Below are 144,179 nucleotides of genomic sequence, written 5' to 3'. Positions count from 1 at the left end.
ACATAAGGCAGTAAAAGAAAGCTCACTTTCTGCAGGAGGTTGGGAATGGCCCGTTTGGGGCCATGTTGCTCTATCACAGAGTTCGTTGGTCGGCCAGAGTTAAGGCTGATATAAAGGTCTGGTCGGCTTTTTTGCTAAAATTCAATGACATGTCCTTAACAGGCCTGGGTGAAAGAGTAGGATGGCACATTACAAAAATGTTCTGAGGCCACAGGAGGGCCTGGATTTGGGATTTACTGGCAAAGGAGATGGTGCACAGAAACTTGGCCAGGAAAGTAGCAGGGTGGTGGCTGTTGTGTAGTTTTTTCCCCTGGTGGTGGCTGTTGTGGGGCAGGTTTTTTGCGAGCAAGAAGGTGCCGTTCATTGTTGACAATATGGCAGTGGTTAAAGTTGTTAACAAGCAGTCTGCACATGCTGAAAAAGCTTGCTACATTTGAGATTTTTTGTGCTGCATAACATTGTTTTCAAGGGAAAGCATATTCCTGGAGTTCAAAATGACACTTCAAACGTTTTTTCTCATTCACAGTGGAAGAGATTCAGAGGTAGACGAGGTGAAGATGGCACTTGTGGCTCATAGGGTGGTCCTTGTGAAAGATCTGATTTAAGGGTCTTTGGTGACCTCCACCAGGAAAGCAACCAATAAGGCATTGGTGGATTTTTTTATCATCTGGAGCTAGGTGGGGGAGTTTCGAGGATGATGTGAAACGAGGAAGGACAGATGGGTTGAATGTCATAATGTCCATGTTTGATAAAGGTTTTTCTTGGGTGACTATGGCGGGTAAGTTAGCAGGTCTGGCCTCTTTTGTCAGTCGGACTACGTTTTTCATGCTTTATTTGTTTATTGCTGTTTATATTACAGGTTGTGTGGTGAACCCTAGGAGAAAACATATTGAGATTTGGACTTTTGGCCATTCATTTATAAAGTGGGCAGCAAGCCCAGCACAGATAGTGAGATTTGAAAAACAACTGGGTCTCGACACCTTTAGCTATCAAGTTACATCGTTTGGGAAAGGGGATATGCATTTGCACAAGTTACTGCTAAAACTGGACTGCCTAGTAGAGAATAACCATGTCAAGCTGAAAGGTTTGGCTTTGTTGAAGTGTACCAAAGCAGACGTACTGGAGTTAAAATTGGCATAGTCAGGGACATCCATGTTGTGGGCTGAGTTGTTGCCCAGATGGGACTGGCAAGTTCCACAGTTTTTTTGGCGGATGTTGGGGCCATCTTCCTGTTATAGGCATGGAAGTGTATTTGCTGCCGTTAAGGGGTGCGTTGGCCATGTTGTTAGGAGTGAAGTTGTAGAAGGGGGTCTATGTTTGGGGACGGGGCAGAAAAACACAGTGGGAGGGTTTTTCTGGTGGTAGTTTCGGACGTGAATTTTTTGGACTCGGACATAGTTTTGGTTATGTTGCTCATCAGAATGAGTAGTGCTGGGGGAGAGGAAAGTCAAGAGTAAGATAGCAATGTTGGACTATACTTTGGAATGTTACTGATGGATGCAGATTTGAAGTGATGGGAGTGTGTAGTTGTATAGTAGAATGTTTAAGGGCTTGTTTAGGAGAGGGAGGTGGTTAGGTGAGGCCAGGGATTTTTCGGCTGTATGGCTGGAGCAAAGGGAATGTTTACTTGAATTTGCACCTGTCTCATTAAAGTGGCCTTTTTCACATAATTGTTACTCATTTGGTTTCTGGGCGTGTCGTCCTACCCGATTGCTGTTGGGGGTTATCATGGATATAGCCTGTGCTGAATGGGATGAGGGGAAACAGCTTGTTGACCCATTTAGTAAGCATGTGCCCCTGGTTATCTCCTAGCTGGGGAGGGTTGCTGAAGAGTGTAAAAGACATCTAGCAAACAACAGGGTTATACCCAATTGACCCTATATATACCTGGGTATGAAACAATTATATAAACAGAAAGTGGTATCAAGGAATAAATATGCAAATTACTTTTAGATAGAGCACACTTAGTTGCTCTGTCTCTAGTTTATTAATCTAGAAGGATTTTATCAAAACATTTTTACATTTCTACATGAAATAGGACATATAATCAGGAAGGAAAAACAATACACCAATACAAATATGCACATAAATTATACATACGCAAAATCCTAACATACAAAAGAAAGGACACCAACTTCTATATACAAACTAACACCTACATAATCACAAATCGTTTCTACTAGTGTCCTCCAAATAGTTCTGGAGGAACCACTGGGAGATAGTCCAAAAGGTACGCTGAAACTCTGTCAGTTAATGTCGGCCATTCTCAGCGTACTGACATGAAATATCCAAACATTGCTCAATTTCTGTGACTCCTCCTTCAGAAAAAAAGTCTACGCAATCGCGTTTCGGCCTTACTCTTTCCTTGGCCTCCTCAGGACTGGGTTAATACAATAACTGTACACACAGTCTAGGACGGTGGTCCTCCGGCCGCCTGTTTCATTAAATCGGCCGAGTCCACACAGACCCAACGAACGGGGAAAATGCCTTCCTCGCCTGAAAAATCCCTCCTTGTGTCGCACGTCGACTGGCGTTTCTGGGAGTATCGAGCATTGGTGCAGGACCCTGGCCATTATCTGGATTCCACCTAAAGTGGTGGAACAGATTAAGTGGGAAGAATAGAACAATTTTGCCCGTAGCGACACAAGGAGGGATTTTTCAGTCGAGGAAGGCATTTTCCCCATTCGTTGGGTTTGTGTGGACTCGGCCGATTTAATGAAACAGGCGGCCGGAGGACCACCATCCTAGACTGTGTGTACAGTTATTGTATTAACCCAGTCCTGAGGGGGCCAAGGAAAGAGTAAGGCCGAAACGCGATTGCGTAGACTTTTTTTCTGAAGGAGGAGTCACAGAAATTGAGCAATGTTTGGATATTTCATGTCAGTACGCTGAGAATGGCCGACATTAACTGACAGAGTTGCAGCGTACCTTTTGGACTATCTCCCAGTGGTTCCTCCAGAACTATTTGGAGGACACTAGTAGAAACGATTTGTGATTATTTAGGGGTTAGTTTGTATGTACAAGTTGGTGTCCTTTCTTTTGTATGTTAGGATTTTGCGTATGTATAATTAATGTGCATATTTGTATTGGTGTATTGTTTTTCCTTCCTGATTATATGTCCTATTTCATGTAGAAATGTAAAAATGTTTTGATAAAATCCTTCTATATTAATAAACTAGAGACAGAGCAACTAAGTGTGCTCTATCTAAAAGTAATTTGCATATTTATTCCTTGATACCACTTTCTGTTTATATAATAGAAGAGTGTAAAAGAAGCCACAGGTTGGAGAGTAGCAGAATGCTCAGAGGTGATACTCATAGTGAACCCATCCGAAATAGTATACGTCCTACTCCAAAAACGGGACAAGCACAGTGCTTATTATTAACCTGTGGTTTCCAATGCTTTTTTTATAAGCACAAGTTAAGCACACATTCATTTATGGCAGGCACAGGGAGATAAAGTTATTTTCCCAGAATCACCGAATGTGGAGCCGACGCAGAGACTCTAAACTGGTTCCCCAGCGCTGAAGTTAGCAGCTCTGGCCTTTACGCAACCAGAGCTTTCATGGTTAGTAGTTGGTTCAGTTTTAGGCGGTGCTACTAGGAGAAATGGGCTGGTGCCGGCTGCTGCCTGACAAGAGCCCAGGCACTGAATTGTTTAAAATTAACCACTGGACAAGCATCTCAGATATGCTTCTGGCAGCAAAGCAATCTATATTGGCTCGATGGGATATGATGTTGCCCACCCAAGAATGAAGCATTGCTCCAGAAACTATGGCCGGCTTCAGGTATGGAGAAAGTGTTTGAAGTAGCTCAGGGGAGAGAGAGAGATTTCAGGAAACAAGAATGCCCTATCTTGGATTACCTTTGCAAAAACGTCAAGGAACTACACTGCCCCAAGGTACTACAAGTCTTACACATCCTAGATGACTTGAAACTGGACTGTTACTAAGTAATAAAAGCGAACACTTCTCTCTTGTAAAGGTACTGGGGCAAAGGCTAGCTCAGTCACATCCCTGTGAATGTCAACTGGAAGAATTGCTGAACCACAAACTCAGTTAGGGCCAATGACAATATGGAAAGTGACTGTGGGGAGGGTTGGGTGGGAGTTGGTGGGGTACCACAACCTCTGGTTCTTCACGTGTGGTTATCCATCTTTTACTCTTGGCCTCATGGGATGCAATATCACAATTGGAGCCACAGGAGGAAAACAAACGAGCCAGGCCGCCCCCCACTCAATACATTATAACAACATGTGGCCTGCCCTGCGGTACACCTAGTCCTAGAATAGCGACACTAACAGGGTTTCCAATGCTTTCTGATTCCCTAGAGTGTGTTCCCTATCACTACTCAAAAGGTCATGGTGTATCAAATTAAAAGTGTCATAAGAACCATCATAGCACTACTTCTACCAAAAATTGGCTAGAAAAAATGTGAGGAAAGAGAAGAGCACCTCACGGCAGTAACACCAAGGGGTACTACCGGCATACCCACTTATCATCACAGGCTGCTCTTACTCAATGTGAAAAACAAAAGGTGTAATGTTTTAAAACGAATCTCAACCCCAGTGAGATATGGAAATCTAATTCTCACCATTAAAAACTAGTAACGCTCACTAGCTTGACATAACTTTATTGAATGCTGTAAACTCCCACAATTAAAAATGGTTTCAATCAAACCATAGTCAACTCTATAATGCCAATGGCATAAAGCTACGTCAAGCTAGTAAGCGTTACCAGTTTTTAATGGTGAGAATTAGATGTCCATATTCTCACTGGTGTCCAAAGGGCACGTATAAAAGCACCAGGCACTGGTAGTTTTTAATTTTTTCACTACCTCACTGCACTGGGTTTGAGATTCGTGTATTAAAACATTACACCTTTTGTTTTTAGGTCTTGCCTGACCCAGCGCATGCGCTGGTCTGGCGAGACTTATTGAGAGGGCTCCAAAAAGTGCTACCAGGCCAGCCTAGAGCTACAGTGCATGTGCGCGGGCGCGCGCGCCGCGCTTTACCGCGATTACTTTCGGTTTCGCGGCCGCTTTGCATAGCCAATAGGTCTCGCTTTTGGGACCTTATAAGTATTTAGTTATGCAACTGTTGCATGGCTAAACACTTATAAGGTCCCAAAGGCGAGACCTATTGGCTATGCCAATGCTTGTTCACATTGAGTAAGAGCAACCTATGATGATAAGTGGGTATGCTGGTGAGTACCAGCCAGCAACCCCCTTGGTGTTACTGCCGTGAGGTGCTCTTTCTCTTTCCTCACATTTTTTCTAGCCAATTTTTGGTAGAAGTAGTGCTGTGATGGTTCTTATGACACTTTTAATTTGATACACCACATCCTCATGGGATGCCACCAACAGGGCAAATGCCCCTGGGTACATGCCCAAGGTCATCATTGGCCTCTGCCCTCCCTCAAAACCTTTTGGCAGCACATTAGCCCACTAATGTCTATTCAATGCCAGCGGTTAAAATGCATGTTAAGTGCTTTCGTGTGAGGTGTACAATCTTGTGCTCTGAACAGCGCCTCACACTCGCTAGGTGGCACTTGTTGAAGGGCCTATAACGTGGATGATGAGAGGGGAGATGGTCCTGTGGTCCAGTTTGCTCTGATGCTTGGCTACTTGCATGAGGCTGTGAGTCTCTCCTGTGTAAGTGAACCAGCACAGAGACCTCAGTCCTTGGGGCACGTAAGGTTTAAAATGGGTGCGGTCTGGATACAAAGTGTAACAAGCCTGTAGGGTCACTTTTAGAGTATCGGGCGAAGGGTCACTATACAGCAGAGGTGGTGGACGTGGTGCCTATGCTGACCAAGCCGAAGTTGGCATACTGGATTTAGAGTTATGCACTGTGTTGGCTGTGTTTTTTCCCTGAAGCCGCTCCCACATCCATGGCAGGAGTCACTTAGTTGAAGAACAATAAACAGTGAGTGTAAAGTGACACGTCAACACTTTTTTTCTTAGACACTGTTCCCATTTTTGGGGGTCTGCCTTTGAAAAAGACAAAACTAATGTCACACACGTCCTAGAATTCTTCTGTCAATGCGTGTATTTGTCGGCAGACTTTTTGGTTTCAATACATAGCATACTTTGGGTCAGCTCCTGGCTGATGACTGGATGGCTGTGCTGTATTTTTTAATGGTCTGCGCTTGATTTGATGTATTTTCAATCTATTCTTGCATTCGTCCGACCCTCAGGCATTTCAGCCTCACTGTGTTATGATTAGATGACTATTATACTTTTATGTTTTACTTGGGCACTCCATGTGAGTGCGAGTATTTCCTTGCTCTGTCCCACTTGTCAAAGATTCCCAGCCATATGTGTTCATGCATCTTGACACATACTTCACATGCGCTTGCCACAAGCATTGGCAAAACCAATAGCTCGTCCTTCTTTAAGCCCAGACCTACTGGTTTTGTGGGGCCCATCTTGATGCACATGATAGACTCGGACAGGATAGAAGGTAGGGCAGTAAATCACGCAGCCTCTCAGATGGCATTTCCACTGTCCGAGCCTCCACCACCCTCTTACTGCGAGAGGTGGGCAGATTGCACATCCATCAATCTTTGTCCGGATATCCTGTTACTCCAGCCCACTAAATGATTCTTCTAGTCTATTCCGTGAATATTGTTTTGATGCGAAAATACTGCACTTGTTTCAACAATGGGAACTCCCTTTTGGATTCCGTAGTCTAACATTTGTATGAATCCATGGATGATGGGTGTGAATTGCAGTCTGTGCAGCTGCTCGCGTCGTGTCGAGCTGACGCTGGTGGAGCGCGCGGATGATCAGGTCCCACTGGTTCAATTAGAGCCGTCGACGGGACGCCGCGGTGATCTCACACCTCGTGCAGTCTTGGCTCGTAACACGCTCTAGCTCCGAGCGGTCTGCGGCTCTCTTCAGGTGCCGCTCGCAAAGCCCGATAACAACCTTGTTTTCTTCGCGGCCACCTTTACGGTTACACTAGTGCTGGAAGCGCGACTCGTCAAGAGGAAAACAGGCAAATTGAAGTCTGGGTTCCCGCTGCGAGTCATGCATATTCAAGCCGTAAACAGCTTTAAGTGTGCTTCCACCAAGCCGTAACTGAGCCCATTTTTATGATATTGCAACATTGCCTTGTATTGTAATAAATTGTTTTGCTCTGTGGCAGCGCGCGGGTAATTTATAGCAAAGCCTGCTCGCGCGCAATGCTAATTAGCACTGTAGCACCGTATCATTTGGAGGCTCCGTGACGAGAATTTTCTTGCTTTGCTAAATTTACAAATGTGCGGCCCACGCCCACTTACATGGTAAATATAAACACCAAAAGCTGAAATGAGAGGCCAGCACTAAGAGTTCATAAAGTGGTGGTGACTTTCAGAGTCCTTAAGGAAGAACACAGCTGCTTTTTTCTTGTGAAATAAGTTGCAATTTGCCACCAATATTGCTTTAGAATATTATATTCTGCCTGAAAACACTGTGAAAATGCCTCTATTGAGACTAGGTCGATACAAATCGTACTACGGCTGCCTGTAAAAAAACAAGCATTGGCAAAGCCAATAGGTCTCACCTGTGCAAGAGCTATTGGCTTTTCCAATGTGTTTTAACCATGTTGTACACCAGTGAGGCTGCTGTTCAGCATGGCTAAAAGTTAATGGCATAGATGAGATTGGCATAGAGGGTCGTAGAGTGGAATCGTGAAGAGCAGAGTACAGTGTTGTTGAGTGGAGTAGCAATGCGCCCCAGCGGCGTCACTAGGGTGGTGCGGGGGGTGTGTACCGCACCGGGTGACACCATCCCATGGGGGTGACACCAATCTGGTTACGCTGTTTACAACAAATACTGCAGAGAGTGGCACGCCACGCACTCACCACCTACTAGCATAGTGGTGATGGTGCGATGCGCGGCGTGCCCAGTTTGTGGGTCCCAGGGCCGTCAATCTTATAGCGCTACCAATGACAGCCCTGGGACCGCCCCCGCGCTGTGCTCCTCTGACGCGCGCCACCACCACGCGCTTAGACTGAGTGGAGACAGTCTGGGATTTGGAGAGCTGCTGTGGATTTGCAGAACCCCTATGGTAGGGGCCCAGCCCAGCCACCACCACAGTGGAGTCAGAGTCTAAATAAAAGGTAAGATGTCACTGTGACTGTGATAAATATACACGTCACGTGACGGGGCTGTGTGCTGATCTGAGTCAGGAGCTCGCCTCTCAGGCCAGGGGCCCCCAGGGCTCAACCCAGCATAGCGGGGGCTAGGACTGCCCGATTGCCACTTGTAGTTCCAGGTGGCAAAGATGTATTCCTCGTGAGAGGGGGGTAGTGTGAGGGTGTCACCCCCTGAGTTCCAGAATGTGTCCTTTAATCAGCGCTTATAAAAATATTTGAGGTACAGTCAGATTACTTATTACCCAAAGCAGCGCTGATGTGTGCGCTCCCGTGGGGCACGTGACCCCATGTACTCACATTGATTAGACAAGTATTTTCTTGTCTTTTTTCAAGGTGGAGCCAGTATCCTTGGACAAGATTTACACGGAGGTAAAGCTCCTCGCCCCTCTCTTCAGGGCCACTCAGCGCTATTTCTTTTGGAGAATCATTTTCTGCTGCCTCATCGGTTGATCTTGGGTCTTTTCCGGTGGCGATGAATCCCTTCCTGTCTGCTGTGATCTTTAAGGCTGAGTGCTGTGTGTGTGTGTGGGGGGGGCACAAGTGGACTTTGGTTTATTAAAGCCTGCTAGGTCTGAGTGCAGCCTCCTGCATGAGCGAGGAGGGCTGTAATCCCCGCCCCCTCCGCCGAGGGCACGTCTCTACAGGTGTGTTCAATGTTCACACCTGGGGGGGCAGCCAGGGGGCACTGTGATCACCTGGGCACCTGCTCTTCCGCCCCCTCGAACTCTGGGCGCCCACCCAGGGGTGTAGAAACAGAAGACGGACTAATGGCAGGATTTAATAAACCAAATATTGATTATCGAACACTTTCACTGCAACTCAGCACACACCAGAAACTTCCTTTGTGTGTCTTTCACATTGTGTTAAAAAGTCGCAGCTCAAGTGCTGACTGGGGGCAAAATCATGAAATGCTGTTAATAACATCTTCCCACCTACTGACGTGATGAAACTTTTATTTCAGAATGTTCATTCCAACAATCAATGTTGTATCCAATCTGAGTGATCTTTCTCCCGAGGCCCGTTGTGATTGGCTCTCCGCTTCATCGATTATCTCCCTTCTCCCTGTATTTATCCCTCTTCCCCCGGCATTCCTCCTCGCGCACCCCTCTTCAGTCCTTCTATACACTGCGTGGCCGTCTGTGACATGTCCATCTGTCGTTACTCATCTGTCCATACAATAACCTGTGCATCTTCCCTGTTTTCAGCCCCAGTCCCTGTCAGTTGTCGACAGTGTGCCTTCTATGTTGGTCTGTGGATGTCAAGAGGGAGAAATTCTATAAAGTTCTTAAATGTGTTTTATATATGTGTGTTATCTTCATGTTTGCAGCCCTGATAAAGCCTTCTTTATGGTGAAATGCGTTGGCTGCGCTATGTCTGTGAGAAAAAGATACAAGAAAAATTAATAAAGAAAAGAAACCAACATATCAACCAGGACCTGCAACTTTATATTCACTTTCTTCTTGAACTCACTATATTCATGAATTGGTTGTGTTTGCCTCTCTCTTTGTATATATTTAGAGTGAAGTGGAATGGTAAAGGGTATAGTACAGTGGCATAGAGTAGAGTGGTGTAGAGTAGAGTGGGGAAGAGTAGAGTAAAGTTGTGTAGAGTGCAGTTGCATAGAGTCCAGGGCTTTAAGTGGGCTGGGTCTTGTAGGTGCTCAGCACTGACAGTTCTAAAAAGCAGATGCTGAGAAGGGTCCCTATCTGGCTCTTCATTTTTGCCTTCACCCTTAGGGTTCTTAATATAAAAAGCTGACAGTACCCGTCTGAAGGTCTGCCCGCTGTCTCCCGGTATCAACATGAACATAGAGAACAGTCAGCACTTGAAAATACGTGTTGATATATAGACGAGAGGTTTATTTCAGTTGCAACAACCAAGAACTCATTTGTGTAAATAGTGAAATGACTGGGGAATAAATATAAATGTACAGCACGTTTGCATTACTATACAATGACATAAAAAATATGTTTTTACAAAGATCTAACATGGTTGCTTCAACTAAAAAGAAAATACCATACAAAATCGTTTTTGCTTGTGGAAATACGCAAATTCCAGTTTGTACATGGTTAGGGAAGGGAATGGAGCAAGGCTCTATGCACACGTGCATGGTGCAATTTAATAAAATAATGACTAATAACAGACTGAGAAATATATGTGAATATATGTGACCATCAATATGGAAGAAAAGAATTGATACAAGAAAATGCATGTACATGATAATGTCCATTTTACATCGTGTTCATGATGATTTAAAAAAAAAAAAAAGCATACAGGTAAATAATATTACATCCCAAGGCATCTTTTCATGACACATCTCCAAGCTGTATTTCGGGTTCAATCTCCTGATGCACTATGGCATGAAATTAATATTATATTGGACATTTAAAAGATGCAGAGCTTTTATTATGGGCATTTAACAGATGCAGAGCTTGCTGCCAGGTGGCCTCTAGAGAGTAAGCATTTCAATGTAACTTGTTGTGTTATATATCTGGATCTGAAGCCACAAAATACAAGTTGGACGGCAAACTGTGCTAAGCACAGATTTTTAGATTAAGTGTTTTTAAGCCATTCCCTTAATTACATCGGCCACGGTCCTATGAGAGCCCCCCCGCCCCAGTTTTTTCATCACAGTTAAAGCCCCGGTACAGTGTTGCAGAGTAGATTAGAGTGACATACAGTGTACTGGCATAGAGTGCAGTAGAGAGGCGTAGAGTGGAGTGGTACAGAGTGGGGCAGAGTGCAGTGGCGCGGTGTGGTGCAGAGTAGAGTGCAGTGGCATGGAGTGGTGAAGAGTAGAATGGAGTGACGTAGAGTGAAGTATGCATGGTTTGGTAGCACACTGCCATTACAGGCAACACATTTTCAATTGAAACTACTATTTTAATCGGCACAGATGTTCAGTTTACTAACACAACTATACATTACACAAACAATAGTATGTGGAAATGGTATGACCTGGTGTGTTGATTTGTTTTGATCATTTTAAAGTATTTGTCCCAGCATACTTCAGAATTCACAAAAATGTTCTTCATTTGTGCTTTCCTAATTCTGATATATTCTGAAATACATGCACAATTTAATTAAATGTTGTGTGCTAGAAAAAAAAACTTTCCTGACCCCAGTAGCCAGAAAGATTGTCACATAGAACCTCTCACTTTGTAAACCCCAAGCATCCTCAGAAGACAGAGCCTGACATTTGACTTCTGCCTTTGAATGCACAGCAAATGTGACACGATAAGTACTAGATTTACTGGCCAGCTTACAGAAAGGAGCATTTGTGGAAGAATAAAAGGAGAGAAAGTGTGAAAAGTCTTTGCTCCTTAGGAGGGGCAAAGTGAAGCCGGACAGCCTAAAACAAATAAAGCCAGCAAACAGAATCCCATAAAGTTTGGGTTACAAACCACAAAGCCAATGTTAAGCAACTGGCAGAATGCATTTTCAGGAAAGCTGTCTCAATGTCCCCAAGATATTTTTAGCAAACCAGACAGCTGCTCTGTCTGGCAGGCTTAGACCTCATGAGATCCCAGTACTCAGATGTGTCTTCAAACGGTTGATGTTATTTCCAGTTTGCTAAAGTAGCAGGATAGAGGCAGGTTTTTTGATTTATAGATTTTTTGGGACTTATAGATTTAGCCAAATAATTTTCTGCTTTCTTCATGTGTTAACTTCTGTTAATTGAGTGCCCCACAGTTATGGGCCTCAGATGAGGACATATAACCAGGGGAAGGGCAATTAACATCTGTTAACCCATGACAGCATGTGGGTGAAAATGGTTTTAGCACTCACATGCCTAATCCTACCAACCAGGGACAGACAAACATACACAATTAGTCCCTCTTTGCTCTTTGTACCTGCTTCACACTTGTCACCAAACTCAGAATTCAGGGATACAACTGTGGTTACTGCTAGTGTTCTAAGTATTCTGTTTGGGTGAGCCAAACTCCGCATTCTATGGAGGGTGCTAATGATTTTTAGCTTACATCATTTCAAGAAGTTCTTACCCTTTCCTGTGCAACCCCATTCACAAGGCAAAAGTTGTGGCTTTGTTTAGCTAAATGACTGACTGAACCAAGGACCTTCATTTACACCTTGCAGAGTATGAATTCAAGCACCTTCATGGAGTTAATTAACAAGGATTTAGGGCTTGAATATGAGTCTGGTGGTCCGAAGACTGCCAGACTCATGATGGTGTGGCGGTGGTGGTCCAGCCACCGATGCACATGCAGTCTGACTGCCCCATTACGAGATGGGTGGTCGAACAGTCCTGGGACCACCGCCGTCACTTCCAGGGAGCGGTGTGTCCCTGGAGGTGGCATGGCGGTCCGTGGCCGCAAAATTCTTGTTAATGTACTCCCTCCACGGTCCCGCCAGGCATATTCCTTGGTTGGTTCTTTTCTCACCTCTAGGCCTTATGCTCCTCAGGCAATCAGTGCTTAGCGCCAGGACTCCCTAGGGTAACCGTGCGCTCTATAAGCATAAATAACATAACATAACATATTAAAAGTTTCCTCTGTTCCAGGGTTTACATGAAGGTTCCTCTTCCATGTAAACCATGGAGGAGAGGAAACAAAGGGGGCCCTTGTGCCTACTCCGCTTGTTATGCACACAGTGGTGCATAACATCGGCCCCCCTGGGTGCATGCACAAAAGATCCTGCGCGGCATGGACTTTCGAGTCCATGGCATGCAAGAACCTTGTGAGGCGTTCCCATTGCGGTGCCTTTTTTAAAGGCACCGCAGCCTTAAAAAGAGGCACCGCCCAGGGAACACCACGCCGCCCACCCACCAGACTACAAATAACTTGTAATCTGGTGGGCGGGCGGCGCAAGCCTCGGTGATGCGGGTCGTGATGGTGGAGTACCGCCCGCACTGCCTAAACTCATAATCAGGCTTTTAGTGTTGTGAGTAGGGACTGAGTTTTGGGTACACTCCTCGGTTTCCCAACAATAAATTGATTTGAGGATTTGAGTTCTTGGTGACCTTGATTGCCACCTAATTTGCCCTAAAGGAACAAAGAACAGGAGTTCACCCGTTTTCCCAGCAGAGACCGGGCAATAGTTATAACAGAACAACAACGTCTCAGCTGGATATCATTTTTAGAAGGAACAAATATTTTAGTGATATAAATCACAGAGGGAAGGGCAAAAAGGAAAGGGAGACCAAAGGAAAATAGAAAAGAATTGTATATTGTAGGTAGTTTTTACAGCACTACAGTACAATAAAAGTACAAATGACCAAAAACACACATAGGTGAACACTGAGCGTGCTAGTGATAGTGAACGGCGCAGTGATACAATGAGTGAAAAAACAGCGTGAACGGCGCAAATTAAGATAATAACAATGTGGTCGAAGGAATAATAATATACAATCTGTTATGAACACATTTTTTCTCAATGACCACAAATAAACCAAAAAGTTCTTTGCTGGGTTTTGTCGACGGCGTTTCAGCCTGGTTGATTTCAGGCCATCATCAGGACTATGGTCATAGTTTTAAAGTATGCTGTAAGGGCAAAGAGGAAGTAGGGTTTAAATAATTCTTGAGAAGAGACCCAAATTGAAAAAGGAGAGAGGTGACCCCAAAAGTAAGAGAAATACCTGGGCGTAGTACAACTAAAGTACAGGGAATCCTTTGAATTGGTGAAAAAACGGACATAAATCAGCGTGTGATCTGAATAGAAAGTGAAAAAGAGAGGAGTGAAAAACACGGTTAGTGAGTGGCCATAAGACTGAAGAATGTGGCCAAAAGAGGAAAAGGATTCGTATTTACCAATCGTTTGGGCACTTAAAGGACAACATCCGAAGTTTGAAAATGGCCGGGAGCAGTAAAGATCCGGAATTCGAAGAAGGGGTATCAAATCTGTCCAAAGAAGAGGAGGGAGTTAGGGCAAAATGTGCAGAAAGGGGCAGAATAGACGAAAAATCCGTCCTACGTAGTGAAAGTCTTACCTAGTGAAATGTTCGAGGGAAAGGGATCCAAATTGGTAATCCAAAAGACGGGGAGTCAATCCACCAGTGAAGGGGCGAAGGGACGAGTAAAGCGTCTCTGCCGGTAGCGGCGTGTGAGTAGACGCGCCATTAATCAGGAGAGGGCTAGGTCACGTGAGCGGATCAGAGCAGGAAAACAACTAGAGTAGGAAAAGAGTGGTTGGACAGTGCCCCGGGGGAATGATAGAGATGAAAGGGAGGGAAGAAAACGGGAGGAAGAGCCCAAGCAATTTGTGAAGAAATGAGGTGTTCGAGACTGGTGTCAGTCGCCAGAATATACATATGTAGTATTGATAATATACACATGTGAGTTATATTAAAATAAATTAATATACAAAATTTACCATTTGTAATAAATACTGTGAACAAGTACAATACATTGAAAGCCACAAGAATGAAAAGACGCAAAAAACGATTTGAGGAAGGGAAGGACGGGAGGGTGGAGGGCACTACGGGGTAGGGAAAACCAAGGGGGGGGGGGGAAGGGAGAGAGGAAAGGAGGAGGGGAGGAAGGGAGTGGGTAGAAAAGGAAACAAGGAGATTACATTTGACAACACAAAACAATGAATGCAATCATTAAGAAAACGGAAAAAAGGGGATTAACAATAGCGTTTTCAGGGGTTGGTAATTAAATGCAACAACAGTTATTGTATATGTAAGACAATTGACGTATAGTGTAAAGCTTAATATATAAAGACGATAAAACATGCAATTGTGTAATTACTATATATACTTAAGAAAAAGAGAAAAGTAAATATAAATTACAATGGGCAGACTTTTACACAGGGAAAAAAAAGGGTTTTTACATCATTAGGTTGAGGTGTAAGGGCCATAGTGCGAGTATATCCATTAAGTACAGATATCTGAATTCAAAGGGAAGGAGGTGGGAGGGTGGGGGGGGGAGGGGGGGCGGGCTAGGGGGGGGGGTAAGTTGCGAGAGAAGGGTCAGGAAGCACAAGTAGAGCAAGCATTCATTATAAGACAGTCTATGAACCACTCAGAGGAGATGGTGGGAACAACGAAGATTACCCTGTGTTGGTAACCGTATTCCATTCATCCAGAGTGTTCAACCCATAATTGACTGAGTCGCAGCGTGCGATCCAACGGCATTCGCATTTGTTCAACAGAAGTTGAAGATTACCCCCTCGTGGTGGGAGTACTGGGCGATCAATTACTTGCCAAAACAAATCGGTTTCAGAATGATTTTTGTCCTTGTAATGCGAAACCAGGGGTGCAGTATCTACATTGCATCGTATGCGGCTTTGATGTTGAAAAATCCGTTGTTTCACCATCTGGGTTGTCTGTCCGATGTACAGAAGATTGCATGGACACTTGATGGCATAAATGACATTATTTGTACGGCAATTTGAAAAAGTTTTTAATGAGTATGTTTGATCTGGTGTAATAAACTCCTTGGTGTTGCAGGTGAAAGCACACGCCGCACAAGTTTGGCATTTATAGTGACCCACGACCGGGGGGAGGCCCCAGAGAGTGGTCAAAGATTGAGGCTTTTCTTTATTGGGCCATGTAATTGCGTGAACCAATTTGTCGGACAAGTTAGTGCCCCTTTTGTATGAAAAAAGTGGGGGCTCTTTGAATTGCGCATGAGTACGAAGAATTGCCCAATTTCTTTTGATCATTTTATTGACCAAATTACTAGAAGGGCTGTAGGTAGAGACAAAGGGAATGCGTAAATTCGTTTTTTTCACAGTGGGTGCAAGAAGAATCTCTCTATGGCAATACCAGGCTCGTTTTTGGGCACGGGAGACAATGCGCTTTGGATACCCTCTCAAGATCAGTTTGTCTGATAGAACAGCTGCCTCCCTGAAATAGTCTTTTCGCCATTTGCAGTTTCTTCGAATGCGAATGAACTGGCCGTAGGGGAGGCCATCTCTTAGGCCTCTGGGATGGTAGCTGGAATACATCAAGAGAGTATTACGTTCTGTAGGTTTTCGAAAGAGAGTAGTACCGATGGTACCATCTTCAGCATGTAGTGTGAGGTCAAGAAAGGGAAGGTCATTAGTTCTGACAACACTAGTGAATGTGAGATGGATCTGTGAGCTATTTAGCCAGGTCAAAAAGGACAAAAGATGTTCTTGTGTACCATGCCACAGTAAAAGGATGTCGTCTATGTACGAAACGGCTTCAGCCATCTAGCCACAACCTGCTCCAGACATTGGATGGTCCTAGGTATTGAGACAGCCATTGAACATAGCAAAAAAGAACTTGAGGAAATCGCAGAATTGGAAAAACTTATTCTATCAGATACATCTATCGCCGATGCAAAAGCATTACTGGACAGAGTAAATAACACCATTGCAACATTTCATACTTTTGAACAAAACAAGAAGGTAAATAAAATACAAAAAGATATTAAGAACTACAACAAGGATAACACCTATCCATACCTCTTGGACACATTTTTCAATACCCCTTACCAACCCCCTAGGAATCGTAACTGGGGTAGATACAGAAACAACCAGGCCATTACCTTCTCGGACTCATCTAACACCTCGATTGAAGACTCAGACCCCGGTGAAGGCACCAGTACCGAACGTCCTCAGAGTAGACCTCTACTCCACCCACCACCACCTTTACTACCCACCATTTTTTTAGGGACACGCCGCGGCCGTGTACAATCAAGAGCAAATTACCAATACCAGTACGCAGGCGAGAGACAAACACGTCGAAAATTCTACCAATGGGGCCCACAATGACGACACTCAGTGATCTCGAACATAATCTTGACACACAATCTCTAATCCAGTCCTTAGACCCTTTACTTACAGGAACTGCTGTATTACCCAATTCACCATCTACTCAATCAGACTCTACAGTAATTGAACTTATAATTACATCGGATCTCGTCATTGAAAATCAGACAGACGTATCTACCCTCCTCACCACTGTACCCTCACGGGAACATACTATGGTACCTGAGTGCCTCCTTCCTATTCCTTCCTCTATTCCTATCTTCAATTTATCCAAACATGCTTTGAGTACTGAAGAGATTTCCATCCTCAGCAAGGGCCTTTCCTTCGTTCCAACAAATCGCAGTAATTTCTTTAAATTACAGGAAGACCTTCTTATGTTTTTTAGACGTATTCGCCTAAAATATTTCTTCAGGGATGAAATTGACCATAATTATTCTCTTGAACAAAGATTTCACCCTCCTTCAACTTTCCTTCCTCCTGCTTCGTCCATGCCCCCTGAAATTTTGACTTTTGAGAAACTAGTCCTACACGAAGTGAAGGAATTACAGGCTAAATCCGAATTTGTTCCCTATAACATACCTATGAATGAGAAACACGCCCTAAAAAATCTTAGCGAAAACTCACAAATAGTTATAAAACCAGCAGATAAGGGTGGTGGAATAGTGATTATGGACTTAGAGAAGTATGACACCGAAATTCTACGACAGCTTAACAACTCTGCCCATTATCGTCCTTTACCAACAGATCCCCTTCCAGATATCCGCAAACAAATACAGACAGTGACCACCCAAGCTTTACACTTGGAGATCATTTCCAAAAAAGAATTTATTTTCCTAAATAACGCACATCCCCGTACACCAGTCATCTATGTACTACCCAAAGTCCACAAAGACTCTATCAATCCTCCCGGACGACCAATAGTATCTGGTTGTGGCTCCATACTGGAACCTTTAGGAAAATATATTGATTCTTTCCTGAAAACTTTTGTGCCCTTGACAGATACCTTTGTTAAAGACAGCACTCATTTAATTAACATCATTGAGAACACTGCCTTTGATATAGATCATGACCTGATGGTGGGCCTAGTCATTGAGTCTCTATATACCAACATACCCCATGCGGAAGGTCTCACTGTCATAAAATCACTTCTAGATACCCGCCCCAGACCCACCCGCATTCCTTCAGAATTCCTTATGGATTTACTACGTATTGCACTCACCAATAATTACTTTCTCTATAAAGAAACTTTCTTTCTACAAATCAAAGGTGTAGCTATGGGGGCTTGTTTTGCTCCAAATTTTGCTATATTGTATGTCCATCATTTGGAAACCACTATTTTTCTCACCCCCATGAATCCCTTCCTCAATAGGATTAACCTATGGCGTCGTTACATAGACGACATCCTTTTACTGTGGCATGGTACACAAGAACATCTTTTGTCCTTTTTGACCTGGCTAAATAGCTCACAGATCCATCTCACATTCACTAGTGTTGTCAGAACTAATGACCTTCCCTTTCTTGACCTCACACTACATGCTGAAGATGGTACCATCGGTACTACTCTCTTTCGAAAACCTACAGAACGTAATACTCTCTTGATGTATTCCAGCTACCATCCCAGAGGCCTAAGAGATGGCCTCCCCTACGGCCAGTTCATTCGCATTCGAAGAAACTGCAAATGGCAAAAAGACTATTTCAGGGAGGCAGCTGTTCTATCAGACAAACTGATCTTGAGAGGGTATCCAAAGCGCATTGTCTCCCGTGCCCAAAAACGAGCCTGGTATTGCCATAGAGAGATTCTTCTTGCACCCACTGTGAAAAAAACGAATTTACGCATTCCCTTTGTCTCTACCTACAGCCCTTCTAGTAATTTGGTCAATAAAATGATCAAAAGAAATTGGGCAATTCTTCGTACTCATGCGCAATTCAAAGAGCCCCCACTTTTTTCATACAAAAGGGGCACTAACTTGTCCGACAAATTGGTTCACGCAATTACATGGCCCAATAAAGAAAAGCCTCAATCTTTGACCACTCTCTGGGGCCTCCCCCTGTCGTGGGTCACTATAAATGCCAAACTTGTGCGGCGTGTGCTTTCACCTGCAACACCAAGGAGTTTATTACACCAGATCAAACATACTCATTAAAAACTTTTTCAAATTGCCGTACAAATAATGTCATTTATGCCATCAAGTGTCCATGCAATCTTCTGTACATCGGACAGACAACCCAGATGGTGAAACAACGGATTTTTCAACATCAAAGCCGCATACGATGCAATGTAGATACTGCACCCCTGGTTTCGCATTACAAGGACAAAAATCATTCTGAAACCGATTTGTTTTGGCAAGTAATTGATCGCCCAGTACTCCCACCACGAGGGGGTAATCTTCAACTTCTGTTGAACAAATGCGAATGCCGTTGGATCGCACGCTGCGACTCAGTCAATTATGGGTTGAACACTCTGGATGAATGGAATACGGTTACCAACACAGGGTAATCTTCGTTGTTCCCACCATCTCCTCTGAGTGGTTCATAGACTGTCTTATAATGAATGCTTGCTCTACTTGTGCTTCCTGACCCTTCTCTCGCAACTTACCCCCCCCCCCCTAGCCCGCCCCCCCTCACCCCCCCCCACCCTCCCGCCTCCTTCCCTTCGTCTTCCCTTTGAATTCAGATATCTGTACTTAATGGATATACTCGCTCTATGGCCCTTACACCTCAACCTAATGATGTAAAAACCCTTTTTTTTCCCTGTGTACAAGTCTGCCCATTGTAATTTATATTTACTTTTCTCTTTTTCTTAAGTATATATAGTAATTACACAATTGCATGTTTTATCGTCTTTATATATTAAGCTTTACACTATACGTCAATTGTCTTACATATACAATAACTGTTGTTGCATTTAATTACCAACCCCTGAAAACGCTTTTGTTAATCCCCTTTTTTCCGTTTTCTTAATGATTGCATTCATTGTTTTGTGTTGTCAAATGTAATCTCCTTGTTTCCTTTTCTACCCACTCCCTTCCTCCCCTCCTCCTTTCCTCTCTCCCTTCCCCCCCCCCCCTTGGTTTTCCCTACCCCGTAGTGCCCTCCACCCTCCCGTCCTTCCCTTCCTCAAATCGTTTTTTGCGTCTTTTCATTCTTGTGGCTTTCAATGTATTGTACTTGTTTACAGTATTTATTACAAATGGTAAATTTTGTATATTAATTTATTTTAATATAACTCACATGTGTATATTCAGTCAGTCAAAAAGCTTTTATTTCGGCATGATGCCATAAAAAGACATAAATAATTCTGTACAATAAAACTCAATTAAATCAGATATACATAGAGTGCGAGCCATAAAAACATTAAAACTTTATGCTAAAAAATTTGCACAGAGAACAAGATAGAGTATTCCCACAAGGAGCCAGTTATAGAAACTATGACCAAACCCCCAAGTAATCTCAGGACATCGGCAGATTCTAGAATAACCATAAAAACCATGCCGGAATCAAAAGGGTTGTGGGACAGTGATCATCTTTTTGGACCTGGTAAGCCACATGGAAAAAAGAAATTTAGCCATCGCAAAGACTATCAATGGAGTGGTGTCATATTTTAGAATCCTAAAGACTAACTGGAAGTCCCTAAGGCCCCTAGACTTACATAGCTGAATAATCCATTTCTTCCTAGCCTTGACATAAAGGGGACAAAAAAGAACAACATGCATCTCAGTTTCGCAGGTATCAGTACATGCGGGACACGTGCTTGAATGATCAGATGCGTTAGACCATCTATAGGTGAGGGCCCTCAAAGGTAATGAACTATGACGAAACTGGATGTAGAGTTTCTTTGCCAGGGGGGGTTGGATAACATCCAGGAAGATTTCATACTGGGGGCTGGACTTAATGTCCAAAAAGATGTCAGTGAGCCTACCCAGAGACGAGTGTAATAACAATTCCTTCCGATAGAGACACAAGGCCTCATTCAAGGATTTCTTGGATAATGTGCCGCTTGTCTCTTCCGGGGCAGTCCAAAGGTCCCCCTTCCCTATGGCATAACACAAGGTCTTAACGTGTGATAACCAGGGAATCTTATTCAGTTTCCCCCTTGTCAATATGTCGGCCAGGTCAAGCCTATAGCTCGCAAGCTCGGGTGTTGACCAAAGTCGTCTCCAAAACAGGAGAGGGCGATTCAGGGCAATTTCTTCTATAGGAACTAGGCCTAGATCCCATCTCAGGGGGATTAGGGGGGTACTTACAGGTAGTTTCAGAAGACGCCTGATAAAGGAGTTCTCAGTTACCGCTAAAGAAGCAGGAGTAGAATACCCCCAAAGCTCAGCGCCATATAGCGCGCCCCCTCTTGCTTGGGATTTATAGATTTCCATGGGGGGGCCCAGAGGTTTAGAAGAGGTGTTATTAAAAACCTTCAATAGACCCCCCACTGATTGAGCTAGCTTTAGGTTTGCCTTTGCCATGTGAGACCCCCATTTCATTTTATCATTGAGGGTCACTCCTAAATAGTCAAAGGTAGCAACCCTGTCTAGTTCTACATCTCCCATCTTAGGGTGGGGACAGTTGATTGATTTGGGGCTAAAAACCATAAATTTTGTTTTGGATAGGTTCAATTCCAAATCCCTTATTTCACAGAAAGAGCAAAAGGCCTCCAATGTGCGCTGAACGCCCATGAAAGATTTAGATAACAAGAGCGTGTCATCCGCGAACATAAGGACCGGTATCATACGCCCCGCGAGGATAGGAGAATCCAAATTAGCGGAGCGCAGGAGATGCTCGATCATCCCGTTGATAAAAAGGGAGAAAAGGGTGGGGGCCAGGACACAACCCTGCCGCACACCCTTTTCAACCGGAAAAGGCCCTGAAATTTCCCCACATCTCCCATATCTCACCCTTGCGTAAGTGCCTTGGTGTAGGCGTTTGAATAAATGACAAAGGTAGGGGGGGACACCCATCTCTAATAACAAAAGCCACAGTTTTTCCCTTTGGACCAAATCAAATGCGGAGCGAAGGTCCACAAAGATTAAATAAAGATTACCAGCTCCCATACTGACTGTCTTCCAGTAGATCAACTGCAGCCTAAACAGTTGGTCGATAGTGGAAACCTTTGCTCGGAACCCTGCCTGGAGCGAGGATAAAATTTGATGTTCCTCCATCCAGGACTGCAACCTTGTTAAGAGGACTCGGGCAAATAGCTTCTGCAGGACGTCAATCAAACTAATGGGGCGGTAGTTGACTGGGTCCAGGGGGGAGGATTTTTTATGAATGGGTATTATTTCCGCTCCCAACCAGGTATCCGGGATCTCAAGGCCCTGCAAAATGGCATTAAAATATACCAATATGTAAGGGGCCCAAATATTTGGTTCACTTCTAAACAGATCACCGGGGATCCTGTCAAGCCCCGGAGCCTTCCCTGCAGCTAGGGTGCTAAGAGCCAGCTCTATTTCTGAGAGGGAGAAAGAACGACTCACAGAGTCTTCTTGGTCCTTCTGGTACGATGGAGTAAAATTATGCGGGGTTACCAGGACAGCTCCTCCCATGAGGGCACTTAAAGAATATAGGGGTTTGAAATGGGCGAGCCACACCTCCTCACTAAGGTTAGGAATGATAGCGGGACTACAAGCTGCTGAACCAGTTCGAGCGATGTTCCAGAAGGCCTTCGAGTCATGAACTGCTAGTGCTTGTTTCATATTTTGCCACCTAAGGTCCTCCCATTCCGATTTAGCCTCCTTAATCAAATATTTATAAAAAGCCCTTGCAACCCGGATACTCGACGGTGTGCGGTTTTTTACCTCCTTGATCAGGGCAGTCTTGGCCAGCCTGCAGGAACTGTTGAACCAATGCTCAGGCCTAGGTGCTCGTGGCCTTGAAACAGAGGCACTATAGAAAAAACCGGCCAGGCCACCAAGAAGTTCATTATGGATGTTTTGGAGATCAGGGAGATGGTTCTGTTCAATACCCCCGTTAGGGCTCAATATGAGGGAAACCGCCTCCAAGGAACGAGTAACACTACTATATAAGGCAGCAAGCTTTGTTTCATCGGTCACAACCCTTACCCACCTAATCCGTCTACCACCTGCAGCTAGAACCAAGTTCTCGCTATTATGTGACGGCTGACCATGTAGGCTTGCACTGCCACCAATATTGCTTAACAACTCTAGTGACAGTAGATTATGATCACTATCGACCCGCGGAATAACAGAAAATGCTGCTAAGTAGCCCCAAAATTCCACGTTCACCAAGATATAGTCGATAGTTGAACAACTCCCGGGTCTATTGAAGGTGAAGGCTCCCGGTGTGTCAGGGCACAATCTACCATTACAAGCCCTCAAAGAATGTGCAATAGCTAACTTATTAATCTCGAGGGCTAGAGGGAGGAGACGTTTAGCCGAGTAGATGGTAGGGACAGGGATTTTATAGTGTTCGTCCTCATCGCAGGTAAGGGAAGGGATCCCGAGAAGAGGTTCGTAGTGGCAATTAAAATCCGCACCTAGTAGTTTGTGCGATTTAGGTGGCAGGGAGTGTAGTACCTCATCCAAGGCTCCCAAAATTGACCACCCCAGCTGAGCCGGATAGGGGCGTAGGTAAACATTTAGGACTACCAACGAATATCCGGCGGGGAAGGTAAGTAACAGGCACAGGATATCAGGGGATTTAGTATCAATTGATTTTACAGAGCAACCTAAATGGGTTGCAACCCAAATAACTAACCCCCCCGATGGTCTACCCCTTACACCTTGGACCGCGGGAATAGAATAAGTTGCGTAACCCACCCTCGCCGGGCTATATCGGAGCCAAGTTTCTTGAAATAAACAGATATCGAATTGGTCCATTAGCTCTCCCCACTCTGGGTCAGAGAGTTTAGTCTCTAGACCGGCCACATTCCAGGACCCTATTAGTGGTCTACGAGAGGGTGTGGAACAAGGACCGGCCACCAACTGAGGAGAAACAGAGGACCCATGCGAGGCAGTATGTTCAAGGAAACCCAGCTCAGGGTATCCTTCCATAAGGCTATTGTACAGTTGGGGAGGGGGGAGGGAAGTGGGTCGACTCCCGATACCTAGTGTGGTCAGGGAAGAATCCCTCACCACTCCATACACCTCTCTACCAAGATTCCCCTCTATACTCATGTGCCTACCCTTAGTATTCCTTCCGGATGATGGTCAATCCACGGAGCTAAGTGCATCAAAACGATTAGCAACCGGGATGTTGAATAAAAAATTTATGGGTAGGATGGTGGAAGTGTGAGAGTCCTACCGTGCTCCGGACGTTATGATGAGGATAAAAATACCCCAAATGGGAAGTATCAATAGAACCTAATTTAGGTTTCCCGCTCAAATCCAAAATATGTCCCACTACTCCAGGGTCCCTGAAGTTGATCAAAACGCAGTCCCCGCTAATGTCCTTTGGGCGGGTCCCCAGCCAACTAACCCTACGAACAAACAGGATCTCCCCATTACCAGCTCCATTCAGTGGTCTATTTTTGGACAGCCAATATGTGACTTTGTTTTTTAATTCGTAGTAGGTTTCCCCCTTAGAACTAGATAACGGAGGAACTCCTGTGAGCACAATCACATACGGGGCAGACTCGGGGGGGAGCTGTACAGATGGCAGAGGATTAACCAGATTCCAAGGGGCTAAATTCCCTACCGTACTAGGAAGGGACCTGCCCACCCCAGGGCCCCGTGGGCTATGTTCCTTATTGCTCAGAGGCTGGTCACATGCTGATGGAGCAATAGAGATTCGGGGAGCATTCCGGGGATTAGGAGAACCAACGGAAGGAGGAGGGGCAGTTGGTAGCGCCAGAGGGGGCTGGGATAAAATCGAAGAAGTGGGGGGCAAGCAGGCGCTAGGCTGATCCTGGGAGGCGGGATTTGTGGACTTAGCTTGGGTATTACTGCCTACCATGGAGCGAGAAGTGGGCAATGGATCAGGATGTGACTGTTGTGGCCCTATACCTTTGGTGTTAACAAGAGATACCAGCCTGTCTATTTTAGATGACAGGGTTTTTAGAAAAAGGTTTAGGGAGTGATCAATGTGCGATTGAAGATCTATTAATATATTAGAAGCCCAAACCGGTGGATTAATAGTAGCAGGTTGGTGAATCTGGTCTAAAGAGGCAAGGCCAGGATCAGGGGGGGCAGAGTTGACGGTCCTTTGTTTTGATTTCTGTTTTATTTTCTGTTTATTTTTCTTTGATTTTACCCGTTTCGTGGTGGCCACTATAGAAACAAAAGAAGAAGATAATGGACCAATTTCCGAGCGCTCAGGCTCAGCTGCAATCACCTGTGCACAGGGTAAGTGGGTAAAAGATGGCAGCATAGATGTCATAGCTTCCATATCTACCTGATATGTGGACGCATCAGCCGAGCCCTCATGTGGGGGTTCCAAGGTAAATGCAGGAGTAATGGACAGCCGTCTTTCCGTATTTTCAATGGCTGTAGCAACCACCCCAATTGTTTTCTGCAACATTTTATCTATCGCAGTCAAACTTGGCAGCGGAGGATTCAGATTAGCTAATTGTCTGGTCATGGGCCGACTCGAAGAGGGTTTAGTATGTTTCCCCATAACTCAGTTGGGGACTAGCAGACTAGTATAATACGGGTAAAAAACAAAAAAAATATAAAAACCCTCTAGGTATGGTAGCTTAATACTAAAAAATACAAGAATAAAATAACATACAACACGCTATGTAGCTTATGACTGAGTACTGTGTAACGATTAAAACACTACTCATTAATAGTGTGATTTACAGTCCAAACTAACCCGGAGTCCAGAGCCAAGAGGTGTTGCCCGGTCCGGCCTCTTCCGGCCCCGGACGGCCACAGACGGTCCCGCCCTTGTCCCGGGCTTCTCCCGGCGCTACCCGCGCGCGATCCCGCGTCGCGGGAGCGGCGGCGGTAATTTAAGCGCCTCCTGGCGCGCAGCTGTGCATCAGGTGATGTGTGCCCGCTAATCCTCCTGGGACAGGTAGTCCTGTCTCCCCACTGCGGCCGCGGACGTTGTGAATGCGGCGGCGGGAGACCAGGAGCACTTCAGGGCAAAGGGCAGCAGAAACAGGCAGCAGAGTTCAGGGACCACAGAACCTCAAGGTGTATATTATCAATACTACATATGTATATTCTGGCGACTGACACCAGTCTCGAACACCTCATTTCTTCACAAATTGCTTGGGCTCTTCCTCCCGTTTTCTTCCCTCCCTTTCATCTCTATCATTCCCCCGGGGCACTGTCCAACCACTCTTTTCCTACTCTAGTTGTTTTCCTGCTCTGATCCGCTCACGTGACCTAGCCCTCTCCTGATTAATGGCGCGTCTACTCACACGCCGCTACCGGCAGAGACGCTTTACTCGTCCCTTCGCCCCTTCACTGGTGGATTGACTCCCCGTCTTTTGGATTACCAATTTGGATCCCTTTCCCTCGAACATTTCACTAGGTAAGACTTTCACTACGTAGGACGGATTTTTCGTCTATTCTGCCCCTTTCTGCACATTTTGCCCTAACTCCCTCCTCTTCTTTGGACAGATTTGATACCCCTTCTTCGAATTCCGGATCTTTACTGCTCCCGGCCATTTTCAAACTTCGGATGTTGTCCTTTAAGTGCCCAAACGATTGGTAAATACGAATCCTTTTCCTCTTTTGGCCACATTCTTCAGTCTTATGGCCACTCACTAACCGTGTTTTTCACTCCTCTCTTTTTCACTTTCTATTCAGATCACACGCTGATTTATGTCCGTTTTTTCACCAATTCAAAGGATTCCCTGTACTTTAGTTGTACTACGCCCAGGTATTTCTCTTACTTTTGGGGTCACCTCTCTCCTTTTTCAATTTGGGTCTCTTCTCAAGAATTATTTAAACCCTACTTCCTCTTTGCCCTTACAGCACACTTTAAAACTATGACCATAGTCCTGATGATGGCCTGAAATCAACCAGGCTGAAACGCCGTCGACAAAACCCAGCAAAGAACTTTTTGGCTTATTTGTGGTCATTGAGAAAAAATGTGTTCATAACAGATTGTATATTATTATTCCTTCGACCACATTGTTATTATCTTAATTTGCGCCGTTCACGCTGTTTTTTCACTCATTGTATCACTGCGCCGTTCACTATCACTAGCACGCTCAGTGTTCACCTATGTGTGTTTTTGGTCATTTGTACTTTTATTGTACTGTAGTGCTGTAAAAACTACCTACAATATACAATTCTTTTCTATTTTCCTTTGGTCTCCCTTTCCTTTTTGCCCTTCCCTCTGTGATTTATATCACTAAAATATTTGTTCCTTCTAAAAATGATATCCAGCTGAGACGTTGTTGTTCTGTTATAACCTAATTTGCCCTATACGCTAAATGAGATGGGCAGACTCATTCCCACCCAGCTAACAAGTTAAAAAATATACTGGATAAATTAAGCTATGAATGAAATAAAAAAATGAATAAATAACGCGTGAAATGATAGGCATTTGTTTAAAACAGCATGTTTAGTGAAGAATTATGAAACCTATGTTGATTACTAAACACTCACGTAAAGTAGCATGAAACTTATTTCAACCTTCTTCCAACATTATGAATTGTACATGAAAGTAAATAATTCATTTCCTTCATTAAGAATTTGGTAAGTAAACCCTCTTTACAGTTCAATTTGAAAGGCATACTCGTTTATTTTCCGTCTCTATAGTTGCCAAAAACCACTGTGTCTCTCGGCTATGATTGAAATGGATAATGTCTCCCCATTGGAGATATGCAAGGCTATTTAATTCTAAGCCCATCTTACTAGGATGTGCGAATATAAGCAATATAACGTTCAGAGACAGGCTCTGGCGAAGGGCCCTAGCCTTACAGCGGGCCCGTGTTAAGAGCTAGCTCTCTTCTGCAGAGAGTCATTCCCCAATCATTTTGAATAATTCTTAAACAGTTTGTTTGGAATACCGTTTTCCTTTAATTTTTGTTTTAATGTGGGTGATGTATGAGTCTATTACAGGCCTTTTGCCAAGGAATGTTGTGTTTATGTTCCATACAATATCCATTCAAAAAAGTTTCTTTTAGATCAAAACAGGACCTCAAATATGAGAAATGGGCAGATGTCACTGAGTTTATTGGCAGTGATATTAGTGAGCTGCTGCAGTGTTACAGTATTGAAAACGCAGATCGCGACCCATGAATATTAGCTGTAAACTCATATCATTTAACCAAGTGCACCTGTGCACTGTCGGTGATCTGGCCAATGAGGGCATGAAAGAGCTGAAATTGGATCATAAATACAAAACTGTTCCAAACAGTGGCTCCCAGAGTACGTTTGACCCAGGGCCCCAAAAATCCTTAAAATGTCCCTGGTGACATTAACCAGTCTCTGTTTTTTGAGTGGCTTTCTTCTTTGTCATTTAAAAATTCGATAAGTGCATGTAAAAATAGGCACATTAAACAAAATGATAATCTCTTTGAGACAAAAATATAAAGTGTGCTCAGTCAACACATTGTGCCAGTATATGGGAATCAGCTTTGTAAGCATCCAATACACACTCTCTTTTTGCCAGGGGGTATAAGGGAGACCCCTGTACTGTTTCTGATGGGCTAGTTCTTCTTCCTCTTGTGAGCAGTAAATAATTTCTTTGAGGAATTCTCATGGCCCATGGTAGAATTGGAGCCCCACTGAATCCTAGGATTCTTGGCTTACATTTTCAATGCAAGCAATTGAAATCAGGCCCTAGGGAAACAAGAGAGGTAGGAACAGAAAGGGAGAAACACAGGAATATGTGATGTTCTGAGCATGGACCACCACCTGTAATTGAAAAGCAATACATATTACAATATGGCCAACATAAAATAAACTAATAAGCCTTTCATGTACACAACGTGAACATTTCATTTAGGCCTTTACACTTCAATATTGCACACATGTTAATAATGCTTGCTTTACAACCATCTAAATTATTACACATTTAATCACAACTTGTCATCTCCACGTGAAATCTTCATCATGTTGCACATTTGGATCAAAATGCATTACATTACACATAAGCTTTTCGTTAGGCAAATGCAATATACTAAATCTTACAGTTCTCAAATACAAATGCCATTTAATTTCTCTGGCATGGCACAAAATACTTTTCTATTCATTCACTAGCACAATTTTATTATTACAACAGAATTCTAATGATCAAAGTTAATACAACACAAGAATATCTGCAGGTGCGGACTATCCATGATTATGATGCACCCCTACAATTTTAGAGCACCATCGCGCTCTATCACCAGCAACCAAGTAGAGTCAGAGCACCATGTTTGAAGCTTGCTATCAAGTGAGTCCTGGCAGATATGGAGCACGATCATGCATGATTACCTCCATCTCTGGAAAATGACTTATCTCTCGTGTGTCTCTCCTCGGATTGTCCTGGATTCCTTAGCAATCTACTTTCAGCAGTCTCTCTTGGAATTTTCAAAATAAGCATCTGGACAGTTCTTTCTACTACTAATAATGTCATAGCAGCTCACTACAAATCCAGAGGCCTAGTGTATTCCTACGTAAAACACAGCATTAAAATACAAATATTGCATCATGGGGTGTAAGGCAGCACTTAATATAGAGCTCCCTTTGCTTAGCAAGGCAAGCTGAGTTCAGAAATATATTTTCAATCATTTCAAACTATAGTTTATGATATCTTCAAAATATTAACAAGTATAACAAGCCTAATATATATATATCTACATGTTAAACGGTCACAGATTAGTGGGTGATACTTTTGCTAATCTGATCCCAGTCTCCTTATTACCAAAACAGACTTCTCCCATCCAGTCAAGATCCCTTTAGTTAACAGCATTAGCCTACTGACCTCCCCCGAGGTCAGGTGTAGGAGTTTTAGGGAAAGGAGGTATGTCCGCAAGATTTCAGGTGGTGGATCAAACTCTAACTGGGAGTTTGATTTTCACCATCCTTAATTCAGTCATAAAGCTCCACTAAAGGGTGGTTGTGAATGGCGTGCAACAGTATCAATGTTACTGTTAGTAGTTTCAATGTGCTTAAAGGCGATCTGGTTTGCTAAATGTGAAATACATTGTATATAAAATGAAAAAAAGAGGGAAATGTCTTTGATCAGTATGAACGGTCACATTTTAGGTAGAGGTCACTCTACACCTGAGTCGGGAATGCCAAGGAAATGGTTGATTTAGCACCCTTGTTTGACCTTATCTAGCCAACATGTGGTCTTACCATTGGCAAGGTGGGATTTATCTCTTGAGCGTTTGAGGGCACCAATTTATTGTTGCCCTCTGGTCAATGCAAAAATCACCCCACAGTCTATCAAGAGGCCTCAGCCCCACGTCACTCCACCTCAGCCCATGAGATTTGTCCCAAATAATGTCACCATTTGCAAACTTCTACGTGCAACAGATTCTGTGAACGGCGTTTGTCTCCATACAGGGAGTTTCTGTACTCCACAAACTCCATGAAAGTCAGTGCTAAAGATACTAGAACTAGCCTTTTCCATGATTACTGGGTAGAAAATTCACTCTCCAGGTGGGGCGTCATCAGAAACTAACAAACTGAAACGTGTTCCTTTAGTACTGAGTAAGAAATCTAGGCTTTATACGTGCAAGTTGTTTCATTGCTCCCTCAAACAGCGCCCAGCGTTTCCAAGATTGTCTCTATTTTATAAATGGAGATATGGCTTTTGGTCCATCACAATGTCTAGAAAGTCTAATGGAAACACAATTTGCTCTACTTTGTCTCAATCTTACACAATACATGGGCTTTTCTCTATGTGTCCTTAACGTCCCATCTGGCGCTGAAAAAAGTGAAAAAAAGCAGACAAGCGAGCATCTATTGCCATCTCAAAATTGGGAACTGATTCCTTTCATTCACATAAAGTGAACATAAGTGCCCATTATTAATGGATGTATATTAATTTAGTACTGGATTTTAGACGGGTAACTGACAATAACTGGAATGTTTTCCTTTGCAGTGGCCAACTGACATCAAATAGACAAGAACCGCCCCTGCCCTGATATTTGCAACTGGTTCCAGCAGTCCCCACACTGCTCCCAGACTGGACCCCATGCACTAGCACTCTGTGTATTGCAAGTTCACTGCCTTGAAACTGTCACTAAACATATCTAGTTTTCCTCTGATCATCATTGCCAAAGGTCTTCCTCCAGCTCAATGCCAATACTTGAACACAAGGAAGCTGAATACCCAAAAGGGTACTTATTCTATGACTGATTTTACAGCCAGGTTGAGGCAAGGGTATTCACTGGAGTATTACATTACGAACTGTACCCTCACACTGACCCACTCACGAACCGACACATTTCAACAACTCTACTTCCCTCAGAGTTTTCAGGGTTTGCAATTAACTAAGATGAAGGGTCAGATGCAAATGACTGACAGTTTCTTATCCTCTATAGGCACTGTCCAGAGACTAATACTATATGATGGTACCAGAAAATCCTAGCTGATAAAGTCCCTTCTATGGTGAGTCTTCTAAGCAAAGTTCAGAAAAGCACAGTGGAAGCAAGAGGCATTCACGACCCACGATACAGCATGTCACCTTTAGCTTCAAAGGATATTTATTTATTTATAAAGTTTTATATAGCGCGAACATGACCCGTGAGGGAATCAGAGCGCTTTACTGATGATCAGAAGGAAGAACCAGAAAAGCAAACAACAACATAATCAAGAGAGGTACAGACTGTGCAAGCTCACAAATTGAGGAGAGTTACCTCCATAGGACCAAACCAACATGACAATAGACCTGATCCAACATTCGAATAATATTCATAGGTGTAGATACTGAGTCAAATTGTGAGACCAAGAGCAGAAATTTGTGCATAGGTAATATTTTAACCTCTTTTTTGATTGATGTATTTGATATCGGTGACAAAGCACATGATGCAGGAAAGGAAAAGAAGTTTGATTTTTCGACAAGCTAACTTTAGTAACTCTGAAAATTTCACCTCTGAACATGCCTCAATTCTGCTGGTCTCTGCTTCTCTTTACAGACTCGTGCAGTCCCCGTCTTAAATCTCCAATCTCCCTGATTCGTAAATTCAGTCAGGATGAACCCCGCCGTTCTACCAAAGTCAACATTCTAAATTCAAGTCCCTGAATATTGATGTTAACATTTATTGGATTACAATTTGATTAATTGAGAATCAACTATTGATATTGATCATGTTGTTAAATTAAACCTAGAAGGATTTTGATAACTTTTTGATTACTATATACCTTATCCTTCCTAGGTATATGGGTAGGCCATGCTAGCTAGAACCATCACGTAATTACTTTAAATACACCCTGATAAGTGTGGTATCTGCAAGTCTCAGAGTAAATATATCCATGCTGATGCAGATCCCTAGACTGGCAAGAAGAGATAAACCCAGCCTGCCATTTACCATGAAGCTTCCTAAACTAACAAAGAAAAACCAGCACCGACTCCAGTGTTAAGAGCTACATTATAAAATTACATAATTTATAGCAGCATTTGAGGGTGTGCTGAGCATCTATTTATTTATGATAACATTGGAAACGTGTCATTGGCTAGTATTTGTTGTGTCACAATATTACCCATTGAAGCGTATGATTTTAAAGTTCCTTGAATTTACCCTAACTATATTTTAGAATAATAAAGGAACTAACGTACTAAAGTGATTTATTTTACTTAACACCTAACAGTTTGCTAAGCACCTTGAGCCAGATGTACAAAAGCTTTTTGCAACCTCAAAGTCTGATTCACAAAATCTATGGCATTGGAACTGCACACAGCTGTGGTGCAATGTACAAACGTTACTTTGTGAGGCGGTAAAATATGAAAATAACTCTAGCAACTAATTCTGAATCGCAAATAGAATGCGTTGTAATAGTAACGCCCCCTTTTCTATTCTTGAGTCGCAATGGATTGTATGAATGGTTGGAGAGAGCAACTGCCGTCCCCAACCATTGGTCATGAACTCCTAACTTGGGATGAAGACGGATTCGCAAAGTGGGGGCTGTCTCTTTGGAACAGTTTCCCCATTGAGAATTGTGGGGAGCGGCCTCCGGGAAAGCAGACTGTAATCTAGGGGATCGCTGCTTGCTCCAACCGATGCCATTCCTTTGAAGTGGACATTGTTTTAAAAGCAGCCTGTGTCCCTTAAAGGAATGCTATTTAAACAAGCATTGGCAAAGCCAATAGGTCTCGCCCATGGCCAGCTTCTGGCTTTGGTATTCTGGTGGCAATAGCGAACGGGGGAGAGACGAGGGGTGAGAAGAAGCAAGGACTGGAGAGCGGGGGGGGGGGGGAGGGAGAAACAGGGATGAGAGGGCGGATGGAACGGAAGAAGAACAACCATTGCATTGAGCCTTTCAGCAAAAAGCGAAAATGCTATATTACTGCCCAGTAAAGGTTGGAAGGGCTGGGACAGTGTCAATAGAACAGCAAGTCCTGCTTTACGTGCAGGTAACTGCCACTGTCCTAGTTGACTTTTATAAAGAATGCAGAAAGCCCTTTACGAAAAGTAGAGGCTACCACGTGACTACACGCGCTTAGTGAAAGCGCAAGTGCCCCTCAGTAATAAGAGAAGATGCCACATTGTTACGCCACAAAGGATGGAAGGTGTTGGACAAAGTCAGTAGCATGGCAAGTCCTGCTTGATATGCTACCAACTGCCACGAAAAACAAAAAGACAACATTCAAAATAAACAAGAGGCTTGAGCATGGGGGTGGAGCAGCGATAATATGCAGTAGCAGCAGAGATTTACATTCATGAGAGGGACTGCACCAAAAAGGTTGACTGCACATACCTATGAACCTGCTATAATGATTGCAGCTGGTTTTGGACCTTGCAGAGCTACAGTTTTGTTAAAGAAGTCATAAGACATTTACATTAAAAAAGGATAATATATGAAATGTGCACATGACAGAATGATAAATGCCTTGTTTTTCATGAGAAAGCATCGTTCAAACTTTCACACAAAAAAAATTGAAGTTTCATGCATAATCAGAATAGAAATCTAGAAATGTCACACATTAGCAATCTCAAAACTTAGCAGCTTCCTTACATTATGTTTGTTGCATGATGTACTTGCTAAAGATTTTTCGGGACTCGGCTCGTTCACGGGCTCCGCTCCTTGCTGATTTGTTGGCGCACTAACCTCAAGGGGTGTGTGGTTATGGGGCAGCTTACAAAAACGTGCCACCCATTTTCAAACCCTGCAAAAAAAGTTAATATTTAAATGCTTATCGTAGTTCTAGTAATGCCACAGAACATAAAACAAATGAAACTCCGAAAAATTGTGAAAAAGGGATCACATTAAAATCGAAATCACCGAACGGACTTTATAAAGGAACGCAGGCTGGGGTAGTGGCCAATATTCAGAGGGCCACAGCTGAGGGCCGAAAAAAGCACAGTTCAAGACCGAAAAAAAGGCAATTTCTAGAATTATAATTCAGGAAGAGTTTCAACCAACCAACACAAAAAGTACATAATGCAAACGAAAACTGAGAACATTCCAACCAAGTCACCCTTCACACACATACAAAAGTCTAAAAAAACACACTAGTACAACGAACTCAACATCTAACCAGTGTTCAATTTGGCGAGACCCTTTTGAATACTGATGTTTCACAGTAGTGATGCGGAGATGACGCCATTCTCTAAGCGAGAGCAAACAAAAAGAAAACATGAATTGGCAGCGTCAACAGGTATGGCACTGTCTGGCAGTCTTTTTTGTTTGCTTTTGCCAGGGCTTTTGTAAAACGTAATTACTGGGAAAGTTGTTGGGTGTTCATAGTCCAAAAAGCAAAAGTATTGATGACTGCAAGCACATTTTTGGTCTCTAAAGACACACATTACCTACTTTCCAAACATAGCTTAAAATTCTGCCCTGTAAAAAACTGGTATATATATAAAAGTGATTCCCCATTTTAGGCAACCCTTCTGAGGCTGTGCACCATATAACTGACCTGGTCGAGGTTTGTCTCACTTGTCTGCTAAGCAAACCCCAAACATGCAGGCCGCTCTTACATGAATTGACAGGAACAGAAACGGCCAAAAAATGCACGCAATGAGGTTACTACATTTGTGTGTCTTCCTGACAAACATGGCTTTGTCAGGGTAAATGGGGGCGTGTAGTGGAATCAATGGCAGAGAAAATATAGAGCTGGGCTCTGCGGCATAAAATGCTGTCTAACAAGAAGAGCAAAGAGCACAGAAAGTAACAGAACTCTACCTTTCCCGCACACCTCCTTTAAGCAACGCTGTCTACAGAGGACATCTGTTGGCGGGAAGATAAACCCCAGGGCCCATTGAGCGTCTTTTGTAAAACAAACTGAATAAAAACATTGCAGTGAGTTTATCCGTAAAGCGCTTAAAGCCTCCAGGGTCATGCTTCGCTTACTGTCTTTGGCCACAAACAGCACTTGTCGCAGTAATGATTAAAATGCTAGCCCCTCTTCAGTCTACAGGCGGCTAGCCCTTTGCTTCCTGGTTCTCACACTGCTTTTCTATGGACGCCAGTGTCTAGGTGGATTTACTGACATTGCAGCACAAAGTTAGTGATGACACATTAAGATGACTGCTATATCAGTCCCATCAATGTACATGCGGCGTAATGGCTAGAGCGGCCATCTTTAAAACTGGAGAACCAGGTTTGAGTCTGAATGGGAGGCTCAATATCATGTGATTGTTAAAAAAATGCCACAAAGTGTTTTGATATGTCAGGCAGGGGAAGGCAGAGATGAGGGGCTTGGGGCACGAACAGGCGCCGTCTGGTATTTGATATCAGTCTTTAAATGAACAGCAAATGTGACTGAGATATCAGCATGATTTTTTAGCTCTGTTTACAGAAACAGCATTGGAGTGAAGCAAAGCTCAGAGCGAGAATGCTCTGCAAATGAAAAGGGAAGCTTCGCCAAATACGAGCTGGAAACTAAGAAAAAGTAGTCCCCCAAATGAACAGATCAACAAAAAGTGTAAAGATACAGTACTTGGTCTTTGCTCCATGGGAGGACAAAAGGACGGACAAAGAGGAAGTATTCACTGATAGCAAGCAAGCATTTTGTAAGGACAATCAAAGTGACAAATAAAAAGGCAATAGGCGGGCTGTAAGCTCACATAGTGTATATGGCATATTTCAAAGAGACAGCGCATGCGCTGCCAAGGCTCGACCTATAAAAAATATTCATATGGAAGCAATACAAACACAGGGATGGAGTTTGTTGTCTGTCGCAAGCATCCATGCCCGTGTGTGCCGGCATTTGCAGGGGGTCACAAAATACTTCCTGTCTCATTTTTGCAACCTCCTTTGAATGTACATTTTATGATGCAAATGATTAGTACATCAGTCACACTGCAAAATGAATCCAGGGTTGTAATCCAGTTGATGTGCAATAAGCATATACTAGTTTGCATAGAAGGCTAAGTACATCAGGTCCTATGCTTCACCACTGTGCAACTGGATCCCAACTGTTTTCAAATTTTAGCAGAAGTTGCAAACTATCAATATTTTTCCTTGCAAGTTGTCAGAAAAGACCTGCATGCAGGCATGCATGCAGGCAGCTTATCCTTAATATGTGCACATATGTAACTCGGATTTTTGCATTTGCAAGTCATGCTATTTTGGCCCTCAATCTACACTCGTTGTCAGAGTGGGAAAATACCTGCAAAAGGTTTGTGAAAAGTCACAAAGCTTCTGCGTTTATAGATAGTCATCACTTGTTACTGGTGAATAACCCCAGGAAAGAGCAAATAAGCTTCCTTGTGCAGAATTGCTTCCCTGGAACTTCCACTATACTGACAAAGTTACTGTCTGAGAAAATCCCATATTACAAAGAAAAATCCCATCACCTAATTCTGTGAATGAGGAATGGATTTTACGTGTGGTGATGAGGTTTCATCTTGTCACTGATGTAACACAATGCTCAGCCCGTGGCCGTTTTACTGTTGAGATCACAAGGAGCGCCAAAAGTGATAGAAGTGAAAATCATTTTTCAGCGCATATATGCTATTTGTCCATCACCATCACACATTTAGAGCCAATCATATTAAAATATTTGTTTACATCGCACTTCGGAATTAAAGAATTAACACTGAGCGTCATTTAAACTTTCCTTGCTGCTACTATATTTTCAAATACTTGTAAAGTGCATTTAAACGTATTCCAATGTACTTGTGTGTTGGACAACCTTTGAGGCGCTGCAGTCTGCTGGCTCACGCTCCCTGGGCCCATGCAAGATTGCAGGTAAGTTCTCAATACAAAATACCCCCACTCTGCAGTGAAAGAAATGATGGTTAAACATTATTTGCATGTTTGAATAATAAGCAGCAATTTGCCAAACAATGCCTGAAATTTGAACTCCATCTATGAACTCAAAGCAAATGCTAAAAGATAAAAACTAAATTGAAATGCTTATTTATTGTTCATTTTTCAAGGTTATTCTGGGGGTGCTGCTCTCACACCCCTTGTTCCAGCGCCCCTGACTCAGACCCACCTAACTTATTGGCTTCCAAGGTCTGGACACATATTTGGCTGACAACAATAAAGTTGAGGAAAGAGACTTTGGGGTTGGAGAGGTTTGGGACAATGTTGGAGGGGGTCATTGGCAGTGAAAAGGGACACCAGTTTGGACCTGTTTATTCCCCAGGGTTTATTCTACCTGACACTGAAATGTCCCAAAGGGGAGATGAGCTCATTAGGAAACTGGATTGGAGACATTTAAGGGGACTGAATCAGAGCCCGTGCCTTGAACTCATTTCCATACCAGACCACCATAATATAAATAAATCCTGTGTACTGATGTGGCATGGTCACCCTGGATACCAAGCGCGCGTGCACGGCTCTTGTAAACCGGTGCCCGGGACATATCCCAGCAGAGTGTCTTTCATAAAAGAATCTTCATCACATTTCCCAACGATCAATGTAAATGGAAACCGTTCTCGATTCCGGCAATCAATTTCAAAGGAGTGTTGTTGGTGCTAATCGTGCAGGCCCGACCTCCCTAATCTCATTCATTCCATTAGAATGCACCTTGCCTGAATGATCACGCCCACGCGCGATATTAAGAGAGCATTACCCTGACGCAGCAACGATCAGGCTAACTGCATCGCCCGCCCCGGACAGCGCTCCTGCCGGCGACAGTGTGCGGGATATTTCATTTTACATTATTTGCCCGTGCAGCCACCCTCATTTCGCTGTATAGACAGGAGCACAGACGATTTCGCCCATTCCAGTTTTCGGCAGAATATTTTGCCTACCCCTAAACATAACGTACCATGACAAACGAATATTGTAAACCCTTATTTGGCTGTGTATGTCATTTGGAGGTGTCCCAATATAAGAGGGCGGTTATGCGCCCCGGCTCCATATTTCATATATTGTGGTTCACCCACCCACCGCAGAAGTAAATTGTATTGCGTCGATTGAATGACGTAGCCACAGCTGTTGCAATTCTTTAATGACTCAGAGTAGGAAACATTCCTTGGAGAATGGGACATTGTTGCCGTCGGCGCATAAGTGCTCAACTACGACCCCAAACAAAGCAGACGCCGGCCGAGGGAAATAGGTTGCACTGAGCTGGGTACCTCGATCAGTGAGTTAAGTGGTCGGTGACGACTCCAGTCTCTCATTTGCAACTCATGCAATTGAATTCTCTCGGGGCCATCTCAGCTTTTCATCTTTCTTAGGTTGGTATGTAGAGGATCGTTACATTGATATTTGTAAAACGGGTATGTATAGTACTTTAGAATTGCAAAACTTAGGTATGCAGCTCTATGCAAAAAAATACATATATTATTAACTTGCTGAGGCTTTTGTACATTTGACTGATATATCTTTGACCCTGGTATAGTTTCAACTTTAGGGGTGCAAAGATTTCCCTATTTGAGTGTGTTAAGTCGCTTGCGTCGAGGCCTGTACTCTCTGCACCGGTACCTAACATCTTTATCATCCACTGATTATATACTGTATGTGAAGGTGCAGAAATGTATTTGAACTCTGAAGAGTAAGTCTGCCACTTGCAACATTTCACAAGTACGATTGAAATATGTGTCTGTACTTGAGGTAAAGGATATATATTTTTTAAACATGTCAGTCTAAAACGCATTCAGTCAGCGCCCATGAGAGAAAGTGCAAGGGAGAAACGATTACCGCTGTCATTAGGAAAAATAATTATTAAAATGTCCTTCAACTTAGTCTGAGAACAACACTGTGGCTATTTATACACTGAAGTGTGGTGTCACCCTTCTCGTCGTGACGCACGGGGTTGCGTACTTTCACCCATAGGCGGCACCCATCCATACAGGATATTACGACACTTCCGGGAGCTGATGAAACTACTTCAGGCAGCAGTCCAGCGTTTCATGACACTCTCTCTCCTGTAAATTGCCGCCTGAGCTTTGCACTGCATTCTTAATGAGTACACTCGAGGGTTTTTGGAGTTATTTAAATCCAGGTTAGTATGCTAAAGAAAACCCACTGCGATCATTACAGGGAAGTACATCCCCTTGAAGGGTACTGCAAAGAGTGTCCTGGAAAGTGATAGTTTCAGGAAGCCCAGACCCTTAATGCTGCATTGCTTTTTAACCCACTTACCCATTTCAGATATTTTGTAAATAAACATTTACGAACTCTGTGCTCGTAGTATGGGTGACATTGCTATCCTGTCGCACCTGTAGCAATATACGTATTTTTAATTAGTTTAAATTTTTTTAAGAACAAACTCCGGCTGCAGACTGCTGTACAACTGGTGAACGCACATACAGTAGTCAGTCATTTGCAAGCAGTGCATCGTGAGTGTGCTGCAGGGGGTGAACGTGCAGGAGTAGGAGAGAGAAGTAGGAGATCGAGTACTTCAAGAGGGAGGTAGTAGTGTTGGTAGACAGAATGTTGTAAATTGAGGTAGAGAAGGATAAGTCCCCAGGGCGTTAGGACAGTGGAGTCACATTAAATAAGATTTAAGGTAAGAGGACAGAGGCGCATGTCTTATATTAAATATATATTTGGGGGATTTAGGTGCTTTTCAATGAGTAATTTGCCAAAGATCATTTGAAAATGGAGAAAGAGGTGGCTATTAGAAGAGGGATTTATTAGAAGACTATTTCGCTTTTTTTCTTTCCTGCATCCCATTTCATTAACTGGGATGGAGCACGGATAGCTGTGTGTTTTCGCCACTGAAAATCTGTGCTTGCGGAAAATAAGTATGGTTCTGGCAAAAACAGGAGTTTAGGAGGCATCCGGAGTAGAACCATGGGGTCCAATACGAAGTGCTGAGGCAGAGCACCATTGCTGTCCTAAAGCGGGAATGGCAGTAAGGCTCTGTGTAGACATCTTGCTTCCTTGCTATTTCATATGCATTTTTATATTATTTTTTTATCATTACCAGTGTCCCAGAAAAACGAAACAAAAAAACGCATCTCTACAGTCAAGCTGACTACTCTATCGAAACCAACTTTTCCACCAGTATTGACTTGGGTATATAGTGATGTCAGCGTGCTTTGTAGCTGTACGCCTCATACAAATAATGCGAAATCAAAGCTATATTATTCATCAGCACTGGAACCATTAAATGTCATATACACTACATTCCTTTAGTATGCAAATCATTCCTGGACATACAAAGTCACCAGTCTTATTAGTGCTAGGCACCATCTGTGAGTCTCCCGATCTGAATAGTATATTCTCTGTGGTACAAGTCTAGTATGGCTCATCCAGGCAGTGAGATAGGATTGTAATTAACCCCAAATGGAGCGTCTGGGTGAACAAATTGGTTGTAGACTAGCATAAGTACCAGCATATTCACTGTAAAGTGCGATATCTCTTTACTGATCAGCCTTTTGGGTCAGGTCCTTTTATCCATGATAAGACTATCTGACTTTTGGTTATAAGGAGGATTAGCCTGGTAAACTTCCTGACTTCTATGTGGACATCATTGCTATACCCTAAGAGCACCACCATTGGTGAAAGGGAGACTTGATACTCAATCATGTCTAGCAGACAGGCCATTGTCTGCGTCCAGTACTGGAATAGACCCATGCAGACCCGGTCTAAGTCAATAAAGTCAGCATGTCGATCATGGCATGTGTGACAGCCAGAACGGGGCTTCAAATCTTACTTGTGTAGAGTAACCAGAGAATAGTAATTACTGTGAAGAAACCTATCTTGCAGTAGGTACTTACTTAATTATGCCAACCCTTCCTGGGACATAGGCCATCAACAGGACTTTCCAGCCATTTCTGTCCTGGACTTTTCTTTCAATCTGACTCCAGGTGTAGCCCATCTCCCTGAAGTCAGCCTCTAGGCCTTGTTGCCAGGTTTTTCTCGGCCTTTCCTTTTCCTTTGAAGGTTCCAGGTCAGGGCTTGTCTTGTGGTATTTGATGCTGGCTTGCAGAGGGTGTGACCTATCCAGCCCCAGCATCTTTTCATAATTTCGTCATAAGCCGGGAGTTGGAAAGTCTGCTGTTAAATGTCGTCATTGCTGATGGTGTTTGGGCAGTGGATTTTGAGGATTTTCCTCAGTGTTGATGAATGTCTGGACCTTGTTGGTGGTGGTCATTATTTTTCTCCAAGTTTCTTATCCAAACAGAAGGACCGATTTTATGTTGGTGTTAAAAAGCCTGACCTTGGTTTGCAGCATTAGGTCCTAAGAGCTCCAGATCTTGCTTAGCTAAATGAAGGCAGTCCTTGCTTTGCGGATTCTTGGCTTGAAGTTGGTGTCTGTGCCGCTCTGCTTGTCCATGACATTGCAAAAAGAACAGTTGATAGACAGAATGCAGTACAATGTCATACATTCACCCCAGTACAGAGATCTGGGCCTAAATCCATAGTTGTTTTGCTCCCCATGCCATTCCAGTTTGAACCCAGCCATATGACCCTGCTCCCTATGGGAACTGTCTAGCCCGAACTGCCAGGCCAGGTCCTCCCTGGACTGGAAACGAGCATCCTAGGACCAGTTTTGGGGTTTCACCCCTCATCAGCCAGGCTAGCTTGACTCCAGTGACATGGAGAGCACAGGACCCACGTCTGGGGATAACCGTCCCGCTCGGGGTGACAAATGCAAAAGGAACAATTGATGGACACAATGCAGAACAGTGTCTTACATTCCACCCAGTAAAGAGATCTGGGCCTAAATCCATAGTTTTTTTGCTCTTCATGTCATTCCAGTTTGAACCCTGCTCAGGGTCAAGACTGATTTGCATATAGCTGAGTCTAAATTGGAATGGCGTGGCGTGCTAAACAACAATGGATTTAATCCATATCTGTGACTGGGGGTGAATGATTAATTCAGCATTCCGTCCATCATCTGTGCTTTTTGCATTTGTCGCCCTAAGTGGGAAGGGTATACCCAGACGTGGGCCCCGTGCTCGCTATGCCATCAGATTCAAGCTAGCCTGGCTGATAAGGGGTTTCACCCCGAAACCGGTCCCAGGATGCTTGTTTCTGGTCCAGGGAGGACCTGGCCTGGCAGGTCGGGCTAGAGTGTTCCTACGGGGAACAGGGTCAAGACTGATTTGCATACGGCTGGGTCTAAACTGGAATGGCGTGGCATGAAACAAAATGATGGATTTAACCTAGATATGTGACTGTGGGTGAATGTTTGATTAATTCAGCATTCCTTCCATCATCTGTTCTTTTTGCATTTGTCCATGACACTGCCCAGATAGGTGAAGCCTCATCCTCTTCCAGTGCATCACCTGCAAGAGGGACTACAGTTGAGCTGGTCATGTTAGCCTTCAGGATCTTGGTTTTTCCTCTGTGGATGTTGAGACCAAGTTGTTCTGATGTGGCTGCCACATTGTCAGTTTTCACTTACATTTGCAGATCGTTATGGAAGAGTTGAGCCAGGTCATCTACAAAGTCCAGGTAGTCAAGCTGTATCCAACGTGTCAACTGGATCCCATTTCTTCTCCTTACTCTGGATGTCTTCACGATCCAGTATATGGCCAGCAAGAAGAGAAAAGCAGAGAGCAAACAACCCTTATGGACTCCAGTTCCTCACTTGGAATGCTTCCCTGAGTTGTCCTCCATGGAATTTCATGCAGGTCATTTCCTCGTAAGAGTTCCTTATGTTTCTTGCAAATGTTTATGGCACACCATAGTGATGGAGGAATTTCCAAAGGGTCTCTCTCCACACTGTTAAGTGCCTTCTCATAGTCGGTGAAGTTGACACAGGGAGGGAAGTCCATTCCATTGACTGCTCAATGATGATGCGCAGTTTTGCCATCTGGTCTGTGCAGGATATATCTTTGTGGAAGACAGCTTGCTGGTCTCACAACTGAGCGTCCACTTGTTCCTTCATTCTGCAGTCAAGATGACTCTGTTTAACTCTTTGTCTGGGGTTAAAAGAAGAGTTATCCCTCTGTAGTTTGCATAGTTACTCAAGTCACTTTTTTTGGGGATCTTGATGAGATATCCCTTCTTCCAGTTTGATGGCACCTTTTCCTCTTTCCAGATCCTTCCAGACATGGAGTAGAGCATGTCTACTGATGTTTCAATGTCTACCTTCAGTGGCTCTGCAGGAATGTTGTCAGGTCTTGCTGCCTTCCCATTTCTCAGACACTTGATGGCTTGCTGTATTTCTTTCTTGGTTGGTTTGCTGCACTCATTTGGCAAGTCCTTGTCATCTGGCCGTATGTCTGGTGAAGACTGCAGCATGGGCTGGTTCAACAGTTCTTCAAAGTGCTTCACCCATCCTCGTTTTTGGCCTTCGTTACCCATGATTGTCTTCCCAGCTTTGTCTTTTACAGGTCTTTCTGGCTTGCTTGTTCTGCCGGAGGGTTTCTTTGTTATGTGGTAGAGTTCTTTCAAGTTTCCATGGCTGGCTGCTTCCTAGGCTTCTGTGGCAAGACCATCAATGAATTTTTGCTTGTATGCTGTTTTGCTTCTCTTTGCTTCCTCGTTGGTTTTGGTGTATTCACCTTGAGCTGTATTCTGCTCTTGTTCGGCTGTTGTTGACTGCAGCTTTCTTTTCCTTTCTCTGTTGTATTTTGCTAAGAGCGTTGGTGGGGATCCATTCTTTATGTTGGTGTTTCTTGGGATCCAGTACCTCCTGGCAGGTGTATGTCACTGTTTCTTTGATCTTCTCCCACTGACGATCTACTCGTTCATCCTCTGGTTCTTGCAGGACTAGAAACTTGTTACTGAGGGTGACTGAATATTCACCCCATTTCTGTGCATCTTTGATGAAGGTGGTGTTATATCCTTGGCGCTGGTTTGTCGGTCAATCCATGCTCTCTCTATCTTCAGCTTTAGAGTGGCCACAAGATGATGGTCTGATACCACGTGCACTCCTCTCATCACTCTCACAGCCTGCAGGGACTCTGGTACTTGTCAGTCAGATTCCCTATTTAATACACTACCACCTATTACAAGACTGTTCAGGGCACAGAGATCTGCGAACTCTTCACCATTCTCTTTCATGTTAACAAGGCGATGGTTGCTCATGACTTCTTTGTACCCAGTGTTGTCACTTCCAATTTTGGAATTGTGATCCCCTATCAGTATAGTGATTTATCTCTCAAGGTATTTCACCAGGATGGACTGGAGTCTGTTGTAAAACTGTTCTGGTTCCTCTTCTTTTCTGTCATGTGTAGATGCATAGCACTGGATAACATTCATATTGATCCTCTTTTTCTTTGTGCGGAAGGTCCTTGTGATGATTCTGGGAATGTGGGCTTCCCAGCCAATCAGAGCTCTGCTGGCTGCTGGCGTTAGCATCAGTGCAACTTTCTGAGTATGTGGGGCTTTCTTCCTCATGTCCAGAATACACCAGCATTCCTTCAGGAGCCAGTATTTTCTCTCCGGACTGTGTCCACCTGGTCTCACTGATGCCAAGCAGAGCAAAGTTGTATATTATCATCTACGTTGCCACTTGGGCTGGTTTCGCTGTCCCATACATAGTTCTCACTTTCCATATCCTGGTGGTGATGGTCTTGGTTGAGAGAAGGTAGATCCGTTTTGTGGCTTCCAGTGATCTCTGACTTTCACCACATGGCGTCATAACTTTCCATGACGGAGATTCCTCTCTCCCCAAAGCTAGGATGTCTTTTGGTTGACGTATGTGCAGCTAGGATTCTTTTACTAGTCCCATGCATGACCCTCTTCCATTTGCAGCTGGGCTTGGAATCATCCATGGTGGAGTTCATGCAGTAGGTAGTGTCGGTAATGAATTGAATCATTCAGTGGGTGTGAGCAGCACTTCCTTGAGACTGTCTTCCCCCATGCCTGCCTCCTACTGCACCTTCACTCTTTCAGGCACAGCTGTTTGTGTCCTGGCCAACAATATAATATGGCCAGAGTGCCCATCATCTAGTCTTGTCAGTTTAATTGATATTTGTCAAGGAAGTGAGTTCTATGCGTTCTTTGGGAAACGCTCGGCAAGTGGGTCTGAGCATGTGTTTTATATGAAAGTATATGAAGATGTCTTGTGTGATGCATGCCCCTTGGTTTTTCTATTACTTAATTGTCAGGAACTCCCCTGTTCTACATAGTTGGCCTATTTGCTCTTGCTTAGTTTCTGCAGCAAGAAATGCAGAGATATTTTCTTAGTCAACATCAGTGCTGCATTGTGTCTTCCTGGCATTTTTGACGTGTAGATCCAAGGGGCTCTCACTCGTTTATCTAATGTGTATCATGCCCAAAAGTAGGAGCAACAGTTATTGACTCCGCCCCCACTCTCTTTGGTCAAATGGCCTGTAGTGATAAACAACAGAATGCCATCTGCGTACATAGATACAAATAATCTGCCCAACAGGAACTTTAATCCTCTATGTTCATGGTGTTCTCTAAGCACGCATGCCAGTGGTTTCTTGCTAATACAAATAATGCAATAGAGGGGCACCTCAGATGCATTCGTCGAGAAATCTTTAACGGATAGGAGATATAACCATTTACTCTAACATGAGGAAGGGCCACCCCAATGAGTCAAAGGCCTTCTCAGTATCCAAGAAGACAGAGTCCACAGTCAGTTCTGGATTGGGCTGCCGGATGACTGCAAATAACGTGAGGAGTTTGAAGGACGTTGCCCTTTCCAGAAAAATCCCAGACTGCTCCAGAAAGACCAGGCTCATCGTTGGCCTGAGGTGATTAGCAACAATTTTGGCATGGAATTTGTTATCTACATTAATCAATGACATTGACCTATAGAATGAACAAAGAAAACAGTTTTTGCTTGATTTCATAGATACTGTAATATTCACTACAGGATAGTGGATTGCAGCAATACCTCGCCAGCCAGCGTTTCCTCATAGCCACTCAGTAAATATGGAGCCAGGTCATGTGTTCACCAGCTTATTGCCTACCTATGATTCCTCTGTTTGTACCTCAGAGATACACAGTTGCCTTTGTTAACCTGAGAGCACCTTAAGGATATTAACTGAATCTGACACCACTTGCCTCAATGGATCTTTGATTCTCATCACTAGAGTTTTCGCCCTGTGGCCCACAAGTGTCCATGCCTGTGTTTTTCCAGGGCACTCACATTCACCGTATTAGCAATTAATGGCATGTTTTCCGAGGACAGCAGCATACTTGTCAGAGGATTCCATAAAATACTTGAGCTTGCCAGCAGAGGTTTGTCTTTATCAGGGGTCTCCAACCATTTCTGTAATAAGAGCAACTTCCGTAAAATGAAACTCATTCGGACCTACTTATATTTGCGTTGTAATAGTGAAAATATTAGACAAGATTAAATTAGTGGCCACCATCTCCAAGATTACTAGCTGTTATCCCTTCAGTGCATCCGGCAGGGTTGCCACCAGTAATGTATAAAAGGCTTTCTCCATTTGGAATGCCTCTACGTGGGTAATGCATAACCGCCATAGGGACAATGCTCCTGGCATCAAGGTTATAACATGAGTTATACATCTCCCCAATGCTAAACTATTTATCACTCAAATATCAAATATATTTTAGAAATGCAACTATTTTTCCAAAAACATCAAATGATGAGTTCTGAAGATGCACATTTGTTGGAGAAGCCTGCTCTAGACAGTAAGTCTTGTTCCTCAAGATCTACTTACTGGGCTTCTGACAAGTGTAGATGTGTACCAATCTCTTTAAAGAACCCACTCTACCTAGATATGCATACTTCACATAAAGGTGATCTATCATTTTGACGAATTCCTAAAATAGGGAAAGCCAGACTGAGAAAAACAGGCTGATGAAATTTCATTGTGCTGAAAACTTGAAATGACGAAATACCTTTTCCTAGAAAAATATGATGATTTTGTAGAAAAGGTAAATATAGAGATAGAAGACGACAGCGATAGAAGAGGACAACGATAGAAGAGGACAGCGAGAGAAGAGGACAGCGTACCAAAGAGGAAACAAGTGAACAGATGTTGGTAGACAGGACAGGGGCAGCGTGGATGGGCAAAGGGGTTAGAATTAACAGTGAATAATGCTAGAGTGAGAGTCAAGGGTTTGTAAAAATAAATGGCACTAAAGCAGGAGTAAGCTTTTTATTTTAAATATAGTACAGCTGGAGGACGTAAATCAAGAGAGGAAGTAAGGGGTATGTAAAAAATTGGAGCAAGGGGGGAGTTAGACAGACAGAGTAAACAATGTCAAAAATAGCTTCTAAAGTGTAACCAATAGTGGACAGTAACTCTAGTCTTTCCGTGGGCCTCCCAGTTTCAATCTATTATAATCTGTGCCACCATATGATATCAAATACCACTACATGATCCCTCATCATCAATTGAACAGGCATATGATGTAAACAAGGACCTGAGGAACTTTGTTGGAAATTGGTGGGGACAGTACAGCCCATACGAGCAAGCTAAACTAACCACCCAACACTAACCAGACAGGTCTGCAATTCCAGAAAGATCTGCCACACATTGCTGGTCACTAAATGACTGTACCATAGTCCGCCCTGAAGGTCCTGAATAGTCACATACACTGAGCATCTTTTAATGAAAATATTATGATTATAACGCAGTGCATCTTGGCAAATCTCCTCTTTGACATCTCATAATAGCAATCACATGAAGGAGGAATGTAACAGTCTATCCAGACAGATCTCTGATCTTTCGCCACACCTGTAACCTCCCCTAGATCCATAACATCTGGACAGCCTCCTGCCACATCCAACATAGGAAATTCAATTGAGAACATAAAAGAAAATTACCAAGGCAATAACGGGAGAGGATGTAGCCTTATGGCTAGAGCGGTCGACCTTGAAGCTAGAGAACCGGGTTCGAGTCTTGGCAGCGATGCTCAACATCCTATGATTCTGGGCAAATCACTTAATCTCCTTGTGCCTAACAAAAATGAATGTGTTGTTCTCTAACGAAACTGGTGCTCATTTAAAGCGCTCTGATACCCGATTTCTCAGGTCTAGTTCGCGCTATATAAAACTTAAAAAAAATAAAGAGAACTGCAGAGATGAACAGAGCTGCCAGCATTCGCAAACTATAAAAAATGTTTATCGTTCATGCTTCCTCATCCATCAAACCGCCAGACACTACATCCCATAACGATGAACAACATGGAAACACTTCCCATGTAGGTTCAAAGTAAAGACAATAGACTTTAGATCACCCACCCACACAGTACAGCATGCGACCTGTGTGGATGAGTGCTTATTTGCCCCTCACAGGGGTAGTGAAATCTGTACAAAGGCTCCAATACAGTACAATATAAGGAACACCTGGAGGCTGAAGTTTAGCATGTTAATGTTAGCACAAATTCTGGTAGCTTAACTTTGGCAACGGTTAAGGCATCAGTGACGTGTCAAGATGGATCGAAAAGGGAATGGCCATTGTCTAAAAATATGATTCAAGATCTTTCTCACGCTTTATTTGTATGTCTGTCACTAAACTTCCTGAGATGTAAATATGTCAAGCTAATGTTTTTAGAAGCGCGTGCCTTCCTATGTTCTCCATTAGTGTTTGCTATCAATGATTTAGATTAATTTTTTTTAACTGTTAAACACGCTGTCCATCTGGTCCTTCAAAACGTATGTTGACATTTCCCATTGAACTATTTTAGTTATCTACCATATTTGAGCCCATGTCACAAATTAATTGGATTATAAACTGGTGTAGAGACAGGGTTGACATTTGTGAGTTTCAAACTTTATATAGAAGAACAATGATAGACCTTGCAAACGTAGGGCTTTACTCAGAGTTTGGCAGAGCAGGAGCTCAGTTTTAATTTGGAGATGATCCTGCTCTGCTAAACCTACGGGTCCTCCATTTTATTTAGAGCGCGGAGAAGCACTAAGCTTACACCAACAAAGCTTTAGCCGGCTCTTCTGATGTAAATCTTTGACTTATGTGACTTCTAACTGGTCAAAGTAAAAGTTACCCCGACTTATTTAGGGTGGGGCAACTGCCACCAGTTTCTCCTACCCAGGGCCGTGCATCTGAGACAATGGCAAGTACCTAAAAAGGAGGCTCATTTTGCATCGAGCTTCGACAATACTCCGCTGTGGGTTCTTCTACCCTCTCATGGTGCATTAAGGAACATGTTACACTTGAGAGTCCATCGAACACACCGCTCCAGGTCTTTGTGACATTTGCGAGCCCGCACAAATCTAGGAAGTGGATGCCTCCTCGTTGCAGCACCCGCCCCATAGGCCATGATTTGCACGCTTTATCCGGGCACCCGGTGTTATAATAAGATATACACATCCTTTCTTTTGACACTCCTGCCCACAGCAGGGAAGGAGCTTTTGCTTATCACACTGACTGCCGGCTCTATTCTTTACCATTGGGTTGGTGATTGATACCCAGTGAGTAACCCTTTTGAAAGTCTAATACTAGCCTTCCGGATATAATCTCTACTTGGATTTATTCTACCTTATCTGACTTGTTCCGGGTGTCTCTGAAATTATTGCAGTCCTGATGATGACCTTATAACTGAGATAAAAGGCAGAAATGTCAACAGCATTGCTGCACACAGGCTCTTTTATCAAAATTAGACATGTTGCTGTGAAAACAGATTGAATATGATACACAGTGCATATATTTGATGTGTTTTCGGTTCTTTATTTTTAAGTTTAAACACTTTTCTGAGTCACTGTAATTGTTATCTGTGATATATAAACATGGGGGCCACTATGCACTTCACTATTTGCAATATGTGTGTAAGTAAGAGTTTTCTTAACTTTTATGAGCATTTGAAATATAATATATTGAAACTACTGAATGAGAGCCTAGTATGCAATTTTGTGACCAGATATTGCCAATATTTGATGCAATTATACATGCACAATTAAAAATAAATGTTATCTAAAAGAGTCCCTAATAAATCATTGTTGTCTCTAATAAGACTGTAGAGGCAGGAGCATGGCCCAGGACCCAGACGTTTGTTTACTTCAACATGCACCGCCCACCAGCTGACTCCATGCACAGCTTTGTCATTGCGTTTGCATGGAACAGCCATTTTAGGAGTAGGGAATCTGGGCTCAAATGATAATAATTGGAATCTTATACCTTTGGGGGTCTGGGGTCACCTTGCTATTGTACCAATGTGACCACCTGCAACACCTTTAGCGCATGACCCACAGGGCACTAAAGCAGAGAAGCTCCAGGCTTCCGAAGGGAGCTTTTATGGGACTTCGCAATGTAAAACCTCTTCTAGTTGTATATGTCAGAGAGTTCACTATATACAACCCTTTCCTCCTGTGTTTATCATGTTACCCGTGCAAATTCAGAAACTATGTGAGGAAAGGCATTGGATTAACCTTGCCTTTATAAGTAATAAGCATTCAAACTACTTCATAGGCAGGCCAACATAACAAAGGTGCAGAGCTGAAGTTCTGGAGCCACCTTACTATTTCAACCAAGTTGAGCACAAGACATAACCCTTTGGCACTCGACCCTCAGGGTATAGCAACAGAGCAATCCAATGCCTTCTCAGGTAAGTAGTGTGAGTTGGAAACTTAGAAAACTGTAAAGCATGCAATGACCTTTGACCCTGTCACCAGGCAGGTCGCTCCCCCCATCCACCACGCAGCTCCCTGTGGGTTGAACCTCCGTTGCCGCTTTTGCCGCCTGACTGCTCGCTCCCTTTTTTATTCTGTACCCCTGCGCTTGGCTTTCTGTGCCACTTTGTTTTTTCATTCTGTGCCCCTGTGTTTTGCTTTCTGTACCCCTGTGCTCCGTTGTCCCTCTCCCGCCGTCTTTTCCCGCCGGTTTTTCCCCGGGTTTTTCCCTGGGTTTTTCCCCCGCCGCTGAGCCCCTGCGGCCCCGCCCCCTTCACTCCCATTGGCCGCCCCGCTCCCACCTCCCAGCTGCTCCTCCCTCCCTCTGCCCTCATATGGAGGCCGCGAAGCGGTGGTAGAGAGCGACCTTTGACCCTGTCACCAGGCAGGTCGCTCCCCCCATCCGCCACGCAGCCCCCTGTGGGTTGAACCTCCATTGCCGCTTTTGCCGCCTGACTGCTCGCTCCCTTTTTTATTCTGTACCCCTGCGCTTGGCTTTCTGTGCCACTTTGTTTTTTCATTCTGTGTCCCTGTGTTTTGCTTCTGTACCCCTGTGCTCTGTTGTCCCTCTCCCGCCGTCTTTTCCCGCCGGTTTTTCCCCGGGTTTTTCCCTGGGTTTTTCCCCCGCCGCTGAGCCCCTGCGGCCCCGCCCACTTCACTCCCATTGGCCGCCCCGCTCCCACCTCCCAGCTGCTCCTCCCTCCCTCTGCCCTCATATGGAGGCCGCGAAGCGGTGGTAGAGAGCGACCTTTGACCCTGTCACCAGGCAGGTCGCTCCCCCCATCCGCCACGCAGCCCCCTGTGGGTTGAACCTCCATTGCCGCTTTTGCCGCCTGACTGCTCGCTCCCTTTTTTATTCTGTACCCCTGTGCTTGGCTTTCTGTGCCACTTTGTTTTTTCATTCTGTGTCCCTGTGTTTTGCTTCTGTACCCCTGTGCTCTCTTGTCCCTCTCCCGCCGTCTTTTCCCGCCGGTTTTTCCCCGGGTTTTTCCCTGGGTTTTTCCCCCGCCGCTGAGCCCCTGCGGCCCCGCCCCCTTCACTCCCATTGGCCGCCCCGCTCCCACCTCCCAGCTGCTCCTCCCTCCCTCTGCCCTCATATGGAGGCCGCGAAGCGGTGGTAGAGAGCGACCTTTGACCCTGTCACCAGGCAGATCGCTCCCCCCATCCGCCACGCAGCCCCCTGTGGGTTGAACCTCCATTGCCGCTTTTGCCGCCTGACTGCTCGCTCCCTTTTTTATTCTGTACCCCTGCGCTTGGCTTTCTGTGCCACTTTGTTTTTTCATTCTGTGTCCCTGTGTTTTGCTTCTGTACCCCTGTGCTCTGTTGTCCCTCTCCCGCCGTCTTTTCCCGCCGGTTTTTCCCCGGGTTTTTCCCCCGCCGCTGAGCCCCTGCGGCCCCGCCCCCTTCACTCCCATTGGCCGCCCCGCTCCCACCTCCCAGCAGCTCCTCCCTCCCTCTGCCCTCATATGGAGGCCGCGAGGCGGCCGCGCGTAGCCCGTCTGCGCCTGTCCGCACCTGGACCGCACCCAGCGCCAGCACCCCGGGACCCCGCACCCCCCGCAATGCCAGACTGCACTACGATGCAAGCACCCTCCACGCACTCAACACCAGACGAGACCACCCCTGCTACCGGGCCACCCCGAAACACACCCAGGGGCCTTTCACTTGCTGGAACTGCAGATTCACCAGCATCCAACCCTCCACACCACCAGCCAGAGAACCCAACCACCTCCACTGTATCCTCCTCAACACCCGATCCGCTCGCAAGTACGCCATCGAACTCTGGGACACCTAGACTCCACCGCCCCCGACGTCGCCTTCCTGACGGAGACCTGGCTGAACGCCACCCCAGCACCAGACATCGCCATAGCCATCCCACAGGGCTACAAGATCTCCCGCAGAGACCGCACAAACGGAGTGGGAGGAGGAATCGCCATCATCCACAAAGACTCCATCAAAATCTCAACGAACACCAATGACACCCTCACCACCGCCGAGCACATGCACTTCCAGATCCACACCGACCCCAACACCACCCTCAGAGGAACTCTCATCTACAGACCTCCCGGACCCCGTCCACAGTTCAGTGACACCATTGCCGACCTCATCAGCACCCACGCCCTCGCTTCCACGGACTACATCCTCCTCGGGGACCTGAACTTCCACCTCGAGAACAACAACGACGCCAACTCCACCGCCCTCATTGACAACCTCGCCAACCTCGAACTCAAACAGCTCGTAACGAAACCTACTCACGCCGCTGGACACACGCTCGACCCCATCTTCTCCGCAAGCCCCCACGTCTTCTTCAACCACACCACCGAACCACACTGGACCGACTACAGATGCGTCCACTTCACCTTCAGAAAACCCACCACACACCACCGCACCCAACAGCTACCATGCCGCTGCTGGGGCAAGGTCACCGAGGACCAACTGACTACCGCCCTCGCCCTGAGACCACCCACCGACCCCACTGACCCAGACACCGCCGCGACCAACCTCACACAGTGGATCAACAACTGCGCCAACACCCTCGCCCCTCTCAAGACCTCTACAACCAACCACACCAACAAGAAAGCCGCCTGGTTCACCGAGGACCTCCGGATCTCCAAGCACACCTGTCGGAAGCTGGAGAAGAAATGGCTCCACGACCGAACACCAGACAACCACACAGCCCTCAAGAGCGCCACCCGCAGACACCACCAACTCATCAGGACCGCCAAGAAAACTGCCTTCAAGGACCGCCTAGACAACAACGCACACAACACCAAAGAGCTCTTCAGCATCGTGAAAGAACTCTCCAACCACCAACTCCAACACCAATGACATCCCGCCATCTCAAGACCTGTGCGACTCCCTGGCCACCTTCTTCCACCGCAAGATCACCGACATCCACGACAGCTTCAACTCCAACCCCCCCCGCACCCACCACCGAGTCCACCACCCCTGCGACTACCACTCGCACCAGTCGCCTGACCGTCTGGTCCAGCGTCAGCGACGAAGACACCATCAAAACCATGAACTCCATCCACTCCGGATCCCCATCGGACCCCTGCCCTCACCACGTCTTCAACAAAGCCAGCGCAACCATCGCGCCCCACCTCCGGAAAACAATCAACTGTTCCTTCGAGACAGCAACCTTCCCAGAAAGCTGGAAGCATGCCGAGATCAACACCCTTCTGAAGAAGCCCAAGGCGGACCCCAAGGACCTCAAGAACTTCCGGCCCATCTCCCTGCTCCCTTTCCCGGCAAAAGTGACCGAGAAGATTGTCAACAAACAGCTGACCCGCTACCTTGAAGTTAACAACATCCTGGACCCTTCCCAATCCGATTTTCGCAGCAACCACAGCACCGAGACCGCCCTCATCGCCGCCACTGACGACATCCGGACCCTGATGGACAAAGGAGAAACAGCCGCCCTCATCCTCCTGGACCTATCAGCAGCCTTTGACACGGTCTGCCACCGCACCCTATCAGCACGCCTCCATGACGCCGGTATCCAAGAGAAGGCCCTGGCCTGGACCACATCCTTCCTCTCCGGCAGAACCCAGAGCGTCCGCCTCCCACCCTTCCGCTTCAAAACCACCGAGATCATCTGCGGCGTCCCACAGGGATCCTCCCTCAGCCCGACGCTGTTCAATATCTACATGGCCCCCCTCGCCCACGTCGCACGACAACACAACCTCAACATCATCTCCTACGCCGACGACACCCAGCTGATCATATCCCTCACCGAAGATCCCCACACCGCCAAAGCTAACCTCCACAGAGGAATGAAGGCCGTATCCGACTGGATGAAGGACAGCAGACTGAAGCTGAACTCAGACAAGACAGAGGTCCTCATTCTCGGACCCATCCCATCAGCCTGGGATGACTCTTGGTGGCCCAGGTCACTAGGCACTGCCCCGGAACCCACGGACCACACACGCAACCTGGGGGTCATCCTCGACTCCACTCTCTCCATGACCAGGCAAGTCAACGCCGTCTCCGCATCCTGCTTCAACACCCTCCGTATGCTCCGCAGGATCTTCAAATGGATCCCCCTCGACACGAGAAAAACCGTTACCCAGGCCCTCATCACCAACAGACTCGACTACGGGAACGCCCTCTACTCAGGAACTACAAACAAGCTCCTGAGACGACTCCAACGCATCCAGAATGCCTCGGCCCGACTCATCCTCGACGTCCCCCGCCGCAGCCGCATCACACTCCACCTGAGAGGCCTGCACTGGCTCCCCGTCAACAAAAGGATCACCTTCAAGCTCCTGATCCACGCACACAAAGCATTGCACAACACCGGACCCACCTACCTCAACAACCGACTCAGCTTCCACACCCCTACCCGAAGCCTCCGCTCAGCCAACCTCGCCCTCGCCACAGTCCCTCGCATCCGAAAAACCACCGCCGGCGGCAGATCCTTCTCCTACCTCGCCGCCAAGACCTGGAACACCCTCCCCACCTCAAAAAAGAGAGTTTCCCAGGGACCAGAAAGGACTGGGTGTCAGATATTTATCAAAAAAGATTCCTTTCTGTGTATTACTCTTTTAGTTGGTGACCATGAGGCCTACACATTTAGATCAATAACCTTTGATTTTTGACTGTGACACTGGACAAATATTATTACTCCAGACTAGAATATACTTTTTGTTACTCTCAAAATTTATTTTTCATAGGAAAACACTTATATTCAATAAAATCATATTTTAAAATTGCATTCAATATATACTCTGATTGGGTGCTCTGGTACAATCTTATATATGCTATCTAACAATTCCGTATTACGGTATCTATCTCAGAGTCACACACAGTTCAAATCATGTACTTTCAAAATTGCAAATTAAATACTACACAAATACATTTCATATACTTTAAAAAGTCCCACTGTCGACGCGTTTCGGTGCATAGGTTACAATAGTAGCACCTTCCTCAGGACGGACGAAAATTTAAAACCAAAGTTTTGTTCTTCTTTTTTAAGTGTAGGGGTTGAAGTCCTTCTGTGGGTGTTCAGGACGACTTTATCACCTCTCAACTTTTGTGATTTTAGACCACTTGCATCATAGTCAGTGGAGTCATAGAATTTTTTTAAAAGTCATGTTGACACATGTTCAATGGTGTCTTAAAGCAGGTACGTCTTTCGATATGCACCGCCTGTATTCAGTTGTTTAGCTGTGCCAATAGGTTTTTCGCCTAATGTTTAAGTTCAGGCTGTCCTTCCCTGCACCTTTTCAAGTGGTGTCCTGATACCAGTTAGAGCCTGCAATATCTTGTGGCAGCCTGAATCTTGACAACGCTGTCTTCTTTTCTTTAAGCGCTGTCAGCCACACTGTAGGTTTTCTTGGGGGTGTTTTTACTTTTACTCCGAACCTTTAAAAATCGGCGAGCCTGCTTGTCACAACGTCCTGCTTCCACCGCAACTGTTGACTCCACTGACTATGATGCAAGTGGTCTAAAATCACAAAAGTTGAGAGGTGATAAAGTCGTCCTGAACACCCACAGAAGGACTTCAACCCCTACACTTAAAAAAGAAGAACAAAACTTTGGTTTTAAATTTTCGTCCGTCCTGAGGAAGGTGCTACTATTGTAACCTATGCACCGAAACGCGTCGACAGTGGGACTTTTTAAAGTATATGAAATGTATTTGTGTAGTATTTAATTTGCAATTTTGAAAGTACATGATTTGAACTGTGTGTGACTCTGAGATAGATACCGTAATACGGAATTGTTCGATAGCATATATAAGATTGTACCAGAGCACCCAATCAGAGTATATATTGAATGCAATTTTAAAATATGATTTTATTGGATATAAGTGTTTTCCTATGAAAAATAAATTTGGAGAGTAACAAAAAGTATATTCTAGTCTGGAGTAATAATATTTGTCCAGTGTCACAGTCAAAAATCAAAGGTTATTGATCTAAATGTGTAGGCCTCATGGTCACCAACTAAAAGAGTAATACACAGAAAGGAATCTTTTTTGATAAACACCCTCCCCACCATCCTATGACAGACCCAGGACCTGCTGGCCTTCAGAAGACTCCTGAAGACCTGGCTCTTCGACCAGTAGCACCCTCCCTCCCCAGCGCCTTGAGACCCTCTCGGGTATGTAGCGCGCTTTACAAATGCAGTGATTGATTGATTGATTGATTGATGACACTTAATAAATCAGTATCCGTCAGCGGTTTTACAATGAATCTAAAATTATAAATGTACACAATGAAAACTAAACTTATCTAGCCTGCCCTTTACTAGAGGTATCTGTAAGAAGGTCTCTCAGTGTTAAGCAAGGCAAAGCCCTTTCTTATGAAGTTTGCTGTGGAGCTAAATCCATTTTCAGTTTAGTTTGCCACAAAATTCACAATTTAAAATCTCTTGGTTCTGTATTTGTCACAGGGTTTACGATGTAAAATCCATTACTAATACATTTATTACAGATTAACATCATAAAACGTCCCTCCTACTGTATTTGATGCATAATCTTCGTTAACAATGTTTCTGTGAGTTATGTGCATTGGAATTACTTCATGCGTGGGCTAAAATAAATGCTATTTATAAACAATGTGATTCTACCCTGTAACAGTGAAACTTATTTATTAATTTGTAGTTTTTTAGTGAAAAAAGTGCTCCATGAGATGTCATTTTGCTTATTTTTGAAGTTTGGTTTTTGGAGAAATAGGCATACAATTGATATAAACCAAGAATTTTTCTGAGTGTAGTAGGGACCATAATAGGTCCTGATGAGTAAAGCAGTGGGGACAGCTTACGAAACATGTTGACCCAGTAGGGAGTATCAAATTAAGGTACACCCCCTACATATCCCCTTTTTTAATGTTCTCAGCCAGGGAAATGAATAAATTAGTTTTTTCCACTAGCCAGAGAATTTTTAATTTTTTGTAACCATTCACTAACCCTACCACTCTCACTCCCACATTACACATAGCCTATTCCTTCACAAACAACAGTGCTCCCGCGTATTCGCTGGTCGCAGCACGCCCCGCCCCGTAGAGGCACGGGAAGACCCCTATGATGAAGCATGACACCATGGGATTCATAGTGTGTGAGGGGTATTTTAAAAACACTTAGTGCCTTCCCATGACATCTCATGGAGCACTTTTTTCACTAAAACACTACAAATTAATAAATAAGTTTCACTGTTACAGGGTAGAATCACATTGTTTATAAAAAGCTTGACAGGAGGAAGATTCTACCTATATTCCTCTTAACTCCCTCCCTTTGTTATTGTTTCCTAACATAAATCATACCCAAAACATTTTCTGCGTATCCTAAGGCCCTCTCTCTATGCTGCTTTTTGCAACTCTTTTTTATAATTCTGTGAGATCTGATACTGTTAAAACTGTCTTTTGACAGACCCAAGGAGTGAAGGGGAGAGGATGTGGTCTCACGGCTAAACTGCTGACTTTGGAGCTGGGAAACCAAGGTATGAGCCTCGGGTCGATGCCACATCCTGTGATTCTGGGCAAATCACTCAATCTCCCCGTGCCTACCAAAAAAATTAATGTGTCCTTGTGTAATGTAACTGATGCTCATGTAAAGTGCTCCAATACTTTTGGGTCGAGTTCGCACTATATAAATCTACCCCCAAAAAAAAAGGGCTACTTGTGGAGAGCACAATGAGCCCGATTACGATGCCGGTCGAACGAGCGTCTGATCACCATCGTTGTGGTAAAGGAACCGGCTGACAGGTAGTCGGCGGTGACGACTGCCAAATTAGGATTTGACTGCAGTTGAGGTGGTTCAGAAACATGCCTCTTTGTGTTGAGGCTTGTGCAGCGACCCGGAAAAGGGCCACAGCACAAGCCCCAATGCTAAAAGGCATGTTTTTAAACATCCCTGCACTGTGTGCCAGACACCTCATGTGGCTGCCACACAGGACATGGATGTTTGTGGGGGCACCACTAGTGCTCAAAGGCCTCATAGTGGAGGGATAGGGGCCCTGCTTTGGGGCCCCCAAAATTAGTTTCCGACAGCCTTTTCATGGTGGTCGTGGTGCAGTTCAGAACACAAAATCTTCCCCTGCTTCCACGGACAGAATGATTCCACAGTCACACGCACATACTCACATCACACGCTGGTGGGGCCCATAACACCAACATTCATTCTCATCAATCTATCCGTGCCTACAGAGAAGAGATCTTCAAGTTATTCCGAACTACAGTTCTATTCCTTGGATGGAGTAAACCATATCTATTAATTTTTACCCTAACAATTCCTCCATCCGGAGGTCAATCGGATCATTTAGTTGGTTTAGTAATTTGATGACAAACACTTAAATTCTTACATTATAAGAAAATATTTTAAGAAATAACCATCCAAAACAGTTCTTTAAACAATAAATTTTCTTTATCTAATTAAATTGCAGGTTAAAATACTAACAAATGCAATAGTATCTTGTGTCATAATTACCTATTCTGGCTAATTGTCGTTCTCTAAGTCAGAGTCTGGTCCTCAGAAATTCATCAAAGATTCTACCGTCCCGTCCTCTGCTGTCAGCGTGGTGAATCGCATAGAGTAGCATCGATCAGGGTGCGTCTCGAGCTCATTGGGTGGTAACCTAATTTTCCTCTCTGGACTACTAATATTTATACTGAAATTTACATATAACAGATACATTTAATAATTTCTAGGCTTTTCATTGGCTGAATTCAGCCCCGTCCCAAGATTTTAAGAAACAATTTAAAAGTTCTCATACGGATGATGTATTAAACTAGGCGTATGGGAAAATCGTTCCCAGGTCAGGAAAGTATCAGTCTATTGTGAATAGGTGGCTTTTGGTTCCTAGTTTGCAAAATTTCTTCTGTGTTCAGGAACATTGGCATCTCGCCCAGAGTAGTCTTCATGGACCTGGTTCAGGGGTTCAAGGAGAGGTTGCTACGTAGTCAGTGCAGACGCTTTCCTCCTTTGTCAATTGCATGAAGTCATGTACTTTAGCGTGGATTCAGTTGGCGGCCATCTTTTTAGCAGGCCAAAATAGTCAACTTAAGGTAAAGGAAACACAAAACGTAATTAATACATAAAAATGACTAAAACAATGTTATTCCCTCAATAATACCCTTATGTGTATGCATTTATCTAGCCATATGCGACATTTAAAGCCGTTAATGCTGGTTTATTTAAGCGCAAAACACATTAATATTGCTTAAACTAAACATATAAAATTTAATATGCGTACAAACTTAGTTCACTTATTATTTTAGCCATGCAAATGCATTCCCACGTGTATTCTCTTGGTTAATAAGGTTGATTAATTCAATTACCACACATTATTATTCATTAGAATTAGTTCTTTAGTTGTTTTAATGAAACTTATATAAATGGATTGGGTATATCAAAATATTTTTATTTTACCCGCTCCATCAATTCCCCCTTTGGTGATTTTATCACCACCAAAACAACCCACAAATTTCAAATTTATCTCCCCTTTTGCAGAAATTTGAAATGTCTTTTTGCTTAATTAAAATTCTGTTTCCCTTTCATCTTCTCTCTGGGTTCTATCATACATACTCTCCTTCCACTCTTCCATTTCTATTTCATTGAGATCTTTTTCTGGTTTCTTTTCTCTCTTTTTGTAAATTTCTCTTTTAACTTTCTTTTTATTTCTTCTATATCTACAACACATACATCCTAATCTAAGTAGTAATAATACGAAAATCACACAGGTTAATGGAAATAATATTTTCCCTATTATAGTACTACCTAATTTACCTAAGAAAGCTTTATAGTAGCCATCTTATTACTAATTCTAGTCCAGATACTTTCAACCTCCAGTGGTTTTATTTCATCATGCAATTCTGTAATATTTATGATATAGACTTTTAGATCTCTGCTTTCGTCAGGAATGTAAGTGCAACAATGTTGAACTTTCAGCATTCCACAGACTCCACCCTCTTTTGCCAATAAAATATCAAGGGCAAGTCGATTTTGCATAATCATAGCACGCATGGCAACTAATTCAGTGTTTACCAATAAAAATCCTCCAGCTGTGCTTGTTGACAAACGATCCACTATGGTGGACAGCTTTCGAATATTATTTGCATTCAAAGATATTCCCACTGCTGGTATCAAGGCTCCAAAAATATCACCTACAATTCCTAACCAAGTTTCTCTTCTGCTACGCATTAGTATGTTATTTGGTCCACTATTTTCTACTCTATCCATGTGAAAGATCTTTGGAAAGACCAGGCCTACATAACATGTGCCATACCAATGGTCAGGCAGCCTGTAATAAGCCTTGTTCCCACAAATATAATACAATCCAGGAAAAACTGGGTCTTCTCCACCTCTAAATCCCCATCCGGATGCAATGAAGTATGTATCATGACACTCACTTGTCCCTATGTATATGTAATCATACTGGGATCTTTCTCTCATGATGCATAATTTGCCTTTCCGTGGTGAATCTATAGCTATTGTTGGCCTAACATCACCTTGCATTCCCTTATTCTCATCTATTGCCCAAATCTTTTCCCCTTCTTTATGTCCTTCTGCATTCTTGTGTATTTTCAATTTTCTCTCCTCAACCATATCCAAGAATGTTTTCTCTTCTGGTTTCAAACTACAAGTTAAATTGTTCTTAAAAATATACTCTAAGGTTAGTCCCTTAGTCTCTATAAAAAATTCTCCTAATGTATTAGCTTCCTTAGCTGGATTTAATTCTTTATTCATGGGCAATCGTCCAAGAATATTATCTATGTTAGACAAATTGTACTCTAATTTTCCTACTTGATAAAATATACTATTTAAGACGCTACATGTTATTCCATAAGTTGCTGGGAGGTGATGATAGGTCACCCCTTCTGAAACAGATGCAGGTAATTGCATGCAGACGTAGCAATCCCTTACTTCCATTGTTTTAACATATTCATACAACAATTTTGAAAACACATTACTAGAAAAATCATTTATTGACCTATCTTGATGCACATGCTCTGTGCTTGTTCTAACCGGTATTACTTTTTGTGAGTTCTTCACTATATTAGTCATATTCTCAGTATGTCCTGCTAATGTATCTACAGTTACTTTGAAAGAGATCAAAAGAGCGAGTACGCTCCAAAGAAGCATTAATAGTCCGGTACAACAGCAACATGTCTTGCACCATCTTCTCATGAAGGTACATCTACTCTTATTATCATCTATGTTAGCCATCTTGTTAGATCTAACCGTGTCTTTTGACTTAGCCTCTTCTACTCCGCCTCTTATAGCTTTTAAAGCTAAAACTTATCAGGTTGTCCAAATATTGCAATTTTCTTATTCAATCCTGTGTATTCCTACAAGGATCGCCCAAATTACTCAGCTTGGCCTTTCGTCGTTTTTCACTTCTTTCTCGTCATCCACATGCAGGATTTCCTGATCTTCCGCTTCTTCTCCAATGTCGGATAAGATAACTCTCAGGATTTCCCCAGTTTCTTCTTCTTTTATCTGTTTCAGCCAAGTCTCCTCTGGATTTCCTTAACTATCTGCCTCTTCTCCTTGTTCAGGCAGTGCCACGTACGTCCATTCAGGTGACTTATATTTCTGATTTGGCTTTCTTGCTCGTTTGTTTGCTTCTGACACTTCTGTTTCTGCCTCTTTCTCTGGACGCTGACTAGTTACTTCATTCACCTGTTCAGCCTCTGAGGGTTTAGCTCGTATCAATCTGTATCTCAGTTTCTTAATTTTATTTGGCCAAATGTCTCCTTTGGCATTCCTTCTTGGTTTGCCGTCTTTGCCGTTTCTTTCCTCGATCCAAGTTCTCTTTCTCAGAACTCGACCTTCTGGTATCTCTGTTTCACTGTCTTCAGATTCTATTTCATTTGATTTTTGTTTTTCAGAACACTCCTTTTCCACCTCTTGGGTTGGCCCTACTTCTGTCCCTCCTCGGGTCTCCGGCACGCAATCTTCTTGCTGACTAATTGTCCCTTCGCCTATCTGGGTGTTGCAGTTCCCTACACCTCCTCGGGGGTTTTCCGCAATCTGTCCCTCTCTTTCTGCAACTGTCCCTTCTTCTTCTTCTTCCAGTATTTTCTCAGGTGGAATTTCTTCTACTCTTTCATCTGGTGCAAAGGGTACTTCTGACTGGATGTTCTTTTCTTTCCTTTTCTTTTTTCTGTGTTCACCACTGGCGTTTTGCTCATCTCCAGAATCTGAAGTATCTGAAATCTGCAATCTTTTTCTCAAAATTTCTTCTCTGGGGGTCTGAACTATTCTTGCCTCATTCTCCCCCCTTTCAGGATTTTCTTTTGTTTTTAGGCTTTCACTGCTTGACTCATCACTTGATTCTGATTCGTCAAAGTATTCTTTCCCAATGCCGTCTGCTGGATTTGGAACTCTCAGAGTGTGACTAGCATGTATCCAGTTTTTCAGTCCTGCACACTTCACAGCAGTTGTTGTGGTCAAGATGACCTGTCTTGGCCTTCCCCACCTTGGAACCAGGCAATTTCTTCTTCTGTGTACTTTTATCCTTACCCAGTCCCCTGGGCTCAAATCATGGGCTGGTTTCTTTTCCAGTGTGGTGGCATCCGCTCCAACCTGGTGAAACACAGAATGAACTGCGTCAGCCAGGCCTTTACAGTAATCCAAAATCATGTCATCAGTTATAGTCATCAGTTTGTTGACTGGCACAAACACGTGTCTCATGGCACGTCCCATGATGATTTCATGTGGACTCAAACCTGTGCTTCTATCTGGAGTAGACCTAATGGTCATCAAAACCAGAGGCAAGACATCAGGCCATTTCAAACCTGTGGCCAAACACATTTTCCAATTCTATTTTTGATGGTACCATTCATTTGCTCGACCACACCAGAAGGCTCTGGTCGGTAGGCACAATGCAGTTTTTGTTGTACACCCAATGCTTCACAAATTAGTTTCATGATCTCATTGTAGAAATGTCCTCCTCTGTCTGATTCATTGGTTATTGGGAACCCGTACCTTGGGATGAATTCCCCCAACAATAGCTTGGCCACTGTGATTCCATCATTTCTTCTGTTCGGGTATGCCTCCACCCACCTAGAGAACAGACAAACTACCACCAAAACATACCTCAGTTTGTTGTAAGGGGGCATTTCAATGAAATCTACTTGCATTCTGGTGAAAGGTCCTCCCTCTCGACCTATGGTGCCCAGACTCACCACTGTTTTTCTTCCAGGATTGTACTGCTGACAGAGACTCTCTGCAATCAGCCTGAATTTTGGATTATACCAGGTCTGTTTAAAGGCCCTTATCATGGCATCCCTTCCCAGATGTCCTTGGCCATGATACATCCGTGCCATGGTTGACATCATACTATCAGGCATCACTGGCCTTCCATCCCGATAGACCCACACATGATCCTTTTCTCTGGGTGCACATCCTGCTTTTACCCACTGTCTCATTTCCTCATCTACTGCTTCATCCTGCAATTGCCTCACTTCGTCCCATGTTCCCACAACGTTAGTAAACATTATGGAGCAAAAAGACATTTCCTTTTCCTTAGACCGATTAATCGAATATTTGTTTCGGGCACAATACTGAGCCATGTCATTTGCAAACCGGTTTCCGGTAGTGATGTAATCACTACCTTGTCCATGAGCAGCACATTTTACCACAGCCAACTCTTTGGGCATTTGTATTGCCTCAAGCAATTTTCCAACCACTTCTGCATTCCTTATGGGAGTTCCACTTGAGGTCAGGAAACCTCTTTGCAGCCATAATTGGCTGAAATCGTGGACAACTCCAAAGCCATACTGGCTATCAGTCATCACAGTCACTCTTGCATTTCTCCCAATCTTTAATGCCTTGGTTAATGCCACTATTTCTGCTACTTGAGCGGATCTAACTCCTTTCAAGGGTGATGCCTCTATAACAGCTGAAACTGTACATACTGCATAGGCTGCACTCAACACTCCTTCTTCTGTTCTCAAACAGGATCCATCCACAAAAAACACATGATCACTCTCTGGCAGTGGTAGATCTCTTATATCAGGACGAGGTTTCGTGCAGTAATCAAGTACATCCAGACAATCATGATCGGCCTCTTCTCTTATCTCCACTCTCTCTGCATCTGGCAAAAGTGTAGCTGGATTCACATTCACACATCTTTCCAGACTCACATTGTTTGCACCTAGAAAGACTTTTTCATACTTAGTCAGCCGACTATGTGACATGAACTGTGTTCGACTCCTTGTTAAAAGGATCGCCACACTATGGGGTACAAACACTCTTACTGGATACCCCATCATAATTCCCTCACTCTGCTCTAGACTTCGGCATGTAGCCGCTACAGCTTTCAGACATCCTGGCAGACCTATTGCCACTGGATCTAGCATTGACGAGAAATAGGCTATTAGCCTCCTTTGTCTTCCATGTTTCTGTATCAACACTGAAAGTGCACACCCATTTCGCTCACTACAGTATAGCTCAAACTCCTTTTCATAGTCTGGCATACCCAGTGCAGGGGCTTCACAAAGACTGTTCTTCAGCTGTTTGAATGCTGCCAATTCTTCTTTGTTCAGTTCAAGGGGGTCTTTTACTTCACTTTTTGTCAATTTCACCAATGGTTTGGCAATCAGGGAGAAATTACTTATCCACTGACGACAATAGCCAACCATTCCTAGGAATATTCTCACTTCTCTTTGAGTCATTGGTGCTCTCATTCCTCTAATGATTCGAATTCTGTCTATGGTTACTTTTCTCAGGCCTTTCTCAATATTATGACCCAAGTATGTCACTTGCTTCTTACAGTATTGCAATTTTGTTGGAGATACCTTAAGTCCTCCATCTGCCAAATGATTTAGCAAAACTATGGTGTCTGTTTCACAAGCCTCACGTGTCTTTGACGCCACTAGTAGGTCGTCAATATACTGGACTAAAACTGAATTCTCAGGCATGGTAAGACTTTCCAGAGATTTCTTTAACAGCTGATTGAAAATGGAAGGGCTCTCTGTGTACCCCTGTGGGATTCGGCACCATGCCAAAATACGGTTTCCAAACCGAAATGCAAAAAGTGGCTGGCTGTCATGATGCAACGGAATGGAAAAGAAAGCATGACACAAATCAATTACTGTGTACCATTCTGCATCATGTGGGATCTGATATAAAATCACTGAGGGATTTGGAACAATTGGACAACATGAGACGACAATCTTGTTAATCTTTCTCAAATCATGCACAATCCTGAATTTCCCACTTGGCTTTTTCAGTCCCATGATAGGCGAATTACATGGACTGCTCATTATTTCCCTCAGCACTCCATGCTGGATCATCTTCTCAATTAAAGGGGTTACCCCTTCTATTATTTCTGGGGTCAGTCTGTACTGTGGAATGTTGGGGTAAACAGCTCCCTCTTTTACAGCGATTCTCACTGGGTCTACATTTCTCATTAGGCCTACATCTTCCCCAGTGAAGTCCCAGACCGCTGCTTTCACTGTCTGTTTCAATTCCGGGGGCAATTCATCTGGATTGAATACTGCATAAGTTCCAGCAACCTCACACTCTCGGTTAGCTATGGTCATTTTATACAGGACATCCTCGTCTGGTGTTTCAAAAGCTATTCCGTCTGGTGTACAGAATATGGTGCAATTCATTTTGCACAACAAATCCCTCCCTAATAGATTCACAGGACTGGTGTCACACACCACGAATCTATGCATGTCTGAAAATTTCCCAATTCTGACCTTTACAAAATCAGTAAGGTACGTTTTAATCTGGGTGTTTGACACACCAACTACTTGGATTGTTTCATCCGAAAGAGGAAGATTTTTCACATCTGCTGATCTGACAGTGGATCGTGTAGCTCCAGTGTCTACTAAGAAAGTAATGTTTTCATCGTTAACTTTCCCATCTACAAATGGTCCTGTCTGATCTATTTCTAGAGATGCGCCAAGTACGCACTCTGCTTCCTCTTTTCGGCACCGTCAATAGATTTCTTCTGGCTCACTTTCGTCATTGTGCATCCAATATTGTGACACAGCGCTCGCGCGTTGCGGTTTGTTTACCTGTTCTTCATTGTAGAATCCCGTTTCCTTGCTATATCTTTGTGTACTTCGGCTCTGTGGTAAGGGCGGTTTTGGCACCTGATTCTGCAGACCAACAGCCTTCTGCTGTTGCGGCGATGGGCCACTCCCCTCACACTGCACCTGTGGATTTAATGACAGATTTTCATCATTAGCAAGAGGTGGATTTTTACACTCGGATTTCCAATTCCCTAACCCACCACAGTTGTGACAGGGAAACTTCTTCTTGGCTTCCTCAATGTTACCCTTTCCCTTTCCTGGACCAAACTTTGATTTTATGCCTGGATTATTTGCCTGTTCTATTAGCTGAGCTTCCTGTCTCTCTGCAACTTTTACTTGAGCCCACATTGCCTTCTCTTTTAGTTTCCGCTGTTTTGCCTCAATTTCATCACTAAAGTATTTAGCATGTCTCAGGATCTCATCTATTTTCTTGCTCTGCCAGTCCACGGTGTGCTACTTGATCATGTCCCCAATCTCAGGACGCAGACCATACACAAATCTGTACACAAAATGGCTCAGGTCTTTTTCTCCCAGACTGTCATCCCCACTAAACTGTTTGAAAGCCAGAATTAGCCTCTCATAGTATGCGTGGACTGACTCTTTCGCTTCCTGATGTGTTCGATCTATTTTAACCCAATCAGTTTCTTTTGGAGGCACTTTGTTCTTTAGGAAGGCCATGACCTGTTCATATTTCTTCATGACCTCCGGGTCTGGAGCTCCTGTTTTGGGATCTCTCGGGTATTCTTTAGTGGGCCAGTCTATGACTATCTTACATTCCGCCCACAAGTCTGCTGGCACTATTATATCAAACAGACTATTCAAATCAATCCACAGCACTTTGGATAATTTCACAAATCTGTCTACCTGTCTGTACCACTCGACTGGCTTTTCCCTTAATCTAGGGAAATCATTTGTAAATGACAAAATGTCCTGTCTGGTCCATGGGACATGCACATATCCTCCTCCTGGAATCTCTCTCGTAGGGAACTCCATTACCACCTTTTCCTTTTCTCTCACAGGAAACGCTGGAAATGTTCTGTCTGAGATGTTATCTAGCTACCTATACCACCTGCTCTTCCATTTGTCCACATCTCCCCATTTCCTTAATACTGTGATTATGTCCCTAATCTGCCCTATTCTTCCTGCAGCATTCAGATTTTCAATGTCTTTTTCTGTGAAATCCACTCTGTATGGTTTCTGTAAAGCTTTTACCTTGTCCATGTCAACTCCCATTTCACTGGCTATCTCTGCTAGTCTGTCATGTAAATTTTTTGCTCTCCAAGTGAGGCTTTTACAGAGGAACAGTAGTTCCTCATCTTGGTAGTTTTTCAGCTTTTCTGTGGGAATTGTCCCTACTATCAATTCTTCTAACACCATACTCAATTTTGCAACATCAATGGTATGCGATTCTTTTTCTTTATCCTGCAAACCTTTTAGCCAGTCATTCAAATCTTCAGTAGTTATGCTCACTGACTTCTCCGCATTCCCTGGTTCTGTCAGTCTCTGTGGTTCTAACATTGATCCCTCTACCCTTCGGCTTCTCTCAGCAGTATCGGAACAATACAATGGATTCTTTGACACAGGCAGTTCACTTTTACCCATAGCATGTCCCCGGGAACTTTCTTTCGTTTTCATCAGGGGCTGTTCTGCCTGTCTTTGGTTCACATATGGAACTGTTAACCCATGCTCACTGTTTTTCCGCTTCTCAAAAATAGGCATAACAGGACCTATGGTCACAGGGACTGTAACTGCTTCTAGATTTTTCGTTAGTTCCCTTATTTTCTCGGTCAATTCTAAGGTGGTTTCCGCTAGTTCTCTAGAATTTTTGTTCTCGACCCTATTTCCCTTCTCTTTAAGTGAATTTCTTCTTTTTACTTCTGGGGTCATAACTTCTGTTTTAATGATTCTCAGAGTCTCCCTTACTGGGGTTCCTGTGGTTGGCGTTTTTGGTTCCTGTCTGTACGGAGGCGGGCTTTTGTAAAACATATCATCTAGAACATCATCATCAGTGTCACTAGCCCCATACCTCCGGGTTTCTACATGATTTCTCTTTTCTAGGCATTTTCTTCCTCCACTTTCTCCTTCCGTTCTAAGAGGAAATAATCCTTCTGTCATACTGGCATCTCGCCACCTTCTCATTCTGTCACTATGAGTTTCTCGATCATTTGGCCGTCCGAACATGTACCTATACCGATTGCCATTTCTCTGTTTTTCTCGCTCATGCATCTCATCTTCCCATTCCGTTAATGCCTCAAACTGGGTAGGCCTAGGTCGCGGATCTAAGCTCATCATCCTCTCCCGTAAGTTCCTCAATATTGCCAAATTAAAGGACCCATCCTCTGGAAATGCTAGAACTCTGTCTTCCTTTGTATACTTTGCCCAATTGTCTAACCAGATACAAGTATGGTACCCATATTTCACAACCATGAAGGATGCGGGGGTCTTTGCCGGAGGGAGTAACTGTCCTTCCCTAGTCACAATCTTCTTGTCTTTCACAAATAAATTCCTCAATTTACTGAACACAGACTTTTTCTTTTTCTCGGGTGAATGATAATACATCTTCCTGTCTTTTGTGAACTCTTTAGTTTTTTCTACCACTGTACGATCTCTAATCCAATAGTAGCGCGACTCTTACTCACGCGCTAATCCTGGCGTGTCTACGTCACTGTCACAACCTCCAATCCTTGCGCGACTCACACTAACGCACCAATCCTGGAGCGTCTACGTCGTTGTCGCAACTTCCAATCCCTGCGCGACTCACACTAATGCACCAATCCTGGAGCGTCTACGTCACTGACTAGCTGTCCAATCCCAGCGCGGTCCTTCTGACGTCTACAGTCGCTGCAGCAGCTTCTGCTCCTGACTCATGTCCTCAGTCTACCCCTCCTTTACAAAACTACCCGGTAGACTTTGTTTCAAATTTACAATACTTGTTAGTTACAACGTACAAACATCTCCATTGTCTGCTCCGCTAACCACAGAATAGCAAAAGACCTTTCCCACGAGAATCCTGTTTTCCCAAGAGCAGCGCTTACCTCTGCCCTACTACAGAATTATTACGTCCGTTGGCAAAGTAGCGCATCCCTCTACTTCACCCTGCTATCAAGCATCAATTAATGGTTTTCTCCAGAATTAAAACACATAGTTGGAAACGCAATGCTCCTGAGAAATAAAACCAGAGTTCCGCAATTAACCCGAATGCTATCTCATTCACGCACTTTCACACAAAGAAGTACCGTTCATTCACACAGAATCCTGCTTTCCCGAGAACAGCGAACAGTCTGTCCTACTACAGAATTATAACATACGTTAACAAAGCAGCGCTTACCTCTACTTTGTCCTTCTAACAAGCTCAGAGTACACCTGCTACCTTTCCAGTAAAAAGCGTTATCGGCATACCAATTGGTTTCCTGGTACTTTAGACCAAAATTTCACAGATAACTCTTTGCTATTATATACACTTCTCTCAGAGATGGGCGTTCCCCCGGACATCCTATTGATCTTACAGAGGCTGCACCACAATAATTACGCCCGAGTGAGGTGCGGGAGGTCGGGGGAACTGACCGATAGATTCCCCGTTGGCCGGGGGGTAAGACAGGGTTGTGTGTTGGCACCAACCCTGTTTTGCCTCTTCGTCAACGGGGTAATCGCCCATCTGAATGCCACTGACTATACTGACGCCCCCAAATTAAATGGCAGCAGGGTGCCCGCAATTATGTTTGCGGACGACACCCTGCTGCTATCCAAAACCCCTATGGGTATACAGAGGATTCTTGATTCCTTCGTGGCCTTCTGTACTGATAGGGGGCTGGAAATTAATGCGGCAAAAACCAAATTCATGGTTTTGAATCCGAGCCAAAAATTGCGGCCAAATCCGCAATTGGGAGCTGTACGGCTCGAGAGAGTAGCCCCCTTTGAATACCTTGGTGTGACTCTCAACGAAACCATGACTTGGGGATCTCATCAGAGTAGGGCTAACCTCAAACTCATACAAACCACTGGGGGCATCGCCCGGATGATGACTGGTTCATCATACCGTCCATTGGGGGCACTAATCCAGATATATAAGGCCCAGGCTAGGGGAGCGATAATGTATGGGGCGGAACTATGGGGTCACACATCTTGCCGGAGTCTGTCACTAACGGAAAACAAGTTTATAAGACAGATAGCCGCACTCCCGCCCAGCACCCCGCTCCTCCCTCTGAGGCTTGATTTGGGTTTACGACCGTTAGCTGATGAAATAAGCCTGAGACCCATAGCCTTCTGGCGTAGGCTGTGGAGTAGCAATGATCTTGCAGAATATCGGGCGGAACTGGTCGAACTTCTGAATCACCCAAAAGTGCTCAATATCCCTTGGGTCAAAAACATCCTAGCCACTTGCATGGAAATAGGGCTCCCTGATTTATGGACTGAGCCGGCGAATGCCGCACTAAACATCTCCAAAAAGTCCCTGGCTAATGTATACCACGAACACAAATTAGCCAGGGCCCAAGCTACCCAGGCAGAAGGGTCCTTATCCTCCGTGTTTCTGCAAAGCAAGGATCTCTATAGGTTTGAGAAGGTACTGGATCCTATTTCCCCTGTACTGGCCCGAAAGCTGTTTCTCCAATGGAGATACGGCACACTGCCCTTCCGGTCTTTTACAAGCACCTGGTCATCGGCTCCCACCACAAAGCAGTGTCCGGTTTGTGATGCTACGGAGGAAACTGACTTGCATGTGGCTTTCTTCTGCCCAGCCTACAAGGTAGCACGAAAATACTGGCTCCTCCCGCTGATAAGGAATATGGGCTGCAGGGAATATGCACCAATGTACAGGATTTTAAAATCTGATGTCTCTGGCCCAACTGTCTTCGCATTAACAAACTTTCTTACCAATGTTTGGCATACGCGTAACCGTATTTTAAAGGCGTTGGGTCCCTCTTAAAAAAAATTTTTTTTTTTCTTTTTATATAGTTTGTATAGCATTTCTAGCACATGCATTCCAATGGTTTTATCTTTTTATGAAATGACTTATCTGTGATTGTATATGTGTATTGTGTATTTTTTATGGCCAAATGGCCGAAATAAAGATTGGATTGGACACTTCTCTCACACAGAAATTGTCCCTAATGGCAACACACAGCGATGTCACCGAAAGAACCCAGACAATGCGACGCGCAACTTCAATTTTACGCGTTTTCCCCGTGTACCTACGGGCAACCACAATCCCGTCTTTCCCGAGAACAGCGCTTACCTCTGTCCTACTACGGAACTGACACCAATTTCCGACTTCCTACCTCCCGGAAGCCGTACAGACAACATAAAACTCAATACAACTTCAACATATAGTGTTAATAGATACATCAATACCAATCAATAATCAATAAGCTATATATACATGCCAAATCATCAAACTAAAACAATAAAAACCATCATCCTGCTACTAAGAATACTGGTGCAGTTCAGAACACAAAGTCTTCCCCTGCTTCCACGGACGTAATGATTCCACAGTCACACGCACATACTCACATCACACGCTGGTGGAGCCCACAACACCAACATTCATTCTCATCAATCTATCCGTGCCTACAGAGAAGAGATCTTCAAATTATTCCAAACTACAGTTCTATTCCTTGGATGGAGGAAACCATATCTATTCATTTTTACCCTAACAATCCCTCCATCCGGAGGTCAATCGGATCATTTAGTTGGTTTAGTAATTTGATGACAAACACTTAAATTCTTACATTATAAGAAAACATTTCAAGAAATAACCACCCGACACAGTTCTTTAAACAATACATTTTCTTTATCTAATTAAATTGCAGGTTAAAATCCTAACAAATGCAATAGTATCTTGTGTCATAATTACCTATTCTGGCTAATTGTCGTTCTCTAAGTCAGAATCTGGTCCTCAGAAATTCATCAAAGATTCTACCGTCCCGTCCTCTGCTGTCAGCGTGGTGAATCGCATAGAGTAGCATCGATCAGGGTGCGTCTCGAGCTTATTGGGTGGTAACCTAATTTTCCTCTCTGGACTACTAATATTTATTCTGAAATTTACATATAACAGATACATTTAATAATTTCTAGGCTTTTCATTGGCTGAATTCAGCCCCGTCCCAAGATTTTAAGAAACAATTTAAAAGTTCTCATACGGATGATGTATTAAACTAGGCGTATCGGAAAATCGTTCCCAGGTCAGGAAAGTATTAGTCTATTGTGAATAGGTGGCTTTTGGTTCTTAGTTTGCAACATTTCTTCCGTGTTCAGGAACATTGGCATCTCGCCCAGAGTAGTCTTCATGGACCTGGTTCAGGGGTTCAAGGAGAGGTTGCTATGTAGTCAGTGCAGACGCCTTCCTCCTTTGTCAATTGCATGAAGTCATGTACTTTAGCATGGATTCAGTTGGCGGCCATCTTTTTAGCAGGCCAAAATAGTCAACTTAAGGTAAAGGAAACACAAAACGTAATTAATACATAAAAATGACTAAAACAATGTTATTCCCTCATTAATACCCTTATGTGTATGCATTTATCTAGCCATATGCGACATTTAAAGCCGTTAATGCTGGTTTATTTAAGCGCAAAACACATTTAGCCTTGCTTAAACTAAACATATAAAATTTAATATGCGTACAAACTTAGTTCACTTATTATTTTAGCCATGCAAATGCATTCCCACGTGTATTCTCTTGGTTAATAAGGTTGATTAATTCAATTACCACACATTATTATTCATTAGAATTAGTTCTTTAGTTGTTTTAATGAAACTTATATAAATGGATTGGGTATATCAAAATATTTTTATTTTACCCGCTCCATCAGTCGGACCGACATGGAATGGCTGTCGGAAAGGGACATTATAATCCCCACAGCGGTGCCTGAGAAGGCAAAGCCTCCATTGTGGGGAATGTGATCCGCCTGACGGGCTGACCGGGCCCCAGATGTCAGTAGGACCTCCACCTACGGTACGTTGGTGTCGGTCCCACCAACATCAGAATGCGGCCCTGTGTCTTTATGGCAGGCTAAGACATCCTAACAGCACATACTTAAACAAAAAAGCCATGAACCATCTATTAAAATATGTTAATGTCACCAAAGTATATCATCAAAGAACATGCACTGGCTATAAATTACAAGCAGCTTTTAAGTTGAGTAAGTCTGCCATGACAATCTTACCCTTTAGACTGCTATGTAACTTTTCCTTATTGTATTATTTTATGTATTACTTGTTTCTTGAAAATTTCAATAATAAGTTTGAAATATAAATATTTCTTTAAATATGGGTTTAATCTAATTACATGTCTTTGTTTCAGGTTCTGATTATGCACTTGAATATATCCTGGGTTTTTCGACTCACAACGCCTACCTTGAAAGATTCCCCAAAAACTAAGCTTAAGACGCCAGGTGTTAAGTGCAGAGAGAGTTAAGAACGTCCTAAGTAACCTGACAAACAACATCACTGTATCTGGTAACATGCACACCTCTGCATCAGGAGACTCAGAAATCCAAAAGGAAAAAACACTTCAGCAATCCTTCTCTGTATACCTGCCGGAAACCAGGCCCTGCTTCCTGACAGAGCTGTGCCTAACCTTTGACTGGGCACATTTCAAGCAAAAAAGCAACATATTTTAGGGGGTTTCACCAATGAAGACTGACATTTACATATCACCGTATTGACACTGCATCCTAAGTCTCATTTATCTTTCTGTAACTGCAGGACGGACTGGGCAGTGCCTGCTGGTTGCACAGCCGGCCCTCTGTTGCCATAAAGCCTTGTGCAAGGTGAATGCGCCTGGCCGACTATACACGTGAACCGCCACAAGCAAACACCTCATGTTCGATCCCTATTGCACACTAACAGCTCTGTATACAAAATGTGCAAAGCCTTTTTCACAGTACCACTCAAGAAATCTGAATGCATTAATTAATGCAGTGGTTCTTAACTTGTGGTCTGGGGGTACGTGAAGACCCTTGAGGGGGTCTGCCATTGTTTTACAAAATTAAATAATATTACCATTAATTAAAAAGGGGTAATATATACCTACCAAGACGTAAAATTGAAAATGTGAAAACGTTTCCAAATGTGATTTTGACTTAAACCGAATATCGCAATATTTCGGCATTTGTTTGGTGTACAAGTTTCTGTATTTTTGTGTTGTTGAAATCCTAGACATTGCTTAGGCAGGGTGTCCCTGGCCTCTAATAATGACTCAGTGGGGGTCCCTGGTGTCCAGTAATCATTCAGTGGTGTTCCACAACAGTCATAAGGTTAAGAACAACTGCTTTAATACATCCGTTGCTGCAGAAATAAGGGGCATATTTATTAAAAAATGACACAGCGCAGCAAGTCACCTTGCTGCGCTGCATGATAGGGAAAGGACAGGAATGCACCGTATTTAACCCTATAGGCACATTCCTGACTTTTACCTGCCTGCTGCACAATATGCTGCCTAGCACCAATGCAGGCACCCTTGCACCGTGATGTGGGGGTGCCTACGTTGTTGGTAGGATTGTTTTTGTGCAGGACAGAACACCGTCCTGCACAAAAACAATCCCCTGAAGCATTTTTCTCTTTCTATGTGTGCTGCAGATATTTCTACTTCTTACACCTACCCTGGGGACGCGTATCATTTTGACACATTCCCCTGTCTACAAGTTATGGTAAATCCGGGGTCTACAAGTTATGGTAAATCTGGGAATGCACCAAAATCTATGGGTGGATGCATGGAAATACCCATGGAATGATTCCCTGGTAAAGAGAAACGCAACACATCGATTTGCACTACGTTGCTTTACTCTACATTTATCAAGCCACTCAGGGTCACGCAAGGTGGCCTTGCATGACTTGATAAGTCTAACTTAAGAGTTGCGTCACACTCGTACCCCAGGGCGACACAACTCGTCAATAACTATGCCCGTAACTGTGTTGGTACAAATGCAACACAGTTTCCATTTGAACTTGTTTCACTGTACTTGTGTATGTAGCTGTAATTGAACCATAAAATGCTTGCGCGTGTATTTTGAAAGTGACAGTGTTAACTGCACTTCATTCGCTACACAGCCCTTTCTCTGAAATACAGTGTTGTAGGTGTTGGCCCATTACATATATTTACACACAAAACGTGAATACTGTGTCATGCCCAGCCTCCTGCACACCCACACCTCTATAATGGTATGTTCCAACCTATAGACTAAAATCGCAGATCCACCCATTTTAATTACACACTTAATTGTGATTTCCATTCAGGACCATTAATTACACTTTCTAATGTGAAAGGTCTATCGCCTGGTAATCGTTTAGTTAGAAAAGGCGTAACTTAAAAACCTCCACACTTTGTACCTGGCCATATCGTTGACGTGACTAAATTTAAATACAACACCATTTCAAAATATTTAAACATTCTTCTGTGTGTGGATGTCACCTAGACTTGGTACTTTGGAGTATACTTCTCAAAATAATGTCATTTCTTTTTTCACTAAGGTGTCGTTTACGTGTACTTTCTTAAAAGAGTGTATTGCAAATAATCTATTTTTGTTAATGGTTTTTCATCCATAAATACTATGAAATTCTAAACGTCTGCTGTTTCTATCTTACCATTAATTTATTTATGTATGTAACCCAAATAAAAATCCAAATTTTTTTAATCAACCATAGCTAACAGTTTATATGTAAAATAAACTGCGTGTATTACAATCACAATATTTTGGATTTTTTTAAAACTTCTGTTATTTTCAGACATTTATTAACATACTTTAGCCTGCCAAGTATACCTCTCTACTCAGCTCACCCATGAAATACATAAATCTTAAATCACTACAGAACGTGATTACTTCTGCTGAATACGTTCAGCCATCCCATAATCAAAGACATACCTGGTCAGTATGGTACATTAATTAATTCATAAAAGCTTGGCTAATGAGTGTCGTTGTCTGGGTTTAGTAAAAGAACTTGGAAAACAAGGTGTTTGAAAATTGTTAAGAAATTTACTTTTTGTGATGTAAAGTAGACCCAAAGAAGCTTTATTTACTCTCACTAATGTTGCTAGTTTCGATGTTAGAGAATAACCAATAATTTCTGAAGATTAATTTGCCAACTATGTGTAAATAAGACAATATATGACAAGTTGTATGATGTACATAACTCTCTCCAGAGAGCGTCTGTCTTCCTTGAGTCTGAACCGTACATACGTCTCCTGGGCGCCAGTGTGTGAGAGCCACTTCCAGCAGTATTTTGTTCATCTCTACACTTTATAATATATTTGTAAATTATATTTACAAATGTTATTTTTAAAAAGGTTGCCCAATGTGGGGTTTATTATGTTGGCCTTCTTCAGGAGTTATATGATGTGCAAACAGATGCAGTTTTTGTGGCAGCAGGGTAAATCTTCAGATTATATGTATGAGGTATGTATGTGTTATATGGAGGCCACAAACCTAGCCAAAAAGCAGCATAGTTCAGGAAATGAGACAGATTAGGGTAACACAATAGAGTATACAATATCAAACACATTCAGTGGTTTTCACACGGCCATGTTTCAGTGCTCGGTGTAAAGTAGGTCGTGGATGTTCCCGCCCTATGAGTGAGGGTACTGGGGTGCCAATCTGATTTTCCATTGTGAGTGGCAAGTCTAGGATGTCACTTTTGAGGTACGTGAGTCAAATAACCTATTGTGTACAGTGGAATAAGTCTAGACACGAGAGAAATTCAATGACCTGAATGTAGGTTAGTGCAGTCCACTCAGATATCAAGGTCACTTAAACAATTAGGTCATTCACGTATATCGTTCATAATAAATACAGCTTGGAAAGAAAGCTTCCTTGAAGAGTCCTCAAGCATTACACTATTAAGAATTCTAATTAATTTGTACAGTAATTATATTCAGTATGTCATAGTTGCAAAGGTGCCAGGTAACATTGTGCAACGCCTAAAAATGCCTGTAGCCAAAAAAAGCTGCAGTTGCAGAGTAAGCTCAGCTCTGGGATGAACGAAATGTCAGGCCAGGACACACATATATCCATAGTGGTGTAAAGCAGAATTGAGTTTCTGTTGTGATTCAATCCTCCACCTCGCTGCTGATGATGCCAACCAAGGGGTATATTTATGGGGTATTGGGCACAGGGCAGCGCAGCAAGACTCCTTACTGCGCTCTGCGGTCTCAAAGTGAAAGGGCAGGAATGCGCTGTATCTATGGCATACGCAGTTTCAGACTACAGGAGGTAGCCCGTAAACCCTATAGAGACCAGGGCAGACATGTGTAAAATAGAACAGTGTCTATAAGGGTGTAAATTAAAAGTCAATTTTGTCAGGAGCACAACTAATTGCTAGGAGCACTGGGGGTGAATCAGGGAGACAAATGATTCAGAATGACAACTTAAATTAGTTCTATATATTTGTCCATATATTTAAGAAACATGAAAAGCACTGTGTTACATTCAATGGCAAGTAACCTGTATAATACTGTGTACAAGTAATTGTGAAATAGTGAACGACACAAGTAACACGTGAGGAAGTATGTACACCAACAAGGGGGTGCCAAAAACAAAACAAATAATATACACGATTTTAGCGTAGAGATGCCCATGCAATAAATGCAAGTAAATACAGAGAGATTCAGATGGGTATTCTCGAAAGATGGGAGCATATATTTCGCCGTAAAAGGTGACAGCATTTCGGCCTGTAGGAATGTTAGACCATCATCAGGACCAGGTTACAATTAATTACACGACAGTGATGGATTGCGATGAAATGCAATCAGCTCGGGGTGTCAGGGACTAGCCACATGGAGCAAATCCGATGGGGGTGACCAGAGCGAATCTGGTAAAGCTACTGCAGTGCACGACAGCTCTGTTGTCAGGCTTCATCAGGGCGCATCCATATTTCAGGGTGGCAGGGATGTAGGTACTGGGGAAATTGCTGGCAAAATAGGTCCAGGGGAGGGGGTAACCAGCGAAGGTCTGGTGATACTGATTCAATGAGCAGCAAAGTAGAATTCAGGAACGTCGTGGAGCAGTCATTGGCTGGGGATGCGGCAGTCTCAAGCCGACCTATGCATTACTTCGACTGGATACATTTAGAATGTCCACTCCTGCTCCATTAGTCTGTGTGATGCTTGCATGTTATACCTGTTCATTTTGGTCAGGTAAATGTTGCAAATCAGATGCGCCTATTCTGTGTGTATTAGACATGCTACTGATAATGTGCCAGTTCTTTATGAGAGGGGAACTAGCACCACTGTTGTTGTTTAAGCAGTGCTTAATTTGAGCCAGTGGTTTATAGTACTCTGCATCAGCACCTGTCAACATTGCACTTATGACAGTATGTCACATGGTGGAGCTGATTGTCAAATTTAGAGATGAGCACAACAACACTTGCTTAATAATGGAATATATATAAAAATTATAAAAATCTGCCACCCAAGCTATTGCTATAACGTTAGGTGGCCAGGAATAATCTGAATTGTCACACTGGTAGGAGTGTAATGGTTAGTAGTTTTGTTGGTTCTGTCATTGGCAGTGCTGACAGGGGCAATGAGTAGTTCAAGTTGCAGTGGACTCCTGATGAGGGCCCTCGCACGTAATTTCTTTTTACAAATTAACCACTGGTTGTAATTGAAGTATAGAGCAGTGGCGGCTGACACCCCTCCCCTCCCAAGTCCTAGGAGGCAGCCTCAAATTTTGAGGAAGTTGAGCGCAATATATCACCATTATCATTTCCAATGGAGACACTTAGGGGCATATTTACAAACCCCTTTCACCACAGGAACGTCACTTCTAGTGACGTTCCTGTGGCAATATGTGCTTCGCCTTATTTGCAAGGCACTGTTAAGCCACGTTAAGTCGCTTAACGCTGCCTTGTAAATAAGGCCCCCTTTCACGCTATACTTAGCGTGAAAGGGGTGGGCAATGGGTGTTACGGTGGGTGTTCCACTGTAACACCCATTGAGTTTGATGCTGCCCCATATTTTCAAGGGCGGTGTTAATATGGGGGCAGCGCCTAAATTAAGACCAAGGAAAACCCGGGGGCTTATTTACAAGACCCTTGCACCACTTTTGCGTCATTTTTAACATGGGAAAAGTGAAACAAAAGTGGCGCAAGGGGCTTGTAAATCTGCTCCCTGGTCTTAAACAGGCGCAGTGATGAGAATTCTTTTATTTCTCATCGTTTTTGCTGTTTCCGTATGTGCTGCATTGTGCAGCACACATGGAAACAGCAAAATTCCACTGATTGTTTATGTGCAGGAAGATGACCCTCTTAAGTGTAAAAATGGCAAAATAATGCAGCAATGCCATCACAAAATATGCATCATTATGCAGCATAATTCACTTTTACTTGCTGCATAATTTAGTCAACCCTGCTGTATAATGATGCAGTAATTGGGATAAAACAAGTTCTTACAAAATATACTTTTTATGTTATGTTATGTTTTGTTATAATTTGGTAAAGTGCAAACAGCTGCCCCAGCAAAGAGGCGTCCCGGCGCTAAAGAACCACGCAAACTCAGCGGAGGACAAAAGGGAAAGCAACTAGGAGACCTAATAGGAGGGGAATAGGTGAGTTTTGACGGCTTTCCGGAAGGCAGACACATTTTCCAATGAGCGGATGTGAACTGGCAGGGAGTTCCAAAGTTTGGCTCCCAGCACTCTGAAAGAACGTCCACCCGTGCGGGCGAGCTTAGTGCGGGGGACCATCAACAGATGTTGGCCTAGGGAGCGTAGGTTACGCTGAGGCACATAAGGTGAGAGGAGTGATCGGAGAAGATCAGGGCGTCCAGTTTTAAAGATTTTAAAAATCATGATAAGGGTTTTAAACTGGATACGAAATTCAATGGGAAGCCAGTGCAGCTTACGGATTGTGGCTTTGGCTGAACATCTGCGTGGAAGACCGACCAAGGTTCTGGCCGCAGTGTTCTGTACACGTTGCAATCGTGCTATCTCTGCTTTGTTGGCGCCCAGAAGTAAGACATTGGCATAGTCCAAGCGGGAGAGAATAGTGGCTTGGACAATCACTTGGCGAACCTTGGGGTCGAAGAAACCGAGTATAGGTTTGAGGCTCCTCAACAGTCCCACACAGGTGGCCGCTACTTTTGTGGTGTGGGTCTAAAAATTGAGTGAGGAGTCCATCCATACGCCAAGGTTTTTGACCAAGGATTTAGGGGGTGGAACGGCGCCCAACGACGAAGGCCACCAGTGTTGATTTCAGTGGCTGGGGTTCTTTCCAAGGAGCAACACCTCCGTTTTGCCTGCATTAAGCTGCAGGCAGTTGTCTGTCATCCACTGGGCCACCGCAGCCAGACCATCTCTGAACCTAGCGGCTGAGGTGGATGGGCCTTCGCTGAGAGTGATGGCTAGCTGTGTGTCATCAGCGTATGACACCAGCGTAAGGTCCCATTCTCTAGCCACTGCCGCAAGTGGTTGCACATATATGTTAAAAAGGGATGGGCTGAGTGCAGAGCCCTGAGGGACTCCCTGTCCGATGGGGTGGGGCTGGGAGAGGAATGGAGGAGCTGATACCCGGAAAGTTCTGTCTGTCAAGAAGGAGCGGAACCATTCCAGTGCAAGACCTCAGATTCCCGCCATAGCCAGACGATGTAAGAGAATGTTATGAGATACCGTGTCAAAGGCGGCGCTGAGGTCCAGAAGGATCAGCGCAGCACTTTGACCGGCATCAAGTATCGTCCGGAGATGTTCCGAAGTGGCTAGGAGGGCAGATTCCGTGCTGTGGCCCGGTCTAAACCCGTTTTGAGAGGGATCTAAGATGTTATTTTGATCCATGTGTTTAGACAGGATGATGTTTACGTGGGCCTCTGCAAGTTTGGACAGCCATGGGAGCAGTGAGATGGGTCTAAAATTCTCCAGTTTGGAGGGGTCAAGGGTCGGTTTTTTAATTATAGGAGAGACCCATGCTTGTTTCCAGGCAGTCGGGACACTGGCGGAGGAGAAAGAAAGGTTCAGTATGAACGCCAGGGTAGGCAGGAAAAAGTCTAGAGATTCGACATAGTGAGTCGGTCTCATAGGGTCTGCCGGGGAACCTGTTTTGACCTTTCTACATAATTTAGTAAGGTCCTCATGAGAGACTTCATGTATGTGCCTCAACATGGTGCCGTTGCTGATGGATGTAGAGAAGCTGGACGAAATAGCGGAGTGCAGTGGGAAGGATCTATAGATTTTTTGCACTTTTTCAATAAAGAATGTGGCAAGGTCCTCACATTGCTGCACAGAAGTAATGCTGGAGGGAGGAGATCTGTTACTCTGTAGCTCTTCTACTAGTTTGAAAACAACCTTGGCGGGGTTAGGGCTGGTGTTAATTTCTTCAGCATAGAAGGCAGCGCGTGCAGAGCAGATAGCTTTATGGTATCGTTTTTGTTTGGCTAGATAGAGCGCTTTGTCACTGTCATTGTATTCTCGCCTCCAGACTCTCTCAGCTTTCTTACATTCCTTCCACATGGATTTCAAGGTGTTGTTATACCATGGGTTGGAAGGGGAGCTGCGTCCCTTAGTCCATTTGAGAGGGATGAGGGCATCTAGTCCCTTAGTGATCCAGTCATGGAAGGCAACATATGTTGTATTAGTGTTTATATGTGCCCTTTGATGGAATTCTCCTAGGGTGGACTGCAGGTCTTTGGGAGCAAGTTTGTGCCAAGGTCTTTTTAGGCGGCGAGTAGGCTCAGCTTTATAGAGCATTTCCTTAATCGAGATGGTAAATTTAATGAAGTAATGGTCTGTCCATCCCATGGGTTTGGGCGTTTCGGTTATAGTCTCTGGGATGTTAGTGAAAACAGGGTCTAATATATGTCCAGCAGAGTGGGTAGCGTCCAGGATCAGAGGGTAGAGTTGTAGGGCTGACAGGTCAGCCAGAAGGTTTTTAATGCTGGAATCTTGGTTCCGGTCGAAATGGAGATTGAGGTCTCCTAATATAGTGAAGTTTGCTGAGCCCACCACAAGGGTGTTCGCCACTTCAAGGAGAGCATCAATGAATGTGGACGTAGGTCCGGGGGATCGATAAATGTACAAGCCAGAAAGGGAGAAGTGAGGGCCCGTTGTAATCTTAAAACCAGCACTTTCGCAGCTCGAAATGTTTTCTTTAGTAAAAGAGCAGAGAAATTGCTTTTTATAGATGACAGCAATGCCGCCGCCTCTGGTGTCTCTGTTTATCGATTTCATATGGTAGTTATCTGGGAGCGTGAGGTTAGAGACACTGGTTATATCGTCATGGAGCCAGGTTTCACAGATGAAAAGAATGTCGGGCTTCTCTTCGAGTAGGAGACTATTAACCTCAGGGTGGTGTTTATAGAGAGACCTAACATTTAGATGTAAGATGGTAAGAGGGGTTTGTTTATGCACAGCTTGGAGATGCCTAAGTAGGCAAGGGCTAGGAGTGGAAAAATGACAGGACTTACATTGAAGGCATGTCTGTCCAAGATGTCCGGATATCGTCTCGCAGCTCTTTCCAGGGTTCAGGGCAACAAGGCGTTCTCTATCATAGTGGTAGGCTTCCCGTGTAGTTTGGCCAGGGGGACAGGCGAGAGGCGATGTCTTGGCGATGACGGGCGCGGACGGGCTTGCCTTAGGCGCGCCTTCGGCGCGCAAACGGCGCGCCCGCTGCGCCCGTCCGCTGCGCGTACGGTAATGGCACATGTTTATCGAGGAGGTGAAAAAGGGCAGGGGTCGTGGCCTAAAGTGGGCGTGGCCTCGCCGTCAATGGCTGCAGGGAATGTTTTGTCCTCGAGTCTGCACCAGCACTGAATCCGCTAAGAGGTAGCTTCAGTGACAGGCGGCAGAGTCCTGAAGAGCCAGGAAGTGCAGTGAGTGAGTTTAAAATACAACAAAAAGCACACAGGTAATTTTTAAAATAAGCACCGTAGCGCTCCCGGCTTCCGCCTCAGGAGGGTACGTGGGTCTGAAGACGGCGCTCGTATTCAGCTCTTTTATTCAGATTAGGGCGGGGGGCGTGGCCTAAAGTGGGCGTGGCCTCGCCGTCAATGGCGGCAGGGAATGTTTTGTCCTCGAGTCTGCACCAGCACTGAATCCGCTAAGAGGTAGCTTCAGTGACAGGCGGCAGAGTCCTGAAGAGCCAGGAAGTGCAGTGAGTGAGTTTAAAATACAACAAAAAGCACACAGGTAATTTTTAAAATAAGCACCGTAGCGCTCCCGGCTTCCGCCTCAGGAGGGTACGTGGGTCTAAGGTGGGTTTTAGTAACAAGTAATCAAACTGTGTCTAATGTAGACATTTTTTAAGTGTCTCAACTATTCCAGAGCTCAGCTGATAACAACCCTACATTACATCTCAAAAAGAATAAATCTTTGCCACCATGAAGCTTTAAGCAGAGCCGCTGGAATAATTCAGTAGGAGATCACCACATTATGTCACAGGGTTGACTAAATTATGCAGCAAAAAAAGTCAAATTATGTGGCACAATGCAGCACATTTTGTGATTAGCATTACTTCATTATTTTGTCATTTTAACTCATGGTAACGCTGTCAGGGGAAATAGTTCACCTCATTAGTACCAGTGTAACACCCAAATACAGCAATAAGCAACTACAATATTACCAGTCAATCTTTGCAAAGGGCCTTCCACTGCTCTGGAACAGTTTGCCACGTTTTGAGTAACTTTTGTTCCGTTTGAGCTAGAATCAAGTTCTTTTTGTTGGAATCTGTAGATTATAGATAATGTCGCAAATGCAGTAAACTCATAATTATGTGGAAAACGCTGCTGCTGCAGAAACTCATAATTCCAATGGAACTGGCTTTAAGTGACTCATTCAATTAACAGCTGGTAAGAAGACTGCTTTCTTCTTTAACTTTCTGCACTACCACCACATTCAGTGGCAGTTTTTTGTGTGAAAGCTTAGTCCATGGGGTGGCAGGTAGAAGGCCAGCAGGGTTACATTCAGATGCAGAGCCCTAATCCTCTCGACCCCTGGGGCCTCATAGTAATGTTCTAGGAGACAGAGGAAAGAATTGAGATTCATAGATATTGTCAAAGAAGGTCCAGAATAAGGAGCACTTTATGGGGACTCATTTTTGTTTACAAATGGCCAGAGACAGCTTATTTAGAGAGATACCCCAAAGAAGGGGACAATATAAGTGGTCTCTTTTTTTTTTTAAAGGGCCATTTATTAGTGAAGCTGGTACTGCTGCCAGGTGTGTAAGTGGCCAGAGTTGGTTATCATTAAGGAAGCAGATGAAGCAGGACTGGGGCTCAGGGAATTGAGGGGCCCACTGCATCACAATTATGACTGTCTACCTTAAAAAAGGGAATAAGGCAACTTATTTTCCTTTCTAGCATTTTGACCAAGGTGATGGTCCGCCATGGTAGGAAAGAGGTAAAAGATGCAGAGGACAGAGCCTGCTATTCAGGACTGCAGTAATGATTAGTGTAGCAGGTGTAATTGCATTAGGGTCCAACAGTGTGAGGGGCGCACAACATCCCAATTATGGGAATAAGTATGTTTGGGATACTACATGTTTTTGTTGGGTGCATTTGCTTGTTTATAAGTCTCTTATTTAGTTCAGTTTATAAGCTATAGAAAAAGTACCCCTGAAATCATCTCACACAGCCCTGTCCCTCCTGTTCCCCCAATCCTTGTCATAAAGTTTTGGCAGTGGGCCCGTCCTCAAAACATTTTGCTTAGGGGGCGCTCTGAGCAAAAATGTTTGAAGACCTCTGGTCTAGAGGAAGATTCACCCAATGATTGATGATGGAAACTGTGTCGCCCAGTAGTATTTTTGAACATCGGGCATGGTGATCCCCCATCATACTAGCCTCTCATGAGCTTTTTAACGGCAATATGTGCAGGACCACCATCTCAGAGTAGAATATGGGCTTCCCTCTCTATTTCCCTAAAGAGGGATGAAGGTACTGGGTAGGGCGTGTTGTGTAGTACGTAAAGAAAGCGGGGCAATGTCATAATTTTAAATAAATTGGCTTTGCCGAGTAGTTACAGGGGCAGATTAATTAAATGTTGGACATCACGCTGAAGGCATAGCAGTAGGGGTTCTAGGTTAGTGGTGTAAAACTGGCAGGGTCTGTAGTGACATAAATCCCTAGGTACCGGAATCCAACAGTGGCGTTGCGGGCCGCACAATCATGGTGTAGTCGCAGCATAGCTCCATGAAGAAGGTAGATCAGAGACTTATTCCAATTGATGGTGTAGCTCAAGTATCGACTGAACAGTGTGAGTATGTGCATGATTCTATCGAGAGTGAAGTTTGGGTCTGAAATGTAAAATAAAATGTCGTCAGCATAAAGGGAAATTTTGTCTTTCCTCTCGTCCTTCCATTGTAGGCCTCGAACTAGGGTGTCCTGCCTGATGCAGGACACTAGCGGCTCCAAGATCAGGGCAAAGATCAGGGGGGATCCTTACCTCGTGCAACCGAAAGATGACAGATGTCGCTTGGGCCAGGGTGTCAGTGTAGAGGATCCATATCTAAATCACAAAAAATGGGCCCAAGCCCATTCTGGCCCGCACCTCTAACATGAACAGCCATTCAATCGCATCAAATGTCATACATGCGTCGAGTGACAGCACAAGGGCATCTTCACGAAGCCCAGTGGCATGACCTAAACGCCATGCAAACACCGAGAGCGGTACTTCAACCCGGCATAAGCCTGACTGATCTGGGTGTACAAGCATCTTGATCACTTCTATCAGCCGGTAGGCGAGCAATTTCGCCAAGATTTTTACTTCTGTGTTTTAATGGCGAAATGGGCTTGTACAAGGCACAATCGTCCGCTGGTTTGCCATCTTTGTGAATGAATACTATACTGGCCAGTCTCTGATGCTTGGGCAGCGAGCCCAAGTCACGGCTTTCCTTAAATATTCGAAGCAGATAGGGGTCAAGAGTAGGGGCCGTAAGATTGTAGAGTTCAATAGGCAGGCCATTTGGGCCCATCGCTTTACCGGCATTTAAGTCACGGATCACCTGCAATATCTCTTCTTGGTTAGCTCTTGTTTTAGGATCCCCTTACCTGTGAGAAGCTTGGGAGGTGAATGTCTGGCAGCAACTCACATGACCCTTCTGCTGAAGTTATAAGCGCTGGAAAATAGAGGAGTTTGTAGGAGGTCGCGAAGGTGTCTGCCACTGACTGTCAATCAATCAATCAATCAGATCACACAACTCACCCTTGAGGGTCTCAAGGCGCTGAGGGGGGCAGGGGGAGCGGCTCAAGGTCAGTCGAAGAGCAAGGTCTTGAGGTCCTTCCTGAACGTGTGCAGGGTCGAGGAGCGTATGATGTACACAGGGAGCTCATTCCAGGTCTTGGCTGCGATATCTATCATTTACCTGCTCTCCATAATTGGTCAATATTTCCAGGACCCAGCGTTGACACTTCCTTTCTTGTGTAGCCAACCTAGGAGCTTTCCAGCCTAATCACCCACTTCATATAGACGATGCTGGTTTGCGCGATGGTGAGCCCTAGTCTGTGATCAATGAAAGGACTTGGTCCTTGATGATACCTCTCCGAGAATTTGTGGGTAGTCCACTGAGCCCTTGTTATCTGTGAAATAGTTTTCCATGTTTTGACGGACATTAAGGACTCATTAACACATTTTGGTAGCATTATTACCAATCCAATGAATACAAGAGAAACACTATCCAGAAAACCGCAACATTTTATTTTGTCAATGGAGGGTGAATACAGATCTCAGTGCCAACAGTGATCACACAGTGCTAAAACAATGACAGTGACTGGTGGTGTGTATATGTACAAAGCAAATGACTGGCTTGCACTCAGAGGTGGAGATTATCTATACTTGCCGACGGTTCTTGGGCATCTAGGTGATTGATTTTGTTTAGCCCTTCTACAATGAATTGGTACTGCTTTAAGGTCATTTGTTTTATTGACTTGATTCATACCTGGGTTCATTCAGTAGTACTCAGCTGGTCTCCCACTAAGTTTCTGTCCTGAGGATAACCTTGTTATGGATGGGACTGAAACATTGTCAACACTTCAGCAGAGAGAGAAGATTCTCTCTCATTAATCAAGAGACTGTGCTTTGGCCTCTGTCAGAAAGGGTATGATCAAGAAGTAGTCGGAATTTAATATTTAGCTAATATTCCATTTATGGGCTCCACAGGGTCCGACATCACTAGCACTAAAGAGAAAGGAAAACAAGAAACAACATTAATATTGGGAAAGGACACACAAATAGGCAGGAAAACAGCAGAGAAGCAGAGAACAAACATGTTTTCTTCACAGGGGGAGAGAGAGGGAGGACAAAGAGAGTAAATATGACTGGATATTGAGAAGGAGGGGGTGAAGGTACGAGGAGGCAAGACGGAAGACACCAAGATTCAGAACCTGGAGAGGGGGCGAGGTGAACATCGGAGAACCCAACCAGGAGGACTTGGAGTCTTCGTAGCGGTGAGATCTGCTGGGATGTGCATTGTTCCTATCATCCCATAGCTGAGTGTTATTGTGAGATGCAAAGAAGCAGCCATAGTGTAAAGATATTTGGAACCTGCAGTTGTGGACTAGACTAAAGTCCTCCGATTGACCCAAAGTGTGACCTATCGTTTCAGTTACTCCATGGTGTTTAGTATAGTGATGGCCGGTTTATTGGTTGCACAGTAATGGTGATGGACAACACTTGTAGCACATATGTCCTAAGTGGAATTCAGAGGTGTAAGTTAAAGTTGGCTGCCGACCGCTGAGTATTATGGTATTAGTGTTAGTATGAGCCAGAAATGTTATATATGAAATTACATAATTATATAATACCTTGGTGAACCATAGGTCAGCCCATCTTAACTTACCTGCCTATCGAAAGTAGTTTGCTGGTTGGGTTGTTTCCAATCTGTGCATTGTAAGTTGAGGACTGAGTTTAAGAATGGGACTGTCTTTCTGGGTTATGTTGCGCAATGTGTGGTGGTGTAGTTATCTTAGAAATCGACATGTTTTTAACTGTCTTTGATTGAGTAAATACTCTTGGATGCTTTGCATTGTGGCTGGTAGTAAGTCCCAGAGCTTGGTGGATAGTACTGAGAAGGCAGTGCCTCCTATGGATTTCTTATAATAAGGTGGAATAATGATAGGTGGTGCAATCCTATCTTGTTTTGTTTGTATTGTTTGAATTTAGCCCATAGGTATGGCGGTCTTTCTCCTTGGAGGCTCTGTGGAGTATGCAAAGTGCACTGAACATTGCCCTACTTGCTATAGGTAGCCAGTGGAGTGGTTGGAAGACTGGAACTGGAGTCATGTGTTCTCTTGGGTGAAGGTGGAGAAAAAGTCTTGCAGTTGCATTTTGGATGTACTGTATTTTGTGTATGATGACTAGGGGTGCACCAAGGTATAGGCTGTTGGCATAGTCAAGGCAGGAGATTTCCAGTGTGAGGATGGTTTGTTGTTTCTGTTCATATCCAAGGCATGGGAAGATATAACATGGTGTTTTCATCATGTAGAAAGCACTCTGTGTGACGTTATAAACATGTGGTATTAAATATAGGTCGATTCAATGGTTACCGCTAGGTTTCTGACTCTTTTTGACCTTGCTGGAGGGACCTCATGTTTGTTAGACCATATGACCAGCGGTTCCAAAACTGTGCACCGTGGCACCCCAGTGTGCCAACAAAACAAGCCAGGGGCGCCGCGAACAGATGCATATGTAGTGGCAAAAATGAGGCGATTTTCAAATTAGGAAGTAGCAGGTGTTTCATTCAGCTTCAATCTTTTGAAAACATGCACGATTATTAGGAGCACAGAATGGAGTTCAGAACTAAGCGAAGCAGATTCTAAAAAGCAGAGAAGATTAACAGAAGAAACATCTACCATCTGCAGGAAAGGAGCAGTTAAAAATACAATAACACGTAATTGAATAAAAAATCATCTCTTGCCACAAAACAGCTACAACTTACTACCCGGAGAAAAGGACAAGGTAAAGAGAGGTGCCAGCAGCAGAGCCTATCCCAAATTATGAGATTTAAGGGTAGTCAATGCCGCTCGATAAACTAAAATGTTCTGCTAAAATACTACACTTCTTTTAATTTAGAAGGGTCACCCTTTACTGGTGATCATAAACACTTCCTGCAATCCGAGAATATTAAAACCATTATAGCCAGTCAGAAAAAGTTCATTAAAAAAATAATTGATTGGTGTGTGGCAGGTTTAAATAACTCAGTCAGCCACGCACCTGACCAGGTGCAGATCTCCCCACAGGGCCTACGCTGAGCTTCACCTTTCAAGCGCTGATAAACGTGTGCTTTGCTGCACAACTGGACAGAGGCTTTGGATTGCATGAGAGTACTTCGAAGAGCTGGGGTGCATGCTTGCAAGACTCGCGCACCTGGGACTGCAGTATACACAGTGCCTGGAAGCTGTCAGGCTGGTGTAGCTTGGCAGTGGGTTCAGGGTGCGGACTGCTGATGGGTCCCTACTGGGGGGTGCATGACTGGCATTTGAAGATTGGCTGGGGATACATGTGCTGACCACCAAGCTGGCCTCGCAGTACCACTCACCCTGCTGCCAGTGCTTGCACATGGATACAGGCGACAGTGTACATGGCAAGGGTATGCTGTTAGCTGCCCCATATGAAACTGAGCTTCCAGTTTCAAGAAGTTGTGGTAAAAGGTAGTGAAATCCGGCTTTGGTGTAGTAATAATGTAGACATAGACAGTGACGGCTGGTGACATTTGAAAGTGGTGGGCGTAAAAGAATTGTTGTACTTTATTGTGGCGAGCGAGAGTAACGAGCGAGCCTGAACCACCTACGGAGGGCTCGGGGTAGGGGGTTTCCCCCATGAAAACTTTGAAAAAATAGTGGGCAAATGGTGCATTTTCAAGCAAATATGAGAAAGCAGGAAGGTGTCAACCACTTTGAGGTCTGATGACATGGCACCATAGCCAGACAGCAGGCAAAGCACTGCAAGCTCAACAAACAGTACATGTCCTTGACCAAACCAACTTAAACAGGCAGCTCGAACATGATGTCACCCACTTTGTGGCACAATACTGCATCACTGCTATTGAGACTCGGCAAGAGATGCCGTGGGGAAAGTACCTGCAAAGGCCGGAAATGGACAACTGACCACCCAGCTCAGCAACAACACAGTCCTGTGGAGCGGTCATCCTTACACACAGCAAAAAACAAAGATGTTTATCTGGGACAACCTTCTCTTAATTTGACATTAACAATAATGATCCATTAGCACTGTTGACAAATTGCCCAGTTCCGAGTGAAAATGTGTTCACTCCTTGTTACAATGCATTCAATCCGGCACCAAAAGTTATATGACTTTTCTGTCACTTTGGAAGCAGCAATCCATTATATCCAATCAGCAATGCACAAACAACCTTTCAATAAACAAATGCCTTATTTCATTTAACTGCAAGTAAATCGCTTGGATTTCATGGGGCAGTGAGAAGACATCATTTGACTTTCTGTTGGTAGTTTATAGCAGATTGTAGACCTATATGGGGGGGTTAGATTGTAGGTTATGCGTGTAGAATTGTGTCTGGTGGTATGCAGAGAGCGTGAGGTGTTTGTGTGCTGGGGTGTAGTGGTAATGTATATAGTCTTAGCTCTATGCGTCCTGTGTGCATTGGATTTGGCTTGTGTATTTGTTTGCAGGTCTGTGCACGGTGCGTTTATCGTGTGTTTGCTGTTGGTAGGCACAGGTTGGGTGAAGCTGACATGGGCATAACTAGCATCTCATTGCATTGCAAATGCTCGTTTCAGTTGTTATCAACTAAAACAATGCACATCTTAGGCATTGAGCAGGGGGCATAAAGGAATTAAAAGAAAACATATAACACAGTACTAAACTCTGTTCACGGCCTGTCAACAAGGAAGCCATCTTAAAATAAAAGTGTGACATTTCTTTTGCAAGGACTCGGGATAGTCAGAAGAAACGCACCTCTCTGATGTTAATCCAATAGTTTTTAGGTCTCGGGACCATCCGGTCTGCCGAAGGCAGAACCGGAAGTCGAGAGATTTAATGACTTGGAGAAGAGGGGCTTGAACCCGCCCCTCTTCTCCCCTGTTCTCCATTGGCTGGCCTCTTGAATGCTGGCCAGCCATTGGAGAAGAGGTCAGTCATTCCGATTAGGCCCCGTCCTTTTCGGATCGGGGGGCGTGTTTTTTGCAAGAAGTCTCATTCTCTCCTCCAGCCAATGGCTGGAGGAGAGAAAAGACAAACACGCCCCCGAATCCGAAAATGCCGCAGTGTTTCTCCGAGGCATTTCTGCTCTGCCTCGGAGAAAGGCGGTGGTGTCTTCCGGTGCCTTCGGCTAACCTTACTTTCAAATTTGATCACACTGTGGGTGGCAGACAATTTCTTTCAAATCTGTGTTCTGTCTTGTTTAAGAAAAATGTGTGTTGGCGACTAATTAGCTCACCTACGGGAGTGACGCCACGGCCTGATTTACAGTCAAAGCTGAACTCCATGCCTTTTCTACATAGGCTAGCTCTGAGAGTCTGTATATCCGAACAAAGCACGTATTAGTTTCTTAAGCAAACATTTCATGTCTGATTCAAAGGTGAGAACGTTTTAGGGAATACGTGAGTTGACACAAGGAATAATGTATGCATTTATAAACATTTAAGCATTAGTCCATTATGAAATAACGAGCGTCTCCACGTTTGCCTGACAGTTAACGATATACCAGGGAAGCCACAGATTGTCATTGTAGCCGGTAGCGTTTGTCTTTCAAATATAACACTGGGCTCCGGGATGTCCTGTAAAATCAAAGGCAATTAAATGTGCTAGATTAGAAAATTCAGATGCGGTGCACTTCAGGGAGCCCTTTTCTGGCGTGCTGGATGGAAAATATACTTCTGTATTAGAGCTATGAAGTGTCTGCCTGGCTTAGCGCGCGAGCCCGACTTAAAAATAAATAAATAATGGGAACAGTTGAGATTTCATTGGTTTTAGTTTTCTGAAAATAGCTTCTAAGTTTTCTGCGTGTTATGGGAGAATCAAGATTAACATGGCACACGAGGGCCTCCGATAGCTTTGTTTAGAAGCGGCAGTGTTTATTTCACCGAGGAAATAAAATGTGCTGGGCGCATTTTTAAAAGGATAAACGTGTTTGCGTTAATGTTTTAAGTGCTGCGTGTGTTTTGGTTAGAGTCGTGGCGTGGCACACAAATGCTTCCACCGTCCCTCTGGAAACGCGTACACCTCGTTAAGCAATGAAAGTGTAAAATGGGGGCAGTTGCCCCTACGCTTGGGTTCTAAAGACAAAGAGGACCCCTCCTGGGCCCTTTCAGAGACAAAGAGACCGCTGCCGTGGGCGGGGGGCGGAGTTAAAATTCAACCTGAGACGGCACTGCAAGTGTATGCCCCAGCGGGTAGTCATTGCCCATGTGAATGGGCTTGGTGTGGGGGTCACAAGGTGAAGGGACGGCCCGGCCCCTCCTCCCTCTGCCACAGGCTGGGGGCGGGGGGCACACTGGTCTCCTCCCCTCCCGACTTGAGCTCTCCTCTTGACCGTGTTAAACCGTGCAGTGCCAACAGTTTCGTCAGGTGTGCCCCCAGAGACTGCACCCCAAAGGTGGCTGCACACAGGGGCTTGAGGGGGCTTGGCAGTGACTTCACGCACAGAGCTGGAGGCAGGGGGCACGCTGCCGTGGAGGAGTGAAAACCAGCCTGCCAACTTTCTTAAGGCTTGGTTGGCAGGCGGCACCTTGACAGTTAACAGTTATTGGCCTGGCAAACGAACAGCGATTAACCGGCCTCATCAGAGGCAATGGGGGTGACGCCTATTTATAGCTCATCCTGCCTGTCGTGTTTATTTATCCGCATGCTGGTGCTCAAAGTCCCGGATTAATCATGGGAAAGGCAAACTGCAAGTGACAGACAGACTGCAGTGCCAAGACAAAAACACCATCAGGTGCGCAGCTCACGCCTGACGCGAGACGACGTGTGATCTGCTGGCCGCATCTCTCTGCATTCCTTCCGTGCATGCCCTCCCCTGCAGAGCCTGGCTGTCGGAGCACCGAGCCTCCCTCCCAGCCGGACCAGCTCAGCTGTCCCTGGTACACGTTCCCACAGCAAACACCCGGGCCTGCAGGGGGCGCTGGCCCCCTCTCGCCTGCAGAGCACTGCTTTCCAGAGCAGGCCCTCATATTCCCTTCAAGCCTGTGCAGTCCCACCTCTCCACAGCAAGCACCCTGGACCTGACCTGTAGTGTATGCCCGTCCATTCTCACCTGCAGGACACTGGCTTTCCTGAGCAAACCGCCCCCCCCTCTTTTTCCTCCAGGTCCATCAACTGTTGTTTTTGCCCTCACACTTCAAACCTGTGCTCTCCCACCTCCCCACAGTAAACACCCCGGCCTGCAGTGTATGTCAGCCCCTTCTCACCTGCAGGGCACAGGCTTTCCAGAGCAGGCTTTCACCTGCCCCCCAAGCCTGTGCAATCCCACCTCTCCACATCCCCACAGCAAACACCCGGGCCTGCAGGGTGTGCCAGCCCGTTCTCACCTGCAGGACACACGCTTTTCTGAGCAGGTCCACCCCTTTCCTCCAGGCCCCTCAAACTTCAAACCTGTTCTCTCTCACCCCTCCATATCCCCACAGCAAACACCCGGGCCTGTAGTGTATGCCAGCCCGTTCTCGGCTGCAGGGCACAGACTTTGCAGCGAGGACATCGCATCCACTCCCCCCACCCACTTCCCCCTGCTCTTTCCAAGTGTTGTTTGGCAAGGGGGTTCCTTTCTGCTGCCTGATAGCATAGATTTCACAACCATCTGAAAGGGGAAAACTGTACACACTCAAGAACACTGCCTGAACACAAAATGAAGGCTGCTTGTATTTTCCTCTGCGGAACATGTTTGATTTAGTTTTTAGGTCTCGGCTAGCGAACAAGCATTTACAATGCAACGGTCTCGGCATTGTTAAAGTTAGAGCTATTGGCATTGCTCATGACATTTTTTTTGTTTATGTTTTTGTTTTTAAATCATGTAAAGAAACGGCATTGTTATTTACAATGTCAATAGCTTAATCAGTGTGTGTGTAGGTGGCTCTGTGTGTGGGTGCAAATGCAATAGGTCTCGCATTTGAGAGTGATTAAGCTATTGACATTGTAAATAACAATGCCGTTTCTTTAAATGTTTTAAAAACAAAAACATAAACAAAAATAATGTCATGAGCAATGCCAATAGCTCTAACTTTACCAATGCCGAAACCATTGCATTGTTAATGCTTGTTATTTACATTATTTGAAGTGTTGCTCTGCGACAGGACATTACACAAATTACTTTGGAATGATACATTTGTTATTACAAATGTATGCTTAGCGCGCTCTACTGTAGTGTGTACATCTTATTTTACAGCGTGAACTCACTGCCCAAGGGAATCTTAATGGCCTGGAGCAGAAGCAGAGAGCGAATAATGCCGCGCAAACAATCCACTCGTCCAGCTGAAACGAAAGTCCGCCGAATGCATCCATGCAGGAATGACCGCGCACGCACACTTTATACCGCCGGGTCTTGTGCAGCAAAAGAGAGCCTCGCGTCACTCTCTCAAGAGACGCAACAAATGTGTTTAGAAGCAATAAAAATCATTGAAGTCACCAGCAGCACATTTTTGGTAAAATGAGGAGCGGAGACTTGATAACAAAGCAACGGTCTCTGTTTATTGGCCCTGCTGCAAGCTAATCCGACATTGAACCCAACGATAAAATAATAGCAGCACCATACATGTCAAATAAATATGTAACTACTAGTTAAATTAACAACAGTAAACTTCCTCCAGCCACAACTTGCCTTGTCAAGCGCTCCCTCGTCTAAAGTGAGTGACTCCCGTCGTTAAGCGTCCTGCTGTGCTCTCAGGTCTCACATTTAGTGAAATCAAGTGAGCCCTCCTGTGTGTGCCTACCAGGACGCTGAGCGGTGTTAGTGTGTTACGTGGTATCCGCACCTATGATTAGCGAGGCGTTTCAAGGCTGATGGAGGTGAAGAGAGCGCTAGGAAACAAGACAGCTTCCCGGAGGGCTGTGTTCTTTTCTTTGATTTCTATCCATTACCAAGGCACGAAGTAAACATAAGGGCAATTTAGCTACGAGCACACTGAATCACTTATCAAGAGGCACTTCAGTGTGTACCTGCACCGTAGCGCTTTGTGATGTCAGAAAGGACACAAACCAGCACTCTATAAAACTTAATAAACGCAAACTGAATACAAAATAAGTCATCTTCTTATAAGCGTCTGCACCCACAGTAAGGCCAGATAGTTTCGATCTGCCGCTTCCATTGCATAAGGCCTCTGCATGGCTAGTGCACTCCGTTTTCAATACATCAACTCTGATAATTTTTTTGACCGTTTTAAATGAATAAAAACATGGTGATGCCTTCTAAATTCAGGTTTTGTTTTATTGATCACCTAATACAGCCAAAGATATACTTCAGTCACACTTTTCGAAGATACATATGTCTTCTGGTCATTTGTAGAAACATCTCGGTTTTCGAAGTTTTACACATTCCTCCATATTGTCACTAATCATTCCAATCCTGACCAGTCGCGGCTCGTGTCGTGTGGGGGGGGGGCAGTGGGTTGCCCGGGGGTGGGGTTTTTAAAATAAAATCCTACCTGGGCAGGTCCGGGTCCGCGCCGCCTTGGGTCCGTTCTGGTGCCTACACTGGAACAGCCCATCACTGCTGGCAAGACCCCTCTCAGCCAATCCTGGAGCTGGAGCAGCGCCAGGATTGGCTTAGAGCAGGCTTACGCTCCGCCCGCCTGCCCATTAGGAGACCGAGGTTTGAGCCTTGGCTCAACCCTCGCTCTCCTAATGGGCATGCGCCAGCCTTTGGAAACACTAGTGCGCATGACTGGGCACGGTGCAAGAATTCGCCCTCCGTCCCCACTCATTCGCACTTGTGTGCTGCTGCCTGTTGCCCCAGACAATGCCTGTCAGCCAACATGACGCCAGACCGCCCACCCCCTTCAGACTCTGAAGGGGGTGGGCGGTCCAACGTCATGCTGACTGACATGACTGACAGTTCTCCCTCAGCATCTCTGAACTTAAGTAAACTGAGAGTTTACTTAAGATCAGAGACGCCGAGGAAGCCGCCGGCGCGGGCTGGGGGGCAACGCCCCAACGCCCCCAATGGACGCACCGCCACTGGACATAGATGTGTTTTGCCTGTCACAGTTTTGGCTCCTCTTAAAGCAGCACAGAGGGTTAATGTGCCTGCGGCATAGCACAAGATGTAATTTGCAGAACACAAATTTGTATTTTGTTTTGCAAGATCAGTGCCTTTGTCAAAGAAATCCTCCTGTTACTTCAAGTTCATAAGCAGTAGTCTTCTTATTGTAGCACAATGAGTTGTAAACTTGCAAAAGTGAGCTGCTTTCACACTTTAAGGTGCATTTATAATGTTATTGCTTTTTCACCTCTTTGTTTTGTTATTCGGTGATTGCTAAAAAGTATTGGCGTCAATTAGGTATCGCTATTGGGACCCCTGGCTTGCCCATTGCTACCCCTGGCATTGCTCTTGCGGCTCCTGGTCATAAATGCTTTGAAACTGTGGAAAATTATTGTTATTTTAACATTTTCCCCACAGTTAGTTTAAAAAACATCAGCACCCTATATTTCTACCAACAATGCCCCATGCTTTGTGAAAATAAATGAAATATGTTTATTTGTTCAGCTCTTTGCGGAGTTTTAATTGTTATGCCCTTGTGTTCAAGGCTCGAAGGTAGTCATCTAGTTTTACATTGTGGGTGTCTTCCAGACCATCCATTTAAAACATGATTTGGGTATTACATGCATAGTTGTAACACATGAGGTTGAATGATTAAATCAGGTTTGTTAAGGGGGTTAGGTAGATGCTGAATAATAGTGGAGATATAATGGACCCCTGAGGAACGCCACAGCTTTGTGTGTGAAGAGCTGATGTGAAAGCTGGTACCACCACTAGTTCACAGTATAAACTTAGAGGCTAACAATTCAATGGGCATTGGCTGAACTATCATCCCACCTTTCACAAATAACGTGTCAAACAAGAATTTGCTAGATGAAAGATTGCAGAACAGTAGAGGACATTGAGGCATGTTGTTGTTAAGACAGCAACATCATGACCTTTCCAATTCCTGATACATAAGTAGTTGTCACTACCTAAAAGTCATTCAGAAGCAATGATGAATCAGGAGGAAACTACAGATTCCAAAATGGCATAGCGCTTTGATTAGTGTATTGTGCTTGGGCAGGGTCTTCACAAGTCAGGTATGACTTCCATCTGACTGACATTGTTCCAGCCTACAATTCCTTGAATTTAAATACAGTCTTATGAGATTATGTATCTGCTCTAGAGATATTTAATTGTTTGCAGGACCCAGACAGTTTGTCAGGGTAATGTGCCTGCTGCTGAGGATTTCTAATACCTTAACTAACAGCATTGTGAATCTGAAATGATCCAACAGAGCTTGCCAAGTCACAAAGGGCTGATATAACAGACTATTTATCTTTTAGAAATAGTGTCATATCTAAATAATCCTGCCAGGATCAACATTCTGCGTATTCATCTCTTTGAACCTAAAATTGTAGAAACCATAATCAGGGCATGTGAGGCCGAAAGCATTTGTATTACAATTCACAAGAGAGCTGAATAATGTAAAGGTGGGGAAGATGAGCGAAGCATTTTTTGAGCATAAGCCCTTTTGTAAATTGGAACCCTATCTTGACTTTATTCAGACCCCACTTGACAGATCACTATATGTGCGCTTTAGGTTAGGGTCCCTTCCTCTCAATTTTGTTATTGCTAGTTGGAAGGGTCTTTCCCCTATGTCTGTCGGCTGCCCGAGTTGCGCAGCACCCAAAGAGACTATTCCCCATTTCTTATTTGCCTGTTTTTATTACAGAAGTGCGAGAGCCAAGTGGTTGAGACCGATTTGCAGAATGCTGGGTAGTCGTGATTACCGCATTGTGTTACGCATTCTACAAACAGATACCTCATCCCTCACTATTGTTTGTGGAATTGCTAAGTATCTGGGTTGCGCTTGGCTACTGCGGAAAAAAAATCTCGCTCTTCATATGCACTAAATTATCCAAGTGGCCTGTTTTTTACTACCTGATTTTTATCCAATTATAATGAAATTGGGTCTCTAAGCTTCCTGTACTTTGCACATATTGTTTGTATCTTGTCACATAGTCTTTTTAGATATATTTATGATCGATCAATTCTTTTTATTGTTAATGTCTACTTGATCCTTTTTGCATTATTCCATGTTGTGCTTTTATGATAAATTTTATCGAATAAAGCTTTACCTACTTACCTACCAATTGACATCTCACCCCCTTGTCATTTGTTACTACATGCTCTTTATGAGAGTGATGTACGGACACCTTCTCTTTTATTTCATATCAGCCATGTCTACATCTGCTTGCATAGTTGCTGGAAAGTACAACCTACTTGCTGAGAAGTCTAAGTTCTATTAAGCAGGGGATTTGGCTTTCTAGTGTAGATTGAAATGTAAGGCAGCCTCTTAACAGTTTCATAACATGAAACAAAAGTTTTATCTGCACTTGTAGCAATGCCAAATAATCCCTCTGGAAGTAAATATATTCAATTTCTAGAACACACTGCAGGCTTTCATGCTTTGTACATTCACCACTCAGAAATGTGTATGCTTTTACAAGCAATGTTAGCCACATAGAGTATACCACCTTGAGGATTCTATGCAAGGAGTCTGTTGCATGTCAAAGAGTGGAGAGTGCCCATAAGTCTGGATGTGGAGGACTCTGTGGCATCCATGTGGGAGGTACCATGTCGGCAGCATCAAAGAGAGATGTTATCACAGAGCAGGAGTTTGGATGCAAAGCATGAAACCACCACTCAGCACCCTGGAGGCAGTGCTGCCGCCTGTCTGTCTACTGTTCCTCTAACTGGAGATGTAACTAGTGTCCTCAGCTAGGCCACAGGCCTCAAGTGGACTCATCCCGGGCTCACACAGTCATCTATGCTTTGCCATGCCTTCCGGTCTTGCTGTTCAATGTCTAACAAAGGTCTCCTTTTGTACCACACCTTTTGAACAATCTGCCTGTAACTATGAGGGGTGTGTTCCAATGTCGGAGACTGCTTCAAGTCCATGCAGTTCAGAACTGCATGGACTTGAAGCAGTCTCCTATTTTGATTAAAATGTAACTGAATGATCATACTCTGACCCAACCTTATAACTAAATTTATTGTGAGGCCTTCCCAACTTCCCCTGTAAACTGACATCTAAATTCTTTTCACCATTGTTGCAGCCCTAACATTTTAAAACACACAAATAATTCCCCAAAATGTTCTTAATGGATATGTTCCAAGCTCTCTGTAAAGGTATTTCAAATTAGTGCCGAGTTAAATCAAAAACTCACATACGAATGTGGGTAGAATTAGGAAACTCCACACTTTATGAAGCAGATAAAGTTTCCTACTTTTACATGAGGCAAGGTTCATCCTTTCGGGCCTTCCAGGTGTCATAATTTCCTGATGCAGAATAGGTAGGACATCCTCCAGCAAAAAAATATTGGGAGTGCAGGCTGGACATCCACTACCTGAGGTAAGAGGTGTGGGAGGGAGGGCTCTGAGATGAGGCCAGCCTATTATTTTTCAAAGAAAAGAACCCTATAAGCTTTTCACAAAGCTTGCAAAGTTTAGAAAATACACAAAGCTGCGAGCCAGCCTCCCTTACAAATTTACTCCCCTCTACATTAAATCCCATCTAGTTGACAGGATTTAAAATTGGATTGCAGAAAGTTAATTGTGTGTGCTTTAATATGTAAAAAACCCACATATTCCTACACATAGATTTATACGTGCACAAAACCTGAATATTAATGGTACAGAATATCGAATCCAAAATATCAACAGGTACGTAAGTATAGATTTTCTATACCTTACTCCAGATATATGTACCTATGCAATATATATATATGTATAAGTACCTTCAATGTATGCAGTAGATCAGTGGTTCCCAAACTTTTTCGACCCGTGGCTCCCTTTATCTATTGGCCGCTGTCCGCGGCTCCCCATTATGTCATTTTATTTTACGGGTGGCGGGGATGTAAGCTCGGCCTCTGGAGTACTTCCATTTTTCTCCTCTTTTGTCTGGTGGTTGTTCGCTTGCTTACCAAGACATCCAATGGTTGTTAAAAAAAACAAATGGTTGTTCTGCATCACAGACTGTGCTAAAGTGGCATGTACACAAAAACCCCAACAGTAAATAAATAATCCGTTAGGGTTGCCACCTGACCAGTTTTCTACCAGCACCACCCTCAATTTCAATTCCCAGCTGGTCCAAAAATAAATAACTCCACCCAAAGCTGGTATTTTATAGCCCTTATGATCTGTACATGCTTCAAACAGAAAATATAATTTAAGATCTCTTTTAAATATATTCTAGAGCTGTGTTGATGATAAGTGACTAATAATTGAAGTAAGCACCTTCATGAAATGTGCTGCTGTCTGTTGAGTCCTGTAGCTGATCCTGGAGCAGGCCTTGGTCATGAACATTCCCAGTGTGAAAACAGTGGAACCATCAGTGCTGTAAACTCCCCTCCAAACGGACTTGTGCCAATTTGGGAGTCGCACATGTAACCATATTTTAGTATAGATGAGTAGGTGTTTATGAGCACATGTGTTCCACCACGTTCCAAAAGTTTTACAGAGTGGTGAGTGTTTGAAAGAGTGGGGAGGGAGCATAAGAAGGTTGTTGTCTTAATTTTTAAAGATAAGCCAACTGATGACGCAGTATTTTGTTTGTATTGCCAGGCAAATGAGTACTGAGACAATCTGCTGCTATGGCGTCAGAACAAATTGATTTACTATATTTAAAGAAGAAATCATCTATTAGCTTCGCGTTCGCTTCTTTTGGCCAGGATTGTGTTTTCCCTTATTTATTACAGTTACCAGATCCAGGTTTGAGAAAAGAAATGTTAAGGGTTCGGGTGGGATGTAATCCAATCTATTCATCCCACCAATATAGGACTGGGGTGCAGAACAATAGTGGTCTTTGTCCCTGCCCTTTGAAAGCTAAATGTACTATCACGCATATTCTTATGGACTGCGTTTTCTATCTTGAAAATCGGATCAGGCTTTTAAGACCTTTGTTTTTTAAATATCATGTTCTTCATATGAACAAAGCGGTGGAGTTATTGTCTGAGATGGGATATTTAGATGTGGCAGTTGGGATTGCTCGGTTTTTACGATCTGTTAAACAGAATTTTAAAAATGAAATGTAATGGGGTGGGGTGGGGCGGAGGGGGGTTAATTTAAAGGTTTTAACTGTTAAGTGAGCTTTCTTTAGAATGTTTTATGGACAATTGTCTAAATAAACTTGTTTTTGAACCTGAACCTTAACCCTTTGTATTGGCAGGAAAAGTTACAACGCACACAACATAGTTCTCCAGTCATCTCAAACACCCCCATACCTTCACAAACACTCACAGCTGAGCATTATAAAACCCCAATGGTTTTGGTTAGGAAAATATCTCTAATTTCTCAGCCATGCCAGCTCAAGGCTTCTCGAAGCGCTCTTAGCTTCCAAGTGCAACAGAGAAGCAGCTGCAAGGGCTTGGAAATGTTACCCAGATATCTCGAATTATAATGGTTTTCGCACGCAAATAAAAGATAATATACAGTGCACATGGGATGTACTTCCCTATCTGCTACGCACCACCATAATTTTAGTTTATTTTATTGTTGAGCTGATTACTGGATCCAGACGATAGAAAATGGGTGCTATTCTCAGGGAGCAGGGGGTTAATTAATATTTAATTGTGTGTTGTTTCTTTCTTGGCAGAAACTGGCAGGTCCAGTGCTTGGTTTCAAGGGGGGGCTGCATGCCATGAACCTGAATGAACCCCACTGCCCTCAGTGATCTGCAAATCTGCAGCACACATGAATAGGATATTATTATCATGTGTATTCAGTGGAAGGTTTCATTAGAATTTGCAACTGCGCCCCTCTTCCAAGGCCTCTCTTTCCTTGCACTCAGCATTCTTTGTACACGAGTCACCTTCGCTAACCGGATGTCTTCTGATACACACGAAGTTTTAATCAAAGAATCTCACTTTTATAATCGATTACCCGATTTTCCTGGTAGACTCCATTACTAGAGTCACTGCAGAGCACGAGCAGCGATAACGCTCAGCATCATGTCATGATTGTTTGCGCCTGCTCTGCAACACATCATACGCTGGTCCAAAACATTCCAGAGGCTGACAGGTGCGGCTTCCGAAACTCCCCCGCAAGACATGTTTACTCGGGCCGCAAGTGCACATTTCAAATATGCAACTAACCTGTTTTAGAACTGAGTCGTACTTCCAGAATGCTTGCTACCTTTCACACGTCCCCCAGAAGTGCGCGGCGCCCCAGGCAAGTTCTTGTGGCGCACCGGGGAGCCACCGCGCACAGTTTGGGAACCGCTGGAGTAGATGTTGAGTTAGAATTAGTAAATCTATACTTCCCTTTATGCACTTACCTTTCGATACTCAGTCCTTAATATTCTTGTAATACAATCTTCTGGGTGTTGATATCTAGTAGCACAACCAGTATTTGGAAAATAATGCTCTTATAGAGCACAGTTTTAATGTTTGGTCATAGCTGAGGGCCATGCCCCCCTAAAAATATACATCTGGCTACGGACCTGCCAAGTACTGGCTCGTGAGAGTCAGAACTATGCAGGTGGGTAATTTCAGAACCATGTGAGGAGAAAAGGGGCCTAAGTGTCTAAAAACTCGTGAGGGACTGCCGAAGAAAGAGGTATGATGTCTGAGACAGTAAGAAGGTAACTGACCTTTCCACAAACCTTAGTTATATTGAACTCACAGTCTCATATTTTCAGAAGTGAAACATTTCCATTTAAAATTATTCTCAATAAACGCATTATTATGTCTTTACCAGAGCCTTGGCAAGGCAAATAGGGCTGGCTTGTTTTAGCTACAGGAGTCTGCGTGTCTGGGTACAATAACAGGAATGTCACAGACAGGCTTCGGACCCCTTGTCAGGCGGTACACCGTGTGAGGCTCAGGAGTTTGGTGTACATGCTTTAAGCCACGCCCTTAATGACATAGATCACAAATCATGGAAAGGATCCCTAGTTCTGCTTCTTTGGCCACACCCCTTATAGAGGACTACACCTTTCTCATCTCAGTTAATAATCTTATTTTAGTAAATATTCCGGGGTGTAGGCACCCGTTTCAGCCTGATATTGGCACTGGCAGTGCAGCTCAGCAAACCTCTTACCTTCTCAGGGTACTTTCAAGGTGGTGGTGTAAGTGCTTGAGTAACCAGAATGATTGTGATCCCACATCCTACTGACGTCTGCCAGTTTGGGGTGCGGCGGCCTTTTAGCTTATCATTCTGCGACCAGTCGATGGGCTGCCTGTGTGAAGTTATGTCTGGGTGCATTCCGGAAACTGATGGCCACTTAGTCGTAGAGTGAGGTGATGCACTCTGGCATCCTGGATACGCTTTCATATGAATATGCATACTTCAGCCAGCGGCTAAGGGGTGTATCTGAAAGAAAAATGCTACATGGATTGCATTGAATTGATTAGGCAAACCTGCATTTTCGTTCCCGTTACCAGCACTAGCATCAAGCTTCTAATGATAATGAAAAATAAATGACACAGAGGTAATTCATTCCTATTCCCTCTGCATCCACTGGGAGCCATTGATGAATGATTAATGCCCATTAGGGCGCACTTTTGGCCTGTCGTCGGTGACATTCTTATAGGCTTTTTGTTCACTGAACACCACAGCTTCGAAGCTTAAACGCCATCCAATGGAAGAATCATACAAACAAGTTCTGATCTAGAAACTATTGATGACCCGGAAGGGGGTGCTGGTTTCAGTTTCCTGTTCATATCTATGTGATCCCCCACCGTCGAGTCTCAGAAGTGCTGCTTTTTTTTCTTAATATGAGCTGTTTTGATCGATCCCTTCTCATATTGAGGAAGATGTGGTTTCCATTCGTTCTGTTCACGCGCAGGCAGAGCCAGGTTTGCGGTGTGAAACTGAGCCCAGCAGCAGAATTCGAAGCCACAGCCACCCTGGCGGGGCCTCTCCATCATCACTCTTTCGAAGTGACTCAGGTGTGACACTCGGGGGGCTGCCTTCTTAATTGCAAATCCCTCAAGCGTGTCAAACAAGAGCACTTCAGCCCCCGGCTCTCCATTTGGTAAGAAGTGTAAAATCACAGTAAAACGAGTAATCATAAAATGCTGATCTAGCGAGAGTGCTGTCACAGCTGTATATCTATGGAAAACGCCACATTTCTTCCCGTTCCTGGAATGAGTCTCAGGCTGATGTAGGTGCATCTGGGCCGCAGGTCGCTCTTTAGATCGAGCCTACCCTATTGTCGGCTTTCCAGGAGCTTACAGTGGGTTAATAGCCCGTCCACGGCTTGCCATTGGTTGGCTTTAGTGTCACTTTAATTTGCTTGCTTTTTAATTAATCACTTGCCTTTTTCGATCTCGCCTATGCAGCACATGCACTGTACTGCGAGATGTATTGTTAACAATTCATTCGGCTTACAACCAGCCCACAGCATACCTTTAGTTGTTTTTGTTGTCAGTCTCATTTCAAATCTTTCAAATTCTTAGCTCCTGTAGGCTTCCCTTCCATTCTTGTGTTAGCTCCTCCCTGGAGCGTGGACCAAGTGGATGCACTCCTCCTCGTCTTTGTTATTCCACATCCTTTTCCAACGCATTTAAAAAAAATGTATAAGCATTTCTGTATTATTCCTGAACATGCAATGTGTTTTCATACTTTTAACATAGGAATACAGGTTCTTATTTATTTCGGTTTTGGCTTATTTGCCATCTCTTTTGACACTTAAGTTAATTGTACACGCAACTATACTACTCTACGCCGCTCTACTCTCTGCTATTCCTCTCTACGCATCTCCACTCTACGCCACCCTACACCACTCCACTCTACGCCACTATACTTTACTCCACTCTACTCAATGCCACTCTTCCCCATGCCCCTCTACTCAACTCCACTTTGCTCTACTCCATGCTAATGTATTCTACACCACTCTATGCCACTCCACTCCACCTCACTCCACTCTAAGCCACTCCACTCTACGCTACTCCACTCCACCCTACGCCACTCTTCTCTACTATATGCCACGCTACTCTAAGCCACTCCACTCCACATCACACCACTCTACATCACTTCACTCTACGCCACCCTACACCACTCCACTCTACGCCACTATACTTTACTCTACTCTACTCAATGCCACTCTTCCCCATGCCCCTCTACTCAACTCCACTTTGCTCTACTCCATGCTAATGTATTCTACACCACTCTATGCCACTCCACTCCACCTCACTCCACTCTAAGCCACTCCACTCTACGCTACTCCACTCCACCCTACGCCACTCTTCTCTACTATATGCCACGCTACTCTAAGCCACTCCACTCCACATCACACCACTCTACATCACTTCACTCTACGCCGCTCTAATCCACACAATGTCACTCTACGACACTCTACATCACTCTACTTCACTCAGGTCTATACTACACCACTCTACGCCACTCCACTACACTCAGTGCCACTCTGCTCAATGCCACTCCACTCTAAGTCACGCCACTCCACTTCACACCACTCTACCCCTGGTCACTCTACGCCACTCTACCACACTCTACCAAACTCTATGCCACCTCAGTCCATGCCACTTTACTCTACGTCACTCTACCATTAGCCACTATATGCCACTCCACTCTAAGCCACTCCACACCACTCTAAACCACTCTATGGCCATCCACTCTATTCTATGCCACTCTGCTTTGTGCTCCTCTCCTCCACACAATGCAAATCGATGCCACTCCATTCTACGCTACTTTACTCTATGCCAGTCCACTCTACGCCATCTACTCTATACCACTCCACTCTACTGCATGCAACTCTACCCCACTCTACACCACTCCAGCTTATGCCCCTCTACTCTTCTGTATGCCACTCCACTCTACTATATGCCACTCTACACTATATCACTTTGCAGTACACACCCCACTCTACACCACTGTACTCCATGCCACTTCATTACACGCCAACTCCACTCTAAGGAACTCCACTTTACGCTACTCTATGCCACTCCACCACACACTATTCCACTTTCCTCTCTACCACTCTACCCTATACCATGCCACAAACTTTTAACCATGCTGTACAGCAGCCATGCTGCTCTACAACAATGATAAAAGATATTGGCAAAGCTAATAGCACTCACATAAGTGAGACCTATTGGCTTTGCAATGCTTTTTAATCATGTGTTTGTCACTCCCTGGAGCATAGCTTAGTTACTTTTGCCCTTCGACTGCTTACTTTTAGGGAACTACTGTTTTCTTTTTTTCTTGTGCATTCCTTGTGCATTCCCTTAGCCTGCATGGTTTTGTTCCTGTTGCGCCCCTTGTGTACTTCTTTATGCTCCAATGCTTTCTGTTGTCCTCTCACATCAGCGTAATCCCTTCCCCGAGCTTAGGGTGATCCCCCATGGCATTGAGGCAAATTCTGGGCGGTGAAAAAAATATAGGGCAAGTGGTCAAAATTCAGGATAAAACTGCAGGATAAAAGTTGCATTTTACAGAAACATCTGAGGAGGTCACAAACATTAATAAAGTACCTAAATAGATGACACACACAAGTACAAATCAAAATAGGTTTTGATTTGTAGAATACCTAGCAGTCCTGAACAAACAAGTATGTGCATCTGGGATCATTAAAAAATTAAAAACTAGCAAACATGTACACTAAGCAAACTTTGACTGCAGACGTCATGTTTCATATTAACCTGGATTTGGCGTTCCTACATTCACCATGCTGCTGTGGCTGGCAGCCCCTCTCCCCACCCACGCGCTCTATGCTCTGGCTGGCAGCAGGGTGTCTCTCCATCCCCTCTGGGTGCTCCCTCTGTCGCACATAGGCTTCATATCCCTCTGAGTGGCAAGCTTTTTCCACATTACCTTTAGGTTACTATTCCTCTCCTGCACATGTTACTTGTTACATGCAGCCCACCTCTGCCAAGACACGCTGCTCCAGTATTTAAATTGTAAAAGAATAAGTGCTGGGACCCAAAGTCTTGTTGTTTTCCATCTCTGTTTCCTTCAGTCCAGCATTGGTTACCGATGCAGTGTTCCTGTTTGGCTGACCCACTCTTTCCAGAGATTCCTGACTTCTGTTTACAGCTAAACCTTATTACCAGAACTCGCTCTATCTTGCAATGCATCCTTATTTCCCGAACAAGCACTATGTGTCTTCCTTTCTTTGTCACTGTTTTCCATCATTCTCACCCCCCTTCCTTCCTTCTTCTTTCCTCCTTTGTGTTTTTCTCTCTTTTGCACGAGGTCAAAGTCTGATGAGGAAAAATAAGTGACACCCTTGACTGGTGCGTAGAACAATTTTCCTAGTACAGCTATAGCTAATGTCAGTCTCACCACCTGCTGCTACACTCCCTCCAGGTAAAACAAGGCAATTCCAAGAATTGGTACTACCAGGGCTGACTCGACCTCAGGGTGGGGCTGGCCTGAGGGAGTTCTTAGAAATTACTTACTTTTAGAAATTACTTTATTTTTCTCTGGATGAAACTTGGATTTAGTTCAAAGTGTAAAAAAGCCTTAGGATAAACCTCAAAGGATCCTTTCAAGTTCAATTGGCCGCACACTGCTCGTCACACCAGCAAGTTGCCCTAAGGAACTATGGTCAATGTAGTGGAGACGGCGAGTACGCCTATGCCACGATGTGTGTAAAAAAGTATGTGTCGCATTAGCCATCCCTGGACACGTGTTTCGAGGTAGTTGCCTCTCGTCAGCAGGGAGCAGGTAAGTGTAAAGGGGTGCCGCGTGAACTACCAAAAATTAAAAACAGGTAGAGTACCTCTCATGGCGCGCAGGTGCTGATCCAGGACTCGTCAGCCCGGTGGCTCAAGGGAGCCGTAATATATCAAGTTCAATTGGCCGCACACTGCTCGTCACACCAGCAAGTTGCCCCAAGGAACTATGGTCAATGTAGTGGCGACGGCGAGTACGCCTATGCCACGATGTGTGTAAAAAAGTATATGTCGCATTAGCCATCCCTGGACACGTGTTTCGAGGTAGTTGCCTCTCGTCAGCAGGGAGCAGGTAAGTGTAAAGGGGTGCCGCGTGGACTGCCAAAAATTAAAAACAGGTAGAGTACCTCTCATGGCGCGCAGGTGCTGATCCAGGACTCGTCAGCCCGGTGGCTCAAGGGAGCCGTAATATATCAAGTTCAATTGGCCGCACACTGCTCGTCACACCAGCAAGTTGCCCCAAGGAACTATGGTCAATGTAGTGGCGACGGCGAGTACGCCTATGCCACGATGTGTGTAAAAAAGTATGTGTCGCATTAGCCATCCCTGGACACGTGTTTCGAGGTAGTTGCCTCTCGTCAGCAGGGAGCAGGTAAGTGTAAAGGGGTGCCGCGTGGACTGCCAAAAATTAAAAACAGGTAGAGTACCTCTCATGGCGCGCAGGTGCTGATCCAGGACTCGTCAGCCCGGTGGATCCTTTATTCAGGTGGTATCCTAGGCTTATTTAAAAACCATAAGGTGTCAGAGTACATATAAAGTTACTATGACCATTACGTGCTACTGACTGAACTTGTCAACATGTTTCTGCCCAATTATTTGAGCCGAGCGGTCTCGGACATTCATCAGGGCCAGGTCTAGGTATACCCTCAGCAATAAACTAATACTGCAGAGTACCAAACAAAGCATATAGAGAGGACTTACCCCGCCTTTCCATGCCAAAGCCTGAATTTTCTAGAATTCCTTTCTCTCTACTTTGTCTCCGCCTCCACAGGCCAGAAATTGGTGGAGGATTCGGCACACTTATGTCTGGCAAATGCTTTCTTGAGCACACCTGAGGCATGTGATCTTTAGTAAGCTGGACTGTTTCCTTCAGTCCAGCATTGGTTACCGATGCAGTATTCCTGTTTGGCTGACCCACTCTTTCCAGAGATTCCTGACTTCTGTTTATAGCTAAACCATATTTCCAGAACTCGCTCTATCTTGCAATGCATCTTTATTTCCTGAACAAGCACTATGTGGCAGAGAATCCTTATTTCTTGAACCTACACCATTTAAGAGTGTGTCTTTGTTTCTTGAATCACATCTATCTTGCACGGCATCACTATTTTCGGAACGTTACAATTTTTGTAGTGTAACCTCGTTTCCAGAGTTAGCACTATTTCAGTACAACCTTATTTCTTGACCTTCCATTACTTCCATAGTTATTCATTTCTCTGTAATCACCTTCTTTCCCTGCTTTCTTAGTTCCAAGTTCCCAGTGTGCTTGCTGCCTTCCTATGTCTACTGCCTTAGTTCCCAGTTTCATCTCGTGTTTATTTGCTTCTATTCCGATAGGTGTTACTTATGGCTTCTCTTCTTTCCTGTTACGCACGGTTCCCTTCTGCTCTTTATCATGTATTATGTTACGCGCCCTTGCAGTTTCCACTTTCCCTGTTCCTGTATGATCTACAGGATTCCTAGGTGGTGTTTTTTTGCCCTTTATGAGTCTTGTCTTGTCATTGCCTTTTACAAAATCATCAAAGTTATGATCTCCACAGGCCCTGCTTTTGCTTGGATATTTTGCAGCCAGTATATATCACACTCAGTGTTGGAGAGGATCTCAGTAAGCATGGGGAGCTCCCAAGTGCTTTAACCTACACCCTCTTTACCATCAATGTTGTTATCTGTATATCTTGCATTGCCTGGATGTTAGTTATTATGAATGCTGCTTAGCCTCTTAGTGCTTGTTCCTGATGAGCTTTGACTTTCTTTATTTCCTTGTGCAGATCTTACCCACTTCATCCTTATTCTCCTCTGACTCCCCGTGTGAGTTTGGGTTGCTCTGTTACCATTGTTCTCTTCCTTTCTACTTTTTGACTACCTTGCTACATGACCCTGACAGATTTACAAGCCCCTTGCATCACTTTGGCGTCACGTTTAACATGGGAAAAGTGATGCAAAAGTGGCGCAAGGGGCTTGTAAATCTGCCCCTTAGTGTCTACAAGGAAGATAGATGAGAGGCAATAGATACGAGCGGCAAGTAACACGATGCAAGGTGTACAAAGTGATAAACAATCAACAGTCATCTGTCGATGTCTTTGTATGCGCCCTCTTTGCCCTCTCCCTCCTCTTTCATGCTCTGTCTCTCACCCTCCCCCACCGCTTTCCCTCTTTCATTCTTTGTCTACTTCCTCTGCTCCTATCTCCTTTCCCCTGAATCTCTCCCCTTGCCTGCTACGCCGCCTAGCCCCTTGTCCCTTGTGCCCTTTGACTAAGCATTCCTTCTCCCCTTGTTGAGGAAAGATCCAATATTTTTACTCTAGAGTCTCAGTGATCCCTCTGAGAGAGTCCACAGCGCCAAGGGAGCCACTCACAGTTGAGGTATGGTATGGCGCCCCTTGCCAAAGCACTCCCTCTCACCTTTTTGGGGAAGGATCCAGTAGGTAGGCCTTGGAGTCTCAGGGACCCCTCTGAGAGAGTCCACTGCGTAAAGGGAGCCTCTCGCACCGGAGATGGGGAAATTATACCACTTCCCCTGTGATCACAGCTTACTGGACTTTGGACGCAGCTTTGACTCGTCTACCGGTTGGTGTACCCATCGCCCTCCGCCCACCCTTTTTCCCTGCTGTATCTCTCCCCCTCTCCTACTCTTTCCCTCCTTCATTCTCTGTCTACTTCCCCTGCTCCTACCCCTCTCCCCTGAATCTCTCCCCTTGCCTGCTTTTTCCCTTACATATATGCCCTTATTGTTTGTCTCGACCTAATATGTAACTATGTAGCTATGCTCTAAAACTGTGTAACCTTTATAACGATGTAACCTGCAACTATAGTCTGATACTCCTGTGAAGCGCTCTGATACCTCCGGGTCTAGCCAGCGCTCTATAAAACCTTTCAAATAAATAAATAAATAAACAAATACATTTATTTCAAGCACGATTGGTGTACATCTGTAGAGACAGCCAACGAATTTCGCCCAAACATGGGCTTCTTCAGGGCAATAAAGTTTATTGTGGAGTGCGTTTGCCAAAGAAGCAAAATCCGGTACAGCGTAGTCGGCGTGGAACATCTGAAATTAAAGACGTTTTTGAACGAAAAGAGGCCTCAGGCCGATAAGAACCGTCCTTATTACAGAGATCTCAGGCTAAGTTAGGTTCTAGGCCAAAGAGCCTCCAAGGTTCTTTAGAGGATTAACCCCTTCCATGCGGGGCGGATTCCCCTGCTGTGCTGAGCGCTGCTTGCGCGGGCGTGGTCATGACGGAACGGTTCCGTCATGAGCACAGCTCAACCGACGCTCATGACGGAACCGTTCCGTCATGAGCGTCGAAGGGGTTAAGGTAATGCGCAGTGTAGCAAGTCCTGATCCGTGTCCGGCTTGTGTGCACAACGCGGAGAGACATCCAATGATCGTTGCATTTAGTGTCTACTTCGATATTTGATAACAAAACTTTTATTACTGAAACAAAAAAAAACCCTATGAGAAATAGACATTGGCAGGCTGAATATTTTACCTATTGTCTTCCACACCCATTTGGGCCAGATCCTGACTTAATCTTGGCTTCTGATCCTCGGTCTCTAACTTTGTCAACCTTATGAAGGAGAAACAATAACTTGTTCTGTTTACTGAAGACGATTCCCAATCCCAGGTCTCTCTTGGGACTTGTCATAAAATATGAGGTTCGATCAGAAAAGAGTCAAATAAAGGACACATTACAAAACGTCTCTTTTCCAATTAAATGATGTAGGCCAGTCATCAAGATCAGTTAGGATTACAGTCCACAACACAAACGGAGGTGTAGGGTATATGGATTTCAAAGTAAAATAAGACCAGGCAAGTTAAAGGTAAGCTAGAGAGAGAAAATACCTCCACAATGTCACCCACGTGAATGTTTAAGTCCCACAGGTGCTGCCAAAAGCCACATCATCCTCTGATGCTGGCAGGCGAGGGCCACACTACACCACTTGGATGGTCTGGTGAGGGTTGGGGTGCAGAGGGTTACCAGCCACGTCAAGGTTTTGGTGGAGCAGAGATATGCCACCAGGCACGTGTGGGACAATTGTGTATGGGACAACTTTAGTGATACTGGGTTAAGGCATCAGAAAGGGTCCACCAGAACTTTAACCAATGCTAGTTTCTGAGATTGGGCAATCGCAGGTGAGTATTTCTGGGTCTGGCCACAGGTGATTTTTCTTAATTGTAATGACAAGGAGGGTCAGAAGACAGCAAGAAAGTCTCTGACCATGAAAGATTAGCCATTGATGAAGAAGTAGCATCCATGATGAAGTACATGAAAGAAGAAAAGAGGATGTTGCAAGAGAGAAAATCATATGGCTAAAGAGGACGTAGAAAGCAAATATGGAAAGGGAAAGGGAGACAGAATCCAGCTAAGGGGAATGACCTTTCCAGGTACAGTACACATGTGGCTGGGATGCACACAGAAGATGGCGGAAGAGGAAAAGGAAGCAAGTGTCTGACTCATAGGAGACAGAAGAAAATTGTCCTGTCCACGAATACCACAGACCAGTAGAGGAACACACTCACACTTTTCTCCTGGCAGGAGTTGTGTGGAGGAAAAACCAGGCCCAATTTTACCTTGTTCAAGCCTATAGCCATTGGAGGGACTTAGGCCAGATTTTGGTACACTTCGGTGCCACCATAGGCCCATGCCCCTGGAGTACTGCAGGCATGGTTTATTCTTCACTTAGGGCCTCTCAGGGAATATGTTCACCTATTGTTTCATTTTTGAAGACTTTTTTATTTTGAAAAATTAGGAAACAGAGGCGGAAAAAGATCACCTCAGGTGAGGAGGCTTGGACCAGGCAGTAGGCGCTGCTGACCTTACAGCCTGCCTTAGACCTTGGAATCTCATATGGATCTCTAAATTTAGGCAGTAGTGACAAGGTAAGGTTAATTCCCTGAATGGGGATCCAATTGTGTATGAGACCACATGGGTAGTGGGCTAATAGACTAGCAGTACTTGGAGGTTCCGGGCCCACGGGGCTACAAATGGGCATATAAAACATTTTGTATGAAGGAAGGGGCACAGGCAATGAGTTCACAAGGTCTATAATAGCATAGACCCTGTAAAGGGCTAGAGAAAAAGTCACCAACATTTTAAAAAACATATTTATGTATGAAGAGTAGCTACTAGTGGCGATCCCTGACGGAACTAAAAGGGGGTGATTGGCAGCGTAGAGATACACTCAATCCCAGGGGTGAGTGAGCAAATCAAATGCCAGAACACAGAGCTATAGGAAGGACAATGGGAGGGAACAAGGACAAGTCAGGAGACCGCTAACGGCATAGTGAAGGAATAACAGATTTCCAAGGGATACCATCCGAGGCTTTGGAGATGGAAGGTGATTTCAAAGCAAACATGGACGGTATGCTACAGCGTGAAAGCAGTGGGGCAATTAGGAGGGCAGAGGAAAATGGGAAGAAAGGTGAGTTAGATAATTCAGAGAAAAAAGGGAAGTACAGAGAATGTGCAAAGGAAACTACAAGCATGAGAAGGGACAGGAAGAATCTGACAAGTACTACAGAGATGCTTGGAAGAGGATGAGGTTTGAACGACAACGTTGTTTGAGAAGCTGAAGGTCAAAAAAGTGGAGTAAAGGAGAAATGTAAGTTAAGAACCTGGAATAGTGGGAGTAGCTCAGTTTGCAGTGAGATATATGGGAAAGGTGGGAGGAGGGTGTGGAGTAAAAGGATAAATGGATAAATGGATATGGTGCCACTGGACCCAATAGCAAGAGGTCCACAAGTACAACAAATACAGACCGGAGTAGGAAAAAGGAATGAAAAGTGCGAGGGCGCTGTAGACAATACATTTGATGAAGGGAGCAACGGATAGAAAAGAAAACATAAAGCAGAAGTGGACAAAGATAGTACAGAATGTAGGATCTAAAGCATCCTGGAGCCAATGCATTTAGACAGGGATGCTTTGTGGGATGTTGTTGTGATATAGGAACCAAATCTAAGATTAGATTGTATGCTGATTAGACTAGGTGCTTTAATCACTGTCTTCACAACCACCCAAAACCTACCTCAGCACTAAACCTACCGTGGAGAAGCACAGGACATATGGGCAAAACAAGAGAACAAAATAAGGAGGGGAATGGGAGAAGTTCGAGGTATCGTCTGCAAGATTCACAGTCCAGCATTGCTAATAACCTAATAGAGAGTGGATTAGACAATGATTAAACAGGTCACATATAGAATGTAATGCTCACTTCTGCTCTTAGAAGTCTCCCAAATCAAGAGGCACTTCAAGAATTACAAACAGGATCAAGGAGCCAAAATAACAGAGGAAATGGTAAGAAAAGGAAACTGAGGCACACATAAAGGAATTGAAAGAGCTTGAAAATACACAGAAGGTGTTCAGAAAAAGGATAACGGGTATGAATGAGTGACAGAAGAAAAATCCACCAACTCACAATGTTGCCAGAAAATTTGTTGACAGTTTTCTAGCTTTAAAATCTCTTATGCCCCAATTAGCCTTGAAGAAAACCCAGCAACAGGGCATTTTTTTACAAAGAAACAGCATGGCTTCCTGAGAATCTTCTGATCATTTTACCATACTAAGATGGCCGTTATGAGCTCTGCCTCCAGTATGCCTCTTTCCATTTCCATTGCTTGGATGACTGAATCTCACCTAGGATGCCACTTGTGTGGCACCAGAGACCCCGTTCCAGGTTTCCAGTGGCTCCACTGCCCATATGCCAATTGCGTTTCTCCAGGCAGGTATCCGGAAAAAGGAGTTGCGGCTTCTAGGTCGATTTATCAATGGTGATGTGCCTTTGGCAATTACAGCCTTTAAAGTTGATTGAGTACCTGGTTCGGCAGTGTTGTGTTTCTGTTCTCTGGCATTGGCAGCACCAGTTCTCAGACCCATGGTGGGCTTCACTCTCTAAGGCAGTCAGCTTTCTATTGATGTACCATGAGATGCTAGCAACGTGCTGGGCTTCTCCTCCAGTATAGTCTCTCCTAGTGCAGGGTCAGATACTCTCCTTCAATCGCTCGGTAGATGGGCAAGTTTCTAATCATTAGATAGTCCTTCAGCTCCGCCAGCAGGAAGTGCAGAATTCAGGATATGGCCCCACACCAGTGGGAGACTGCTATCATGCAGACACCAGCCTTATGCGTACCGTAGTATAAATGTATGCCCAGACGTGTGTCCCTTGCTCGCTGCGCCACTGGTTTCAAGCTAGACTGGCTGATGAAGGGCGGTACCCTGAGACCGTTCACAGGATGCTTATTTCCAGGCCAGGGAGGACCTGGCTTGGCAGTTCAGGCTGGACTGTTCCCCTGGGGAACAAGGTCAAGCCTGATTTGTACATGGATGGGTCCACACTGGGGTAATGTGGCGAGCAAAATGACAATGGAATAAACCCAAATCTGTGACTGGGGGCGAATGTTTGAAAAGTTTCAACACTCAGTCCATCATTTTATTTTATGATGCTGCTGTGTGCGCTCTAAGTAGCTAGGGGTATGCACAGACGTGGGTCACTTGCGCCACTGGATTCAAGCTAGGTTGGCTGATGAGTGGCGATACCCTGAAACTGGAAGGTGATGGAAAAGAACATTCACAAAGGCAAACTTACATTTTCATTTAAGTTTACCAAGGTTTGCTATTCACAAAGGGATTTATGAGTAATAGCTTTACGAGTGCAGAGTCTCCACATATAAAGGTTAGGTCTCTTTATGTGCGGAGACTCAGCACTCATAAAGGTACTAATTGGAAACACTTTGTAAATAGCAAACAATGGTAAACTTACATAAAAGTGAAAGTTTACGTTTGTGGATCAGGCCCTATGTATTTTATGTGCCCGATGTGTTGTCAAAATCTCAAGAGAACTATTCAGTGCTTGCAAGAGAACTAATGACAAAGAAAAAGGACTTGTAGTATAGAAGTACATTTTTTGATGGGATCTGGAGAACTGACCAACTGAATTTCTAATGTTTGAGACACCTTCCATTCAGGAAGAGAATTAAGAATGATGGACATGATTCTTTCCCCAGTATGAATTTATCACTTACAATCCTGGTTACATAATGTGTAGACAGATGTTTTGTCCCGCTGGTATTCAGAATCTGCAAACACCTATGGACAGTCTGTTATTCCCACACAACAAATTCTTAGGAATCTTTTGGAAAGAGGTGGGTAGATACAGACTTTATTATCCCCTAATGAGTTGCTGATTCTTTTGGAACAAGGTGAGTAGTACGGATGGCAGTACATATTCCTATAATGGGTATTGCCCTGTTGACCATAGTTATAAACAACTTCCTAAAAAGGAACTATGAGCACGCAAGTTTTCCTGTTGCTATATTCCATGGTTGGCTGATAGACCACATTAAGACGCTGTTTACAGACTGCATCAAACTTTATCAAACACCACTGATGGAAGGCATTCCTTTTCTAATCATGCCATATGCAAAGAACTGATCCTTGAGAAAGACTTGGGTCTACTCGACATATAGAGTCAAACACATTGGTAGAATGTTCATTGTTAATGTTTTCTAGATGTTGGACAGATACATTTGAATAAAAGAATCTCATCTTCTGCGTATGTGTTTTATACAATGGTGCGCTTCTCCTTAAAACCAATGCAACAGAGCAATAGAAAACTTTGAATGCTCATTCCCACATTATAGAAAAGGTTTTGGAAAGAGTAAAGATTGCACAGTAATAATTGAATCTGAAAGATTCAGTATATCTAAATTAAAAAGCTCACATGATTTGATGAAGTGAGCTATATTTTAGCCAGCAAGCTATTTTTATTCCTACTGGGGGACTTAAAGTCGAAGTAATTAAGATGACCTATGACTTAGCTATTTAAGGTCATAGGGCAGTTAAGACTACCTTGGATTTTGTTTTCTGATGCTTTCGGATGCCAAATGTTCATTCAGATGTCCAAGAATCTGATCTTGATTGTCTCATTTGTGTTCAACACAAATCCTCGCGTTTTAAACCTTTTAGTGGCTCCCAAAGCATGGCATACAAATTCGACAAACTTTACGACTGATCTTCCATCTTCTGAAGATTATCATGTGAAAGAGGGTACCCTTTTTCAAGGATGGCCCATTTTGGTCCATTCCAAAAGTTACCCAGAGCTGACAAAATATCCCAGTACATTTCGACAGATATATTCTGTCTTCTGGTTTGCCTCTTAAAGAGGCATTCAGAATCTGTTGTGTTTTTAAAGGAATGTATTGAAAGCATTCAACATTGAATAGCTCTGTTTTCAGGTTATCATCATTGGTCTAATGAAAAGACAGAGCACACTAATCAGAGTTTCGTACTGCTCAAGATGATTGGGGTTATCAACTTCCAATTAGAGAATTTTCTTATAATGATGCTTCAAATATAGTGCCATTTGTTTGCATGCAAGGCGCTCATCCAAGAGTTTTTCCATCCCCTTGTTGAGTTGACTTCCTGCAGCTATCGGATACTTGAGTCAGTTGAAGAGGCACTGTCTAATTGTTTCAGAAAGAGAGATGCAGAGAGATGTAGATGAAGACAGGTAGAGGTGTGAGGTAGTGAAAGAAGTATAGAGAGATGAAAGGTGGAGAGCGTGGTGAGGCAGAGACAGAGGCCAACTGAGAAGGAGGGGAGATATAAAGGTAAAGATAGTAGTAAGACCCAAAGAAGATGCAGGGAGGATAGAAGGGTAGATAGAAAGTGAGGTGCACAGACAAAAAAATTAAAGTACTTAAAAGAGAGGTGAGGTTGATATAGAGCTAGAGACAGAAAGGATGAGGTAGAAATAATTGTGAGGTAGAGAGAGGTGAAGAGAGAGAGGAAAGGTAGAAAGACATATATTAAAAGGGACTCTTTAAAATCAACCAAAAGGAAACCTCCATATTGCAATGCCATTATGACTTATATGAATGTGCAACTCATGGATGATTCTGGTTTCCCTTTTACATTGATAGGCCAGGAGGTTTTAAAGAAACTCTATAAGGCTTTAAACTAAAGACTTCATCAGGTCACTGGATACACTCTCCGTCACCCGAATGGAAGAATAAGGATATGAGGTTTTCTGTGACAATATAGTTTGATGTTTCGCGGCAATTATACCTAAAATAGCTACAAATAATGGTTACAAGTGCCCTGATGAAGTCTATGGTTTAAAGCCTTATAGACGAAACGTGTGTTGGCATGTATTATGGCTACGTCTGTTGTCATGAAGACTGAAATACTGATGTATACTTATCAAGACTTAGAATAAAGCAAAGAAGAATTCATCAAAGATTGTTAATTGATTTTATATGTGCTTTACTTAAGTGTTTTTTGCTCAGGATATTGGTTTCAGGTTACTATGTTGGTGTGGACCTAGGTCTACATCTCTTACAACGTGGGGTGGTCGTTGTACAATAACCTTTGAGCATATACACTTGTTCTAATAATGTCACTAAATATCTTTTGTACATCACCCTGCGCAAATTTCCCCAACAGCCTATCTGTTGTAATGAGTAAATTGGAACAAGTCCAACCTGTTCCCAATGAGGTCTGTCGGGCCCACGAGGAGGTATTGGGGCTTGCACTCGAGGCTTGAATGGAGATACAACACATTTAAGTATCTGGGTGCCCACATATATCACATAGTGGCCAATTTAATAAAGGGAAACCTGGGTAGACCACTTCCATCGATTAAACAATCCATGAGTTTTTTTTGGTAGTCCCTTCCGTTGTACGATAAAAGGGAAGAGTGGTGATAGCTAAGATGCTCATTCTACCCCTGCTAATGTATTTTTTCTCCGCATTACTCCCTCCCTTGTTCTTCAGGTCTTCAGATTTGATTTGGGGTGGTGGTAGAAGACATGTTGCCCTCTACAAGGCCATTGAGTGAGGTGCCACGACTATGAGCTGTAGTACGAGGGAAGCATCTCCAGTGGCGGAGGTGGTGGTTAGGAGCAGGCCCTGGCATGGAGAAAAATGATGTATGGACAGTCCTTAGCAGCAGATGAGTATTGGCCTGGCTGTTGAACCTGGCCATGCGTACAGAAACAAACCCTGTGCTCTTGTCCACTGCAAAAAATGTTGGATTATGTATCTTCTACATAAGCATGGATCCCACCCTCATATGCATGTGAGTTTGAGTGATGGGCCCTCCCTGAGCTGTGTGAGACCCAACAGGTCCACGAGGTGAGCCCCTGGGAGGCAGCGGGAATCACACCGATTGGAGAGTTATATGAAGAAGCTAGGTTGCAAAATTATCAAGAGTTGCAAGTAGCACATGGACTTAATGCAGGCCACTTACTTACATATAATGTCATAGTACATGCAACAGAGACCCGGTGAAACCAGGGGAAAGAGGAGCCACAGGGCCCTCACGGTCTTACATAACGTCTTCGTGTCACAGGCATCCATGGATCACCCTGTATCTAAGACATCATGAAAGGAGAACTTAGATCAGGACATCGCAGATGACCAATGACGAAAAGTCAAGCGAGTGTCAAGGAACTGAGATTTTACATGCAATTTAATTACCTCCACAAAACCTTCCTTACCCCGAAACGTTTGCACCGCAAGTACGGGAGAACTCTTAGGGCTGCCAAGATGCTGACAGCTAGAGGAAGGTTTTTACCATCTGGTTTGGGCATGCCTAGTGCTGTGCCTGACATAGGAGAGAGTGATAGAGATAATATAAGACAAAGGAGGATGGATAATAGCAAGCGCTCCTGATATATGCCTGCTAAGACTGATGACAAGCCTGTCTGAAGGTAAATATGTACATAGATGTATTGACCTAGTCCTCTATAAGAGGTGGAGAGCGAAGGCATGGAAAGCAGTAAGCTACCAGCGGTGCAGGACTACCTGCTTGACCTCAATAAATGGGCCAGGGCAAAGGCAGACACCATGATACAGAACAAACAGAGGGGACGGAGGGGTAGAGATGGTGCAATGTGCGATGACTATCTTGCCAAATCGGAAGCAAAAAGCAACCAGGCCACCATGAGAAGGTGGGGAATGAACAACAGGAGGTGGCAGCTCTCCTTACTAAAGAGCATCACCCCCTCTGGATTGCAATTACAAATGACACTGCATCTCTCCACGGGTCCATGCCGCATAAACGCCTACCCTGAGAACTGCACCCACATGCGGGAGCACCATAGGTGAGACTTCTTCACAGGCAAACAAATAATAATATGAGACACAAGTTGAACGCTATTGTCTGGTAAGCCAGACATACTGAATATCGTTGTGTGTGATGTATCTGGCGAGTGTTTTGTTCTCTGATGTAAACACACTGGAATACTAACAGCACCATTCCATTCCACTGTAATCTGTTATTGTGGAAAAATAAATGAATACAAAACAAAAAACAGGTGGCTATGATGCTCCCCTGGGATAGTGAGGTTCAGGGCCTGGTATTTTCCTATGTTGATTTTGAAACCAGAGACCGTCTCGAAGCTGTCCAGTGCGTGGACCACCATTGGGAGCTAGGCTGCAGGATCAGTCAGGGTTAGGAGGGGATTGTCTGCAAACAGGTGTACCTTGTGGCTAGTCCCCCCAAATGGGACCCCGAAATTTCTGGAGTATCTCTAATCCGGAGGGCTAGAGGTTCCACCACGAGTACAAAAAGGAGATGAATAGGACATCCCTGCCTCATGCCTCACTCTATCTGGAAGGGTGGAGAGAGCTGAGCATTGAGGCATATTCATGCGGTGGGAGATGTATAGGTCACCGTGATCCTGTTCATTGTTTTAGGCCCCAGTGCATTCTGGCGTAGGACCGCCATTAAGAAAGCGCAGCTGCCCCAGTTGAAAGCCTTCTTGGCATTTAGGGTGATAAGTAGGGAAGGGATATTATGCTTGTGTGCTTTCTCAACCAGGAGCGCCAGGCGTCAAACTTTGTCTGCTCCCTGTCAGTGGCAGATAAATCCCACTTGGTCAGGGTCGACTAGGCTAGGCAGCAGGGGTTCCAGTAGGTGTGCCAAAACATTAGCACATAGCTTGGCATGGAGGCATAACTAGTGGAGTCTTTCCAGGGTTTCTAGAATGTGTATGAGGTCTACCTCGCACATCGTGGGGGGCAAGCTTGCAACTGCAGTGAAGGAGTTGAAGAGCAGGGTGAGGTGATTCAGGAGTAAGGGCAGAATGGATTATAGAATGTGATGGGAAGGCCTGAGGTTTTCCCCTTGGGGAGCGTCAGGAGTGTTTCACAAATGTGAGTGGGGTCAATCGAGGCCCAAGGAGGTCCCAATGTGTATGATGTAGGGGGTCCCATTTGCAGAGGACAAGTTTGTCTGTATGTCTTGGGGGTTTCCGATCACTGCTAGTAAAGGTCTTGGTAGAACTCTTGAAACACTCTTTGTTTCTCACCTAGGTGCCATCCCGTCATTGGATGTAAGCTATGTGAGCTTTTGCTTGATGGGAGCAGAGCTACACACTAGGAGAGTACTAACCTTGCCCCCTTGTCAAAGAAGCGCTGCTTCAGATATAGGAGTGAGCACTGCACTGATTTGTTCTGTGTGCTCAAGTTGGCTGCATAGTGTGGCCAGTTGTCTACGTGTCACCCTGGAAGGGTGGTGGTGATCTTTGTGTTCCAGTGCTTTTATGTCAGTGGTAAGGGTGGACTCAAACATCGAAGCTTCTCTGGCTCTGTCGATTTCAAATGTAAAGAGGGTGCTACATATCGTTGCCTTGTAGGTGTCCCACAGAACATGAGGAGGGGTTGTCTAGTTGAGAGGTCATGGTGAAGTAGTCCATAATGGCCAAGGCCAATGTTCCCTGTTGACTGGGTCACGCAGAATGTTGGGTTTTAGATGCCATCGTGTGTAGCCCTTAGGAGGGGTGCACCATTTGAACAGTACAGATCCACATTGGCGTGGTCGCATGTGGAAAACTGAAATCTCTGCAGAGCCCAAATGTCGCAGGAGCATATGGGACACCATGAGATGACTGATTCAGGAATAGGAATTGCGTACATGAGAGTAGTAGGTGTAGTCCCTAGTGGAGGTAGTGACAGGCGTCCTCCAAGTCTAGGTCAGTGAGTTATTTCCAAAGGATGGCAGACGTTGCCCTTCAACCCCAACTCCCTAAGAGTTCTGGCTTCTATCTTGGGATGCATCCCACACCAGGCTGAAGTCACTATTATGTCCCAGTTAGCGTCCTGCAGGTGGTCCCCGAAGAGAGTGCATGAGACGGTGTCCTGGGCAGTGTTAGGGGCGTATAGATTGAGGAGTGTGTGGGGAGCTCTCTCTCTGACCAAGTGGAGTTTAAAGAAGCATCCTTCCCTGAGGAGCAGGTCCTCATGCCAGCTACTTCAGCTGCCTGTTTTACTGCCTCAGTTTCTGATGTCTGCATAGCCTTTTTGCTACAACTTTGCATCTTTAGCCTGCTAACTGTATCCACCCTTATCAGTATATTTTTCATTCTGTGCAGCGTAATACTGTATTCATAGCCCCCTATGTGTAAATTGTGTTCATTTTGTTTGACTTGGCCCTACAGTCGTTCACCTGTTTGCTTTATCATGTTACTAGTGATTGTTTTGTCCTCTCTGTATTCTCACCGCCACTCATTTTTCCAGCAGTTACATTTGATCTCTCCCACCGCTTCCCTGAGACCCTCCCTAATCCCATGACCAATTTAATGGAGGCCGCAGCAGGGACGCACAATGGGCACACCACCAGCGTACCAAAGGCAAGCCCGTCTGTGACCATTCACACCTGGACAGCGCCCAGCTCCAGGAACCCTGGCCCTCATGCCACTCGAAGCTACACCACCAGGAGCCCTAGACCCCGCAACAACCACTGCTGCTGCACTGCACCTCAATCTACGGTAGGACCTCTTGCCTGCCGGCACAGCCTCTTCGCCTGCAACACCGGAGCACTCGCTTTTATGGTATCCACTACCACGCCAACCACCACCACCTCAGAACAGCTCCTCTGCCTCCTTCTCCATGTACAATCTCTCCACAAACATGTCACTGAGATATGGGACACCATCTCCTTCCTCACCCCCGACATTGTCTTCCTCATGGCTCAACCCAGCATCAGTACCCGACATTGCTTTACCAACACCTGAGGGATGCAAGATAACACATCAAGACCGCATCAACAAACACGGAGGCTAGATTGCCATCATTCACAAGGAAATCACCACAGACGACACTACCCCCATCATGGAGCACCTCAACTGTCAACTCCACATCGATGGCAAAACCACCATCAGTGGCACGCTCATCTGCAGACTTTCAGGACCCGCCTCAGCTTCTGCAACACCATCCCCCGATTATATCGCCCCACTCACCATCGACTTCCAGTGCTACATCTTTTTCAGATACCTCGATTTCCACCTCGATTACCCTAATGACACCAATGACACCAAACTCCTTGAAAACATGAACACCCTTGTTCTCACTCAACTAGTCACCAACCCCATGCACATCTCAGGACACACACTCGACCCCATCTTCACTGAAGAATTGAGAGTGTCCGTCCATTGTCTCTCTTATACTTTGTTCCAGCTACAGTTAGGGGTGCTGGGTGCTTTGGTAGTGGTGTCAGGGGGACCTGCAATGTCACCACCACCAAACTGCCCAGCACTCCTCACTGAAGCTGGAACAAAGTATGAGAGAGCCAATGGACTGATGCCCTAAATTCCTCCTGCCTGGACACCACAGCAAACCTAGAATAGGCTGTCAAGAACTTCTCTTCCTGGAACACCGATTGTGCCGACAGAGTCGTCCCTATCAAGCCCACTAAATTGAAGGGACCCTCCAAGCAGGCCAGATGGTACACCACGGAACTAAGAACAACAAAACACAACTGGAGAGAATGTGGTGTACCAGCAAGGACGCCACACATCAAACATCCTACAAAGCATCGCTCAACCAATGGCACCAACTCCTGAGAAAGACGAAAAGGAGTGCCCTTGCCAACTGCATTATTGCCAGCGCCAACAGTAGTAAAGAAATATTCAAAATCACCAGAGAGTTCTCCAATCTCTCAGCCTCCGAGAACATCATCATCGCTTCCTACTAGGAACTCTGCGACACCCTGGCAGACTTCTCCCATGACAAGATCTCCGACATCTACAAAACTTCGAACCACAACCTACCGCCACTGACATACTCAGCCTCTTTGCTCCCACAGAGGCAAACCACGACCACCTGCTGACCACCTGGAACCAGTTCACTACTGAAAGCACCACTGCCATCATGAACTCCATCCACTCAGGATCGCCTATTGACCCCTGTCTCCACGTATCTTCAACCTTGGGAGCAAGATAATTAGCAACAAACTCAACACCATCTTCAATGCATCCATTGCCACACCCACCTTCCCAGATGATTGGAAACAAGCCAAAGTCAAACCCTTTGTCAAGAAACTGTCCGCTAACACCAATGAACTCAAGAACTGCCGTCCCACCTGTCTGCTCCTCTTCCCTGCCAAGGTCCTCGAAAAAGCCATCAACCACCAACTCACCGAAAACCTGGAGAACAACAGCCTTCTGAACATCTCCCAGTCTGGATTCCATGCCAACCAGAGCCCTGAAACCACCCTCATCACCACCACTGACGACATCAGAGCCCTCCTGGATCGAGGGGAAATGGTGGCCCTGCTCCTCCTCGACCTCTCTGCAGCATTCAACACTGTATGCCACCACACCCTTATCAAGAGACTCCACCACATCAGAATTCATGGAGACCCCTCAGATGTATTGTCTCCTTCCTCACCAGAAGAACCCAGAGAATCTGCCTGCCTCCCTACACTTCTGGACACAAGAGCATCATCTGCAGCATCAATTAAGGCTCATCCCTCAGTCCCACCCTGTTCAATACCTACTTGACCGCTCTGGCCAACATCGTCAGAACCCACAGTCTATACATCTTTAACTACGCCAAAGACACCCTGTTCATCCTCTCGCTGTCAGAAGAACCCTCCACTACGTGGGCCAACTTCTACAGGTGTATGATGAATATCGCCGATTGGATGAAAGACAACTGCATAAAACTCAACACCGAAAAAAATGAAGTACTGATCTTCTGGAACAACATCTCCTTGTGGAACGACTCCTTACTGCACTCAGAACTAGGACCCTCACCCTCACCTACGGAGCGTGCCCGCAATGTCGGCATCATTTTGGACTGCAAGCTCATCATGAAAAATCTGATCAACTTGGTTTCCTCTGCCTGGTTCGTCACTCTTCGCATGCTCCGTAAGATCTTCAAATGACTCACGGTCAACACCAGACATACCATCACCCAAGCCCTAGTCACCAGCTAGCTGGACTATGGCAATGCACAATATGCAGGAATCACCTTACACCTCCCAAAGAGCCTCCAGACCATACAGAACTCTGCGGCCAAACTCATCATCTACCTCCCCAAACTGAGCCACATCACCCCCTACCTCAAGAAGCTCCACCGGCTCCCAGTTCAAAAGAGATGCCACTTCAAGCTACTGATCCACATCTACAAAGCCCTGCATAACCAAGGACCAGCATACATCAACCACCACCTGAATTTCCACCAACCCTCCAGATTCCTAAGCTCTGCCTTCCTTCACCTCGCTAACAACTTTGCATACGTCGAAACTACAGCGGAAACCGCTCTTTCTCCTACCTCATGGCCATGGCCTGGAACAATCTCCCTCTTCACCTCTGGACATCACCCTCGCTGCTGGAATTCAGGAAAGGACTCAAGACCTTGCTGTTAGACTGAGACTCTGCAGAAAGAATCCTCAGCGCCCAGATACCCTCATGAGTGATTAGCTGCACTTCACAAGTCTTGTTTGGTTTGGTGGTTTGCCTTTGCTGGCTTGCATTTGTCCCTTGTCCACATGTGTTTTGCAGGAGATTGCAACTCCCACTGACTTTCAGGTAGCAGGGGCCTGTAATTGGTGTGGGTAGCATGGGTGATGCATGGAGTGTTGGTCCCTAGGTAGGAGGTTGGTTTCCCATAGGAATATGATGTCTGGGTCATGTTGTGTGAGGTATCTCCAGATTTGGGCTTGCTTGTTGTGGGAGTTAAGCTCCCCGGACATTTCTCGCAATTTTGAATTTAGGGTGGGTGCACAGTCTTGAGATTGACCGCCTTATTAGGATCCCTGTTACCTCCAAACAGTCTTGTCCACCTGGGACAACATGAGGAAAACCCCAAACATATCTTTAAGATCAGATGTCCATGAACTACATCCTTAAAAGTGTTTCATGAGTGACATCTCTGACCCACCCAAGTTGAAGTGCGACTCACCAGAGTGGATGTCCGGGGGTTGAGCAAGAGGGTGAGCAAAGGGGGTAAGGTTGTGGCACAGTCTTGACAGTTCAAAGTTGGCAGACCTTCTTCATAGCACGGCCACTCCTATGGCCTACTCAAGCAGATATTGTCATCTGGTGGTGCAGTCTGTTAGGAGTCCATGGGGGATCGGTCTGGCGAGGCCAGGGTCTGCAGGTGAGCTATGATGTCTTCTTTGGTTGAGTTGGAGGATTGCAGCCTGACTCTGTGTGATCTGGAAGAGTGACCGACCATGCACCACCCCAAGTGCCAGTCAGGTCTCCTAGGTGATGCTGTCAGGTTCCTCCTCGGCACTCCCCTCCCCATCCTCCATTGGCATGAGTTCCAGGAGTCGCGCGGCCTCCTGCAAGGAGCGGACCTGTCTTGTTCTCCTTTTTTAAGGGAAATGCAAGCTGTAGGGATGGGCCACTGGCATTTGATGTTTTGCTCCTGGAGGTAGTCTGTAATGGGTAGAAAGTCTCTGCGCCAGAGTCGGATAGTCAAGCCTCTGTAGATATAGTCTGCTTTACCCCTAGCCTCGCGCATGATTTCTTTCTTGTTCTCAAAGAAGTGAACGCGATTGAGGATGCCCGGGAGCCCCTGCATGTGGCGATGAGAATAGTGTCCTTTGCCCTCGTTTTGGTCAGATGGCCGGCAGGTCCAACTGGCTCTCTGATTTCAGGCAGGAGGTCTCGAGTGAAACCCTGTATGCCATTAGTACAGCAACACTTGAAAACCAGAGTTCATCTAATGCATCTTTAATCTACATATACTTACTTTCTTTATGCATCTATATACCTTCCTTACCATGTACTTGGATCTATATATTTATTACTTGTCTCCTAAAAAAGCATATTCAATGCACTACCCTATTTCTCACCCTATACCTCTATCAATATCTTTAATCTACATATATTTACTTCATTTATGCATCTATACACTTTGCATGTACTTATGGATCAATATATTTATTCATTTCTTCTAATTCAGGATATCCAATGCACTACCCTATTTCTCACCCTATGCCTCTCTCAATATATCTTCTTCTTCAACTCTCTGACTCATCTTAAACCTCTTTCTACTTCTCTTTCCAATATACTACCCTATTTCTCACCCTATACCTCTATCAATATATCCTCTACATCCACTCTCTCATTCATCCCAAACCCCATCCCACTACTATGATCCCCAAAATAACCCTTTCTAGACTCTCCCCTCTCTACCCCTCCTTCCATCATCTTACTCCTCTTTTACTATACCGATCCCCCCAAAAAAGCCTTTCTAAACTCTTCCCGCTGACTCTCCCACTCCCCTTCCCTTTTTACTCATCCCAAGCCTGTTCCTACTGCTATGACTTCCAAAAAAATAAGTCTAAATCCTTCACTCTTTTATCCCTCCGCTATCCCTTTCAATCAAAATAATAGACTGACATGTTCACTTCTCAAATTTCACATTTCAGTATATTAATTCACCACTAATCCTTTATGAGTTCCAGAGTAGCGTGCTACTCGCCAAAAAAGCATTCAACACCTCATCGGGTAGCAAGCACTATATAAATGCACACCTTTTTCCATCTTCTATCCCTCTGCTACCCTTCTTTATCCAAATAAGTGAATAACATATCCACCACTCAAATTACTTTCATATTCCACTATACTAATTCAACACTAATCCTTTATGGGTTCCGGAGTAGCGTGCTACTCGCCAAAAAAGCGCTTCAACACCCAATAGGGGTAACAAGCGCTATATAAATGCAAACCTTTTTCCCTCTTCTATCCCTCTGCTATCCTTCTCAATCCAAATAACTGACTAATAGCCACCCCTCAAATTACTTTCATATTTCACTATACTAATTCACCATTAGGGCTCCCGGTTTTATGGTATTTATTTTTTGTCCATTTCCGTCTGTATTTTTCCATATTTATTTTTGGGCCATTTGATCTGTATTTATCCATATTTATTTCGTGTTTTGGGTACAAATGAAGTTGCAAAACTGTACATTTCCATATCTTTTTTCCTGATAGACGCGCACTCATACTTTGATGTCTGTCGTGTTTTAGCTATTTAAGCTGACAAATATTACACAACAATACATCCACTGGTAAATACTAGCATTATTCCATAAATGTATGTTGACATATGCCATTATTTAAAGAAATTGCAGCACGGAGAGTCACTTAAAAGAAGCACAATTTTCTGTATTTATCCACTTTTAAAAATAAATGCAGACAGGAAACACATTGTTTTCTGTCTGTATTTATCTGTATATGTCTGTAAATTTCCCTCTTCTATCCCTCTTCTATCCTTTTGAATCCAAATAACTGACTAACCTATCCACCACTCAAATTACTTTCATATTTCACTATACTTTTTCAACACTAATCCTTTATGGGTTCCGGAGTAGCATGCTACTCGCCGAAAAAGAGCTTCAACGCCTCGTCAGGGGTAGTAAGAGTTATATAAATGCAATTACAATCCAATCCAATCCAATCTCCCTCAGTCCCCACGTGCACCCCCCTGATCTGTATATGGTTACGGTGGCGCCTGGTTTCTAAGTTTTCCTGTTTTGCCTGCAAATCAATCTGTTGTTCTTCCAGCGTGCGCATTCGTTGCCTTTGCATTTTGTGTTCCTCCGATCTGACGTCTAGGGCCCATTTCATATCATCTACCATGTCACGCAGGTCTGTGATTTCTTTGCATTAAGTCCTTGAGACATGTTTTGAAATCACTTTTCAGGGAGAGGATCTCTCTAACTAACATCTTTTAAATGCTGTCTAGCCTTAAAGGTTATTCTCTCATTACCACTTTGGAAATATCTGTAACATTTCACCAGGTAATACTATGTGAAGACTCTAGACATCTTGCTTGCTTCCTTTGTACTTGAGGCAGCATTTCAGTATAAAAGCATGCCCTTTGTGTTGGCATCCGCTTTCTCAGTATTTCAAAGATTAATGAAGGAGATGTTCAAAGAATGTGATGGGGTTTTATATTTCTAAGATGACATGCTAATCTATAGTCGGAATGAAGTACAACACGACTGCAGACTACAGTGTGTGCTGCAAATTTCATAGAATGGAGTGTTAACCCTTCGCAGCGACAAGTGCACGGTTGCTGTACCAAGTCGGGATTACTTAGGCCATCACTTTTCTACCAAAGATATTGAAACCAAAGTAAAACTTATTTAAGCTATCAATGATGAAATTGCCCCAATGAACAATGAACAAGGATCAGCTTCGGTCCATTTTAGGATAAGCTGAATTTTACTCAAAGTTTTTTCCTAATTTTTCTGATATTAACAACCCATCAAGGAACTTATTAACGAAAGGCGTCACATTGTATTAATTGGATAAAGGGTTCCAGAATACTGTTTATAAGACAAAAAGGGGCATATTTGCTGCCAAACCCTTGAGACCATTCATCAATAAAAACACTAGCATAATCATTACTGATGCTAGAAATTTTGACTTGGGTATTATTGCAAAAAAGAGAAAATGGTATTGAAGAAGTACTTGCATTTGCTTCTAGAGCTTGTCATGGTGCCAAACACACATACCCAACAATTGATGAGGATGCTTTGGCCAAGTGATGGGGCATGCAGCACTTAAGATGTATGTTTAGGGAGTATCCTTTATTCTCTGTATTAGCCACAAACCTTTAATTGATCTTTTCAGTACCAAGGGGGGTGGAAAAGCCACTCAAAGAATTGCTAAATGGCAGTACAGTTTATAGGAACAAAACTACAGCATTGAATATCTGCCCGGGAAGAGGAATATTTTTGCTGATTTTCTATCCAGGATGCCACTGGATGAAGATCATGAGTGGGAGTGAGTGGGCAATGAGAGAGTATGTCAAACCATGCAATGGGAAGATGTATTACATGGGGGTTGAGCTGAAAATGAGTGGACAGATGGTTTGTTGGCCGAGCGCCAAGACTTTATCTCAAGATGCCAAGCCATATGCACAAATTTAGTCTGAATTGACACTTGACACCTGAGATTGGTTTTCTATGTAGACTAGGTCAATTGGTTGTTTCTTTGAGTGAAAAGGTGTTGGAAATGGCTCATGATGGTTATATCGTGATTTGTGTCATGAAACAGAGGGTACAGGAAGATTTTTGGTTGCTTTGAGTTGATAAAGCCATATAAAATTTTGTTAGGGATTGTGAACCTTCCATATTAAGTAATAAATGTCAGGTTACTCTTTCAGAATGCTTGTTTCTGGTCCAGGAAAGACCTGGCTTGGCAGTTCAGTCTGGACTGTTTCCATGAGGCAAAGGGTCAAGAAGACTGATTTGCATATAGCTGGGTTTGAACTGGGGTGGCGAAGTCAGCTAAAGAACGATGATGGATTCAACACAAATCTGTGACTGGGGGTGACTGTCTGAAAAGTTTCAGCGCTTCGTCCATCATCTCTATGTGTTTGCTTTACTCTTCCATGGCCTGTCTTACCCATAGATTCGCCTATGGCCCTTGGTCCAAAGTCACCTTGGATATACCTGGTCCCCTGAGTGGTTTGTGTGACAATTCTAATTATGCCATAGTTCTGACAGACCATAAGTCTAAATGGTCTGAAGTTAGTTTTGGAAATAATATAAATACCAAAATTCGTCGTTCAAGTAATGCAGAGAATAGTTATTAGGAAGTATTTCAAAATAAAATTGTGAGTCATAATGGTACGCAGGTAGTCTCTTCTGACATGAAAACCTACTTAAACAACCATTGCCTCAAACAGGTTAAGACTTCTTCGTGCCATCCAAGGAGCAATGATTTGGTAGAACGGTTCAATCGTACAGGATCAGTTACAGTTGGCATTTTCCAGCAAGTCAGATTGGAAAACGGCCTATAGAATGACATCTCTACTGGCATATAGTTATTTGACACTGGAATATCTCCACTGTCATATAGTCATTTGTACTATTGGACTGGTTGTATGCCTGGCTAGAAATTAAAAAGAAAATTAAATGGACTGAGGTGAGGTGGCTACATCTCGTTTTTTAGGTCTCGCCTACGCAGCGTGCATGAGCTGCTTAGGCACAAGACCTTTCGTAATCGCTTCGGCTTTTCAGCCAAAAACGTGCACGCGTTCCATTGCCTTCAATGGCATCGCGTGCACGTCTGGAAATTCACTTGCGGGAGCGAGCGCCGCAATATGGTAGCAATTATCGCTCCTGCAAGGGAATTGCACAGGCACCCCTCCTCCTCCCTACTGCCGCGCGAGACGCGCGCGCGTTTGTGCTTGTTGTAAAAGCCGGTGCAAGCATGGGTGCCCCTTCCTACTGCATTCAATCTAGCTGCAACCACTGCTCATATTTCCTCTTCCTAAGGGTTGTTTTGAGTCCTTTTTGTCCATATATGTTTTGCGGGGTCTCACAACTGTCTGGGAGTACCTTCAGGTATGTCATGCCATCAAGAACATATTTTCCATATTCATTGCACCCCAGGACCTCCTCCAAGCACAGGGACCAGCACTTAAGAGGTTAATCAAGTCTGAAGAACTATTGGATGAATGTTTTCTTGCAAAGGAGGATATTTAAGCAATCCGTACCGTAGAGAGCACATTTAAATTGCAAAAAGAATCAACAATACCACACGAACCCATGCCTCGTGCAGTGGGCCTTTCATCCCACTGCCCTAATTGTTGGCCAAACTTCTGCGTGACGTTCCTGTCAGATCTCTCAGCTTGGGCTCACTTCTCGCGTTGAAGCCTCCTCCTATAGCAGAACCCGTTGTGGTAGGGGGTCCTTTCCAGTCACCTCACACAATGGGACGCAATCACTACCGGCCTTCGGCAACTTTCTGACTGCAGAAATATTCCGGAAAGAATCTTGCCCTGTTAATTATCTGTTCTCCAGCGTGTGTTGTTCTTTCCTTCTTGTGACAATGAGGGGGCTCCAGCCGAATCTGGCAGCTAAGCCAGAGCTGGGATCCTGTCCGGCCCCAGTGACATATATTGAATTTGTCCTCACGTAATTTTCTGATACCAGGACACATTGTAATTGCATTTATATAGCGCTTACTACCCCCTGACGTTCTGCAGTGTCCACTCGTCTGCTTTCCGTTCACTGCAGCAACCTGCAGTGGTCAGAGCGTGTTTCTTGGTTTTACTCTCTGCTGGGCCTCACATAAGAGTGTCACTTAAAGGGCCATCAGCCCTCCTTTTTGTGGAATTTTATATTGGCTGGACACTATCTGGAGCTTACATCTAGCATCTAGGATGACATTGCAACAGAGGGAAACAAACGCACTCCGCTTTCTCTCACTTCACAAGTACTTAGGATAAACTACGATTTGGAGGCAGACAGGCGTTAACTTTGTTTAACGTCTATATGTAAAACATATGCATGCAATGTAGGAATGGCAGATGCATTTGTCTTTAAGAGCAATTACAGCAACATTGTTTTAAACAGGACTCGCTAACGTTATATTTGGTTTCTTGCATAACTCTACTCATTCCAATATAGGGAGTCAGAGCACTTTACATCACACACGCATATTTTTCCAAAACAATGAACACACAGTTGTGTACATCAATGTACATCAATGTACATGAAATATTTCATACAACACTGAGTGTAGCTCACTGGTTAGAGGAGGCATACCCTGAAGCAGAGGTCAGACCCGGGAGCCGGGTTCAATTCCCGACGCGGCAGGGTCCGGAGCCCAATTGTCCACGGACTCGATAATTCTCGCTTCGGTGCCCACTCTAAGCACGAGTTCACACTATGCAGCTCTGGGCAACAAGCTTGCTTAATCTCCACAACGGCCCCCCTGCGGCGGGATGCCTGGCTTTCACCTTGGGGATGCCCAGTACGGGTTATCTCACAGGGAAAAACCAGGACGGGTTCCCAATGCAAGCGCCAAGATGCCCAAGGGTGAGTTGAGCGCTATATAAGAACACATAATAATAATAATAATAATAATGTAGGAGTCACATATCATCCTTTCTGGTAGACATTATATGTGAAGAATGCTAGGCCTTGAGAAACAGTAGTTGAAATTAGCACTACTAATAAGACTTCATTACTACCCAAACAAACCCGAATTAGCAACCTTAGAATAACGAAAAAGGAAGAAAAAACAATATAATTCTAAACCCATGCTTTGCATTTGGCATGCGGATCTTTAATACCGTTTCACAGCTCTGTGTGCTACATTGAAAGGAATGTAGCTAATAAACTGTAAGTAGCAAAAGCATCTCTGTGAAAAAAGGATTAACTGAGCAATCTACATCAAATAGAAATATGTGATCTGCATATTTAATGTTGCAGCAGGTACAATAACCCTCTATAACATTATATGAGGAGTCATAACTGTGACTACTAAAGCACAGATCTCTTTGACAAGTGCATGAACCACCAGAGTTATCTTAGTTTTAATATTATGCCCTGAAAATTGCTAGGGACACAAAGATCTCTGCAGCAAATATTCATCAAATATTTAAATGCATCCAGTTTGTAACTAATTGAGTATGCCAGAAAAGATTTACTGTCACTTGTGTCTTTGTTGCCAATTTCTTTGAGGTAGAGTTTAAATAAAAATAAGGTCCACATTTGCTGCTATTTTCCGCCGTGGTTGCGCCTCTTTTTTGGCACAGCCACAAAGCAAAATGCTAGTCAAGATTTACAAAGCCACGCAAGCGACGATTTGTGTCACCTTGCATGACTTTGGAAAAATAAAAGAAGCGTGCATTACACTGCATCAGGTAGGAGTTACAGGGGTGGAGCATGGGCTTTCCCATGCATCCACCCATGCATTTTGTAGCACACCCAGATTTACTAATGGCAGTAGGTCTGGGATAGCATCAAAATGGTGCGCTTACCCAAGAGAGGTGTAACAATGAGAAGTATCTTTATTTTTTCTCGTTACTTCTTCTTTCCAAGGGGCATATTATCAAGCACGGTGTTAAAATTATTGCCTCTTTAGCGGCAGAAAACTGCCGCTAAAGCGGCGATAATGGGCTTGATCATATGCCGCAGAGAATTCCCATAGAAGCCCATTTTGACACCAGAACATGGGCTTCTATGGGAATTCTCAAGGGCATATTATCAAGCCCATTATCGCCGCTTTAGCGGTAGTTTTCTGCCGCTAAAGTGGCGATAATTTTAACGCAGTTTCTTGATAATATGCCCCCATGTGTGCTGCTTTCTGGTGCACACTTGGGAAAAGAAACATGCCTCTAAGGATTGTTCATCATGCACCAAAACAATCCTGCCTGTAACACAGACACCCTTGCGTCAAGGCGCAAGGGTGCCTGCATTGGCACTTGGCAGCTACTAGTGTGCCAGCGCAGGGAGAGAGCTGTACAGTACAATATCTTTGTTAATATGGTACTGTTCAACTCTCTCCATTCACACAATGCAGCGCAGCAATTTGCGTGAACTTTTAGAAAACCTGCTCTTAAATGTAGAAGTTAACTGTCAGACTTTGCTTATCATGACTCTGCGCCATTGTTGCTGCCACACCTCAACCCCCAATTTATAGTATCACAGACCAATTATTTTCCAATTCCTGCACTGATCCTATGTCCCTAACAAGCATTGGCATAGCCAATAGGTCTCGCCTTTGGGACCTTATAAGTGTTTAGTTAACCTGCACAATATCCTTGGTGCAACAACATCAACTATTGCATAGCTAAACACTTATAAGGTCCCAAAGGCGAGACCTATTGGCTACGCCAATGCTTGTCTGCTGTAGTGGATGTGAGAGTGCGTATGCAAGGTGAGGAATGATTCACAAGATTTGCCAATTGTGCAGAGAGTGAGGATTAGAAAACCTGGTTTAGTGTCAAAAGTGGTACCAAGTTTTCACCTCCTGTGCGCGTGGAACATGTCCTTTTCAGACTGATACAAGGACAACGTTGCATCAATACCTCACACTGGAAGAATTGGTGTGTGGTCGTTTCAGTAACGGTACACACTGAAGGACATAAAGCGCATTTCCACAGGTTACAAAGACTTTGTGATGAAGTCCTGAGTTCTGTCACTTTGGTGATTATAAAGCACATTCTATCAACTGTAATGCTTTGAATCACACTGTGACTGCACACTTTCGTTTTAATGAATTTAATGTATTTGCTTGCCATTAAAAACAACGTACATATTTGGCTAAAGCTTTACCAACGTTTCTGATTCTTTATTTTTTATAGCGCGAAATTGACTTAAAGGTAAACAGTCATTTTTGTTCGGCACGGGAGGATTAAGTGATTTGCCCAGAATCACTCGATGTCGAGCGTAGTTGCCGAGACCGGAACACTGTTCCCCCTCCAGTCTTGAGGTCGATCGCCCTCCACTCTTGAGGTCTGCTCCCCCTCCACTCTTGAGGTCTGCTCCCCCTCCACTCTTGAGGTCTGCTCCCCCTCCACTCTTGAGGTCTGCTACCCCTCCAGTCATGAGGTCTGCTCCCCCTCCACTCTTGAGGTCTGCTCCCCCTCCACTCTTGAGGTCTGCTACCCCTCCAGTCATGAGGTCTGCTCCCCCTCCACTCTTGAGGTCTGCTCCCCCTCCACTCTTGAGGTCTGCTCCCCCTCCAGTCATGAGGTCTGCTCCCCCTCCACTCTTGAGGTCTGCTCCCACTCCACTCTTGAGGTCTGCTCCCCCTCCACTCTTGAGGTCTGCTCCCCCTCCACTCTTGAGGTCTGCTCCCCCTCCAGTCATGAGGTCTGCTCCCCCTCCACTCTTGAGGTCTGCTCCCCCTCCACTCTTGAGGTCTGCTCCCCCTCCAGTCATGAGGTCTGCTCCCCCTTCACTCTTGAGGTCTGCTCCCCCTCCAGTCATGAGGTCTGCTCCCCCTCCACTCTTGAGGTCTGCTCCCCCTCCACTCTTGAGGTCTGCTCCCCCTCCACTCTTGAGGTCTGCTCCCCCTCCACTCTTGAGGTCTGCTCCCCCTCCACTCTTGAGGTCTGCTCCCCCTCCACTCTTGAGGTCTGCTCCCCCTCCAGTCATGAGGTCTGCTCCCCCTCCACTCTTGAGGTCTGCTACCCCTCCAGTCATGAGGTCTGCTCCCCCTCCACTCTTGAGGTCTGCTCTCCCTCCACTCTTGAGGTCTGCTACCCCTCCAGTCATGAGGTCTGCTCCCCCTCCACTCTTGAGGTCTGCTCCCCCTCCACTCTTGAGATCTGCTCCCCCTCCACTCTTGAGGTCGATCGTCCTAGCCGTTAGGCTACATCCTCTCCTTAGTTGTGGTCTAATTCTCATACTTTTTGTCTTGTGTTTTCACAGTGTATTTAACGGCATTATTTGGCATCGCACACTCTTGTCCACGCGGAGGGTGCCTTCAATGCCTGGTAGTTGCCGAGGTGAGGCGCCGGTGGTCGGTTGTGCTGGCTTAATTACCAAACTAAAAATTCCCGTAAACAAAAACTCATATCTCGGTCCTGCTTATAACGTGCCTTGTTGAAAGTGCTGGGTTATTGCTTTGTGACATTGAACTATTCTTGTTTGTGTTACTTGCTGTTGAATACAAATCACGTAAATGCCACCGGGTGCTTGGGGCCTATTTCAGAAAATGAAATCGATGATACAATGTCATCAAACCGACTCTCTCTCTTCAAATCGCTGGGTAGGAACAGAGAAGGCCGATTGTTGCCAGGTTTCACTGCCGCTGCTGCGCGCTGTCCTTGATGTGCTGTTGGTTCTAGTTGTTAAGTCACAGCCTGTGTGTGCAGGATGCTCGGCTTCAGAGTCTACGGCGCTGCAGGAGCGGAGGGTCCGTATCAGCCACTTCAGCGCGTGCTGGCACAATTCATCATCGCTGGATCTTTCTGGGAGCCTGCTGTGTCATTTCCTGTTCAATCTCCATGAGTCACGGCTCACAGGAGAGCTCCTTAGCTTCAGCAGCGCGGCCTTCGAATCCTTGGAGTGCACGAGCTCTCTACAGATGCTCCAGTGCAGGAGGATGCAATGGGATGGGCTAGTGAGGGGTGGCAGAGTGGAATTATAGTTGATACCTAGAGTGAAGTCTGATTGGAAACGAGCTAGTAGAAGCATCTTTAAACAGTGGCGTAACAAAAGTTCAGGGGGCCCCCCTGCAAGGTCCATGGAGGAGCTGTAAGGCCTTAGTACTGGGCTGAGGGGGCCCCCTGCAGCCCGGCCCCCCCGCACCGCGGAGGATGCGGGGCCTGTGTTACGCCCCTGAGTGCATCCTTCCAGCGCCAGTGTAGCCAGTACACAAGTAACCCAGTGCCGATTTCAAAATGGGTTCCATGCTGCCTGTGTCATAGAAAGCAAGCTGTACCCGTCTGATGAGCCCATACCTAGGGTGAAACCAGCCCTGGGTTGCTTGTGTTCCGGTTCAGGGAGGACCTGGCTTGGCAGTTCAGGTTGGACTCTTCCCATGAGGAGCAGGGTCAAGACTGATTTGCATATGGCTGGGTCCAAACTGAGGTAGCATGATGAGCAAAAGATCAATGGGTTGGAATGCTACTCGAGCGATTGCCAGTGGTTAGACAAATTGCAAGCATTTCTCCCTTTGCCTTTTGTGTGTTTCACTTTTTTATAGTAGCCTGGAAGCATGCTAATATGAAGATATAAACTCTGGTGCACTAGCAAAAATGTCTGTGCTCCCTGGACCATCCACAAAGCGAAAAAATCGAGGTGCTGGGCTGATCAGTGCTCCTACATCCATCCAGAAACCCAGGAAGCACAGTCCAAGTGAAGTAGTCTTTAGGAGTATGGTAACAAGAAACTAACCCAGAGTCTAACTAAAGATATAAAACAAAGTGGTCAGCAAAATAGTAGAACATGACAAAGACGATAGAGCCATTTCTTAGCTATATAAATCCACATAAAAGTATATATAATCGGGTGTAAAAATGTGGTGGAGAAACAGCAACAGAAATTAAAATACTACTCATGGTCTGTTTAGCGTTTTTGACAATGATAAGTTTGGGTGCCATTGTGTTCATGAAGCTTCAGATATTTTATTGAGACATTTAGACATTTCTACAATCTGTGGCAGAGTAGAGTGTCAGTAAACAACAAGGGGGACAATGAGGGCTTGATAAAGGTCCACCGTACTTGTCCTGGGTAGAACTAGAAGACAACAGAGGTAAAGTGTTCCTGGGTGGTAAGTTAGCCACCTGGTGAGTACTAGGGAGGTGGGAAATACCTCCTTTCGGAACTAGGACCCTCACACACCCAGCAAGCTAGGTGTCATGCTTCATCACATGGGTCTGCTCCTCGTCGAGCCGGCGCTGCAATGCTCGACGGGCACCCATAAAGGGGCTCTTTATCGGAGATCTTTTGTTCCTTGCCATATAGGTGCCGTGGGTGTGAGGGGCCTGGTAAGATGTAGATGTGGTGTGTGGGTTAAAACAGGTAAGGGAATCCTCTGTAATTATTTTTATTCTGGAGAGGTCACAACCTGATTAAAAAGTAAAAAGAAGAAGGAGGGCGACTATTTTGTTTTAATCTGACAAAAATTACGCTCTACCCCTTAGTGGTCAACATGTTTCTCGCCTATAAAATGTCTCTAATAGATCAGTTGGCGATTCCTCAGGACCTAGTGACTCAATGGAAACTATCTACAGTGTGTGGTGTGGTTCTACATACCACTTCTTCTCTCCGTAGGATGTTCCCCCGGAGAAAAGCAGCCAACCTCTTAAGGATTCAAGTGCGGCTTCATCAGACCGCAGCGGAGTATATAGACACTCAACATAGTGTCGCTGCTCTTGCTCTCCATCCTGATGCAGCAGAGCGGGTAGGTGAGCCGGACTGCTCTAAGCAGGAGCAGCGACACTACGTTGAGTGTCCATATACTCCGCTGCGGTCTGAAGAAGCCGCACTTGAATCCTTAAGAGGTTGGCTGCTTTTCTCCGGGGGAACATCCTACGGAGAGAAGAAGTGGTATGTAGAACCACACCACACACAGTAGATAGTTTTCATTGAGTCACTAGGTCCTGAGGATTCGCCAACTGATCTATTAGAGACTTTTTATAGGCGAGAAACATGTTGACCACTAAGGGGAAGAGCGTAATTTTTGTCAGATTAAAACAAAATAGTCACCCTCCTTCTTGTTTTTACTTTTTAATCAGGTTGTGACCTCTCCAGAATAAAAATAATTATAGAGGATTCCCTTACCTGTTTTAACCCACACACCACATCTACATCTTACCAGGACCCTCACACCCACGGCACCTATACGGCAAGGAACAAAAGATCTCCGATAAAGAGCCCCTTTATGGGTGCCCGTTGAGCATTGCATCACCGGCTCGATGAGGAGCAGACCCATATGATGAAGCATGACACCTAGCTTGCTGGGTGTGTGAGGGTCCTAGTTCCGAAAGGAGGTATTTCCCACCTCCCTACCACTCTGAGTACTCACCAGGTGGCCAACTTGCCACCCAGGAACACCGTTCCTCTTTTGTCTTCTAGAGTAGAGTGTCACAAATGTGAATCAGAAGCAGTGCGACGAATGCAGTTTCACAGCAACAAATATGGGACCCCCTTAAAATTTACTTAAGGTCAGGGAAAAAGGGGAAACAGAACAATCATATAATAAGATTTCCCTCACGACCTCTATTACTGGTAATACAATTTAATTGTGATAGGGAAAAAAGGGCCTAAAAACAGTGATGCACCACACAAAGATTGATAATTTTTTGCTTTTTTATTTTTTATAATTTAACCTGCAGTTTCAGCCATAAGATGCAGGTATGAGTTGCAGAAGAAAGTTACAAGTGGCGCTTTGGGCAACTAGTCACGACACGAATGTTGGACTGATATCCATGCTCTCCGTGTGCTTACCCTTTATTGTGCCACCCTCAGGAGTGAATAGAAGGGCTTACTGGCATGATGCGACCAAGCGGTGACTGCACATCAGTGGAGCCGGGCGAAGTAAAGGTGAGGTGCACCCTCCGCACACACTGATCTTGGGGCATCAACTTCAGAAGGGTTTAGAGGGGAACTCCTTACCAATGAGCAGCAGTTGAAGAGAAGAAAGCCACTTGAGTAGCAACACAAGCAAAAGAAGACTGTTAAGTGCAATGGTAACAGGACATACTGTTAAAGTGCGGGCGGACATTTTGGCATCTGTTGCGAACACTTGGCCAAGAGCAATGACAGTATCAGCCTACTTTAGAAAGACCTGACTTGACACATGGAGAATAATAGTGTTCTACCCCACCACAGGCTGAGCCACACCCATCGACCTGAAAGAATATCTAAACCCAAACCATTATCTTGTCTTACCAGGCTCAATAGGCTAAATAGTGACATTGGTCACGTGTATGCTATTTATGTAGTTTTGTAAAAGTCATCCATCCTTTTAAAGCAAAAATACATTATTAACTAATCTCAGACAGTTTAAAGTTACACATGAATTTCCTTAAATATTTCTCTAATCTTTGAAAAGCGTTCTTGGCCAATGGAGTGTAGGTGTCCTGCAATAGGTAGTAGGTGCTATTGAATATTTCTAAATCACCCCCACCATTAATTGCTGATCATTTTCGGTCCACTTCCCTTGCATAAATTGTTTAGACTGATCTCGATTCAAAACTTTTAATTCGTTATATTTTTCTACGTTTGAATGTTAATTTAGTTTAGATAATGTCGTTTTGTGTGTTGATGTTTCGAGATACGTGCACAAGAGAGATATCCCTCTCTCATTATCCTTCATTTAAAAAATGTGAAAACTTTAAAGCATTTGTTCTGAAAGTAATGATGTTCACAGGACCGCGTGCACACTCTTCTCCTTGGGAATTTATGTCATGTCGTCCTATCCAGGTCTGACGAATTTCATTTTGAGTCAAGAGGCAGAAAGGGAAGTTTTTTTCCTAATTGCTGACAAATGAAAGGCACGCAGCAATGTTCTTTTGAGATGCATTTGTCTTAATGCCAGGACTGAATGTGACATGAGTTGTAATCTAATTTCATTTGTTGGCAGTGCTTTTAGTAAAGAGAGTGTAGACTACTAGTTACAGCAATTAGGCACAATGCAAAGTGGGAGACATGCCATACCGCTCTGGTGACCTAGAGCTTTCGGTGGGGGAAGATCTGTTTTGATGCATGCATGGGTAATATCGGTGTGGAAACTCAGGAACATCTGTTTCTCATTTATCCAAGTCACAGACCCCAGCACAGAGGGTTTCCCATGTGTGTGATTTTGGTGATGATGTCCAGGTTCTTTTCTCTGTAACCTCGTGGGCCCCAGGGGTGTTTTCATAGCTTTGCAATTTGCAAAACTGCTTATTTTGTTGCTGCATCCAGTGTTCTCGGAATGGAAGTGCTGTGAAAAGTCAGCGCGCAGGAATGTTTTTAGTTGGGTGGCTTGTGGGTGTATATATTATTGAGTTGGCCCAAAGGCCTGTTTTTCTAATTTGAAGCACCAGCAAACCTGCTCTTTCTCTTCCCATATTTACAGTAATTTGAATTAACATGTTTACTTCTGGGTTTTCTATAGTACAAACAACATATCTAGTTGCGAGTCTCCAGGGAGCTTCACTAAGGTTAGATTGAAGAAGAGCTGGCGTTGAAGGTGCAGACTTTTCTGAAGGAGACAGTGTAAGGAGACTCATTGACAAGAGCAAGACCAAATTCCAGTAAATACTTTCCACAACACTGCATTGGTAAAGGTAAATAGGCAGATTCTCAAAGTACATTAGTAGAACATGTTTGGCAAACTGCCGCATTCCATTGCATGCACTTTTTATTGTATTGGTGATTGTATATCACTTTCCTACTTCTTGCCAGACTTAACTTAATTCTAGGTGGCCCTATTACATTATTTACATAGCACGTCATATGCCCTGGCGTAGTCATGATGCACTGTGATTTCTCTCAGGTTCCTGCCTCCATTCAGAGGCCATGATTGGAACAATGTAGTTTGACTTATATGAATTGTGTGAAGTTTTATGTCATTGTGAAAGAACTGTGTGTCAAATATTAGCACATACGAGCAAGAATTGTTATGGAGAGTGAGAGAATAGAGGCAGTAGCACATGCAGATGCTTACCATCTTTAGGGATGGACAATATCATAATGCAGAATACACTGTTGATGTTCATCTGTGGGGTCCAGTAAGATGCATGAAGTCTAGACAGCAGCCTCAGTAGACCCAACCCACTAGAGGCACTGTTGAACCTCCCTTGGAGTCCTATGCGGAGTCAACCCAGGAGTGATAGAGGGCCAACCCTACTGCTGACACTGTATAGGCATCACAGAATATTAAACACAGTCTACCCCAAGCAACAGAGGACAACCTGTTGCATTGTGATTCACACGGTAACTATGCACTTGCTTGTGTTTGGTTTGGTTTCGAATATGTGATTATGGAATGCAGAGTACACACCTTGTGAACTTGTCTTCCTGTGAAGATGTGTTTGAGTGCTGCTAAGATTAAACTTATCATCTTACTCTCGGGTGGATTCCTTTCCAACAAATGGCGACAGGCAGAGGCATCCTGCCATATGAATGCAGCACAGGAGCAGATTTGCCTCTGAGAACTTATTTCTTCAATTTACTTTGTGATGACTGATCAGCCCATGAACTGGGGGCCCTTCAGGATTCGACCGATTGTACCACATTCTCCTTCAGTGAGTGTTGTGATTTTTTTTTGGGGTGGGGGGAGGGGAGCACTTGCCTTTCACGCTTCCCCTGGGGTTCAGTATTGGGAATGGAGCATGTGACTGCTCAGCCCTGCCTCGCACTTAACAGAGTATGACCCAGCATCTACAACGAGTCTTAGCTCACGTCCTGGTGTCATCCTGGAGGTGGTTGCACTGGCCACAGAATTCCTTCACTGCTTCAAACAGGTCCCGTGCAGTCTGCATGAGCCATAGGAAGTGTACCACACAGCATGACATAACAGAGATTTCACCCACCTGAGTTTATGGATTTTTCATAGCACGACATGAATGAATCTGACAAGCATCCATCAATAACTAAGTTGCATTGCCTCCGCTTCATTATATTCATTGAATTTACAGTGTTTGATAAGCGTATCAAGTCTCTCCACAAATTCAGCAATGGTTTCACCAACTTTTTGGTGTTTTTGACTGAGAATGTATCTTTTGTAATCATTGTTTGGTACTCATTTGAATTTGAGATTCAGCGTTTCTTTGATCTGACAATGTGTAATTTCTTTGTCAATTCGCTGCATTTTCTTTATGACTTCTTTCTCACCATCACCAGCAAGGTGTTAGAGATACTTTTTTTTCCAGTCTTTTATAACTTTATTTACCAATTTCACATTTATCACATTGTCATTACCAGCTCAGAAACAATATGAAAGCAACATTACACAGTTCACGACATGTTTGTACATTGTACATGTGCAGTATTTCC

Source organism: Triturus cristatus, chromosome 3_1 (genome assembly GCF_964204655.1).
Source record: "Triturus cristatus chromosome 3_1, aTriCri1.1, whole genome shotgun sequence".
NCBI classification, from domain to species: Eukaryota; Metazoa; Chordata; class Amphibia; order Caudata; family Salamandridae; genus Triturus; species Triturus cristatus.
The sequence above is the reverse complement of the archived record's forward strand: the minus strand, read 5'-3'. Positions refer to the sequence as shown.